The sequence below is a fragment of the Falco cherrug genome, chromosome Z, assembly GCF_023634085.1.
Source record: "Falco cherrug isolate bFalChe1 chromosome Z, bFalChe1.pri, whole genome shotgun sequence".
NCBI lineage: Eukaryota > Metazoa > Chordata > Aves > Falconiformes > Falconidae > Falco > Falco cherrug.
Window position 1 is genome coordinate 43,103,509 of NC_073720.1, and position 125,799 is coordinate 43,229,307.

The window sequence follows — 125,799 nt, forward strand, 5'->3', positions numbered from 1 at the left end:
TACATGAAGATATAATATGTACTGTCAGACATCTAAAAGATTCATGATTTAGAATGCATGCATTATCTGTCTGCACTTGTATGCAGAATGTGAGCACTGGGCAGAAAGCTGGCATCTCTAAAAACATGTGAGAAATCTCTGGGCAAGAAAAAAGAATTTTTTTTCTAATGATCTTGCTCCTAAGGTGGTGCATCCTTGACATCCCATATAGAAAAGACATCACCAAGAAATATAGCTGAGCAGTATCTTTATAAAAGGGAACTTATTGGTGAAATTATTCACTGCTGAATTAGAAATCTTACACTGACTTTGTGCAGTGTTGTGTTACATACTTGGTAATAGAGAAAGCAAACCATTCCAGGGGAATCTTGAAAGGATTTCTTTCCACAGCTAGTACCAGCGATGGATGAGTTTTATCTATAAATTTAAATACTTGAAGAGGTAACAAGTTGGCTCAGAGTCTCCCAAATGACATCAAACCTAACATGATGTACTAAAGAGATTATTCTGAAAAGAAAATATTTTGAGCAGAAAAGGACCTCAGCTCTAATGTGTCATAACAGAAAAAAGTCATTTTTTCTAAATCTATATTAGAAAATTTTCAAAAAAATGAACTCTGTGTTCTACTTTTTAAAATAGGTTTAGTAATTTCAAGAAAAAATTAAAATTCTCCCTGTTCTAATGTCCATAAGACAAAAGCAGAAAAGGGACAACTCTAAAAGGCTTACTGGAAAATATTTGCCATTCCTGGTCCCATCATTGTTCTGTAATTCTAGATGATGCCAACAAATGCACATTTGCTATGCTGTGACCACATGTGTTATGGTCACAGCATCTCAAAAAACATACAATGCCTCCCAGCAATTTGGAAGCTTCCAAGGGTTTGCGTTTTGGGTTTTTTGGGGTTTTATTTTTTGCCATTGTTCTTGTTTAATTAGGCAAAGAAAAGGAGGAATTCAAAAGAGCCACATCACAACACATCACCTTAGTAGGAAGATGGGGTAAGGTTTTCACATGTCACCCTTTACTGTAAGTTCACTCACTCAGTGAATTCCTTTGTTTCCCTCACACAGTCAGCATTGTTGTGTTTTTAAGACTGTTTATTAACCTTCTGCAGCAGAACTTCAGGTTCCCATGCAGAGATCTGGAAATTCAGATAATTTTTAGTCAACTGACCTCTAGGTTTCTGTTGTGTATTTGGTCTACCAGGGACTAAGATTTGTTTCTCTTCTATGTAAATGAAAATTAGTAATGTATAAATGTAAAAACTCAGTATGGATGTTATACAATTTTAGACTGGAAAACCAATAAAATATTTCATGTATGTTCAAAATGGTCAAATATGTCATTTTTCTTTACAGTACTTTAAACCATACTTTATAACAAGTGCTATAGATTAAAGATAAAATATTCTTACCTTCTCCAGTGTGAAGATTCACATCAAAATACTCTTCTATTTTAGACCTACAAACTAGTATTCACACAGTTCTGTCTGCAGAGCTGATTGCAGCTGGCTGCGGTATTCAGTGTCTGCTTTATAGCTGATGTCAAAGGGGTCAAACTTGTGTTTCATTTTGCAGCCAATTATGTCTTCACAATTCATTTGAAAACAACAAAATTGTAAGAAGAAACCATTTTTCAAAGATGGGTTGCTTTTACAGGAAATAAACTTCTCACTGTAATAGTGTTTCTACCACCTGGAAGCCCCAAAGGGTTCGCTTACCAGTTTAGCAGAGAATTTCAGGAAATTCCAACTCTCCACAAGTTCTCCAGACATATCAAAACCAGAAACAATGTTAAATACCTGATGATTCTGAATAACTTTCCATTTTAGAAACATTCAACATCTTTTTGCGTATCAGTAAAAGTCTGATATAACTGGGTTTTGTTCCTTTTCAGTACCAAATATGCCAATAACACTTTACTGGTTCTGGAAAATACTAGGGAAGGTCAGGGGTTTTGTTGTTTTGTTGGGGTTTTTTGTAGAGAAAAAACCCTTATATATTCATGTTCAATGATATACAGGTACCAGGAAAAATAAATATGTTTAACAAATATTAATGAAAGTTGTGTTCTTTGTCTTTAAATACTATAGCAAAGCATGCAGCTGATTGCCTACAAGTACTTATCACTGAAATTTGAACTGTTGTAACTTAGAACAATTGTACATTTTTTGAATACTTTACTAAGCAAACATTTAGGCTATGCTACCTATGATGTGAATGTTTACTTGTATCCACTCTTTAACACAGTTAAAATAATTTTTTTCTTAATACATACAGCTCTTTCCAATTAAGTGCTGCAATATATGGAGGACTATAAGCAAAAAGAATGAAAAAGACAGATTTCCTGACAGCAAACAGTTAAGCATATACGGAGAGAATCATCTTCCCAACACACACACTCCTTCCTTCCATTATATTAGGTTGTAAAGTAATTTTAAAAGTCGTTTTGAAGAACTCACAGGTCTGTTATTAAAACCAACAAAATATTTCCTTCTTTTTTAAAGTATAGTGTTTTTTAAATGGAAAAGTATTAGCTATTGTAGAAAATGTCTTAAGATAGGCTTCAAAAGAAAGGCAAAGAACACCAAGTCACAGTGTCACTGTGATATGTCCCATGCAATTTTTTAGATTTGTTCTTTTGATATCTTTGCCTCCTTCCTTTCACTCTTCTCTAGAATTACCCCTTTAACATGCAAGACATCACTACCTGAAGTTTTCCTGAAAGTTTTTCCATCAGAATCCAGTTTTTCTTCAGAAAGCTGGATTTCCTTTCAAATAACTGGGCCAAAACTGGTCAAATTTTAGCCTTAGCTTTTACAAGCCATTAAATGTCTCCCTTCCTTTTGAAACTATCATGGTTTTGATTTCTTTTTAGAAATTATTTAAAGTAATTCTGAAACAACCAAGATGACTAGGCTTTTTTCTGTTGCATTGGTTGAATTCAATGGCATTAAAAATTCAGGAACAAGAAATTCATTAAAGCTGCCTAAATGAAGAGAAGGAATACTTAGATAATCAGTAGTATTCTAAAAATGAAAAGAAAATAAATATAAGTTATCAGATCTCATCCCAGAAGCCAAATTTCTTTTTTGTCAGTTTTCAACAGGTGATGTTTGAAAATAACAAGATTTTTTTCTGGAGTAGAAGAGTACTGTGCAGAGGAACTTGTCTTTTTTGGATTACTCTACCCACCTAATGTATGTCTATTTTCTTTTATTGTACTCCATCAAATGATATTGGGAGTTCATCTTACTTAGCCTCCACTGCTTTTACCCACAGTAATTCCAAGCAGCTGCCCTTGTAGCAGATAACCTGTTGCTGAGTAACTGCTAAAATCGACTATGAGATTTTCCTTCAAAGTTTGTCTACAGAATTGCATTAAACCTCAGCAACAGCTCCATACTGAATGGCAATTGTATTCTTTTTCCACATTTATTGTATGGCAGTTACCAACCACAACTCAGAAATACAGGTTATTTAAGAAGAGATTGTTCATCTTTTTCTTGAAATACTGACTCATCAAACTGATCCCTACTGAGACAGTGATTGGCATTTTGCACCAGTGATCACAGAAACCTGGTGGAGCATGAAAGCCTGTATTGCCCTTACTGCTATGCTCATTGATCTGTTTGAATCACACCAACAAGAAATGTATCATGCTTTAGCTCCAGGAGCCCCTGACCTGCACAAATTCTAGTTCTTAACCACATTATTTCTTGGTCATATGGTGGTGTTTCAGTGGCCTGCCGAGATGAAACATAGCTATTATATCGCACTCACGTGAGTTGTATTTCAATACCCATGGTGATGTTGTAAACACTTGTGATGAGCATCTATTTAATCACTTCCATTTCTTTCCTGAGAACCAGCTTTGGTTCCTTTCAAAATGACCCTTGAGTCTTTGCACCAGCAATTTTGATCTTATATGACTTCCTCAAGCAGTACCCATTCCCCAAGTAAAATATGTATCTTCTTGGAACAAGCTGATTTTTCTTCTGTATCTTCCCAGTTCCTACCAGGTAGAAACCAAGCATAGTGATTTTACCTACAGGTTTGAGGGTTTTGAAAACTTCAGTTAAATCTCCTTTTGTGAACTATTCCCATCAACACTATTTGTTAGGATTTTTTACCACCCTTACACCAAACCACTTGATGCTAAGATCAGCAGCATTGCCTAGTCTCTACTTTTAATATTGTTGCCTCTGGCTCAGAATGTGTACACAGAGGATTTAATTTCCCATAGCCATATGTTCTCTAGCATTGCCACCTCCATCTAGCATATATTTTATCATTTAATGGCCTTATTTTCAACAGAGATGAACACCTGCATCTTCCCCAAAGCAGTCCATATTCATTAAATGTGTATATACTGTTATTTGGCTACATACTGTATTTTCTCTTAATCATATGGGGAATATTAACAGGTACTTTAAATAACCCCAGCACCTTGTTTTTGCTCACCATTATAAACTGATATTCTTGTATATAATCTTGTTTTCCTTAGCTTTTAAGGTTATCAGTGCTGTCTGGAATTATCTTACTCTCTAGTCTCTAAAGTATGTTTCAAGCTTACTTTGTTCTTATTTGCCATCAAGGATATTTTAAATGTATAAAACCAAGGAGCTGCACTTAGGCCTGATTTGATTGTAAAAGGTTTTGGATTTTTTTATTTGGTTACTTACAGTTTCCTTGCACAGTAAGAGCAAGAAACAACCCAAAACCCAAATAAGATACTTATTTTTTGTAAAAGTAAGCAACAGAGAAAGTAGATTATTCAAATTATAAAGGTAGCTTATTCATTAACACCCAAGCAAATATACACAAACCGAAATAAATAAAATCTCAGCTAAACAACCACACATCGCAAGACAGCTAAAATCCAGTCACTGCATAACTTCAGTCAGAGGACAAAACTCATAATGTTGTGGAAGGTTCACACAATGACAATCACATTACTTAAACCAAACTCCAAGTCTACATTAAAACTAGTTTGCTTCATATTAAATTAATTGTATGATGCTAGAATCCAATGCTCAAAATATATGAAAGAGTGTCCAGGAGATACCAGCACTTACGAAATCCCTAAACTGGGAACTTAATTTTACTTCTGTAACCTTTCCACATTTCATTTACATTAAACTAGATAATCTTCATTTTATACCACCAAAATTAATACTAAGGGAACTGATGGCCCTACTTCCTGTCCAAGAATTACGTGTTAGTAAATCAAGGCAGATAATAAAATGATGGAGTCAAAGGCTCTTAGTTTTAAAAGAATACTATATCATTTCATCATTAAAATTTACATCATGTTAATATGTTACTAATGCAATCATTAACAAAAATACTGAATATGGGATTTATAGAAGTTTCATAAAAATTAGTGGTACTACAGATGAAAAAACTTGTGGTGTTCTGCTATACCAAAATGCTAGACTACAAATTATAATTAGCTATGTTTAGTTGCAGTACAAGGCAAACTAACTAGTTCTCAGCTCATTAGTTCTTCTTTCACACAAAATTAATCAAAATTTAAGGCTGTATATGTAAGCAGTTTAGTAGTCTGATTACAGATCAGCAAGTGTTTTTATTCTAATATATAAGTTTGAGTCTAAATCATATGTTTAATCATCTATTAATTTACAGATTCATAAAATCTTGCAATTAAGCTAAGAGGCATTTTTTTTCATTATACTTGTGTTAAGTGCTTGCACACATATGCATGCATATATATGTAAATTTCTGTTGCCTTTCAAGAGCAAAAGCTTCATTTTTATATACTTATATTCCCATAATCTGCTTTACAGGTTCATGTGTCATCTCACATAAAAACTTTACCATATATTTGGCATCATATTTTGCAGGCCACAAAGATGGTTAAGGGACTGGAGCATCTCACGTATGAGGAAAGGCTGAGAAAGCTGGGACTGTTCAGCCTAGAGAATCCAGAATGTACAGCAATAACTACACAGGTGTCAATCAAACACAGAAATAATGGCGAACTATGCCCAACAGTATTTCTTTGGCCACAGCACTACCCTCACGTTCAACTTATGATCCAAAGTGAGTTGTGAGTCTTTCTGAGAGCTACTGCTTTCTGTCACAGGAAGCTCTGACACACACTGGGTGACAGGACCATATTAGCTCTGGCAGATTCTGATGCCAGAACACTGGGCATGCAAAAGTAGTCTGAAGTATTTGTTTCTCTCTGTATGATGTATGTACCACTGGTTACACACAGTTTACAGAGGGCTCTGGAGTATTTGGTATCAGTGCTCTGACTTCTTTTTTATTGATCCTCCAGCTTTCACATCATTAGTGAATTGATCAGTAATGATTTTATACCATAGGTAAGAATGTTAAACAACGCTGGGTCAACATCCACTCAGCAATGTTTCCCCAGCAATAGTTTCTTAGAGAAGGTAATTTACTTAATGTTTTCACTTGACTGATACATATCGATTTGGTATTGGTTTTGCTCCATAGTCAAAACACTTTGCAATACTAAGTTAAAAAACCTTACAGATCTCTAATTGCATTACATCAACACTTAAAGCAACCAAGCGTACAGTGACAGGTTTTTTTCCTGTTAGCTTAACAAGATCAATTTTCAATAAAACTATGCCTATTGGCATTAATTAACTTTTCTTAACTCTTAAAAGAAGTCACATCTATTATCTGCCATTCCAATTGTTCACAATCTACACAAGACAGACAAGTTTATAATTACTTGAGTCACCCTATTTCCTCTCTAAATATTGTCACAGCATTAACTTTCTTTTGGTCCCCTAGAACTGTCCCAGCATTCCACAGCACACAGAGGAAACAGAAAGTTGAGCAGCTCAGATAGGTTATAAAATTCAGAAGCTAAAATGCCCAGCTTTAAAAAACAGTTTTCATATACTAACATCTTTCTGAAAGCATTTGTTCACGATCTTCACATCATGTAAATACATTTTCCAGCTTTTTCTCAAATGTATAACAGAAATAATAAGGCTGCTGTCCTTTACATTCATATTTATGTAGCAGATCTGGTTTTTATTTTGAAACGTGAAGCAAGTCATCATTTCTTGTTCGCTGCTAGATTTTTAGATGTATGTTTTTAACTATCAGTGTAAAATCTGTACAGAATGTCCTTATGAAATAATTCACACACAGAAAAGAAAACTTAAAAGTCCTTAATTGTATTTTCTTAAAGAAATTACTTTGTGCAATAACAAGGATTTTAACACCAAAATGTTTAGACAGAATTTTCCCAAAAGTAGTTTATCTTCTCCAGGCTGTGGACAGTGTTCAATAGACATACCATCAAAACAGCTACAACTCCATTCCTTTGATTCCTCTATAAAGCAGGTTGATCCACACATGCTGAAGATTGTATTGCCTCATGCAATTTGCATTTAAAAAAAAAAAAAAGAGAGAGAGAGAGAGAACATTTTTTAATTTATAATAATTTTAAAAAGGAATGTAAAGAAAACATAGCTGGAGTTGTAATGGGGTTGTCCAAACTCTGAGCCTAACATTGTTGACACCATAAAAAACTTCAAAAACCCTGCTAAAACACTATCAAGGATGATTTTTTGATGATCAGCTGTGGTTAAAAAAGCTGTGCCATAAGGAATATGTTCTGAAAGCTGCTTTGCCAGCACTTGGATATCATCTACCTCAGCTCTGGCACTGCCCAGCAGAGGCTGACCTCTAGAAGGTAGCTCTAAATTTATGCTGCATTTTCATAGCCCTGTAGGACATGTCTAAGAGCAAGAGTTTGAGATACTGAAGTTATTGTTCCCTTCTCCAGCCACACAATTTATACCATAAGTCAGGAAAGATGCTGCAACAACAATAAACATTTCAGACATACACTAGCCAAAGCTTAACTTGCAGATAGAGTTTTCAGGTTTCAAAGATGATGTTGGGCACTTCCTAGGGGTGCCAGTAAAGTTACATACATCAATGAGAACATTCTTCCATATAAAGGAATCACTTTTCTCTTCACTGCCCAGAATTCTCAGTCATAGCAGTAAAATTTGCTTTAGAAAGATTAATTTAGGCACACTTGTGACAATTTCATTGAATAAAAATTCATGTGACCTCATAACAAATTCATGCAGATAAACTAATTTCCTGTTGCATTGATTATGAAGCAATACCAAGATTTTCAGTTGTGTGCACAATGTCAGGTACATATACATTACAGTACAGGACACATTTTTTCCTAGGCTGATAGATGTGCTTTTTGGACATTATCTTCTGTGTGTTTCCTTCTGCTTGGTGTGTTCTGGCAGTTTTGCTTGATAGCACTGTAGATACAACAGGTTATTTATTTCCTGGGAGTACAATAATATGGCCTCGCAAATTCACCTCAAGAGCAAGTTATCTTTGAGGTTTTTCCACACAGTAGTTTTGAGATAGGCTAGACAAGATCACTGCAGACAGCTACTTTATCATAACTGTAAGCTTCCCTTAACTCTGTGATCCTGCTCAGTGAATCTTTCAGATTTTTTCCATCTTTGATATTATAGACAATAGCTACACTTATTTAACAGCTATATGCACATGTTGTTCTTACGCTTACTTGGGATGCTAATAGTTTTTAAACACCGCATGTGACCGCATATACAAGTCCTGCACTATATTGCACTACAGAGGAAAATGAAAAATCTGACATATTTAATTTTATAAATCAACTCATTCCAGTTCAAATTTTTCCCTGAGAGAAGTTAAAGACAGTACTCTTAATTCTGCTTTAATCTACAAAAATAACACAAGATGCTATCAAACTTCAGAGGATAACACTACATAAAACAATGGATTTTGCATGAGTGAAGTATGGAATGGATGAAAAGCCACTGCTTGCTTTCTGTCAAATTACTTCGAGTTCACACTAAGTTTATTGCTTCACAGCAGCTTCATGGCAAGTGCGGGAAAGAGAAAGTATGCATAGTACAAGGTTCGAGGCTTAGACTGTTAAATCTTTTTTTTTTTTTTTCCCCACAGATTTGATCCAGAAGAATGAGTTTATGGTTCAGGAGTGCTTTGCATTACATGTCCAAAATGCTGCCATTCCTACAGTGCTATCCAAGTTCGAAAAAATGCATCAAGGTTTCTGGGTCTGCCTGGAAGCTCTGGTGCTTGCCAAGGTTTGCACCCACTCTAGGCTTCCCCTGGTGGCTCTCAAAACAAGGCTAAGCTCTGCCTATACCATAGTAGATCTACATAGGTAATATTTCTATTACTTTTCCCACAGAGTAGATCTACAAACACACACACAAACACGTACACACACGAGCACACACATACACACACACTTGTCAAATCAAATGCAAGCATTAAAATAGAGATTCTTTGATACTACCTATCTTTACATCCACATTATGGTCACCTTTTATCGCAAGATCTTATATTAACTATCCTGAGGATCTTGGTAGACATACAAACTACTTCAGATTATGGTACTAAATACAGCAATATAGATTTAGCAAAGAGGGGAGAAACAATGAACCAGCCTACAGCTAAGATAATAAACAGCCTTGCCAATGCAGGTATAGATCTTATTCTAAGACAGACAAAGTACAATATATTTTTTTCCAGACTTTTAGTGATTTTATGTTTGGATGGACACATACCTTCTTTGTTCCCACATCTGCCAACCCCAGTATCATGATACCCTGCCAATTAAACTCTACTCTCATTTGAACAGTCAAATTAATTGTGGGTTCACATGCTGTGTTCACAAGGGCTGATGATATATGCTTAGCTGAGATAACGTAGGCCTCCATTTTCAGCATATTAAAGTTCATGATACTATAGAGTTCCATGCCAAGAGCAAAGTCTTGCTGGTTTTTTTCCAATTATCTTTCAACATACTATTTGAATGTTTATCTATCTAAACATGCTATGTACTTGTCTGGACAGAGCCATAAGATGTTTCAGTAGTAGCAACATGTCCCAAAATTGTTTTAACGGATCTTTGCCTCACGTGGCCATAATGGAATAGGAAGTTATTCTCATTTTCAAAGAGGGAAATGAGACAATGCTTAAATCAAGGTAACTGTTAAAGAACAGGGTGAAAGTCTCCAGTTGGTCCTGTGCCTCCCAAGTTTCATTGTGCTGTCTGATAAACTGCTCCTCTGCCCTGGCTTCCAGATTGATGTCATACTTTTTTCCCCTTTGCTGTGCTCCATAGCCTACGGTAGGCTAACGACATCATAGGAAAATGAGATATGTAGCAATGTTTGTCTTCTGTGTTCAAGTTATTGAAAAATATAATAAGACCATATTTCTCAATGCCACTACTCTATGCCAACAGTTTCTTGATGAAATATACCCATAAGCACAGTGGTATACTATGAGTCCCAAAGAAACCTAGACTTGGATGAACAGAAGGTGATAAATATGCACTGAAATTCCATGAAAATTATTGATTCTATACACTTGCACATGGAAATCTACTATAAAGTGTTTTGTTTGTATCCTTGCAAATTATACCCATTGCACTGAACCAAATAAAATCATGTTTGAGTGAACTCTAATAAAGTGAAATGTCACTTCATATATTTGAATTAAAGTCCAGTTACTTAAATGAATCAGGCTGTGCAAATTGCAATTTTAATAATAATGAATCTTTAATTACTGATGTTACACTGTGAGGGAAAGACTTTTGAAATGAGCATGCACATGACAGTCCTACGTTTGATTGCTGAGTTAATGAATGCTGCTAAAACTGTCCTCTCTCTTTTTCACAGCTTAGAGATCTTTTAAAAGCAACACCAGCTTTGAGCACTATGAAAAACACCAGTAACACACTTGTTTCTAGGTACAATATAAGAAATATGCCAAACTGATTATAAATATGAACAAATAAATAAAATCAGCAACTTTATTCTAACTATATCACTTCATAATTGTTAAAGTTTTTTAGTTTGAAAGTTTCGGCTGGGGGGGGGGGGGGGTGTCTGTTCTTTTTTTTTTCCCCCCCCATGTTATGTGCCTTTAAGAACTTGAAAAGATCTTACACAGCATGAAATAGTTTAGCTACAATGACTAGATCATGACTGTATTTGATTTAAACTGTCCCTAACTGACTCTCCAACATCTTGAGGGAAGACAGAGATTTGAAACAGAGACTTGAAATACTTTTATTGACCTGGAAAGATAGATTGATAGACAGACAGACAGACAGACAGACAGACAGGTACAGATACAGATATTACCCCCACCTCCAACCTATAGTCAGTGGGGTTTAGACAAGATACTCACTGACCTGGGAAGACTGCTATTTCAGTCTTGCTTGCTATGGAATGATTGTAAAAGACTTCTAGCACCTTTGCTCTTACTAGCAGATACTCCATTTTGCTGAACAATAACTGTTACCTATATTGCCTTCATCTGTAAAAGCACTTCAAGGGGCCCCACATTAATTAAGAGACTACTACATTGCATGCACAGCTTCTGTTGGGTGAATTATTTGGCACAGAATATTTCTAGTGCTTTAACATGGTTTTGTCCAGTCTCTGTTACTAAAACAAAACCTGTTATCTGAGACTACTTCCTAATGGTAGGACTTTTCAAGGAACGGCTTATTCTTAACCAGATATGACAAGTTCAACAAAACAAAATTTTATTGGGAATATATGACAAAGCCATTATCCAGAAAGGTTTCTTGGTTTAAAATGGTATGTCTGAATACAATCAGTTGTAGCAAGAGTTTGGGATCAGTTTTTAATGCTGTAAGCAAAAGACCTGATGTAAAGAACCTAAAAACATTTTGTAATATTTTACATTGCTCATCCTTGCTTTTGTTTCCCATCTCCCAGTACACTGTTTAGAGAGGAAGGGATACTAAAGTTATTTTTCCTGGATGAAAAGACAACTTGAGTTCTTATAGCTTGCTACCTGAGACATCATTTACCAGATGAACATGCCAGGGCCATTAACTAAGCATCAGTCACCAAGCAGGTTTTAAGTTTCCAACTTGCTTGGGTTTTTTCTTAAACTGCTGTTGTTAGAGGTGTATTAAGTAGGTGTGTACATTAACTCAGTGACAGTACCTCAGCAGAAAAGAAACAAGGGACAATGACAGTCCTGCTATTAAGAAACCTGGGCTTGTGCCCTATATGTTTTGGTTTTACAGAAAAAGACCAATATATGATTTTTATTTTAGAACATCTGTCTTTGCAAGCTATGTCTGTGTTGTGTTTTAAAGCCAGCCAGCAGCCAAGCCCCACCCAGCCGCTTGCTCACTCCCTCTCACCCAGAGGGATGGGACGGAGAAACGGAAAGGCATGTAAAACTCAAGCGTCGAGATAAGAACAATTTAATAGGTAAAGCAAAAGCCACACACACAAACAAAGCAGAACAAAGAATTCATTCACTGCTTCCCATTGTCAGGCACATACTCAGCCATCTCCAGGGAAGCCATCGGACTCCATCACCTGTAAGGGTTACTTGGGAAGACAAACACTGTAACACCTAATGTCCTCTCCTCCCTCTTTTTCCCCCAGTTCATATACTCAGCATGACATCATATGGTATGGAATGTCCCTTTAGCTAGTTCAGGTCACCTATCCTCGCTGTGTCCTATCAACATTGTTCTCACACCAAATCCAAAAACATAGCACTGCACCAGCTACTGAGAAGAAAATTAAGTCTACCCCAGCCAAAACCAGGACAGTCTGCCTTGCTATCCAAGGTGCTCCCTGTTCAAAACCAACTTATGTTCAAGAACAGATGTAATTCATTCTTATAGGGTAAGAGGTTTAAATAATGGCACTGTGACTTTCATAAAGTCAGAATAGTAAATACAATAGGCTTTGAGGATTTCAGGGGAAATTATGCAAGATTGTGGCCTATAGACAAAAATATATTTGTCATCCTTGAACTCAAGTCTATCAGTCATTCTAGATACTCTGTCCCCCAAAACTATGAAAGAATCTAATTCCACAAGTCAATAAACTGAGTCAAAAGTAACTAATGCAGAATGTATCTACATCTACTTGGATGTAGATAACATCCAAGTCCCACATGCACCCTTGCAGTTCCGTTTTTCACTTGAGTGCCCATATCATGTCAGAAAGGACTACAAAAATCAATTCCTCACAATCAGTTCCTACATATTTAAACTATATAAAGGGAATTAGCTGCGTTAATGCATAAATGGCATTAATTGTCTTCAGGCAGGGAGGGTTGCTTCATGGTACAACTTCAGGTTCATATCCTATATGTTTGACTTGATGGGTAGAAAACACTGTCACCAACACAAGGAAATGTATGAGGTATCAATAAGAACAGTGCAGGAGCACCATGTAACCAGACCACAAATATCCAATGTAGTTTCTGAAGCAGTATTTTTTTCTTATTTGAGGTGAAAGCAAAGAGAAGGGAGACAATTTGGTCTTTAAGTAAATAACAGACTTGTAAAATACAACAGTTTCTCCTCAGACTTATTATCTCAGAACTGACAGATTGGCTGTCATTTTTACTCGGAGAAATGAACATACATCAGTTTCATTATTCCCCCCAGCAAGCAGCTGTTATAGGGACTAAGCCTACTTTATATCATATTCTGTGATAAAGGAAAGGTGTCAGCAGGATAGCTCCAAAGGAAAAAAGGTAAAGATTCCTGAACAATCAGATGACCATACCTTCCAGAAAAAAAATTGACCTGGCCTGGTGTGATGGTTCAGCAATTTCTCCTACAGGGTGGAAGATAAGCCAGGTCTCCACACTCTGAGCAAGTGTCATAACCAAAGCAATTGTGCTGTGAATGAAGGGTGCTTGCAATTCTCTCTCCTCTCTTGTTTTTCCAAATATTATCTAATTCATTGTTTTTTCTTCTGTTAAAGGGCCTGATACAGAAATAAAAATTTGTTATAGGCCAAATCTTTCAAAAATATACCATCCCATCCAGATATTTGTCTTAGCATTTCATCAAGAACAAAACAAAAGTGAAGATTTTTTCTTTTGGCATAGGTCAAAATGTAAAAAAATAAAATAAAAATCATCACAATTCCATTTTTTCCCCCTTAAAAGATGAGACCACCAGTGAGATTTGAAGGTTCCTGAATTCCACCACATCACACAAGTGAGAATGTGCAAAAGCGATAGACCAAGGGAATACATTCACTATGGCAAGGAAATATTTTCTTTGAGATTGTAAATTTAAAAACTTGAATGACTGCTAAAATCATTTTAATTTTCTTTAAATTTAAAAAATGAATCCCTTATCAGAAACAAAAACAAGAGAAAGAACAGAGAATAGAAATTATCTATTAATCACATGCATTTTTATTTTCTCCAAAACACCTGGTTTTGATTAACTTCTTTAGTCAAAGGAGAGATGCTTTTATAATAGCAAAAAGAGAAAGCTAAAGCAGATATAGTACAAATGTATGTATGGTGAAAATAATTGGCAGTCTATACATGGTAATTTCTTGGTATGCAGTGTGATCACTGCCAAACTATTTGTAAAGAAAAGTAGGATCCCCTAAAGATAATGCTATCCCTGAACATTTTTACAGGAGCTTTACTTTTTACCAAGGAATACAATAAAGTAGCTCATTATCAGGAGAAGTTCATGGTCTTGCTACTTTGAAATAGTCTAAGATCATTACAATTGTCTGCTTATACTGGGCAAAATCATTGTATAAGTTACCTAACTCAATTTACAAGAACTATAGATTTGACCCAGACATTTTCTCTTTGAAGAGGTATGTTGCAAGTCAAACCAGGCTAGCTATAGCAAGCTTTTTCATTCAACTGGTGAGTTTTCATGCAATTAGAGAGGCAATGCTTGGAGGAGGAATAGGCTAAATATCATGTTAAATCTTGAAGAAAGAGAATATTAAAACAAAGTTTGCTTTTGAATTCAGCAGAATATTTATAGAAAATTTGTTTCCAATGTCTGACCATATTGTTGCTAGGAAGGAGGGGGGAAGTGTGCTTTAGAAAGGTACATAGAAACAACTAGGAGGCAATAATTGGTTATGTTTGTGATGAGAAGTCCAAATTCAAAAGCTAATAGGAACTGGTTTTACTGCATGATAGGGAAACTATCGGTAATCCTCATTACACCAGTAAAGGCTGTAAAATCATACTATGCTTTAACAAAGTGCAAAAGTCAGTAACACAATTACTTACTCACGAGAAGGTGACCCAGAAAAATGTATTGAACTATGGAATAATTTACATGGAAAGGACCTCTGGATATCGTTTGTCCAACTTGGGTTGCACCCTCATTTAAAGTAGGGATAACCTTGGGACCTTGTTCAGTTAAATTTTGATTGTGTCCATAGATGGAGATTCATGGCACATATCCTGACAACTAAACTAAAGGTTGCAAGTTATGCAGTTAACTGATTTTTTTCTTAATTAGCAACTTTCCCTTCTTGTTAGCCACAGTGCTAATAGATGCAAAGCCAGAAAGTGCTGTAAAATAATTCAGTTGTTCCCTTTTACCAAAAACTAAGTAATTTTGTATGGGATCACACTGAGGACTTGCATTTTTGGAGAGAGAGATATATATCTGTTGGAAAGTTTTAAACAATTTTTAAAACAAAGCCAGGGAAACTGTAAGTTCAACAAACAAACCACAAAAAAAAAAAAAAAAAGAAAGAAAAGAAAAAAACAAACAGAACGTGTAACTCAACATTCTATTTTCTTTTCAGCAACTTGTCCAGAAAAATCCTTTTTATTTTATAATTTTCTTCAAGTCATCAGACCCTGGATGGATTGATTTGTTTTATTTCTTTTTTCATTCCAGGAAGAAAAAAAATAAACTAATTTTCAGAGGGTTGTTTTTTTTTAATGTCCCTTCTGAACTGCTGTTTTCATTAAGTTCCCTCTCCTCCAAGAGAGTCTAATAATTTTATTTCTTTGAGATATAGTCTGTTACAACTGATAAAACATAAAAACAAAACAAACGAAACATCCCTATTCATGACAACCAACCTTCATAGTCAGTTACATTAAAATTTCCCAAAGTTTTCACATCTCATACATGTGGTATAAATTGTTCATAGAATCCTGGGATCATTCTTTTTCTGTGCAACACCACTCATGTCATATCCAGGCACCATTACACAGTGTTAAAGAGTTGCTGTAGTATTGAGTGTCCATAGCCTTACTCAGACAGTTTTTGGGACCTACTCAAGACAGTCACTTGCTTAATTCAACATTTTTTGGAACCTCTGCACAGCTCAGTCACTGTCCACTTCTATATAACAAAGCCGTGTACAATAAATAAAGTTCTCTCATTTATTTTACAAGTGTTAACAAGAAGTGTGTTAGGTTTTTAATGACCCTTTCTCCATTGTCAGCACTAAAAACACACACAAGCAACACAGCACAGACAAAAATGCTGTGCATTGTTCGGTTAGAAAGAAAATGCTACCATATTATGCAATGGTTTCCCCACTTAAATAATCTTAATTTCATTCTTTCTCCTCCATGTGATCACATTATAAAAATATTTTTCCAGTTTAGACAGATTTTTATTTTGCTTCATCACACTAGCTTTTTCCTTTCCCTCAATTCTGCAGTGAGCAGACCATGTGCACACACACACACGTGCGCACACACACACACACATACCCATTTCTCAGTCTCTCTGCTTTTAGCAATAATTTGCACATAATGGAACAGCCAGAGGGGGGTTTGATCAATGACCTCTGTCTCAGAGATGCTGTTCCAAGGGAAACACATCTGCCAACATAAAGTATTGGAGCAATCATAGCTCAGTGAGCGCTGTAATAAGCAACTGTTACACTGGAGCCATCAGTCATGTTCAGTTACAGACCTGAAAGGATATGGCACCTCAGGGAGCAATGTCCTTCCATAAATTTGGGCAGCAATGAAGAATGATTTGCAATCAAGTAATAAAAGGCCTAAAAAAGGTCCGCCATGCATACTAACATCCAATACAGCTGACAAAGAAAATAAAAAACCTTGGCATTGTTTGCTCGTTATGTAAACTACACAGCTGTCCAAGCAATTAAGATATGATTTTGGGAATTCTCTTGTAAAAATTTGCTAACAGCGCTTCCACTTGTGAAAGTGACATTCTTCTTTATCAGTAAAGTGCATTTCATTAAGGTAATGCAATTTCATCTAGCTTAATAGTAGGAATTGCTTAACCTTATGGCAAGAGTACGTAAACAACATAAAATTAATGACACTCTGTGCATTGTGGGAATAGATTTGCATTAGTGACAGCATTGATCAAGTGATAGAGAAACTAACATGTACTTCCAATTGTTGGTACTCTAGGGATTTCTGTTCACTATCTGCAGTCATATTTCTGGTCTTCTGGTTGCAAAACTGTTAGAAAACATAAAATTCACAGTAAGCTTTGCAATTTTTCAGTAGTAACACTGATGAAATAAGCATGATAAAAAGGGCATAGGTCTGAGAGAATCCATCTACACAGGCAGGCTAAAAATATAAATGAAGCAGAAGAGACATATAAGGGTCTTTTAGAAGTGGTGATTCACTTTAAGTGTGCAACACCTCCATGATTCAAAGGGTTTTTTTCTTCCATTCCCTCAGATAAGAAAATTTGTAAGTGCTACCACCACCTCATGTTCTGATGCTTTTATGGATTCAGCTACAGAAATTCTTATTCTGCTTTACGTGCTGTACTTCTGCCATTAATGGTACGGCTGTGTGTCATTATGCAGTATTACAGGCAAGCCAATTCTCCAGTATGTGAGATTTTTCACATGCCAAAGTCAAGAAAAAAATACCGAGAGCATCTAAAGTCACATTTGCTCCCAGCAGAATCTTCAGTATTTCATACTTCCTTTCTCCAGTGACGAGATTTTACAGACATATACAACTGCATAAGCATACCAGCAAAGCCTGTTGTGAGTAGTCTCACCCCTTTCATTTCAGGACTTGATGTTTTTCTATCCCCTCTTGATATCTGAGATTCTTAGACTGAGACTTCTTGGAGAGGTTTGGTGACTTCCTGAAAAGTCTCTCTTAGGACAGCACAGACGGGCAACCATAGGAGTAGCCCCTATTGACATAGTTGAATCTTGATATTTATATGAAACACTAAAGACCTGCTTTCAGCTCCTCTTTGTTCCAAAGGAACTAGTTAATAAAACATCTGAAATGCACTCATTTTATTAATTTTAGTGCCAGAAGTATGAGCAAGAAACCCATCACAGAGATGATGGGGTAGTAGGCAGGTGGGGACTGCTTTGGCAGAGATCAGCAGCAAACCTCTGTCAAAAGAACACTGCTTCTATTGTGGCTTTTATGTTGGTTTGTTTTGCCCTTTATCAGTTTATTGCTTATTTTAGAACTTTTAATTTAAAATACAGAAACTAATTCTGTCACTTCTAGACAAAGGACGGGAATGGAATTATCAACTGTAAATCCCCTTCACTTAAATAACTTCATGACAGAAAATATGTCTCAGGCTGCAGAGATTCCTACTAAAATAACATATAAGTAATAGACAAGCTGAGGAAAAAAAAACCAGTATTGGTCCCAAATCTCCTTATGCAATAGCAATCCAAGGTGTTATTTGAAACAATAGTGTGTGACACTTTCAGATAACATTGAGTTAGACTCTTTATTCAAAGTGTTGTTTTCATATCAAAGTCATTCCTCAACAGGAAAAAGATCCAAAGCTATGAAAACAAGAGCCGTGCTACTAGAGGGAAAGGACATTACACCAGCAATTGGGAGGCTTCTTGATTATACAGACCTAGAGTGGAAAATCCAGCAAAGGGCAAATTACTGTTAGTTAAGATGTGCCAGGATGTCATTCCAGATGGCAGGCCAAACACATTTCAGAATTAATGACAGCAGGGTAGAATGAACATTATGAATCTCAAGCCTAAAAAGCCTAAATCAGTATAATTCCTAAACCCATCAACAGGACAATTTCTTGATAGAAGACAAGCAGGTCTCCACATGTATGATCTCTAAACCAGGTAAGGGGATTAAGAAGATGCAATATGCAAGTCCCTAAAGGCATTTTAGTCTTAACCAGTTTATTGCACATCACAGTAGGACTCCGGGATTCTGTAAGTAGTTAACAGGGTTAACTTATGACAGGGGAACTGATCCCAAGCAATGCTAAACAATTCCTGCAGGGTTTTAGAAGTCTGAGGCTCAGACTTACAAAATAAGCCTTTCTACAATTATTTAAAGATTTTTTTTTCTTCCCTTTTTTGCAAGTCACCCTACAGCAAGTCTAGGAAAGCTAGGCACACATCTCATTATCTTTATTTCCTATTATCCATCACAAAATGCTTCTCAAAGGGGAAAAATACACTTCAGAATAGATGTGGACAAGAGATTACTGCCTCTTTCACAGAACAGTTGCCCATTCTTAGAGGAAACAAAGAAGCCTGAGAGTGGGCATTAAGGGTAACACCAAAGAGCTCTCCAGAATTTGTTAGTTTCAAGGGGAAGTTCTGCAGTTATTGCTCATTTCTGAATATGAAAACATTATATTGTTTTATAGTTTTTCCAGTTATAGCTCCCAGCACTTACAAAAAGCACTGATATAACAGGGAAAAGAAACCAATGGAATTAAACAGAGATCTATTCCCACGCACCAAGGCAGAATAAAATTTCTGAGGTTCTCCTGGAAAGGATTATTAAATCAGAGGAGGGCCACCATGTCTTAATTCCTCGAATACTTTGATTTCATTGGTCCCATTCTTCTATGATGTGGACTCATAAAGCTCTACTCTCCACCTGTAGTTCTTCAGTTTTCATAGGATAATTTATTGGTTTTTACACAGCAAAGCATCTTTTTCTCAGGAGATGATCTATCAATACTGACCTCAATCATGAATGGAAACCTACTAATCACTGAATGAACACAGTAGATCTGAGGGAAGGGGAGATAGATTTGAATGCTTTTCTGCCTTCTCATTTTTTACAAGATTTATTTGAAACAGACAATTGTGTCCATCATATCATGCTTTTAAATCTATACTTTTTCTGTGCCCCCAATAGAGGATTGTGATTTCTGTGAATAATTAGAACTTATAATTTCCCCCTCCTTGTTTCCATCCCAAACACCTTTCAGTAAAAGTCACTACTGTTTTCATTTTGTAAGTGAGGACACGTTATCCCCTTTGTACGGGGTGAGACTTTTTGCAGCCCAGGAGACTCCATAGCTCATGTAATACAAATGATAATGTGTTATGAATCATAGTTAGCACAGTGGCCAAAACCAAGGTACCTTTTATCTTTTAGGTTTGACAAAATATAAACACCTAATGGGAGAATTTCATCCATGAGTAGAGGGCCAACATATAACCCTCTTCAACCCTTCAGGCACTCATGGTAAATTGCACCATTTGCAAGTAAGGCTGAGATTTTTAAGCAGTTCATGCCAACGACCATGTATTTTATGTCATAATTAAAGTGTTCAATTCAGTTGAAAGCCACCTATATCACATATAACTTGCCCTGATTAGACTCTCACTTATCCCAGTGACAAATCAATCACAACACTCCTTCAAACTCAAGAAAGCAAATATTAGACTCCTTAATGTCCATTATTTTGCAGAACTATTAAGATTGCCGCATCTAATACAACATACCTATCATGAAATTGAAATCAACTAGCACAGACATTCCTTTTATTCCTCTTTGCTGTCCCTCCCTCCAGCTCTCATCATACAAATCTAACATATTCTGAAAGTTTAAGGTAGAAAATCACATGAAAAACATACAGTCCACATATGCTTTATCACCACAGACAGACAATAGTCTCAACTGTATTTTCTTGACAAATAAGATTACGAGAGTTGCTATGTAATGAAATATGCTCAAATTTCCTGAATGCTGAATATCTGATTTACATGACAGTGATTAAGCAAGGTTCTGTCATTTTAAAATGTTTGATATGATAGATCCTAGATCCACTGAAGACCTAGCCCTTCTCCTTTGTCTAGGAGAACCTATAAACTAATGTGATGCCCTAAACTTGCAGTAGCTTATCTTTGGCATTTGTTTCATTTAAATACAAGACCAATGAGGACTTATACTTAAAGATACTCTATAAAGATCTGATCTGTCTTTTATAGTTCAAAACAGGAAATGGTCTCCATTCAGCCTCATCTTCCTGCTGCCACAATCATACTCCTGGTCTGCTTTAAAATATTTTATGAGAACATATAAAGATAAAAAGTGTTTATACTAGACATTTGTCATCTATCAAAGCTATCATTCATTCCTAGTGACTTCATAACTGGATATGCATTGACTTACTGACCTATGCAAATACCTATTCTTTCATAAGCATACCCTGCCTATTTAATTACAATTGAACTGCAATTAAAAGTTCTTCTCCCTTTCCCCAAACACTTGTTATTTGCTACATAATTTGGGCCAGACTCATACAAACTTAAAAATTTCAGTGGGGGAAAAAAACACTCAAGCAATATTTTGGCATTACTTTTTGGCTTTCAAATAGCAAGGTTGAGTGAAAGAAGCCACAATTAATACATCAGAGAGCTCTGCCAGGCTTTTATAGCATTACAGGATTTTTCAGCTATAAAGAAACATATTGAATCTTTAGAGCACAGCCCATTCTTCACTGCTTCAGTTGTCTTCTTTTGTTTACAAGTCCCTGCCATCCTTCTCTGTGAATTGAATGCTAAACTGTCTCTGGAGGGACGTTATATTGCTTACAGAATGCCTTAGCAGATGGTGCTTCCTGTTGCAACAGAAGGCTGTGATTACACCTGAACTCTTCAAGAACTCTAACTTAAACAGAAAAACAAGATAAATGAAAGTCTTAAAGCTCCATCTTTTTCCTCCTCTGTTCTCCCATATTCATAAATATTTTTTTTCTAGATTTGGAAACTGCTAACATTTTGCCAGAGTTGTCCCAAACTCTGTTTCTGATATTCGGTCACTCCATACCTTGTTATGACACTGCTCATTATAGTTATAAAATAGAATAAACCTCCACCAGGAAGAGTCCATAAACACAAAACGAAGCACCATGAATGCCATCTGGATTCAAAAGTTCAATGTTCTATAGCAGTTTCCCACTGAATGTGAAATGGACCCTCTTACAGAAGATCTATTAAGTCTTTGCAGCAACATTCATCTATTCTCCTGATCTATTAGTTTCTGTAAAATGTAAGAAACCCTTAGAACTAATTTTAGGACCATATAGTTTAAAACCAAGAACCATAGCCATATCATAAACAGTCAAATATGTATGTGTTCTGTCAACAATTAACAGATAAATAATTATCATTGAAAGGCAGCCATCTGGAATAAAGAATTCCTGTAAATTACTCTCTGTTGTCTTTATATCCCAAACACTGTTCTGCACTGTTTCTACAGACAGCCTACAGAGCTCATATGGACAAGGCAGGACAGAAAGGGGTCAATATTACTCTCTGCATGTATTAGTCCTACAAGTTAATGTCTTTTATCTGGCAGAGGAAGGACATTGTCAGTGGCATGGCTGCATCAGGCTCTGCCTGCCTCTATCACTCCTATTTTAGCTTTTATGATCTTAGAGCTTTCAGCCCACACTTAGGTCCAAAGCAAAACCCATGCTCAATTCATTTATAGGCTTCCAGGTGGCCAGAGACCTCTTGGGACCTTGCAAAACAGAGGCAGATGAGAATAGGTCCAAGTCCTTCTCTTAAAGGAGTTTAATTGCTTCCCTCACTAAGTAATTATTTCATTTGTACCGGAGTTCATGCTACAGAAAAAAAAGTAGCCACATCTGCCCGCATCTTAGTGGCTGTTCACTGAAGTTGAAAAGGCTGCGTTCATCCAGTTCTCATAGCCATATCACAGTATTTTCACCTTAAATGGTTCCTCATCATCCAATCAATAGAATGGTGGAATTGTTTGAGTTGGAAAAGACCTCTGAGATCATCAGGTCCAGCCATTAAATGAGCACTTCCAAGTCCACCACTAAACCGTGTCCCTGAGCATTACATCTACATGTCTTTTAAATACTTCCAGGGATGGTGACTCCACCACTTCCCTGTGCAGCCTGTTCCAATTCTTGACAACCCTTTCAGTGAAAAATTTTTTTCTAATATTCTAGCTAGACCTTCCCTGGCACAACTTGAGGCCATTTCCTCTTGTCCTGTCACTTGTTACTTGGGAGAAGAGTTCAACATCACAGAAGGTCTTCCCAGATTAAACTAAATAAGAAATTAAACTTTACCACGGTTTAGCAACTTTTATCAGCTTCTCACCATTTATACAGAGGATTCATCAGTTTAATTTTAAGCAACAGAATTATACTGTTGTTTTCATTGAGATTTCAAAAGTCTCACTAGACAAAACTGTTTATAAAAGCTACTGGTTAAAAAAAAAAAACAAAAAAAACCCAAACAAAACCTCTTCAGAATCTTACCCGTTTCAATGTTTATTAATTTCTTACAAACTTTTTGTGTAGGCATATTTTCCCAAAAAAATAAGTTGTGGCATATCTAAATAGCAGAAGGCAATAATCAAGTTCATTTCTTGAAATGGGGGCAAAACCACCTTAACTTATCAGGAGATTTCTGTTTCTCAGAAAGTCAGCTTAAATCTTTCCAGGTTCACATAAACACCTTAACATATGTGCCATATTTACAAACTGATACCTACGGAATCTCTGAAGGGTGATAATCCTGTGTATTTTTTGTAAGGTGCTTAACAGCCAATGAACCATCCCAGATACTACCAAAACTTTTCCAAAATCACCAAGTACAGGTTTTGGTTTGGAATGAGCATTAAGTAGACAATAATGGAAGGGTACTGGACTAAGCAGCTGCCGAAGCAGCAGTCCTTTCCAGTCCTGTAGGGAAAGAGTGATAAGTTCAAGCAATAAACCTCACTTGCTTAATACATGCAAAGATGAATCCAGCATCAGTTGTTCTTCCTAAAGAGGTTTAAGACCACTTTTTTAGAGGTAGGCAAAAAGGTTTTCACAAATAGCACATTCCAGCAGTACTAGAAATAACATATTTCACTGAATCCTCAAAATTCAGCACATCAGCTGCTGATTCATCCTGTTCCTCATCTGAGGAGTAAATTATGTGATACCCATTAGAGAATCAGCCAATGATCTTCAAGACAACTGTGTTTTCATCCTCACACCAACATTCTCATGTATGTTGACACTGTAGATACACTTCTTAGATAGGGCAGTGAAGGGGGAAAAAGGCAGAAGACCTGTATTTTCAAAGGAATTACAAGTATAAATATTACTGAAAAAATGGTTAAAAGGAGCTTACATAAAAATGACAGAGTCAACAGTAGAGTACAAAACTGAATCCAAAGGTTACTAATGACCTTAAATAAATACCCTTAGTTTCAAATCTCCTTTCCAATGCAGTTGTTTCTCACCTTTGATTTTACTGGGACTCTGTGCATGATCATCAGGAGAGATGAGTCAACCTTTAATATCAGACACATTAAAGGAGATGTGTTTCCTGCATTGCAAAAATCCCCAGGTTTCCAGAGTCAAAGTTTAGTGCTATATGCACTTCAGCATGAACACAATTTGAACAAAGATGACAACATGAAAAAATAACTCTAAGATCTCCTTTTTTAATCTATTCAGAAGACTTCTGAAGAGTTTCTAGTATCAGCCAGTTTCAGGAGGATCCACTCTCACTATCGGAATGAAATCACATATTCCACTTCTTTCCAGGACGTTACCAAACCTGAGATATTCAAGATGTTTATCAAATTTCATAGTGTGCTTACCAGGCTACAACAATGATGCTTTAAAAAAAAAAGGTCTCATGTAAGAAAAATTGATACTTTTACCAGTTTAAGCTGATTTAAACCTACAAAATCTTACTCATAAAATAAAGTTTATGGCTTAAATTTCACAAGAAAAATTATAGTATAAAATGCTAAGATTTTGTGCTTTTCCCCCTCAAATTAATGCTGAAGTTGAGTAAACAATGTGCAGTGCACAGTAGAAACAACCATAGTTTACAACAGGTTACATATACTAATAATAGAAAGTTTGCTGAGATTTCAATGAATTTTAAATTGAATTTGGCTTTAAAGACTTCTCAAGACACTGCAACTTCAGCAGAAAAACATGCATGCAACAGTGACCCATGTTGTTAAAAAGTATGTGTACTTAAAGTGTATTTAAGACAGTTACTATTCTCTCAGCTGACTTTATTACTACTTTGAAGAAACTAATCCATCTAACAGAATCCAAGTGCTGGAACAAAGAAGCAGAGGTCTTAAGGAAGTTATCAGGCTGAGAAATGACAGGTTCACTAATGACAGGTTCATTGTTATTCTGTCTATATAACATGAAATTTAAGCTCTGAGATACAGGAGATCCAGAGGAAAGATGAGGTTTTAAAACATCTGACTGATCTTCCGTTTTTTCCAACTGCATTGTTAAACTTGGAGATTTTCATCACTATGTAAAGCTGTACAGTATATTTATTTGCAACTGTTTCAGGAGCAGTATAACTACAACTGTTAGTCAGGTCTTCACAAGAAGAGGAAATTATGCCTGTAAACTAAGCTCTACTTATGCAAATATCAAGGGTAATTTTAAAAACACTATATGCATACAGTACATAAGAGAGGAAAGCATTTTTTAAAATATATTTAAACAGTATTGATAGGGAGTTTCACTCTAGCGTGAGGTAAGAGAGCAACATTTTCGTCTAAGGGGGAGAGTTCCAGAACGGGTAATCCTTTGCTGTATTTCCCCTTTAAAGTCAAGAGAACTTACGGAGGACATGGTGTACTTTAAGTTACCAAGAAATTTGGAGAAAATTGCCCTGGGTTCCTAAGCAGTAGTTAAAAAGCCTTCCTTTAGTGATATATGTTTTAAAACTTTGTAAAAGTTTTCACAGGCTTCATTATACAGCTCCTTTTCTACTCCTCAAAAAGTTTCGGCCAAGAATTATGCATCAGTCATGGTGATGAATCAACTCTTTCTGTTTGGAATCAGGTCAGAACATTAGTACCGCTATGTAAATAACACATTAGTTGCACAGCTAGACACCAAGGTGCTATAAAAAATTTCTTTATCAACTTGACTGTTTAGACATAAATTGTTAAACACTGTCTAGAAACAGTTCTCATTTAATAATAGCTTTCAGGTTCTTAAGCTACAAGGTATTAAGCTACATCTGTAGTGTTTACAGTTCAAATGCTGAGGTTTGCAATGAGTGGACTTCAAGTTTCTAGTGGATATCAGCATGTACTCAAACTTCTGCATGCTTTTCTGTCAAACAGAAAGGTTAGCATTTGACTTGAGCAATAAAAAAATTATATATATTTAACAATGAAGAAATAAATTCTCTATTGATATGTAATAGAATTCTCTATGAATTTATAACAGCCTACAATTTTTAGTAGACTAATAGCCTTCCATGTATATTTTCGCCTACCATATAGAGTTTAGTCATGTATGAAGTGTGTCTGAATTACACTTATGTATCTCAGCTAAGTGAAGAATGTTCATAAATACACACCAGTCAGATGACAGGATAATCATTGCCAAACCTAGCAAAAAGGACATTTCCTTTTTGGAAATAAGAGATTACTTTAGCTGAGCTTTTTTGAGTAATCACTTTTAAATATGGAGCAATTTCAAATTGGAATCTTGATACATATTTTGATATATGAACTTACACCTATTGGAAAACTTCATGATTGCTGGAATTAAATCATGTTAGCTATTAAATTTCATACTTTATAAGTACATAGACTTCTTTTTTCTGTGATTGATGAATGCTGTTTTGTTCACGTTTACCAATTAGCAACTGACCTGCAAACAAATTATTTTGCTTGGTCAATTAACAATTACTGTTCATGAATCTCCTAAAATTATACTTTTCCTAGCTACCCATGAATACACTTACATTTGACCAAGGTTGTCAGGTGACATCTCAACTAAAAGTAAATAAAGCCACATTCTTTCCAAAGGGTTATGCTAGATGTTGCCCTTTTGATTTTGCCCTTCAGGTTTCTTTTGCACTATCAGAAATTATATTTTCTTAAACATTTGACAGAAGTAGTACATAAAATTAAAAAAAAAAAAGATCAAGGCTATTCAGACATATCAACACTATGTACAGAGATACAAGCTGTTCAGAATTTGTGCCCCACTCTTCCCTTTGAGCCAGATCCTGGAGACTGAAAGTGCAGAGGGTCACCACAGTAATTTTGCAACATTCCTGAATCAATGTCGTGGTTCTACTTTTTCCTTCATGGGATCATTACCAATACGTAAAGAGCCTTTTTTTTTTTTTTTTCCCCCAATGCAGTGCTAAGCATCATAGGAACTCTTTGGGAAAGAAACACTGATCCTCTTCAGACACAATATTCATTTCTTATCTCACATTTGTGCCTACATTAAGAATCAGTGGAGTTTGTTGATACCCAATAGAAATAGAACAAAGTTCAACCACACAGGAACTTTTCAAAGCTCTCTCCTCTCTGTCAGCTCTGAGACTGACACCTAGTGCCCAGGTCCAGGGTATTGTTCAGCAACTACTCAAAACACCTGTCCAAATTAATGTTATGTTCATTCCTGATAAAATGAACTGATTCAGCAGGGCTGAATGACTCCCATTCCTTTCAGTCCCCAATGTGCATACATCTTCTAATTCTCATTCAACTCTATTAAAACAGTAACAAGCTTATGGGCAATGATTTCAGCATTGTTCATCCCTTAAGTTGCTGGATCATTAATATCAATAGTAAGCTAGAACTGTAATTAGTTTCTAAATATTATGTTTGTCAGTAAAAATATACTATGGCCCAGCAGGGTAAGCACAAAAATTATATCATTTCAGGGACTACAAAACTGCTAGTTTTTCCTAGAATGTGTGTGAGAACAATATTCAGTAACACTGCCATTTTATTGCCAGAGATGTTGTGTAAACGACACAGTACAAGACAAACCAGGATAAAACAACAAATTTTTAAAATTGCAAACTCTTAAATGTTGTTAAAGAACCGGTTGCTTGCTTCTCCATCTGATCCACTTACCTTTTTCCTCAGATGTTTATCCTTTCACCAGCTTTAAACACTACCTTCATACTCTTCTTGGACTAAACTTCAGATGTTTTCTCTCACTACACTGGCCCAAAAAAAAACCAGCCAGGCTGCTTAACTACCCCATTCTTCTCCTTTCTCTTGTTCTTATTTTCCAAAGTCTGTGGCAAAGCGAGGCCCTAAAGCCAGGTTTTAGCCTCATACATCACACATGCATTTTCTAATGAAGTCATTGAAATACTGATCTCACGGAGATACACTGCCTGCAGTGTGTAAAAAGCCTTTGTAATCCCAGCTCATATAGATACCATCTCTACCATCTAAACTTCTTGAACACTTCACTGCACCAGGAAGAATCCAGCTGCTCTGATTTTTTTTTAAAAAAAAGCATGTCATGGGTTACTTCAACATGACTTTCAATAAATCCTTTCTTCTCTGAATTAATCTCTTATCCTACTTGGTTTAGGATATAGATAGCTCACTTCAGTCTTATGTAATGGCAAGCATTTTATTATTTTCTTACGTACTGTTGTATAAATGTACAAAATATCCTAAAGGCCTATTATTATGTGTGGACTATCAGCAGCAAAAAAGTTCCCGAAGTTTAATGTTAGTTTAGTTTTCATTTATTATAAGACTTTCAAAGTATGGCCATTGATTAGAATGGCATTACAGGTGTAGGAAAGATGAAGTTGCTTGAACCTTTTTGTCAGCAAAGAAAGACTATCAATTGTGGATGACAATCAGTGAAATACAGAGTAGCCAAATTGTGAAAAACTCTCTCTAGTTACTAATTGCAAATCAGCAGTTGTTTATATAAATGTTTGTATCAGATATTAAAGCAGCATGATTCCTAGTGCTCAGTTCTGTGGAAGAAATTTACACTGCCAATTGTCTGCTACTCAGTTAGATTCCTTCCAGTATCCATTTAGCAGTTTCCAAAAGATCTCTGAGAAGATGCCTGTGGCAGTTTATGAACTCTAGCAGACACAGAAGACAACACAAATTTGCCTGTTCTAATAAAAGTGACACTCAAAATATGAACAGCGAACAATATATGAAAACTGCTATGTGGAAGAGCCACACATTTTATGGAAGAGCCACACATTTTGAGCTAGTTTATTTGCAGAGTCTCCCCGTGACCAGTTTGCCAAATGAATTTTTACACCAAATAGTCACAGTTTCACAATATGTTTGAAAGTCACCATAGTCCACCAAGAAGAAAATCAAATATCCCTAAATCCTGCCTTCCATTAAAAAAAAAAAAACAACCAAAAAAAAAAACCACAACAACCAAAAAACCACAACAACAAACAAAAAAAAACACCACAATGAAAACCCACAACGGAAACTACTTAGGTTCGTAGTGTATCTTATGCTTCTTTACAGGGGCTTTACCAAGAAATCCCCTTGTGGGACTGGAGAATTAACTTGTCATACAGTAAAATCACTGTAGGGAAAAAGAAGGACATTCTCACCATCACTAACTATCAGCCATGTGGGGCATTCATAGTTGTCTGGCATCCACCTCTCAATACTATCTCTTGAGAAGCCTCCCCTGTCCTGAATTCCTCTTTCATGGACCTCAGCCCTTGAGCTACAGGGGGAGAAAGCTGCTTGTCATGGAGTAGGAACATTAAGTGAGACTGTGAGGAAGTCTTGGAAGCAAGCAAGTGGTGAAAGCTGTTGAAGTAATGTGACAGAATTACTCTACAAGCCTGCTGACAGAGGTTTTGAGGGCTGCCTTTGCAAAGAGAAACACTTAGTTGTCAATCTGGCTTGCTTTTTCAGATGAAAGCTTTTATTTTAAAATAAATAGCAAAGCCAAAGAAAACATTTGCCAGGCCTCTGGTGTGAGTTGGAAGTTCTTAGCTTGTAATAAACTTGAGGTGGGGGGGGTGGGCAGAATATATCATTGTGCTTCTTAACAGTTAGCTTAAAGGACCCTACCAAGAAAAGCAAGTGACCTGGGGGACCCAGCTAAATGGTTGCTCATGTTTAGCACCTTCAGTTCCAAGAATCCAGTGTCATGCAAGTCTCTGACTCCGAGAAACCACAGCTTTTCACAATAAAAGAAATTGAGAGCCATCCTGGAAAGATTTAAATTTGACTCAGTAAGTTCTAAACGCAAAGGCAAGAAAGCATATGTCACATATTCTTACATTTTAAAAAAAGTGCTTTCCTGAATGTTTATGATGACACTGGAGAAAAAATACTGGAAATAATTGAGCAGAAAATTCACACTATTAACCTGTTTCTCAGAAGTAGAGTGCCAAGACTCAAACTTCTCACCCTACCATAACCACTTTTGCCCCTGTAGAGCTTTTTCCAAAATCAGTTTTCACCTCTGAGGGAGTATTTTAAGCAGAGGAATACTAGCACAGTAAGAGATCAAAACTGTGGAATGCAACACAGACACCACCCCATAAAAAGGATAATTTTTACATCATCATTGTCTTGAAACACAAGCTTCACAAGCTTTATGTTTGTTTTCATAGCAGACTGTCTATGAGAGAGCATGCTGGAGGACCGCATGTTAACTTTCTCCCACTGGCCAGTAAAATTTGCACCCCTTTTTATTTCTTGGCCATCCATACTTCAAATTAGCTTTTGTTATGTCTCCTGTTCAAAATGCATACTTTAGACCAGGAGGAATGGGAAAAAGCTGACTGGTATAGTGGGTTGCAAAGGGAGTCAGGGTTGAGCTGCAGGGAGCTGGTATCAGTCTTTTCAATTCAACAAGCTTTAAAAATATCCCTAAGGTTAGACTCACTGATCTGACATTAGACACCCACCAAAAATTTCTGTGCATCAGTCTTATTGCAGTTGTGCAAAATTTTTGGGTTTGTATCCCATAAGTCAGGCCCTCTATGCATCAAGTGCAGAGCACAACCTGCACGCCTGTAAAACTCCAGCTTGTTAGACTTACTTTCCATATAGGCTTATGGTTTCTCAGATACTTCAGCTTTCTCTTCTTTATCTTCTGTGACATAAGGCATGCTATGTGAGGAAGTATTGGTCAGTCATTTGTGACATGAAAGGCAAAGGGCAGACCTGGCATTTTGTCATTTACCTTTAGCAATTTCCTCACCAAAAAGGTCAATGTTTCTATAAAAAATACTACAGCATCACTTTGTTGCCAAGGGATAATTCATGCTCAAAGGCCTCCTTTTATCTTTGGCTCTTGTCATCACTACTTAACTTTCAGCATCAACATCACACACTACCCCTCATCATCATCAACATCAGAGACACTAGTTCAACATTAGCAAGAGGGAAGGCTTGGAGGTTCTGTTCAAATAACCATTCAAAACTTCAACTCTTTATCAAAATGATTTCCATTTCTGCAATAGACTGGAAGTCATATAAAAATAAACTGTGTGGTAAGCTTAGGACATGACATGCAGAGGATGCTGAAGAGAAGATACATTAAGTAGCCTCACTAGGCCTAGAAGGCTTTTTTTTTTTTTTTTTTAATTAACAATTTCTGAATAGTACTGCCTGTCTTAAAAAGAAAAATATTGATGTTTAGAGGTGAAATTGAGAACAGAAAAAGTAAAGGCAGGCAGAACTCAAAGCCCAAACTGACACATCACTTAGGCAAACACTGAAAACCAGTTTAGCAGAGATCAGTCTGTAGGGTTATTGTCACACAGCTCCCTCTTCCCTGTCCTATTACAGGAGTACCTGAGTAAGAAGACTAATACCAGCTCCCTGCAGCTCAACCCTGACTCCCTTTGCAACCCACTATACCAGTCAGCTTTTTCCCATTCCTCCTGGTCTAAAGTATGCATTTTGAACAGGAGACATAACAAAAGCTAATTTGAAGTATGGATGGCCAAGAAATAAAAAGGGGTGCAAATTTTACTGGCCAGTGGGAGAAAGTTAACATGCGGTCCTCCAGCATGCTCTCTCATAGACAGTCTGCTATGAAAACAAACATAAAACCAAGCAAAATGTACACATAAATCTGAAGCTTATTAAAAATGAAAACACATGCTGTCCTTGGGAATATCATTACATGTTGGCAACTATGTAGTCAAAGAGTATGTTTTCTCACCTCCTGATGACTCCAGCTGATTGAACGGATTGGATTTCAACTCCTCCCCAAAAAAAGTATCTTCAGGGGAAATCTATGGATGGAAAATTTCAGCTCAGATAAGGAATATCTATGACAATAGTTGTAATGGAAACTCCTGAACAACATCCCCAGAATTTAAGTGTGAAAAAGTGTTAGAGATAGTTCCTTAATTTTTTAATCATTACAAGACTAATTAATGTACAAGGGCAAAGGCCTGGACAGGAGATTGCCACATTGGACTGAAAGATCAAAACCAGAGGATAGCGAGGTGTGGAGAAGTGTTCATGTATTTGACGAAGGTGCATTGAAGATATTTAAGTGAGAAGTGCAGGTTTTTATTCATGAATCCTAAAGGACTGACAATGCAAAAGTTGTTTACTCCAGTTTTGCACAGCAGCCAATATTTGTATTGTGCAATCTCATTGCATTAGCCTGCTAGTGAGTGTCACTGCTTCTGAAAAGGAAAAATCTGCTTGTACGAAATCATTCTAAATCAGAGCTAGTGAAAGAGTGGCCTTTTCCTCCCCCTTCTTCAAGGAGCTGCCAAGCATGTCAGATCATTCATGTTAAATTATGCTGGATGGCATTGAGATGTGCACTACTGTCATCTAACGGCTGAGTTGCAGCTGTCAAATTCTTTGCCCTGTGATCCTCCTGTAGCAATCCAACAGTGGTCCAAAACAGGGGAATAGGCCTTTATCAGATAATTTATGGCTAGTTCAAACCTGAAAAAATAAACGATGCACAGGACCATCAGAAGAAAAATTATCTTACCAACTCTAACACCTTCTGCTGACCTGCAGGCAAACTAGTTCACTAAAATCCGATAGTAAAATTCAGTTCTGGCACAAAGTGCAATAATCTAGTTTATTTAATCAGCAGCTTATTTGGCTACATATATTTAACCCTCAGAGCAGGCAGAAAGAGGGAAACTAACTGAAAATTAAAAAGAATATTCATACGAGCAAAATGTTTGTTAGCGTATCTGTACCTTGAATTGTGCTTTGGCTTTTACAGTTTAACTCAAATTAAATTAGAATTACTGACTGAGGAGCAGTAATAATTAAGCTTGTACCTTTTACATATTTACTGCCCTTACTGACCGCTCTATTTACTTAGCAAACAATCTGTCTTCAGCTTGCCTGCAGTTCAGTCCGTGCTAGGAAAACACTAACCTCTCCCAGGTTTTAGCTTTCTCAGTTCCCCTGCACCATGGTTTGACCTGCAGGCAAATGAAGCCATTCAAATATTTGCTTATCTTGTCATCTGTTCTCATCAGACCTTGCAATTCCTGTCATGCCCCACATGTCAGTTTAAAGCATAACGTCATTAATACCTCCAGTGCACTAATGGATGCTTCACACATGAACGCATTAATGAAATGTGTTATTGTTTTCCCTCACAGGACATTAACAATCTCACTCACGCTGAGCCCCTGAAGCCCTGCAGTGCTGCTGAAAACCACTAGCTATCAAATGAACCCTCAGTTACGCCTCAGTAACTTTAAGTTCAAGTTTATCACTGAAGTGTCACTCATGTGAGGAGAAGATACAAGCCTCTAAGGTCTTTTGGGCCCAGCTTCAATTACCATAAAGAGTAACAGGAGGGAATAGCTGCAAGGGAAAAATACACCATTGTATAAATGAAACCATGTCAAGATAAAATAGGAAAGATCTGGGTGTCAATGTAGTCATTTGTTTCTCGTTTCTCCCTTTGTCTGTGGACTGATGGCTTGGATAATGAAGACAGGATTGGTTTTCTAGAGGATAGAAACACAAATGTCTAGTTTCCCAATAGAGATGTTAAATATAAGAGGCAATAAAGATTCTTTACACAAACCATATTTAAAATCACTTTTCTGTATCTTTAAGAATTATTTGCAGAAAAGTTGTGAAATGGCCACAGCAAGTTATGTGGCTTCTATATACAGGTTACTTAAATAAGTCTGCTCATCTTCTTTAGGCTGTGACTGCAAGAGCACTTTGGCAGCAGAAGTAGGTTAGTAACCTTTTCACATCACGATTAATGTCACTACCTTTCTATAGGTCAAAGAAGAATACAAATCAAGCTTTTCCCTACATTCATATCCACTATAGGAATCAGACTCTGAGCTCACATTTTATTTTTTATTTCACATGGCCAATAGATGAAGTTATGCGCTGTAAGGTTAGCCTTAAAAGTCAGACTTAGGAGTAGCTGGTAACTGAATTTTCCACAGTGTAATACACATTGCTGTGTAAAGTTCTGAACAGGAAAAACACAGCAAAATACTGGAATTTCACCTAGTGTTTCAGGTATGAAATCAAGAACGTCTTGTATACTACAGTCTCTCCTTCGGCTCTCACTTTATTCTCAAGCAGTGGCACTCCTGTATGGTGGCTACAGGCACAGCTAGCAGCGAGGCCGTGCTGGGAACAGACAATAAACAAGTCCTGCAAGGCCATTCCTGGTTCATCCTCAGAGCTGTGACACCCCAAGGAACCGCTAGCGCCTCCCTCCTTTGAACTACCCCGAGAGTCCCATTTTCCTTTATCAGTCCAACGCATGATAGGAATCTCTGAGCTCTCAAGCATAGGAAGGTTCTGATGAGCAGCCTGAAAGGGCAGGAAGGTCAGTCACTCCTGTTTCAGTTGATTGCCTGTTAACCTATGAAGACAATTCCCTGAATGCATTCACGATGATACAGAATAAGTCCCATATACGTTCTGCGTATTGTGTCAAATAAATCCCATAGAAATGAAACAAATGGGGATAATGAGCCTTGTAATCAAAATTAACAAACTAGCCCAGGAAATCAGGAACTTCGACTGCCATGAATCTACACCCGTCTTGTACAGTATAAAGTGGATTACCATGAAAAGTTTCACTCTGCCCAGGGTATCCACAAATAGTTGCTGTTTCTTGTTTCTAAAATTTAGACAAGTGGAAACATTATTTCAGAATTTCTAATATTTAAAATTCAGAAACATTGCTGAGACTCATCCTTTTGTTCACACAGCCAGTCTTCTGCAAACCATTTTGTTTTCTCCAGCATATATTTCCATAGAGAGTGGTAAAAATCCGTGTCAGCACGTGAGAGCTTTTTCTTCCCTGTGGATTTATTAGTGTACCATGTCCTCCTCAGGATCTCACAAATCAGTGATGGATCACAGTGTCTCTGGCTCAGATATCACAGACTGTCTGCAACATCCTGATCACTTCTTTTGATTGCCATTAGCTAATCAATATGTCACATAAACCCATGACCATCTAATGCTTTAACATGTGTTACTGAACTTCATTTCTGAACATTTCCAACCAAGCATTTTTCATTACCTACTCATTTCTTCCTCTTAATTTGCTAATGGCAAGGCTTATGCAGGAGTGAAGAATTTTTATCCCATTTGCTGCTGAACAAGCTAAAATAAGGCATGCACCACAGCCAGCAATGATTTCTTAATGACTTTCCCTCCTTTTTTAAATGTGTATTTATATACACACAGAAGAAAGGTGTGTTCTAGCATCAGAAATTTCAGTTGCTTGTGAGTGGAAAGGATGTTATCTGGAGTTATTTGGAGTTATTTGGAGATGCCATACAGCATAGTCAAATACATGGTCACACACATCCCACATGGCTATGAGTGCATTCAAGTTGAGCAACTCAATCGTTTCTTTGGCAACATGCACAGCAGTAAATTAAAGTGCCAAGGAATGTTCCTAGACACTGAAGTCCAGTCATTTCTAGTACCAAGTCTTCATAATGGCCCCTGTTGCTGTCCTAAACAACTTCCATGTGCAGCTCAGGAGTTGGGAAAGGCCTCTTGCCCATGCTAATAGCCAGTTTATAAGCAAATTTTGCTCTTCAGATGTCAGCATTTTAAAATAATTTGGACATAGGCTTCTCTGCCTCAGGTGGCTGCAGTATCAGAAAGGTTCTAACCTAATTTGGCCTACTAGTGTAGATTACAGCCTTTAATATCACTCCAGATATGTACGTGTGTGTGTATATGTAATGCAATACATATATACACACAAATATATATGTTTTCACACTAAGTTGTTACTGGCTTCCTATTTAACTTCTGCACATCTGTGTACATGAGAATAAATACATGAAATGTTATATGTTCAGATAGCAGGGTGCTACTTGGCATACCAAATGGAGGAGAAAGTACTTATTTATGTCTACATTAACAAGTAATTAAATGCATTTGGAATTGTATCTGTATATTTAAAGAACAAGTGTTGAGGTGCCTTCCTCTATACACCTACACAGCATGCAAGAGAAGGGGTTGCTACTTCATTTTAGTGTGCAACCCAGGACTGAACGCTCCCAACACACACGTAGTTTAAAGCTACTCCATTCTGTAATGTGCATGGAAACAAAATTCTTGAAAAGCTGAACACTGACACATTGTTTTTCTTTATCTGTTTTACTGCTATGGATTCTTTCTAGCTCCTTTTGCCCAGAGAAAGCATCTCAAGAGCAGCACAAGGCCTGGCCACCCAATAATGAGAAAGGTCTTGCAGAGGTAGAACCTTCAGTTTATGGAGGTGCATTAAAAAAGCAATTTTAAAAAGATATGTATTCAAGTATCTTAAGAAATTGCAAATTAAATCCAGCTTTGGTAAAAAGTAACTTGATCACAGTTGCTGCTGTATTAATTCATTTGTTTGTCTTTATAGACATCAATCAAAGTGCCACTTTGATTGAAATGAAGTCTAATGCAAAGTTTAAAATTTGGACAACACTGTCATACATGTATGGAATTAAACCTAGAATTTGTCAGTTAACAGCTATCTTTTCTCTTTGTTTAGCATTCTCTTTCTGCAATCTGGGAGCAGTTGCTGCTTTTACTCCATCCTTCCCCATCAAAGCATGCACGAAGCATCTCCTCAGGCTGAGGAGAAGCTCTACCTAGTTGGTACTGCCTGTCTGAAGCTATTCATTCTCCATACCTTTAGCAAGAGTAGCATCTAGACATTTTCATTAGAACAATGCCCAGGTATGCTACATTAATTCAGGAAACTACCTTTTGTCAGTGAGCATTAAGGATTATCAAGGAAAAGAAAAATAATTATAGATATAGATAGATATAGATATAGATATAGATATAGATATAGATATAGATATAGATATAGATATAGATATAGATATAGATATAGATATAGATATAAAAAAGTAGCCAACTTTGTATTAAAAGTGCCCAAGGGACAGATTTTTAGTGGTATTCAGGTTTCTAAATATTCAGTGCCAGCTAAGCCTGTAGGTCGTGTTGAAACCGCTCCTTTGATATCTTAAGATCAACTTTTTAAATGTTTTCAGATTCCTAAAGTTCTTCATAGCTATAGATAATGGAAGCAGACACAGAAGCAAATCCTCACCCACCTAACCCACAGGGAGAAAAAAACTTCTTCTGCAGAGCAGAGCGATGCCAGCTCTTACTGGTGATGCCTGCATTTCTTTAGTGAGCAGTCCTCAGAGCAGCTGTGATCACAGCGTGCCTCCTGTCCATGTGGCAGCCAGCCCTGAGGTGTCTCCCTGCACACTGCACCACCAAACAGGCAAACAGCTTCATGCACTTTATAGGATGCACTCTAGCTATACTCCAGGCCATATTTGCAGGCTTATTTTCTGCATGGGCAGCAAGTTCAGTCTTAATGTCACAATGTAAACAATCACCAGCAACAGAGAGAAAACCTACATGTAACTAGTGGTGACCAGATACCTCAGAGTTTGCCTTGTATTTATCTGATATAATAAGATGTAGTGAGTTGCAAGACTTCATTTCCTCTGAGTAATTTTGCTGGTAAAGACAGGGAAAGATAGGGATGGAAACAGAAAGTAGTACAGCTAGCAGTGACTGCAAGGGACGACAGCAGATGGAGATCTCAGAGTAATCATGTGCAGCAAATAGGGTTACTCTTCCTATGGACCTCTAAGCAAGACCCATGCTGTTATAGTATTCCATACTCCGCTGCTTCTCTCTCATACCCAATCCAGGTTACACTGCCAAAATGTGCCAAGGTAACAGGACTTCTGGGGTGTGGGCACAGGAGCCCAACAGGATTATGTCACAGATTAGATAACCTATTTTACCGTTTTATCCCAACAAGTAAGGCCATTGAACTTTTTAACCATTGCAAGGTGATGATGATTTTTCTTTTGAAAATGCACTATCCACATCATTTCAGAGTTTTTAATATATTTTCATTACCTCTCCGATTTCAAATCTCCAAAATACACACAGATAGTAAACAAATCTATTGCAAACAAAAGGTAAGTCACACTTTATAGTGTTAGTGTCCTATGCTTTAAATCTAGTGTCTCTACGAGCAGCATTTGTGGATGACATCAAGTACTGCATAGGAAAAGATGGCACAGCTAGTGCACATGAAAGTACATCTTACTATTTTCAAGGACAACAAACAGATTTACACAATGCTTCTAACTAAGGAAGTTACTTGAATCTTTTCAGGAATAAGTATTAATTGTAGGATATTGTCTAAAGAGCTTCATGTTTTCTGAATGTTGATAGACATTTCACAAGAAGTCCCCTATATAATCTAATGCCATTAACTCAAGAAAACAGAATTAATAACTTAGTTGCCAAAATACATTAAAAACCTTCATGGATGTCATTTCACTGATAAATCATACATAAATTCAACATTAGTTCTGATATAATTAGAAATTTAAATTACTTTGTACTACTGAAACTAACTTCAGAAAACAACTTTCAAGAGTACTTTAATCTGTCTACAATACAGCAATGGCATCTTTCTGTGAATACAAGTTATTCATTTGAATCAGTTATATTTATCTTTCACTTTTCTGTAACTGAATTAGAATCTGATCCTAAGACAAGGAGTTAATGAAACAAAACAACTCTCCTTCTTGTACTAATTTCTCATCTACCTCAGAAACCCCAAAGTCATGCAGTCAGGATCAGGAGTTATACCACACTACCTGGGAAGGCAAACAGTACAAGCATGCAGTGAACCATACCCAAGGATTTCATACACTGTATTTTCAAAGCACAGCTTCAGATTTTGAAAAGAACTATCAAAAAGTTATGACTGAACATCACAATGATGAAAACATTCCCTGGTTTAGACCAGTGCTATTTGATTAGAGAAATCCTTGCATTTAAATTTTGCATAGATTCTGTAGCAGCTGCAATTCACATTTTTCAGACTATGGCAATATACTGCTGCTGAGAACACACCCATTATTCAGATAGGTGCAATCTGAGTCATTATAAATAAACATCTTTGCTCATGATAGTGGAAAAGAGTGAACAAATAGCATCACCTGAACCTTAACAAAATGCATCCTGCATTTGCTCCTCTACAGACTGTGCATCAGTAATGGATGTTGAATCAGAAACCAGCTGACTTTATTATTATTATTGCCCTTATCATGGTAATATTTAATCATATCACCTAACATTTACTTAGAAAGACTGGAACATTTAATGTTTATGGTCTAAGAAACCACCAGTAACATTTTCAAGGACAATGGAAAACAAAAAAATCTGTAGCATCCACATGTCTATGCTTATTCAGAAGTGAATTTCTTTGAATAGTCATAGTGATCTTCAGGAAGAAAAGCAACTGCACTAGAGAAATATTCAAGAATACAGTTGTTGGTTCTTCCGCTTAAGGTGTTAGAGGTATTTTGTTATAGAATATGTACACATTAGTGACAGGAAGATTAAATTATAAGAATGTTATAGCACATGGAAAGACATAAATTAGATTTCTTAATTTCCACTGTCTTTACATGTATAAAAAGAAATGCTTTAGTCTCAATGAAGCTACCTAGCCTTCTGGAAAATCTCAGGTTTGTTAGTCTGTCTACTTCCAACTCTACTTCAGTTTCAGTAGGCAACAATACTGCTCTTCCTTTGGCCTCTGAGGCAAAGCAGGCAGTTCATTATACCTTTGTGAATTTAAAACCTTTCAGCCAGACACAATAAGCATCAATTCTGATCAATCTCACACCTGCCCTGAACTTGAAAAAACTCATCCCTACATATCTCATTTATCTGTATCCTGGATTTAAACTAAACTGTTTTGTGCTCTTTGTAGGTCTTGCATGCAACACACAGAACAACAGTTTTTATAGGATGCAGGTCCACATTAAAAAAAAATAAAAATCAGAAAAAAAATAGGAAGAACACTGTGACCAAAACAATGTCTGATTTTCCCAGATACATAATTTAGTCTGATGTGTTACTTCTACCTAGTCTCCTGTCAAAAAAATAGGAAAAGTTGTACGCATTAGGTCATCTTCTTGTCTCATGCAAGACTTTGAAAACTAAGCATGGGGAATTCACAAGGACCATTTTGGTGACATGGCCTGGGTAGTAACAGCTGACACAACATGCAAGTGTGAAGAACATATACAACTGGCCTACCCAAAACTGTCACACAGTATTTGCCAAAAATCTGGTAACAGTATGCGGCGATTAACAAAGATAAATCTTTTTTGAGACTACCATCAGCCTGATCAAACATTAACCAAGAGATTACCAAAAGAGAAAGTTTCCTTGAGAAAGAGGAGTCAGCTTGAAGAGACTTTTTTAAAAAAATTGAGATTGAGGGAGAAGGTCTTGGTAACAGAGCAGCAGTCAAAGTGGGTTTGACACAGACAGAATTTGCCTTACTGGTGGTGTGACTTCTGCCTAGACCTGATGAAGCATCCTTCCTGTCAGAGACACAGACTGCACCACTTACTGGGGTGATGGTGCAGGGTGCAGCAAGCAGGTCCTCCACCTCAAGTAGGCTTGTGCGACCTTGTAGGAGAGGCTTTCATCAGCATGTGGTCAGCAAGTTGTGCAGGGTTACATCGATGCAGAGCTGGAGCACCTGCACATCTCTCAGAAGGGGTGGGGAAATAAGGGAACCTGCCTGGCCAGGAGTAGGGATGAGTTTGTGATCCATGGGGCCTGTGATGGTGAGATTAGGACTTTGGAGAATTATTATTTTTGAGGATTAAAGAATCATGTTTAGAAATGTGCAGGTGTTTATGAACATTTTATAAGTGTCTAATGTGGCGTTTGTTGAATTGCTGATACTGACCTTGAATGTGGGGTGGACAGATTATCAGACAATGTCATGTTGTTAATAAATCAATAAAGAATTATCATCTGATTTAAGCAACATGAGTTAAGCAATTTTTTTACCCAATGACACTAACTGTGACAGTATTTATTGCCCTCAGCTAATACCTGTAACTGTTCCCTCCTGGAAGGTTGATAAGATTAAAAACAGTCGAGAGCTTCTTGGATTTCTTTTGAAAGGAGAGAGTTTCTCTCTCCCACTCATCTTTTGCTTTAGGCCAGTTACCTCTGAAATGCAAATGGACCCACAGCTAAACAAGTGCTTCTTCCTTGCCAAAAAACATGCTTCGTACCTCCCTCCTTCACAAATTGTTCTAATTAAGATTTTCAGGATCTCTACCCCACTACCCAACCAGTCAAGCTATTGTCTGTTTTGCTGGAACTCATTTTCTCCTCCCACTTAAGCCACTCTCCTACAAAGAAGCTCAGTGAAACCTGCCTGTTCAGGCACTACCCATGAGCTTGATAGAGCTACAAACCAGTGAAGTTATGACACTTAAAGAGTTTACAGTCACTGTCCCAACCAGCAACTTAACTTAATTACACAGCATAAGCCAGAACTCAGGCATGGTGCATCTTTCTTAAAATCACTACAGAATATAAATAGGCTAATTAGCCCCCAAGTTATTCAGTCCTAAAGTTCTACAGTAAAAGCAAAATGTTTCATGTTAATCAGTAATTTCTTCATAAATATAAAGCCCAAAACAGTCCTTCCTTACACTTAATTTAATAAGAATATTGCTTATCAGTGCATCTATCAGAACAGCACAGCCCTGTGGGTAATTGCCTTATCTGTTTACTAAAATTACACCCCTCAGTTCCTTTCAGTCCATTCTGCCCAGTTAAACAGGGTTCAGGCAGAAAACTGTCTTATCTGTATTTTGCCCCATCAATTCTGGGACAATGATTCTGCTATAATCATGTTTTCTGATTTCCGTGTATGTCATATCCCATCTAATTCATCACTTAACTTTAGATCAGCATTATTCAGTCTATTACCTTCTCACATCATTTTCCCAGAAAGCATTATAATTAAGAGATTCTTATTTACAGCTTAATCATAATTTTCTTCAGGTAGAACAAGTAAAAAATAATTATGATGCACATTGGACAGCATTCCAGGGCCCAGGAAATAAGATGTTACAGCACTACCTTTCCTTTTTTATTGGAAGTGCAACAAAGAACAGCCTTGATTATTCACACTAGGAATATATGAGGAATAGATATTCCTCATATTTTGCTGTTAAAAAATCATCCTCTTGAAACCATGCAAAGAATTCTTCAACAACATGCCTGCCACCTCTATAGTAAGCTTTTTGGTAGGTTCTGAGTACATAAATTCAGAAACATTTAAATGTTTTTAATATTAACATAAAGCTCAACATGGGGATAAGTAACACCAGAATTTGGAATAGAAATATTTATTTGCATAGAAAAGACAATGTGAAGCACACAACAAGGTAGTATCAAGCATTTAAAACAACATCTAGTTAGTGACCCAGAACAACAGAACAACTGGTCCTTAATATAAAGGCCTCAGGTAAAAGAAAGCATTCAGCTCAGTAGGCAAAACATCCAGAAGAATCATCACTATTGATACTGTAAAAGAACTTCAACAACTGCCAGTCTTATAGCTGAAACAGAAGATAACCTTTTACTTCAGAAGGTTTGGGTTAGCTTGCCATTGCAACCTAAGGGAACACCTCACAGGAATTATGTTCATAGCATAATTAAAAGCTTATGTTACAGAAATCTCTATAAGGATTAACAACTGTTTCAGTTCTGATGATGTGGTAGAGCTACAAAACACTCATTTTCACTTTAAAAAGCTCTCAGTTGTATGTAACCAATAAACAAAAGTCCCTATGTTTTTAAAAAAATGCAAAAGCGCTGGTCCCTTATCTTCTTCAAGTCTACAGCTTCATTAAAGCAAACTAACAGCTACAAAGTAATGAAACGTGTGAAAGAAAATAAAGCAGGAGGAAGAAATCATCTTTTCCCACACTGCTGAGGAAGAAAGAAAAAACCCCAGAGACAGAAAGACCAGTCAATTATCATTTCTCATCATCAATGTAAACAATATTTTATAGACCAACACCTTGCAAAGCAGGTGAAAGATAATGGATCTAACTTAATCTAGATTAGGTAAATACAGCCAGATAGGAATTGCAAAACTCTTTGAACTCAAGACCAAAGTTAAGCAATCAACTTGCACAGCCTTTGAGAATTCAGTGCCAATATACCCATGTGGAACAGCCTCAGAAAACTTAAAGCAACCAAGTTCTCTACATGCAGTATATAACAAAAGCACCTGCAAGACAATGTCAGAGATGTTTATGCAAACGTCCAGTACAACCATTAGTTTTCCCTATATTAATGTAATGGGTTAGTCAAATGTCATTTACCCAAACCTTGTCTATTCCCATAAGTACAAACTCTTGTTTTAGACAGCACTGCTGCAGTTGTGCACATGTTGGGAATCAGGAGAATACCAAGTATTCCAACCATGCACAGATTCATCTTTCTGGCATCAATTGGAGTTAAGACAAACAGCAAGCAGACTTCTTTTAGTCTTGGAAATAGCACAGTTTCTGTAAGAACTGAAGTCATTGGAGAACAAAAAACACCTGTGCAGTGTCCTGGGTTCAGCTGGGAAGGAGTTAATTTTCTTCTCAGTAGCTGGTGCAGTGCTGCATTTTGGATTTGGTGTGAGAACAATGTTGATAGGACACTGATGTTTTTAGTTGTTGCTGCATAATATTTATACTAAGTCAGGGACTTTGCAGTTTCTCAGGCCCTGTCAGCCAGAGGGCTGGAGGAGCATGGGACATTGTGAGGGGACGCAGCCAGGACAGGTGACCTGAACCAGTCAAAGAGGTATTCTATACCATGGGGCGGCATGCTGGGTATATAAACAGGGGTTGGTTGGTTGGGGCTGCTGGTCATTGCTCAGGGACTGGCTGGACGTTTGTCAACAGGTGCTGAGCAACTCTATTGTGCATCACTAGTGTTTCCTCCCTTCCCTTTGGATTTCATTCCTCTTTCCCCTCTCTCCTTTTCATTACAAATTTTATTGTTGTTGTTGTTATTGTTCTTTCAGTTTTATTTTATTTCACTTATTAAATTGTTCTTATCTCCAGCCTTGATTCTTACATTCATTTCCAATTTTCCTCCCCATCCCTGTGAGTGAGTGGCTGCATGGCATTTAATTGCCAGCCGGGGTTAAACCACAACATTAATTTTTAACAGTATTCATAATATTGTAACTGACCAGAAGTAGTGATTCTCATGAAGATTTAAAACACTAATAAAAGCTTACAAGATGTGACCAGCTGTCTATCATGTGAAAAGAATTCTTGCCCTAAAGGACAATAAAGAGTCCCTACAGAAAAGGGGGAAAAGCCCATTGCTGCATTTTGTGGGTCTCCAAGAAATCCAGATGGAGGGCATGTATATCTGCATTTCAGCTCCATCCTTGTTGTGGGAGGGATGCTGCAAGCAATGTCATTCTCTGGAGCCACCCACAAAATCCCAAGGGAAAACATGATCTTCCTACATCCCATCATTTCAGCCTGCAATAGATGTATGGCTTCCTGAATTTTAAAACAAATTACTTTTCTTTCTGTCTAATATTCTAGGTAATTAAAAGTAATATTTACTATGCAAACTGTAAGCTTCATAATACTTTTATTAATATTTCTACAGTCTGAAGTTGTAAAGTTGAAGGGGGAATTAATTGTATGTATTTATATACATTGAATAGTATATATGATAGCTGAAGCTATCATCATCTATTTGTTTATTTAGCAGTAATTTTTACATATGACAGCCTCTCAATGAATCAGCAGTGCTGAATCTAGTACCCACTGAAAATGTTTCAGGTAAATTTATGGTCAGTTGCTAGAATCTGACGCACAGTCAAATGCAGTAAATTAAATGTTCTATAGGTTTATGGTTTACGCTCAGTGATGAGTGTGCATTAAAGTATATACTGAAGAATCACATGATGCTTATAGACTACCACCGAATGAAAGTATGAAAAAGACAGTGAGTGAGGCTGTATCACTTAAAGTGGAAAATCAGAGGATGGTAGAAAATAACAGTAACGGGTGGAGAGGTGAACAGTGGAACAGATGGGGAGGATAGCAAGGTGTTGAAAAATTAATTAATGATTGAAGCAACTTGAAGAGGAAAACTACTTTATAATCATTAAGTATCATCATTAATCAATTTATATTTATTTTCTTTTTTCAAACAGCCTGTTATACTGAAAGGTTCCCATACATGTCGTGGAAGGATATAGTATCTTCAGCATTTCTTTGAGCTGAAGGTCTTATCAGCTTGTTGACTATTAGGGACATTAAGTTCAAATGCATAAGCTCTGTAATAGCTCTTATGTGCAAACAAGAAAGCCACAGCAAAGCAATTGTGAAAAAGAAGGCAGTCTAGTGAGAGATTAATAGATTTTGTGCACACTTGTGCATACGTGCACAAAAAACCCTATACAAAGGAGTCTCCAATTGTACCAGTGCAAGTCTAAGTCTTGAATCAAACAGAAGAAAGGTAATTACTGGTCTCTGATGCTGTGTTAAATATGAAAAGACATGGAGGCTATGTAGGGGCAGCAGTAAGATTTTGATCATGGAAGTATTTGTATGTGCATTTTCAATCTGACAAGGAAGATGGTTTAGCAAACAATCTGTGTTTTCCAAACTACGAACACAGAACATTTGCTGATCTAGTAAGACCTGACTGCTTATATATTCGGTTATTTCCCTGTAGTTGTCATCAGCTATCACCCCGTTACAAAGTCTCTGAATGATTAGTCTTCTCTGTAATGAGAGAAATGACAGTAATGAGAGAGGCAGTAATGAGCTGGTCTCAATTAAATGTGCACCTATGCACTGGAGACTACAGTCTAACATTATCTAGCACACCAAAGATACAGTTCATAGTTGTAAGCAAATCAATGCTTTGACATGCAATCAGTTTTTCAACAAGCAAAAATTACTATTTTCAAATACCACTTAATTCCTTCTTTCACATTTGCAGGAGGTAATCCATCAACATGGAATTTCTGCTTCAGTGACTGCTCCAACGTGTGTTCTGTTGCCACTGATAGCATCACTGCACTATTTGCTAAAATGTGAATCAGAAGATTTACCTCATGCCCAGCAGGTATTACAGGACCTTTCCTCTTTTGTTCATTTATTTATTTATTGGGTTTTGTCTTTTAAGACAAATCTGAACTGCTAAATACTGACACCATTGTTTGTGTAAGTTTAAGGTATAATACTCTAGGCCTTAGTTATCAGATATTTGTAAACCCAGCTCAAGAGACATGCTTACACTTGATCCAAAAGGCTAAATCCCCTCTCTTCAACGAACAGATTTGAGTAAAAAAGCCACAAAGAAGGATTATCTTGGCAAAAGTACATAAAGGTTATTCTTTTAGCTGCTGTAGTAAAACACAACTACTTAAAAACCCTATTAGTTAGCAACCTGCTTTTCAAAAAGAAACACCAAAAAAGCTGAAAGAATCAACTCAGACCCACAACTTTCATACAGTAGCAGAAAAGAATTGCACAAATCAATGAGAGCTTTATCTTTCAAAGCCCTTGAATGCCAGACACATTTGAACCTATGCCACAAGATAATCTTTTTTTTCTCATGAAAATGGGCAAAAAAAAGGAAAAACAAAAAACAAACAACCTGTTGGTAAGTCAGCAGTTATATAACTGTTTGGCTAGGCTCTTGTATATCTCTTTTTGGGGAAAAATAAAATGATAGTAAAATCTGACACTGGGATTAAATTACATTGCTGTATACTTCCCAGGAAAAAAAATATTTGCCATTATATGCATCATATCCTTCTCCAGTCTGAACAACATTCTGTATCAGTTACAAGCATATTTCAAGGGTGGCTGAGGCCCTTACCATATGTACAGTAAGTTGAAGAATTATTTACTCAGAACTGAAACAAGTGGAAAAGAAAGGTAAGGTGATTCAGCTTTCATTGACTCCTCATCCCTTCGTGTATCTTCCTTAGTATTATATCCAGGTTAATTTTAAATGTCTTAGTTATTTCGATTAGTTTTGGTCTTTTTTAAACTACAGGATAGAAAGCGAGGCCTAGTTTTAATCAGATATTCCATAAAATGGTACAACTCTGACTCATGTATTCTCAACAATTATTTTCAAGTTCTCATTCCACAATCATAATAAAGCCCATTTGCAAACATAAGCAATTTCTCTTTGATGGTGTTTTTACCCTTTGATTAATAGCAAATTCATGCATCTGAAGCCAAAACTGCAGTCTTCACATATGCACACACTATCCATTTATAAGTTTGAGTGATTTCTTATGTACTATAAATTTCAAATGTTAATTTAAGTTTTAACTCAACTTGTCTTTCTACTAAGAAGATAACAAAATCAAGTAGCATGACTGAATCAAAACATAAGGGAGACCAAGAAGGAGCATCTCAATATCAATAACAGAAAAAACTCTACTAAATCACATGAAAGGTCCCTCTAGGCTAAGTTCCTGTATCAAACAACATCTAGTAATCAGCTTCTTTCCAGCTTCTTTTTCTTTAGCCCCTGCTGATCAGGGAGAATTCTAAGGCTTTGAAAGGGAGAGATGACACCCATATCCAGGGGGAAGATTTTTTTAAAACATCTTGTAACAGATGAGTAGGTGTGGTTGAACCCAGCAAACAGCCAAACACCTGAAAGTTGCTCACTCACTCACCTCTGCCACAGGATGGGGAGAAAATAGCAGAAAGGTGAGAAGACCATAAAAGTTTATTGAGTTTGTTTAGTACAGCTGTTACAGTGCATACTGATACAGTTATAGCATTTCCTATAACATACAGCTTAAACTATGGGTTACAACAGGTTAGACATATACCCATTACAATCTCCCCCCCTTGCCCCTTTGGACCAGGCTATAGAGTTACTACTGCAACAACATCAACGCATCACCTGTACGTACAAGTTCGGCTCCTCCATGGGCTTCAGTTCCTCTGATGAGGTACCTGCTCCAGTATGGGCTTATTCACAGGCCACAGTCCCTTCAAGGGTGTTCCTGATCCAGTTCATATTTGACTTCACATGTCTGGTATGGCAGTACAGGAATGGCAGCAATGCCAAGGTCATATGCCATCCCAGGCATATGGGCACATACCGTTATCAAAATGTTAACAGGCACAGCAAAGTAAGATGATAAGCAGTACATCAAACACTACAGCTACCAACAAGCCATAGGTTCTAATATACAACAAATGAGCCCCATGCCAAGCACAGGAGCCTGCCAATTAACAGCTAAGCAGTTACAACAGCTACAAATTCAGTTTAGCGCATTACAATCAAATCTGACATTATGTCACACACCTTAAGTGCACCTGTGTGCAACAAAGAAGCCTGTGGTATGTTGACCCAGGCCAATAGTCAAATATCTACATAGACACAAGGTCCCCTATCCCTTGGGACACGGAGAAAACAGAAGGGAGGAAAGAAGCATCTTGTGGGTGAAGACACTCTAACAGGTGAAGCAAAAGCTTCATGTGCAAGCAAAACAAAGGAGGAACGTGTTCATTATTTTCCGTGGGCCAGCAGATGTCTAGCCAATTCCAGGAAGGCAGGGCTTTAGCATGCATAATGGTTACTTGAGAAGGCATAAACCATAACCACAAATGTCCCTACCCCCTTCTCCTTTCCTTCAGCTATTATTGCTGACCATGACGTTATATGGCATATAATATCCCTTTGGTCAATCTGTGTCAGCTCTCCTGGCTGTCTCCCCCTCAGCTTCTTGCCCATCTCCAGCCTAGTCACTGAGGGGGGAAAGGGGGGGGGGCAGGAGAGTGAGAAAAAGAGAAAGCCTTTATGCTGGGCAAGCACTACTCAGCATTAGCCAAAACACTGGTGTGTTGTCAACACTGTTTCAGCTACAAATTCCAAACACAACACCATACAGCCTGCTATTAAGAAAAATAACTCAATCTTAAGCAGACAGAGTATAGTAGGGAAGAAAAGACTGATAAATTAAGGATAGTAATACTTTTCTGGTGAACTTTCTTAACTTTCAGTAGTCTGCAGCTTAGGGACTTCCCGAGGTAGTGGAATTAAGCACTGTTACTATTTTTTTAACCTAAAATAGAGAAAAATCACCAAATAAAAACCTACTAATCTCTTTTGAATATATGTAGAGTACTGGCATTCCGTATGACAGTGTTACTGTAGCTTCAGTTGACAAGTGAAAAACATGTTTCATCTCTACTGGAATGGTTCTGCCCACATAATGCACGGCCAGGAAAAAAAAAATCAATTTATTTGCACTGCACAGGCTGTTTGCGTGCATGCTACTAGGTCAGGTCATCAAAGCAGGTCATCACACCCCAGGTTATCAGACCTCATCAGACCTTTGGAAATCTTGGAGGAGTGGTTGGAATCCTCATACTCTGCACAAAAGAGTTCAAGGAGGACCAAATAAATAAATAAATAAACCCCACACAACTGGCCAAGCATCCAGATTTCCCCAAGTACCCAGCAATCAGAACCATAGCTCTTAGGTCTTTTCTGGCCACATGCTTGCATCTCCCCACTAAATACTCACATAACTAGTTATTTCTTTCCCCTTGATCTCTTATCATATTCTGGGAAGCTCATCTTTCCTGTGTTGATTTGTTCTACTATATTTCTCACTGTTTTATCTGTCCTCACATATCCTACCAGTTTAGCAAATCCTGTGTACTCTGCCTCTTGCATACTCAGCATGAAAGCACACACTTATATCATCAGTGCCTACATGACTTTAGGTACCCATCAAAAAATCAATACACAGATCAATCCCCCCCCCATCACATTGTAAGATCTGTGTCTACAGCAATCTGAATGGAAAAGTTACAGGAAACTATTAAATAGTTCTATAAAAGCCATTTTCTGTATTACACGTTGGATATTGATGCGGTAACAGATCACACAGAACTATGATTTTACATATTTTTCACCATTTATAGAAACAATTATTTTGATAGATATTCTTCTTTCCCTCAACAACTTGCACTTTAGTTCTACTGACATTTACTTTCATTTCTGTTACAAGAAAAATGAAGGTTGCATTACGTTTGTTGTAATTCTATCCTTTGCTTATAACTTCAGCAAATTTTGCTAGTTAAAAGTGAAATTTTCATGCTTTTCTCTGCTTAAGGCTATATTAAATTTATTTAAATGTATCAGCAGAAACAGCTCAACCATTTCCCAGAAAGAGGTCAGTGGAAAAAAGGAAAATTGGTGGAACTACCTATTTAAGTCAGATGGTTTTTTTAACACTACTAGCCACTTCACGATGTGATTTCTGCTGAGTATGTGCAAATAATCAAAAAGTTACATTTGCTATCTTGATAAACATAAACAGATTTGAAAAAGCAGTTGGAAAACAGAGAAATATTCTTTTGTCCAAGTTTCAAGTGAGATTTTTATTTAAATTCTTTGAAAGGTCTATCTTTCCTTGACATTCCCAAAACACCTCAATCTGGCACCTTGGCGGTCTGTTACTTACTGGCATAGAGTCTTATGAAAAACATACTTTTATTTACCAGGGATAGTACTATCCATTTTTCAATATCTCCTATTATAATCAAAACAGAACTAAGTCTTCTACCGCACAGAGCTATACCATCTAGGAAGAGCAGACAAAGTTATGCTTGACTTTTATACTCTATGAGATTTTTCCCAAAAATATTCTACTCTTATGTCAAAGTCAAGGGTCAGTCACAGGAACTTCAGGTATCAGCATGTCCCTGGTGTGCAGCTTACACACACTAGTGATTCAAGTAACACTGCATCTCTAGTTAAGAACATAAGCAATAAAATGTAAGAATATCTTCTTGTGTAAAACAAATCCAAGACTGAATTATGAACAATGAGTATTACATGGGCTTTGTCCCTTTTGGGTTCCCTTGATCCGCTGAAAGAAGGGAAGAGGAATGATTACCCAAATCATTCAAACTAGAAAACCCAAGCCACTGCTCTACTAGTCTAAATGGCTCACAACATACACTCGCACTCTGACAAGATTTAACCAATTACTTTCTTCCAGAGAGATGGTGCTCACTATTGAGGAAGAGTTACTATTCTGAATATTTTATTTTAGGCAATTTATTTAAGATGTCATGCTTGTCCGTTTTACATATTTCTGGTACAGAGTAGATACCAGCTCTACAACACACATGCTTCTTCCTCCTCAAGGCTAGGGATTCAGCTGTCTGTCACTGAAGGTAATCATGCTGTAATTAGGAAACCCTCAGCTTAAGAAGCTGTTTAATGACCTTGGTTGCTGTGGACTTACCAGCACCTGACTTACTCATACAGCAGGAAAAACAGCTTGGACAAAGATTATCTCAAGTGCACAGCCTAGGGTTTTCTCAAAATAAACATGGGTTTTCCAATACAGACAGTGATCATGTTCTGTCCTGCACTCAACAGTGTAGTTTTATAATGAATCTGTAAAGGAAGGTAAGGAAAAACGGAAAAAAATAATCATATGAAAATAATGGAATTTAGACTTTCAACATTCCAGTTAAAGCTGTCTTGTGGCAACTTTTGAAGGGCTAGAATAGCTTTACTTGGTTGCATACACTTAGAAAAAAAATCCGCAAGACTGCATGAGGAAAAATCATTTGTCTCCAGAGCTGGGTGACAGAACAAGAAGGTTCTTGCTCAGAGGTCAAAGGTCATTTATCTTCTCATGTAAACAGGCAACAGATTCCTATCCATTAGTTCAGGTAGATCCTGCATGCACTTCTTGTGAAGTTCCTGAATCATGAACAGAAGAGTCCTTGAAACTGTGGTCCCAAGGTAACCACTAAAAAAGGAATAGCAACCATCTGATTTCAACATTTCCAGCTACTTAAAGAAGGACAAAGAAAATCTTCAGTCTTATTTTCCAGCCATTTTTTCACAGAGAGATACATCTTACGTGCTGGACTCTGGAGAAATATTCTGGAGACAGTATAATAACATCTATTTGTCATGTTTCTCCTGATAGACTCTCTAACTGATAGTCATTTTCTTGCTAGGGAAAAACCCTCCTAGACACTACGAGTCTCTTATTTATTAAATTGTGAGGGGGTAACTGAACGAATATAACAAGCCTCCTCTAATAGATCCATGAGAAATCAGTTGTCCAAATACCTGTCACGTCCCTCCTTCCCTAGGTGCAATCAGTTGTTTTCAAGTTGGGATTGAATTCCAGGCTTGGGGTTTAAGCTATTAGGCTTCATATGTATGGAACTCATTTGAAAGGCAACCTTCTTTGCCACACTTTTAGACGTATTGATACTAGAGTCTGAGCTGGAACTTCAGTGGCCTATGAGAAGGCACAGCTGGTAAGATGTTCAGTTTCAAAAACTGATTTTCATATTTGTTCCAGAACAACTTTTATCTGTCTCTGGGGCACCTTGAAAGTAACCGCTGAACTGGAGCTGCAAGAAAGTGGCTGCAGATGCACCTGACTACTGAGTTAGTTGAGAAGGGGACTAACTTTCTATATCTACACTCCTGGATTATCTTTTGTCTCATTTTCATGGTTTAACCCCAGTCGACAGTTGAGTGCCACACAGCTGTTGGCTCACTGCCCCCTCACCCAGGGTTATCGGGAGGAGAATTGGAATGTAAAACTCAAGGATTGAGATAAGAACAGTTTAACAATTGAGATAAAATAAAAACAAAATAACAATAAAAATAATAACAATAACAGTAATAATGAAAAGGAGGGAGAGGAGGAGAGGAATGAAATCCAAAGGGAAGGGAGAATAGAAAACTAGTGATGCACAGTACAACTGCTCACCACCTGCTGACTGATGCCCAGCCAGTCCCTGAGCAATGACCAGCAGCCCCGACCAACCACCCCCTGTACACCCAGCATGCCGCCCCATGGTATGGAATACCTCTTTGGCTGGTTCAGGTCAGCTGTCCTGGCTGTGTCCACTCACAATTTCCGGGGCCCCTCCAGCCCTCTGGCTGGCAAGGCCTAAGAAACTGAAAGGTCTGTGACTACACTGTTCTCCCACCAAATCCAAAACACAGCACTGCACTAGCCACCAAGAAGAAAATTAACTCTATTTCGGCCAAAATCAGGACACTGCTCAAATTTAACTCATCTGATAGGACAGCCGATTCAACTCAGTGAGAGTAATTATTTTGGAGTACGGGTAATATAGCAATTAAGCCTGCTCTTGCAGGCTAATCTAGATCAGCATCATGTGTACCCTGTAACGATTGTTCCACTATAGTGTTGTGAAGATTCTGTTAAGGTCACATAGGTATCTGCCTACCTGAAACAGCTTTCATAATCAATCCTTAAAATACATTGCAAATTAGGATTTTTTTAGTTACGCAAGGAATTAAGTTCTTCTCATTTACAAAAAACTGTATTTGCCAATAATGCACATTTCTACCACAATACACAGCAACATGTACATCAATTATAAACAAGTTGTTCAGTCATATATGTTGAAACCTAATTAGCTTCTTAAGTCAACCTGATTATGTCTTTTTAAATGTCTGCTTTTCTTATTTGCCAGAAGTAAGCTTTTAAACACAAAATATACTAAGCAGCATTTCATCTGAATCCTATCAAACAAAGTTATTGAAGCATGAGGTCTATATAACTAGTGAAGCAGAAGACCATGCTATTACATGGATAAATGCTCCAGAGTTATTGAAGCAACACAAAAACAATCACAGAAACATGTCTTTTGAAACCTCATAAGCAACTCATTTTGGGAAAAAATTTGTGCGCGTGTATATATATATATTATATATATGAACACACACACAAATATAAACCAATTGACAGCAAAACTCCAGAACAGATTAAAAAAAGCCATTAATTTACCATTCACCTCCTCCCAAAAATAACAGAAAAAAAGCCAGAAATCAAAACTAGCTATCTATGAGAGATTAAAATATTTTTAAAAATCCTTATTTCCTTATGGTTTACTGTCTTTTTCATATGTTCAGACAAAGGAGAAAAAACAGTTCCCAACCTGTTTTGTCTTTGGAAACACCATCACCTCACAGTAGCTTCAGCACCCACCATCTTACGAACTCCTCTGGGGCTCCGAAGTGGCTCTGCTCAGGCTTTAACGTAACTCATACTCAGTTACCATCTGGGATTAGACCCTAGCTGCTGGCCTACCTTTTAGGCAGACAAACTTATGCCTGTGTTGTATGTAGGGCATTGGGGCATTTGCTCCCCAGAGTGACTGGACAAGGCTACGGGGTTCTTAGGCCTGGATGCACTGGTTCCCAACCCGTTGGCACCTGCAGCCACCATTAAGTCCATTGGGGAGGTGGGTGATGCCAGGACTGGGGCTCTTCCAGAGAGTGGATGTGACCAACTGATCCTGAAATCCTCTGTTAAAAAAAAAAAAAAAAAAAAAAAAAAAAAAAAGGAAGAAGAAAAGCTTATGTAAAACAATGTTAGTTTATATAAAGCAGTACAGCTGAGTCCCATGGAGGTCTGTGCACTGCTCTTTGCATAGTGTGTGGGACCGCGAGGCAGCACCAACACCCAGAGCGGGGCAAGGTCAGATGCTATGGAGAGGGTGCCTGAGAACAAAATTTTACTCTTCTTTATGCAGTTCACCTGGTGATGCAGAAGAACATGCTTAGCATCCTGCAGCCTTGACACCTTCTCAAAAATAGGTGCTGTTAGAGGCTACCCATGTAAAAGGCACCTTCTCAAGGCCTCTGTTTAACAACTTCATGCTCTCTGTCCCCATCTCTCCCCACCCCACTGAGCCTATTCACCTTCATAAACGTGAGTTGCCTAACCATGCCCACCACAGCTTTACCAGCCTGCAACAGGGCAATGTTTGCTCTCTCTCCTCCCTCTCTCTCCTCCCGTGTTTGCACAGGGCCTCCACGAACAATACGGGAGGGGTTCGGCTCAAAAAATCCACCCTGGGGCACATCCTCACCAGTAGACATCAGCATGCACAACTTCATCACACCACTCACCCCAGGGGACGCCATTTCACACCATGACTTCTGCTGGAGGGGATGGCCCTGCAGCTCAACGCTCCCACCCTCCCACCTCGCTCAGCAGCCCCACTGCTGTGATGAGAAACCTTCGGGTCAACCCCGAGGCCAGGGTCTCACTTCACCCTCACTCAGCAGCTCCTGGGACACTCCAACCTCCTTCGTCACTCTCCACCAGCACCAACCGGCACCTTGCGGGGTTGCCACCTCACAGGAGGCTGGCAGCAGCTGGTTGGGGCAGATCTCTTTTCTCTTGTGTTTGTGTGGCACCTGGAACTTTTTAATTCAAGCTCCCCATTGATGCCAGGGAGCAGCAAACTCTCCACAGCTGCCAGGCAGCTAGCCCAGGCTTCAGCGACAGGGGCACTGGGCTGTGAGGGCAATGGCAGACCAGCTCTCACCTCAGCCCACAGCCTCCACAGTGAAGGCAAAGGCTACTGCAGCACCACACTAATGTCTTTGATCCAGGGTCAAAGGCTCACCACTTAATGAGTAGTTTTTTTCCACGTTTGCAAGTGTTTTCCTTGGCACACAGTAAGGCTAGCATGGAGCTCATTTGTTTCCAACTGCAAACATTTGTTCGTTACCCTAGGCTGATCAGCAGGGTAAAGAAAAAACATTTGTGTTATTGATGTAATGGGGCAATGAATAAATACCTTGGGACTAGCCAGTCTTAACATTTACAGTTGTTTTAGATAACTTGAGTTAATGGCCAATTAATGCTTGCCACTACACAACCAAAAATTCTAATCAGAATAACCCCAAAGCGAAGGCCTTCTATTTTTTATATTTTAATTATTTACTTACTGAAAATTAACAAATTTAGACAGCCAAGATGCATGTGTAAAGGACTTGTAAAAGAAGTAATCTCTTCAGCCCAGGAGATACTCCAGGACACAAAACATTGCACACATTCCTCATTCTGTGCCATGTTGTCAGTCAAAGGAGCTAGAATGGGTCGTTTTCCTCCATTCAAAGGCCATAATGAAAGGCTTTTTATTACAGAAAACTACCATAAGCAATTTGTTTTCATAATAATAACTTAAAAGACAAATGAAAGCAATCAAAGAATGAAACAAGTCCAAGCATTTTTGCAAGACAGCAGCTGGCACCTATAGCCACAGACATATCTGCTGCATTGCTAACTGCAGCACGAGAACAGCCAAACCAAGGTACAGCAAAACAAATGTGCAAATAGGAGGGTGGGAGGTAACATTTTTGAATGTGAAGTTTAGCCTTGGGGTAATTTTCACAGGCACGTAATAAACCTCTCAGAAAGGTTTTTTTACAGAAAATAGCACTGAATTTAACTAACATAGTGCATATGTTCTGCTATACTAACCTACTTTTTGACTAATGGAGGGGATTTGTGTTTGCTTTTGCAACAGGAGCCTAACCTGAGAGACGAATATTTGAAGTGTTGTATTAGACATTGCTGCCCTCTACTGACTACACAGAACAAGAACTTGGAAGAGCGAATTTGCTGCAAAAGGTTTCTTTGCTCTCGAGATGTAAGTGATCAGTTGGGTATCATTGAAAAGTGATAGAATTTTATGAGAGTTAAATCTTAGTTAATCTTAGCCTTAAAATATCACTTGAATAAACAAATCACTTTAATGTAAATAAATAAATAAATAAACATTTCTGCAAAGGCAATACGTAGTGCAATAAATGATCACTGACCACAAACAGCGATATTTTTGTGTTGCATTAAAATACTGCATGGCAAGTAATTCATAAAAGTTACAGCTGCAAACAAGAAATCTATATTACATGGCAACTAGTTCAATGAACAAATTGGTCTAATTTTCCTAGGAAACATTTTATGTATGTACAGTTTTTACACTACTGGTGATTTTCACAATAAACAGCGTCAAACATTTCAACATAACCCAGCATAAATCATAAATGTGAATCATTGCCTTCACTGCATAAATTGTTCATGTGTAGAATTGTCTGTCATTTCAGCAGGAGTAAATGAGTACTATAAGGCTTGTTAAAAATTCAAAGTTATTTTTTTACAAAATCTGTATTTTATAGTAGATAAGTTGTTTGATAGTCTGTAATAGTGAAGATCCAAATTGCCAATACTTTGTGTCTGTGGTTTTTTGTTTACCTTATAGATGTTAACTCTAATGGGACCTTGCCTTTATTACAAACAATTCTGAAAGTCATAGCCTTTGATACAGTTTCCTGATGCAAAATCTTAAATCTGTTTATTTCACCAGCATAAATACCAGTTACCTTGCCTAAATTACAACAGAATTAATTGTCATAGTAAATCACTTCAGTGAGAACCCTGGTTTTCATCTTTATATGCAGCCAGCAGGTGGAGAACGCCTGAATCCTACAGATGTAAACCTCCAGTTGCAGTCCACAGTCATTTCTAACAAAGCAAATTACCACAGTTAGCAACATAATCATATAACCAGTGTAGGTTTGTTGGTGGGAAAGGGGTTTGTAAAGGGTTAATGCATCCTTAATGTTTCCTGGTGTATCCATTCCTAAGAAACTTCATTGTTTTTCAAAAGTAAGTTGTGGAGTATGAGATGGTTGCTTTATGAAATCACTGCTGATTTCTCAAATTTAACTTCCTTAGACTGGCATTTCCTCTCAATAAAGCAAGCTGTTGCCACTCAAGTACAGTTACAAATTAGGACAAATAATAATTTGTTCAACTACTAATATTTACAGTGTCATTGTCTGTATTAAGGCATTACCTAGGCCTATACTTGGCACTATCAGGACATTAAAATTCAGTTTCTGATCAAATGAGATTATACACTAAGTAGATGATGCATTTATGTAAGCCAGACTATTTCCTTTTCCAAGTTCTTAGGCTATTTCTAAAAAGCATGCACCACAGATGCTCCTTGTATGCTCCAGCTTCTTCTGGACCTCACTCCCATTTCCTTCCTGCTAAAAATCACGATGAATGTGCAAAGTGAGGAGGAAAGGAAACAAACGTTGTGAATGGGGAACGTGACTGGAGCATGTATCCAGGCCTAACAGATCAAAGTCAGTCCTGAGTCCATAATGGTTTTTTTGATAGTACAAACCTGTCTTCTGCAGCTAGCTTCAGTAAAAATATCTTCTGAATCAGCTTAACACTGGGGGAAAAAGAGCCCAACTTGTTCATTCAGTGTGCCAATGTTTTTTGGTTTCTCACACACTTGTGCTCTTACTAGCAGAACATATTCCAGTTTTTACTTAACCCAAGACTACAATGTTCCAGATGAATGCAGCAAAAATATTTCTTCTGTAATTAGCAACCTTTTATCTCTGTAATTAACCTGACAGAACAGAAGTCACTAAATATTAAACAGCTATCTAATTATCAACCCCTGGGACACAAATGTGCACTCTTTTTAGATTCCTGTGCTGCACTTTTCTACTCCACCCATAAATTCTTACATGACAAGAATCAGTGATAAGAACCTGCATTTTCCTATCTGAAATCAGACCAATGTCAACCACTCTCAGAGAAAGTGTCTACCACCTGGGCTCCTTAAGCTGACAAGGAAACTCCCACGTGATCATCTGAGAACGTTTTCCCTGAGGCAGAGCAGAGACAGGCCCAGGAGTCCTTGCACTGACATCGAAGTGAAGCAGAAGGCATGGAAGTTTGCAAAGGAACAGCTATGCCTGAAACAATAATAGAAAAGACACAAATAATTGGCAGTAGGTGAATGACAGGGGCATGGGAAAGCATGGAGGGAGAATAGTGATAGTATGGGATGGATAGACAAGTAGAGACACAGAACAAAGTTAAATATAAAAAGACTGAAATAAGAACCAGAAGACTCCAGGACTTGGGAGCAGAACAGTAAGCTTTTCAGGGTACGCTGTGCAGGTCAACTTTTGGCCTTCAGATATTTGATTACATTTTTTGGATGTATGACTTTCTTTGAAGAAGAAAATATTTTAGATGTCTTGATATATAAAGTACCCAGTTGCCTAAATCTTAAATCTCAAATTTAAGATACAGGTAAGAAAAATATGTGATATAATAAAATATTATGACTTAACAAAATGTTTACAGAACTTGTCTTTAAATAAAAAGACCAAGGTTAAATCTGCTTATACCTTTCATTCAAAGTTACATAGGTATTTACGTGCTTCACTGGTTGGGTTTTAAAGCTCCCCATCTAGCTCCAAATGTATTCTTTGGAAGTATAATTTTACCACTTTTATTCCACAAAATCCTATCAGTAGCTAATCACCAAAGATATTTCACACTCCACATCACCTATTTGTTCCATTCACTGAAAGTGTCATATTCTATTTTGAACTCACTTAATAGCTTGATTTGTAATCACGCTTTCTGGGAAAACCACTACACACAGGCTGCATGACTCCTATCCTCCCCAGTACTTCATTACTTGTAAATACACTTTAAAAAAAGACAAGTCTTTCTTTAGCAGGCAGAAGAAAAACTGTCTCCCTGTTACACACACAAAATGATCCATGTACGTTGCCCATTTAAGACGGACAGATTTTATGCCCATTGCAGCACTTCACTGCTCCAATTACTCACATTCCTCTTCAGAAAGCACAGCTATTCTGTAAGAACTGTAGTGCTCAAATGGTCCATGAAGTCTTTAGGAAAGACACTACTTATTCATTGGGACCACCTTGAAACCTAAATCACTCATGCAGATCTTGAAAGAGGATCATTCTGAGGCCCTTCTATGCTCAAATGTTGATGCACCTTTCCAAGTAACTACAGAATAGAATGCAAAAAATATTACAGTACCTTTGCCCAGGGAAGCGGTTGAGTTACCATTCCTGGAGGAATTTAAAAGACATGGCACTTAGGAACATGGTTTAGTGGTGGACATGGCATTGTTAGGTTTACAGTTGGACTCCATGATCTTAAGAGTCTTTTCCAACCTAGATGATTCTATCATTCTATGTACAAGGTAGTTGAAAGCACTTTGCAATAAAACACTAAAAATACCCTATGGGTTTCAAAAGCAAAAGTAGTTCCCAGTATGTGCTTAGCAAGATACAGCCTTGGATTCAGAGCAGACTTACACTGAGGAAAAGATGACAAGAACACTGACGTCACTGTTACCTTCTATGAAAACCACTATGTGAAAAATCCCTTTAATTTTTTAAGGGAATGAGAGTAGTCACTGTTTCACATGTATATATGCACATATAATACATATATATACACATGCATGTGTGTATATAAAAGAAAAATGAGTATATATACTCTAATGTGTATGTATAAATAGTCATATATATGTATATACACCCCCCCCCAAGCTGATTTTCCAGAATCAGAATGTTGCTGTGCAAAAAGGGGTTACTAGTCATGGCTCAGCCTTACACTATCACTTGTGTTTGGTCACTTCATCTGACTTCATCAAATAAATGTGGGAAAAAGTATACTTTTGTGTATTTGCTGAAATCTCTCAGAGTAGAATTTGTGTCATCTATATAGCTTTTTTCAGATTCCGACCAGTTTGACCAAGGACAATGGTTAAGAACGGGAATAGTTACAGAGTTGGCAAGGGTTCATTTAGGATGCTTGTGGTCCACAGCTCTGGTTACACGTAAGTTTAATGTTACAGCTCTGATAGTACCAGAACAATGTCTATAGTTTTGAGTAAAATAAAGACTAGCAGAAATATATTAGAAAATACCAATTACTATACTATGTTACTGTAATTCACAGTTTGGAGTTTAGATTAGATTTAGCTAAAACATTTCACTGAATTGGTACTTCTATTTTTATTTGCATCACTTTATATATCTAATTTAAATACAGCACTGTCTGCTCTCACAGGCCTGGTTTTCAGTTTGACATCTTTCACACAGTTAATTTCCTCCACTGTTTTATCTTAGAATGTGCATCTTTGGTATATAGAGGTTACATGAGTTTGTTTAGTGGAATCAATCCAAATCTCAGGCACTTTGACTTAATTCAGTTGATAAAGGGAACTTTTCTCATAAATGTACTGTAAAATGCCTGAAGATCTTCTCTGACAACTGCAATAAACAGTTACCTCTGTAAAGATATGTCTGTGACATGAAGAGAACAATTCCCCAAGAACTACAAAAGGAAACAGTCTACAGGAATGGATACACACTAAAGCAGAAAGCTACTTTCAGGGGGGAAAAAAAAAAAAGCCATGAGGCAGTAAGTACTCTGTTCTAAATATAGTAGCTTCGGCCTTTTTTCTGTTTTCCTGTACCTTAAATGTTCCCATTGCTCTTTTATTCTGGTGCAAACAATAACACTTCTGCACATGGAAATTCACAGTTGGAGCTGGGGAGCATAAAAAATAAGAAATTCATATGGAGGATTTTCTCCATTCTTTCAAGGATTCTATGCTTGATTCTGCCTTTGATTTTTATTTTTATTGTTTATTTTTTAAAATTTTTTAATTTTTTTTTTAAATTTTTAAATAAGTTCAAAAAAAGACCTTTAGCAAAAGGAAACCAATAGCAAGTTCTTAGCAAAGTTACCGATTATTTCCAAAAAGTAACAGAAAAGTGTAAAGAGAAAACTATAAGGTATTTTTTTTTTAGTTGCCATGAGAAGATCAACTTTCATTGCTGCATATCTCACTTTCCTTGGATTACAACACTAGTTTATGAACTAGAATTCCCAGCTGACCAAAATGTCAGTAAGAAGATATAGGCCCTTAACGTAGGACTATAAATTGTTTCTGATTATATGCTGATAGAATCAGGTATTAAATATGGCTAAACATTTCAGTTTCAATAATAATTTTTAATTTGTACAAATTATAAAGAAGGCAAAACTACATTTTAATTCATACTACTTTTAAGGCCACAGGAAAAATAGGTTATAGAAATAAGGGAGGAAACTATCTAAAGAGAAAAATTAATATGAAAATTAATTTTTATATCTTTTTTACTAGCTTTTTGTTCTAAAAGAAGGGAATTCAGGCTTTGAAGAGACACACCCCACCCAACCCTTCCAGGGCTTACTACTCTGTGGCAGAAAGCAGTACACGTTCATGCCAAATGTAGCTCCAGACCCAATCACTAGTGAAGCCATGTGTAAGAAGAATAGGAAGGACTTGCTGTCACACTATGCCTGCTGTCCCAAGGCACTCTTTTTCTGTTGCTCTAACTCCAATTAAATCGGAGGTTGATATACATGAGAACATAACATCTTTGCGAGCTTCAGAGTAGCTACATAATACAACTCAAGCAAATCTAAGATTCCTTGGGAACTGCCAAGGAGAGGTCAAAGTTTTGCTCCAAGCCTAGAAACAAAAAGAGATACACAGTGTACTGATAGCCAGCGTTACTCTAAACCCATCTCATCAAGGAGCTCAAGGTGTCAAAACTTTTCAAGGACAGATGTCAGCAGTACTCAGGAAAGCAGCAGTGTTCAGAAGCCTAGGAACATACATCATAGCAGTTCTCACAGTAAATCTAAGGACTAACTTAAAGATCCATGAAGTCTCTTTTAGGTTGTTCTCAGCTACCATACTTTTCACTAAAATGGAGTACACTTGGTATTTTGAGTATTGTACTTATTAAGAATGTATCTCTGAGAAGACGCCAGGCAACAAAGTGCTTGAAAGTTCCTATTGGATCAATATGGATGGCCAGACCCAACGAGGTGTTCTGAATGGAGATAAATGCAGTTGGAGGCCAGCGACAAGCAGTGCTGCCCAGGGTTCAGTACTGGAGGTGGGGGGGGGGTGGGGGGTGGGGCAGTTCTGTTTAATATCTTTATCAATTATCTGGATAAGGGGATCGAGTGCACCCTCAGTAAGTTTGCAGATGGCACCAAGGTGGGGGAAGTGTTGATCTGCTTGAGGGCAGGAATTAATGGCCCAAGGCCATTTCTATGAGGCTCAACACGGCTCAGTGCCGGGTCCTGCCCTTGGGTCACAGCAGCCCCACACGGCGCTACAGGCTGGGGCAGAGTGGCTGGAAAGGGCCTGGTGGGAAAGGGCCTGGGGGTGCTGGTCCACAGCCGGCTGAGCGTGAGCCAGCAGTGTGCCCAGGTGGCCAAGGCAGCCAGCAGCACCCTGGCTGGTACCAGACACAGTGTGGCCAGCAGGACCAGGGCAGCGATGTCCTGGGCACTGGTGAGGTTCGAGTGCCAAACTCGAACGCTGTGTTCAGGTTTGGGCCCCTCGCTGCAAGAGGGACGCTGAGGTGCTGCAGCGTGGCCAGAGCGGGCAGCGAGGCTGGTGCAGGGTCTGGAGCACAAGTCTGATGGGGAGCAGCTGAGGGAAGTGAGGTTGTTTAGTCTGGAGAAATGGAAGCTCAGGAGGACCTTACTGGTCTCTACAACTATCTGAAATGAGGTTGCTCTGAGGATTGGTCTCTTTTGCCAAGTAACAGTTACAAGATGGCCTCAAGTTGCATCAGAGGAGGTTTAGATTGGATATTAGGAAAAATTTCTTCACAGAAAGTGTGGTGAAGCATTGGAACAGGCTGCCCAGGGAAGTGGTTGAGTCACCATTCCTGGAGGTATTTACAAGACATGTAGATGCAGTGCTTAGGGACATGGTTTAGTGGTGGGCTTGGCAGTGTTAGAGTAATGGTTAGACTCAATAATCTTAAGTGTCTTTTTAAAATTAAATCATTCTGTGATTCTATGGCAACCTCAGGTTGACAATTTTATCTGAAGCAGCTTTTAATCTGAGTTTTGGGGCAGTGTTTTCTTTGACATATGTATCCCTAGGTATTTTCTGTTTGAGGTCTAGAGTGCTACACAGGGCATATTTGCAATAGGCTTATTAGCTTTGGCTGCTTTTTTCTTTTCTTTCTAACCCTACCAATACCACATATTAGTGGTGAGAGACAGAGTGGTTAAAGTATCTCTGTAAACAGATACAGCAGCATAATTTTAAGACTTATTTGGGACACAGTGAGGCACATCTCTCAGCTCAGATAGTTGATAACTGTTCCTTGAGGCTAAGAAGTTGAAGGCAGACAGAGATACAGTGGTTGCTTCACTCCTGTATGCTGTTGGCCACAGAAACTGGTGAGCCCTAAAAGCAGTAAACTGACAGGTTACCTCAAGCTTACAGATGCTATGCTGGACTACTGCTCATAAGCTCTGACAAAAAGAAAATACACTGAAGAAAAATGGCTATTGAAGCATATTTTATTACACAGCAATGTGTAATACAGAAAACGCAGTCCCTCTTAAACATATGTACAAAATTACAGCGAATGCTGTGATCTGTAGTTTTGAGGAAGAACAAGCTTCATGAAAACCACAGTTTTAGTTGTAAACAGTATAAATTAAAGTTTCAAAAGTTTTCACAATTTAAAGCCTTATTTATATAATATACAGACTTTTAATAAAAGCTGGCATATGCAATTGGCACTGAATTTCTTCCTCATACTAGTAAGAAAATACACTTCTGTTTCAAATACTTCACTTTATATTCAGTGGGAAATCTTCACAGCTTGGGTTTATTTGTTACTCACCCACCTAATGACTAATATCCTAGAAACTGTATCTATAGCCATAACTCAAATACCAGAGATGGTAGAAAAAGGAACTCTTTTACAAACTGTGTAATACATTTGAATCTACATTCCACATATCTGAGTCAATTTTTTTTTACCGTAAGAAAAATTTTCTCACAAAACAAGATAGGTGAAAAAAAAATGCATTACGATGAATATTGATGTTACCAGTCCTAAAGATACCAGTAAGAAAGGATTATGTCTGATAGTAATACAGCAGGAGAGAAATACTAAAATAACTGGTGCTGTAAAAACCTTCCCCAATCCGTAAGTAGCCTGGACAGGGTCAGAGTGATAGCATTACATGCTATATCAAATCTAGCAGGGGTAGTGGTAAAGGGCATTTGAACTGCACGTGAGATATTGGTCTATTTCTTTAATTGCCTAATACAGTCAGAAACATCTTGGAAATAGGTTTCTTTGTAATACAAGAAAGTGCCTTGACTATATGAATTGATATCTCTTTGGTTTATGAATTAGTGATCTTTCACTGAAATCTTTTTTGCCTAAAAAGTTACCTAGCACTGTTGTACAGCAGTGGATTGGGGAAAAAAGAAAACCTCTTTAGGAGGATCCGTATATGAGCCGATTGCCTGCACTAGCACAGAACCTATTAGCTTAATTGGGGATTTGCATGGGTGCACATCTACATGATGCTCCTTGCAGGAGTGGCCCTTAGATATTTTCCTTGGAATATATTTTAACAGGCTATAGCATTTAAAACTGTAATTTATTTTTCCTAAAATAATAGAGGATTTTGTAGTTAATACAAAAATAATTACGCAGAAAAATACTTCAGCTATGTTAGGCCATAACAGTACTTCTAACTGTACTGCAGCTTGTCTTATGAAGCTACTAATGTATGCTAAACAGGCACAAAGTGGTTACAAGAACTTATGTGATCAAAACATTTTCAGAGTGTCTCACAGAATTTATTGCCTCAGAAACATGTACTATGCCACAATTTAAAAAGGATAAAAACAAATACAGTATTAAATAATATTTCCATGTCAATGAATAAAAATAATTTATTTGCAGATCATGAGGAAAAACACAAAAGGCCTTTTCTTTTAAAATAAATACATGTATTAAGGGAACACATCCACTAACTAAAAAAAAAAAACTGTGCAATTAAATGAATAGTTCTTATGTACTAAACAAAACCATAAAAACATTCAAAGTAAAATAGTGCAACTATGTCAGAGCATAAAGCTGATGTTTGCCGTTTAACATTTTAGGTAGAAGGCAAGGTAACTTTTCAAAGCAAAACAACAGAAAACTTCACTATATTAATTATTTCCATTTACAAATACATGCTTTAATTCCTGAATTTAATTTTTTTTTTCAAAGTTCTATTGTTTTAACATGAATTCTGCATGGTATCATGTGAATATTCAGACTTGATGGAGCTGATCATCACAGGATTTCTAAAACTAGCTCCAACTGAGCTATAGCTACATCCCCATTTGGTAGTGCTTTTTTTAGTCATTTAGACATTGACCATAACACTAGTCCAAGGTAAAACTTTGATAATTGTTTTCAACCCTGAAACTTTTTTAAAAAACAACACTGTTTCAATTTAAAGTTGCCTTACATGACACAAAAATTACAGAGCTTAAAAAAAGGGATTCAGTTTATATAATTGGGCCAAATAAATCAAGAGAGATTTTGGTCATTTAAGTAAATGAAAAAAAGCACCCAAAGCATAAATCACCAATCCTGAAGACAGAGAAAAATAGGTGTAAAGGCAGGTCCCTGAACTCACATCCTTCAACCAAGCTCTTTAGAGGCATGTACATTCACATGACACTCTCTGTATGCTAATAATCTTATCTATGAAAGTAATTACTGCACATGCACACACACTGCTAACTCTGGGATGTGGAACCCACATTTGCATGTCTTATCTCACAATGTCATTATACCAGTGAAGACCAAGCCACGGGGAATCTTGGCCTACAGATGCTGAAAGGGGAGTTACGAATACAGCAGCCAAACTCTTCTTGGTATCAGGAGATGATATAATGAGGGGAAACACTTACAAATTTGTAGTCATTTGGGAAACTGAGGTTGGACACTGAGAGAAATTTTTATCCAGAAGGGGAGTGCAAGCATGAGAACAAGTTGCCTAGAACGGTGGTCATATCTCTGTCTTTGAGGAGTTCCACAGCCTGGCTAGCCAAACCCACAGCCAATCTGATCTAGGGCTGAAAAAAGTCCATCTCTGCTTGGGTGTTTGGGAGGTGTGACAAAACCACTTCCAGAAATCCTTCTTGCAAACAACTTTGTGATTCTCTGTATATGACAAAAATGTTTTCCTCATGCAGGTGTATCAACAAGGTTTAGGCAAACATATTTCACCTCATTTACTGCAGGCCAAGACCACAGAGCTGGTAAAACACTTGTGGTTCAGAAGACACACATTGAACACTGAGCCTCAGTCTAAGCCCTACAATTTAACAGAAGTTAATAACACTGAAAGAGCAATATTTTGGAATGTAAGGAAAAGCTTATAACCATGACCTTCTCATCCTGAGAAAACGCAAATGCCTACATGTTGTAAACTTACTCTTCAGAAACCAAGCACTGGATCATCTCCTCCTCTCCTCCCTACTGCTGCAGGAAGAACTACCTTCAAGTACAACCCACGTTATCTCTACTTCCATTTCACTCTTTTGGAGAGAGAGAAGCTTTTTACACCTAAAGGACACAGAAGCAGCCCTCATCAATGCACTCAGTTAAGCACAGTTTTCTCCTCAGAGAAGCTAATCACAGCTGTAATTTTCTTGTTTAAATACAGGGTTAATAGTAAACAATACATATGTAACCTGGCATATTCCTGATACGCCTACATCTCCTTCATTCTCTGCCACCTGCTCCAGCTAATTCTCAGGACTACAGTGAGGCATTTTGTATTGTTGGGTGGGAAGATGCTACAGCCCTAAAGTATCCTGCATGGAATAGAGTGTGAAGATTCCCTTAGTACTTGAAAAAGGACACGAAATGTGTTTTCTCTTCTAGAACTGAAGTACAATACAGTGAAATAAAATGTCTTATTCCTTCTGGCATTAGATTTCTCTATCTTGTTAAGAACAAGCTTTCAGATAGTTACCTGAGGATTAAATGCTCTGATCTAGAGGTTTGAAATGGTGCCTAAAAACACTGCTCTTCCTACTTTAAAACTGTACGTTTTTTTTAAATGACGAACCATCCTGTTTCTGAGAACTCCACACTTTATACTGATAACACAGCACAGGCTATAGGGTTCAAACACAGTGCTGATAAAATGCAGTAACAGCTGCTAGTCATATGGGTTGCCAATCAGTACATAAAAATTTATCCGAGGTTGATTTACTAAGCTAGGTTTCAGCCTGGAGATGTTTTGCTAATATACACAGAAAAGACTGAAAAGGTTTGCTGGCATTCAAGGGTCCCTTAACCCATTCTGATCAAAATCAGGGAAAGCTGAGAATTGGATCACAACTGTTAACTGTAGAAATACCTGCAATTTTTACTACACTGTAGGACTGTTGGGAACTATTATAAGCAATACTGAGTCAGTTTTTAGAGATGCTGACAGCTAAAGCTACCACTCACTGGTACGTTTCTCAGAATTTTCCTAAAATCGGGCAAAGGAATTCTTATTTGTGGTTGCTGTTCATTTCAGGGACTTCTTTTAATGAACAGTTTGTACAGATGCTTGTGCATGTGCAGCAATTCTTTCACCTGCAGATTTAAAACCTAAAAAATGCATAAAGAATATCCATTGAAACAGACTCCCCTGTACCATTACAACCCCTCAGTTAGTGTCTGAATGGAAGACATTTAGAAAAAAAGGGAAAAATTACAACCCATATCTCTCTGTAACACTAATAACAACCTAGTCTAAACAAATGGGCAGATTCAGTAATCCTACAGGTATTACAGTCTCTCTCAAATTTTGAACAGTAATGGTCCGTGCACATGTTCGTTTCACTTTTGAGCCAGTAGGATCAGATGTAAAGTCTACTTCTCAGTTATGAATCAAACCCCAATTCCCAAAATTAAATAAATTCTAACTCACCAACTTCTGCAAAATTATACCAGAACCCCAGGTACCAGCCACACTGTCTTCTCCTGTCAAGAGACCATTCTGCTTCATGCCCTTGAACTTAGGGTTTACCTGGACCTAGGCAACCTTTTAATAGTTTGAGTTTTTCTTGGGAAAAGTTTCATCAACAAATAACTTAAGGCCTTCAAAAAAAAAAAACCTAGAGAAGCAGAGAGATATTAAATTAATTGAAGCTGCTATTTTTTCTTTTCCTATGAGTGATATATGATATTACCATGTTCTATACATAAGAAACAAAGAAACAAGCAGGTGAAGACAGTAAAATATATCATAATATTTTATGCAGTGACTACTATAGCATTGATTCTGAGCTCACTTCATTCACTTACTTAGGAAAGGTGAAATCAGAGCCTATGGGCAAGTGCACAAATATCAATGAGCAGAAAGTAGAGTCTGGATTTTTAACATGATGTGCAATTTCTAAATACAGAGATGTATAAATCCACATAAAAAGAAACAATATTGAAATCCTTCATTATTTTCTTTTTAAAATACACAAGTTATTTAGGTCAGGAAAAAGTATCTGTCACTTAAACATTGCAACAGTTTTTCCTGAGTGTCAATTTTTTGACAGGTGTCCCAGCCAGGCTAGTTATTGACCTCACATCATCTTGATTATCACTTCGTTTTCGCACTTCACTGTAAAAACCAAACAAACAAAAAATGCACCCAATTAATACATCTCTATTCATGTTCACTGTTCTGTTTCTCCCAGTACATCTCACAGAGAACACCATCATCTATTGCGTGGTTAAAGCTATGCTTTTTAGTGCACAGAACCAGTATGTCTTTTAAGTTTCCAATTTGAGAATCATATCAATATTTCTATACAAATCATAGTGATAGAAATGTAATGATTTCTGGTATGTAATATCTCCACAATGTACTGTTTTCCCTTTCCTTTTCTTTTTATTTAATTTGTTTGCTTCAGTATATTACCATAGAAATAGAATATATTCATAGCTGAAAGTATAAAACTAAGTAACTGCAATTTCAGGTATAAATTTACCATCAGAGAAAAAATCACATTGTTGGATGTTTTATTATAAATGCAGACTTAAAAGTTGTGTAAGTATCAGTGATTATTGATCTGTATTCTTATTATAGGCCCCCTAGAATGTCAAACACCAGCTCTAAGATTTCTTGCTTTGAAAGGTTCTTTCAAAGTACCCAGATTACTGACTTGAGTAAAGGAATTGCAGAAAACCATTCCATACCAAGGTTCTGGGTAATGCCTAGACCATCTGAGGTCCAATAAACCTTGTGAAGAAAAACATTTCCCTTTTTTTTTTTTTCAGATTCTGAAATGAGAGGCTCCAAATGCCAAAACAGTCTATCCTTGAAACAGTTAAACAAAGTTATCATGTTTAAACATTAGAGATAATTTTCCAACTGTGACTGTTATATAATTGTCATATCTATGTTCTCTAATTTCAGAATCCACTGCTGCATTAATGGTCAGGTTCTTGGACATAAGTCATTTAATAAATCAGTAATTAACTTAATATCGACATTGACAGACAAATAAATGCCTGTGATTTTCCTGAAAATACAGGTGCTCTTGAAAGTCCCACGCAAAGAAGCAATGAACCTCTCTAGAAAGCCAGTATTTTGTATTCAAGCCATGTCAATTAGTAGCATTTTAACAATGAATGAACAAATACTGAACGAATGTCAAAAAGTTTGATTATTGCATTAGGCTTCTGCAAAAATCACATGAATACGGTTTGTAATTCTGGCCTTGAGCTCCAATATTAAACTGAAAAATCAGAGGCTGAGGATTCATTACATACTGTAGCACTTCAAAATTATATGGTAACCACCAACAGTTTGGAAAGGTAGTGGAAGAGTAATGTTTGGCTCACATATTATCACAGAAATACCAGATTGCTAAATGAATATAATCAGAATTTCTCTTTTAAATAATTTAGAGAAAGGGATACCAAAGAAAATATGTGGGATTAGAATGGCCAGTTGTAAAACTGAATATATAATAACATATGTTAAATAATTAAGAATTAATTATACATAGAATTATACACATATTAAATTAATTTAAGAAAGAATTAAGAAAGTAAACCCATGTACCATTAAAAAACATAATTCATTCACCAAACGGGTTTTTAAATTGTGAGGCCCCCAACTGAGCTTTAATTTAAATATAACTTACTGAGACAGCTTTGTAACATTTGCAAGCAAAAATGTTACTTGATTAAACTGAGAATAAATCCTGTCTTGCATTTATCTACAAAGATTTAACATGGTATTATTTTTTATGCTTTGTTTGCTGAATTTTATATTGGTACATGTGTGTCTTTTAAATGTACATGTGTGTCCGTATGTATGCTCACATATAATTTTTTTTTTTATTAAATATACTCAGATGTGTTTATTCGAAAATAGAAACATAGCTACTTACCGAGCAAGATGAAGAACTGCTTCTACAATATTAGATCCGTCTTTAGCACTTGTTTCACAGAATAGCGCATTATAAGTCTGTAAGTAAAAATAAAATGTTACACCCACTAATCTAAAACAGTTCCCATGTGAATATGTACATTCAATTACAAATGGTTTCCTCAATAATACAAAGAAAGATGGCACACATTTAAATGAACATGATTTCTTCTGGTACTCTTAATTCTTCAATATATTCACTTTAGTACTGTGAAAGAAAAGCAGTAATTGCCTTTTAATTGCACCTTTTTTTTATATTCCATATATTCTGAATTAACAAACTGAATAAAAACACATCATTGTCTTAATGTCCAACCTCTATCTTCTTGTCCACAAGACTGCAAAATAGGAAGAGTTTCTAGGACAAGTTACTGAATCCAGCTTGTAGTTACTCATAAACCTCAGCATCTGGTATTCTAGGTTAGCGAGAAATACCGTTCCATAAGTAACATGATACCTGCCCCAGTATAATCTATCCATTGTGCAGGCACTCAGCAACACAAGACTAAAATTTCTACATTTTTTTCTGCAAAATATGGGAAATGTGCATCCTTTATCCCCCATAAAAATACCTGAAAAAAACGAACTTGTCCATACATTTAGCAGACAGTTCCTTTTCCCTTTCTGCAGATATGGCGGAGATACAAGATAGTCTCTTGAAGATGAAAATACTCCACTCAAAATCTGGACAGACACAAGCCAAGTGAAAAGCCTCATATGCTCAGTAGTGTGCTTCATATTTGCACTGACAATTTCTCTTTGGCAATAGAAAAAAATCGTAGTCTTCTAGTTCATCCACTTTTTCACCATTTAAAGACTGTGAAGACTATCCCAGCCAATAATGAACTTCAGCTTAATGGCCACTGAGATGTGATTTTAGCCCAGCAAACACCATCAAGATAGGATAGTCTTCTTGAAAAGTATCTGTGAAATCTAATTACTAGATTTGAACAAATGACCAGAAAATTACTTTTGTTTACTAATTTTTGAGATGGTCTTCAGATTAAAGTTCTTAAGTCCATTGTATACTAAAGTGGTAGACTTGGACCTTACCATAGCCAGCTTTTCTCCATAGTTTATAGGCACACATTTTTGCCCATGTTCTGTAACAGCTTGACGGAGATCTGCTTTGTTTCCCACCATCATAACTGGAATATTCTCATGAGTTGCATCCTGTAAAGAGAATTTTATTTCCTTATTGCTAGAACACTCAGGATATAAAAAAAATTAAATAGCATCATTATGTCATACTGATTTCCTTCCCACAAAAAAATCTTGTGCACTATCACAAAAAATGAGCAACTATCAGTCATGCTGACAGCTTTTCAAGGGCTAGTTCGTATTTAAGCAGCCAGCTTGAACATCTGCCTGCAAAGATGTGCTTCCATTCCCATAACCTTCCTTGTTTCCCAGCAAGAAATTTCATGTGTTAGCTTAATCTAATGGAAATGGTTACGGTATACAAATGCTATATGACAAAATTAATATGGAAAAAATGACCACGTCCTATACCATGATTAAAAGAAATGGCTTTCAGATGATGAATTAAAGATTGTGCTTATCAATTTCCCTCCTATTAAACACCTCTGATATGAAATAAACCCTCTTTTCATTAAATGAAAATTTGTATTCAAATAAACAAACAAGAAGTAATAGTAGAAAGAAATAATGAAAAGTTCACTTGAACTACAGCTAATCTACAGAATCTAACATATTGGTTTAAAATGCAAAGACTCCAAGGAACAGTCAAGCCATCCACAAAAGGGTATCTGAAATGCGCTGTCATGTTCATTTCAAAATGAAGTGAATGGGAAGAGTGTGATTACACGATACCCTTTTATACAAAAAGATGTATCCATTTTAACACTGAGTATGTCAGGATACATTTTGGACTTCCATGTAGCTTCCACTGCTATGAAAGTCTGCAGTCTGGCTAATTCCAACATACAGATTTTCAAATTTTATAAATAATAAGGTCACAAATGCAAGCAAAACCTAAGTATATGTTGTATAAACTTAAGGGTCTTACCTCAATCATATCCACCCATTCTCGCACATTAAGAAAGCTTTTCTCACACGTTATGTCATATAGCAATAAGACACCATCTGCTCTTCTGAAGTACGATTTAGCAATACTTCGGAATCTTTCAGAAAATAACATTTGCATAAGGCCATATTATTAAAAAAGAATTCCATTTAACATCATTAAGAACACAGCACTACTTTATTGCACTACTGAGTACAATTATCTCCACATTACAAGATGAGTTTTCTCGTAGCTTTTCATAAGTAGTTCCTGAAAACTGCTGATGCAGGTCTACAAATGCTCCGTAAGGATCCACAGGATTCTATCCTAAACAGCAACTAGGTTTTTTGGTATCAAAACAATCTAAAGTGCATTTACCAAAAAAATAATCTGCTTCACGCTGAACTTCTGATTAGGTGGAAAGGCTTCTTCACTTACACATAACTTTATAGATTGAGTGGGTTACTCTGTCACATTTGAAAAAATATTAAGCCAACAAACTTATTCCAGGAATGAATCAGTTTCAGTCATCTTTTCCATTAACATAACACAACCTCCTTAACAACCAAGTACAGCAACTAGGTATTTACATTATACACTGAAATATTATTCACAAATTTATTGTGTAGGAGGAGAATGATTGGGCCTCTGACTACCTACTTCACATAATCACTCATTCAGGCAAAAGTAAACACACACAGCCCAATACAAATCTTGGTCAATGAACAGATTAAACTGACTTCCAAGGTGTTAGAATAACCTCTTAATAAGATCCAAAAGCTGTCAGCAAAAAAAGTAATGGCTCTCAAGTAAGGATGTCATAAGATTTTGAGGAAATTGTACACTAAAATTTGAAAACCCTTGCATATACATTCAACAATCTGTACAGTTTTGCCATAAGCATTTTTAAAGGCTTTGGGAAGAAGTTTTCACACACTAAATACAATGCAAATCAGGATCAGGACTTTCAAGGAAAGAAGAGGAGAGAAGGGTGAAGAGAAGGAGGTATTTAAGATAAAGCCTGCTCAGAAAAAAAAAAGGTCTGTATGGACAAAGAAAGCTGAAGACTAAAAATGGAATAAACAATGTAGATCTACAGCATCTTCTTGTATTGCAAGAGTGATATATGGATTTAAAGTTATTATTGCTGTGGTGAACCTCAATTATTTCTTTCTGCAGAAAGGATTACCCTAGGCACCACCAAAGCTAACAAATAAACATTCCATCTCTGTCTTGGGGTCTCAGCAGAGCAAAATCACATCTGTTTATAGACATTCATATACAGCCATACTGACTTACTATAAGGCCATACAATATTCAGTGGAATATTTTTCACTTAGATGAAAAAAGGCAAATATTTTTTAGAAACAAAAATATTGAAATTACACAAATTATTGAACAATTTTGAATTGAATATTGAACAAACAAAATATTGAAATTGAAAGTGTAGAGAATCACTAACCTTTCCTGCCCAGCTGTGTCCCATAGTTGTAGCACAGTAGGTTCTCCATCAACAATTAGTCTTTTCATTTGAAAATCCACACCTGAAAAGAATAATGTGTATAGTCTAACAAAAAAACATCAATAACCTTAAAAAACCCAAGGAAAATGAAGTTATATGCCAAATACAACAGTTACTTTAAAATTCATCTCTTAATAGATGATGAGATTTCATTCGTTCACATAGCCTTGAACTGCAATAATTCCCTAATGTATTAATTTGTCTTCAGAAAAATATTTAAAGAAACATTTTACCCACACATCTTCCCAGAAGCATTGATACAAATTTGGCATTATCACCAGCAAACAAGATCTCTCTCTGCTTTATTTTGCTAAATAGTTTTACGGAGTAAGAGAAAATGTTTTATAAAACAGACTTTATTTCTAATGTTAATGAGGAAAAAGATAAATCAGAACAAAAATCCTGACTCAGAGGTAACAAAACAAATATATTAATACAGTTTAATTGGAAGACAAAATTTCAATCTTTGGAATCAGTAAGACAAGTCTGTTAGCTGACAGCTACAATAACATACACAAGTCAGTCAGAAATCCCTCCAGGTGCATTTAAAGCAAAGCTTCAATAACACTTTGAAGAAATGGAGACAAAAAATAGTATGAAAGACATCAAAGTATAGTATGAAATACAAAGGAAACAGGAAAGCACTGAGAAGACAAGCAAGCAATGAAAAAATGGACAAAGGATCACACACACATTCTAAGTCCATTAGACTGAAATTCCATTTTCTCGTGCTTTGGGTTGTTCAGAAACAGGCTTCATGCTTTGCAAAGAGAAACTAAATTAGAGCAATACCCTGTTATCCACTCAAAACAGCAGTTAGGTACTTCCAAGCTTTAGTATTCAGTTAGATCTCACAGCCTAAGAAATTGCATATGCATATTCAGGAAATCATGGTAAGCAATCACAGAGGGTAACCTTTTCACCCACTTCTGCAGAACAACAGAACTCACTTCAGTACTAGGAACAACAAACTATACCTAGGGTTGCACTGGTATTGCCTCGAAATTCATTCTTGCAAAGTCTCATAAGGAAACTGGATTTTCCCACTGCTGCATCTCCAGCAAGAACAATCTTGTAAGCCTTCTCTGAACTGGGGTATTTTGGAGTACATTCAGTTGCATCTGACTGAAAATAAAAAGAACCCCTCTATTTCAATTCATATAAAAATATTCTCCATATCAAACACTTTTTTTTTTTCCCCCCTTAAGAAACTGGTTACCTGAGGGCTGAGAGCAGATATGTATTTCCTTGTTGAAGCAATTGAGCTGCTTCGACTTACTGGTCGTGAGGGCTTCCAGTCTAATACTGTACTGCTGTTGTCAGGACTGTATGCTTCTTCATCCCTGATCTCTGGAACCTGAAAGTGTAAGTTAGTGTGTTACCTACACTGAGAAAAGTATGCTTTTTCAGAAAGGCCCAGGTAAGACCAATTAAAACATTTGTTTTAACAGTTTGGATTAAATGGAGATAAAGGACTAAACAGAACTCTGCAATTCTAATCAAAATACTGTGATTATTCTCTTCTTATTCACATTTGCTGTTTACTATACCCTATATTTGGTCATTAAACATGTTTGCTGTTTGGCATACATGCTTTCAGTACAGTTTCCAGATGAAAAAATTAATTTCCATAAGGAAAATTTCAGCTTATAAAATAATTACAATGAACAAATACTTTCTTTTAGAGCTTATTTTACCAAAATTAAGAATTTCATTACAAGACATTACTGTCTATGCTATTACTACTCAAGCTAAACTAAATACAGCACAGCTGTAATCAGCATTATTCATAGCATTTTCAACTGCAAATAAACTAAATGTCTCTACTAAACGAACAATAAAGGACCTGTTCCAAAAAAAAAATTTCTGTTGTGCTTGATACTAGTCTTGCTATGTAGTCATAAGTAAAGCTCTCCATTTTATTAACAATAAAATGAACACAATAATACCTCCCTAAATTTGTAAAAATCGCTGAGACTTACTATGTCAATGTATGCACTAACAGCATTCTTTTTCTCATATATGTGATTTTTTCATTCCCTGCCACAGCATAGTAACAGAAAGCAAACAGTAAACTATTTATTTTGACGGTGTCTGCTTTTTAATCACTAGAATATGGGCTTCTGTGTGCATGCTGTTTAACCTTCGAAAACCACATGTACTTCAAAAATGAAATTATTCTCTCAAAAATCTATCAAGAAAACCCATTTTATTTTAAAGAGGAGTAACTATCAATCTATTCTCAAAAAAGTTGTCACTAATCTTATTTAAATGCATATAACCCAAATACTTAGTTTTAACTGACTTATGGACAAAGATTCATTTTATTTCAGAAACAGGAAACTAACATTGTCTCCAACCAAAGGTCTTTCTCAGAGAGGGAGTAATTCTGGCACTTACATCTGCATCAGAAGCATCACCACCAAAGCTTTCTTGCATACACTGTGACCTTTGAAAAATCCTTTGATGCCTGTACTCCACTTCTGAATCATACTCATTTGAATCTCTCAGGGTTGACAAACCACTGTCAAAACAGCTCTCAGGTAAGCTGTCAACTTCACAGTTTATCCTTTGCATAGGATCACACAGGGCTAAAGAATCATAATCTTCATCCACACAAGAAGAATGAGATGATCTAGTAAGAAAATATTGCAGGAGGGAAAAAAGAAAAGTTATTCCACAATTGGTTTTCTCAACAAAATCTGAGCCATTCTGGAATAGTCAATACTTAGAAATGCCAACTACAAAGTTTAAGACACATATGGGTCTATTTTGCCTTTCTAAATAGTTACTTTTTCAATCATTTCTTTTAGAATGCTCAGATTAAATTATATAATCTATGTTATTGATGATGACTTCACGAGCCTCGGTAGGCATTTATTCATACACAGAAAAGTCATTGTTTAATGACCTTGACCTACTGTATCTAATTTAAACGAATGCATTTGCTCACAGAGGCACACAGGGCAGTAAGTAACAGTTGTAAATATAGAAAATAAGGTAACCAAGTTCAGGAGATCAGTAATGGTGGAACAAGTCACTGAAATGTGTTTTCTTGCAGTTTGGTAGGCTACACCAAACTTAAACCTTTACACAAAAGTCCTTTCTTTCCCCTCACCCTTCCTTCAAAGGCCTTTTCATTATTTTTTTTTTCATTCTGGTTGCTGTAAGATATAAAAATACTTAAATGGATGCAGCGATGACAGTATGGCTTACAGAAAAAAACAATTTAGTTTTTATTTATGTAAATGAAACTACAGAAAAGAAAGATAAAAAGATTATTTTAATATTCACTCTATTAAAGAAGTTTACTGTGGCTACAATCCTTAACTTACTCCTGCAGTAAGACAGACAGGCACAAATTTAAGTGAGGTAGAAAAGATCTCCAAGACGCAGCAGAGAGAACCAGTTTGGCTCTGTCCTGTTGGGAACTAATGGGAAGCACTAAACTGCTAGAACAGGCAAGGTCAGCATCAATACTTGTAAAGATAGTTTACTGCCAGAGGTGTTGGGAGTTCCCAGTGCAATGGCACACCATAGAAGAGTACACTGGGGAGAATCCCTAAATTATGAAGCTGTTACTGAGTCCAATATGATTCCTCTCTGCAAGTGGCCAAACAGGGGTGACAGAGGCATCACCGTCCAATGCAACAACATTCAGATTCATCTAATTTACATCCTTTCAGGCTAATGAATAATCACACGAATGAGTGTGATCTTTACTGTGGAATATCACAGCATCCATGCTATTTGTACTCATGCACCTACTAGCCTATACCAAACCACTGAAATACAGAGGAAAGGTGCATGCTATAACAAAGTTAAGCTTGTCAGGCACTCCCTGAAATAAAGGTCTTTAGTATTCAATTTTCAGTCTCACTGAAGCATGTATTCAGTGCTGGGAATTTCATATGTGCTTAAAGCAAGTTAGACCAAGATGTATGATACAGCTGAAAAAAGTATACTTACTAATGTAAATCACTTAAAACATATTAGAATGCAAAACAGTGTTTCTTAATGCTGATCTGATGCCAGCAGACAGACAAAGTACTGAAAATTAACAGGTCTGGGGACATTCATATCTCCTTCCATCTTTCAATACTACAAAGTCACACCTCTTAAGAGCCAGTTTTATTCCTGCCACATAAACTTTCTTCTAAAGCAGCTTGCATTTCTCATTTTTGTAGGAATACGAAGATTGCACCATGTGGCAGGTACTAAAAAATATTCATAGAGAAGGACATCACTAAGCCTTCAGAGAGGTTTTAGTTATCCCTTCAGAAAATTATTCAACATAATATGCAACTTAGTAGCAGATGCCTCTCAAAATTTGCAGCATCCAACAGAGGGGAGCTGGTTTTATCTGCATTAAGCAGAAGGAGTCACTTTGTGACAAGCAAAACTTTACAGCCAGCAAACACATCTCACATGGAGACAGCAGAACAAAAGCAACACTATTGAATGAATGGGGATGTTATTAGTATGAAGCAGAAACTAACTTAATCCCTACCAAAGATATTAATCTCTGACAAAATGTAAAATACAGACTACTAAGAACTCTAATAGAGAACACACTATAGATTGAAATACCACTGAAAGAAAAAGAAGACAAAACAAGCTATCATCTGAGTAAGGACACACATTTTTTCGGGTTTTTTTTTTTTTTATGGATCCAGTGCCAGACTTCAGTGAGAGCCTCTGCAATGATCTGCGGAACCTCTGATCAAAGACCTACATCCAGTAAGTACAAAATCAAAGTAGCTCTGACTATTTGATATTTGCATTTAGATAAATAATCTGTGGCTCTTACCCCATTAATATTCAAGTGCATTCACTACTCTTGCATGTCAGTGTGAGATGAGGAACTTTATTTGTTGGAAGAATTAGGCCCACATACTTTTATAATAATCATTACCCAGGAAAATCAGACATACAAGCTGATGTTATGACCAAAAACGTTTTATTTCATAAGTACTGAGTAAGCTAGCTAACAGAAGTCCTCAGCAGACTTTTATAGTTTCTTGGAGACAAGAAGGGGAGGCTGAGAATCAAGCTACAGTCAAGAGAAAGAAAAAAAAAAAAAAAAAAAAAAGAGGAGTTCAAGACCAAAAAAGAGGCTGTCCACACTCTCTGTAAGTTCATGATTTGCACTGAAAAGAAATTTCCTGGGCTTTCTGAAGTCATTGAAAAGACTCCTATTGACTTCAGTATACTTTGTATCATATGCTATAGTTACACATTCCTTCTGAATCAGACAGAACTATTCTCTGTTATTTGACAGTATTTTCTCTTCTAAGACAAGTGGAATGCTCTAGTCTTCTTAAACTCAATAAAAGCAAATGTGTCTTACCTGTCATACCGTGGGTTTAGAGGAGACTGTCCACCATTAAATTTAGGACTGCTTCTAGAAATGGTACTTCCAGGTGAGGTGTTTGCTAACCGCTGCAACAGATGCATAACAAATGCATAAAGTTTGATGAAGACAGTTTAAGCATCTGGATTTGTAATGAAAAAAGTGTGCATCAAAATTATTACTGTGTATTTTCATATATATCCAACTACTTTTTAATTAACCTCATGCTTTATCTAGGACTGGATATTAAAAGGCCCATTGCATTTAGGCTCCACTGTTGCCTTAATACTGAACCTGCTAGCTACACACAACCACCAAAGACAACAGAAATTCCAAGAGGATGACTTCATTTACTATACCTTTAACACTTTGATATTATAAACTTTGAAGAGTAATATGTAGGAAAATGGCACGTTGACTACTAAATTGAAAAGGGAAATGTCACTGGCTGAGCTAGTTTCAGTAGAGATACCTGCTAGTTCTTGAATGAGATAGTGGAGAGGATGAGAAATCTCAACTGATAGCACATGAGAGTATTTTATATGTTCTGCTGTCCCTCTACATGTTTATTCACTGTGAACAATTTCCTCTGTTTTCCCTGTAATCTTCCTCCTTTATGTTTCAGAGCATGGCAGAAGGAAATTGTATCTCTTTTTGCATCTACAGTGAGTCTCTGGTAACCTGTATCAGCAAAAGGCACTTGTGTTCATTGGTAGGGTACGCTGGAAACAGGCAATGACCCCATTTTTCCTCCTTCCTGTCCAGTGTTGTCTCTGTGGGCCCATTATTCTGGCCCCATCCTTCTAAAACAATTAGTTGCTTGCCTGATAATGTAAAGACTTGCCCAATCATTAGTTCTGGAGTTTAACAGGTTTCCCAATATCGCAAAATGGCAGCATAGAGCAGATTTTTTTGTAACTTTCAAGCCTTCCTTTCTCTGGTTTGGAGGATGGAGCGTTACATGTTACAACAGATCCCTGTACAGTTGCAATAGCCCAAAAGTGCAGGAGGGCCTGGGAAGCAGGACCACAAGTAACAATCAGTTGAAAGGAACGTGCTCGAGCTTGTGGGCCACAAGCCCTGGTGATAAGGGACATGAAAAGTTACTGAAGAGTATAGAAACAGGGACCAAGTAGCAAGTTAAGACTATACAAGGAACAAGGTGGTCAGTTTGCCAGATTGCCCAAGGACGTGGTGTAAGAACTGCAGACATTGTTATCGTTAACTACTGCTGAATTGCTAAATAGCTAGTGTGAGATCTTCACGCGAGTTGCTACATAGTTATAGAATAAGCAAGTTTTGAACCTATCAGAGTAAGATGTAACAATTGCTTGTGTGTATATAATCACGCTATTAGGCTAATTGAAGTGACATTTGCTTGGATCAAGCTGTGTCCCGTCTCTCAATCGCGGCACAAAAGGTTCTGACTGAGCTCCCTATTATCAGCAGTCCCTGCTATTCATTTTCCCAGTGACATTAGGCTAAGACCTCGCTACTAAAAGAAAGCAGTTTTCTGAAAAAGTGTGTTTTCAGCAGTAGGGCACTTCCACATACACAATAGAAACGTATTCCCTTTAGTGCAAGAGAAACTGCTGATTTATTCACCTCATCAGATACGTTTGGCTACAGCATATTAATAAAATCACTACTTTCAAAAGCACCTCAGAAAGTAGCTGTGCTCTAAAAAACCTCCATTATTTTACATCACACAAGTAAAATCTAGCAAAATTTAACTACACAAGTGTATTCCCAAAGTGAGTCTACTGAATAAAACTCAATTTTCTGAGTATCCACACAAGTAAAAACAAATTTGTATTTGGTGAGTTAATTCTTAAACCTTCTAGTACAACATCACAAAAATATAAATACATACCAATGATCTGTTGTACTTGCTGAAACTGTTTTCAAGTGCAGTTCTTAAACCATCATTGCTGTCATGAAGCTTTCTGTTAGCTGATCTAACAAGGAAACACAGTTTAGTTTGCAGAAGTAAAGAAAACATTATTTAGCTTACCACAAATTAAAACTGAAAAATACAAATAAAATAAAAACTTCTGTGTTTCTTCCAATAAACACTAAAGAGTAATGTGGAACTAGAAATGTGCTGTTTGTACACTCAAACAAATGACTGTACATGAAAAAAACACTGTGAAGGTTAGCCTCCAGTGGCAGCCTAGGAAACACTGTCTCACGTCTGTAGCTCAGCTGGTGGTCAGCTGAGGTAGGAATGGCTGCAGTAAAACAGCTACAGGGTAGTAGACAGCTACAGCCATTTCCGAAAAACAAAGTGACTACCCTTTAAGTATCGCTGAGGTTAGTCTTAAAGACAGGTGTGATTGAGCAGCCTGAAAGAAAGAATATGTTCAGGATAAAGAAATTAACTAAAGATATAAAAAACCTCTTCATTGTGACTCTGCTTGAAGGCAAAAATCTGTGTACACCTTGTATAATACTACACACAATACTTTCTAGGTAATGGTAAGACAGGGCGCTACTGGAGAAGTGAAGTCAATAGAAAAAGGAGCCAAGCAATAATGTTTATAATACAATGAACAGACTCAAATCTTTTTCAGCTTATCATAAAGAAATGAAAGTCAGTGAGGCTAAGAAAAGAAAGAAAAAACAATGAAGATTTAGTGGCTCAGTAACACAGTGGAGTTAGCAGCACAATACCTTCTATGAGAGCTGAGCACAGTACCTCCTGTGAGAATTGAAGCCATTTCAGTATTTTTACTTGGTATTTTTTCCCAAATCTCATCCCAGCCTTTTGCATACAAAAACATTTACCCCAAATATGCTGGGGAAAAATTTGTTAATAAAATCCCGTATTACTAAGAACTTACTGAAGTATTTCAATTTGTCTTTCCAAATTATCTCTGTCTTCAGTATACTCTCGGATCATTTCTAGGTCTCTGGAAAACAATCCCAAGTAGTTATATTTTACAGGATATCCTTTTTTAATTTTTATAATTTTGCTTTTGGCAGAGGACAAAACTCAACAGTCAACAGTTATAAGAGGTGAAAAAATACAGTGGGGAAAACACCATTTCAAAATATTTCTGAATATTTCTGAAATATTTCAGTTTTTCTAAGTTTACATTTCTGCTGAATGTAAAAATGTTAATGTTAAATGTAAAATGAATGTTAAAAACATAAAAAAAAGATGTTAAAAGCAGTTTATGCAAAGTAAAATCACTTGGTAACTTCACTGACCTCTGCCACTGTATCTCAACAAAGATTGTGAATGAAAAATAAAAGATCCTCAAAATAACCATATGGACTGCCTCCTTTCCCCTTGAAATACCATTTGTGTTACTGGAAGATAATCACATAATCAAAATGTCATTTACACTCCTTTAATATCTAGAAGCGGTTTTCATTTATATTAGAAAAAAAGGTTGAGACTGTTGTGGGAGGCTTCCAAAGCCATTCTCCCTAATATTCATACAGATATTCATCTGAGTGCAAGTCATGGAGCAAAAAATTGCCTGATGCTGTAACTTTTATTCCTAACTAAAGTCCCAGTAAAATCAATGGGCTTCCTTGCAAGATTATGAGAGTTTGCATCACATCCTGAACTTGCTCTTTCAGAAACCTGGTAAGAAAAGCAAAGAGTAGTCATAGCATACTTCACATGGTGTCAAATGTGTACATTTATGGCAAATTTAGAAAATAACAGTTACCAACTTACATAGTAACTACATCAGACAAAAGATCTTTTTCCCCTGGTGAAAATGTAATCCTGTGGAAGTACCTTACCTCTCAGTGTTCAAAGTCTGATCTGCATACTCGCTTTTCAAGCTATCTAATTCACTCTGTAGAAAAGCTATATTTGTCTGTGCTTCTAAAAGATCTTTCTTAAGTTTCTGATTTTCCTAAAAAAAAGGAAGATATTAGATGTTAGCTGTCATAGTCACCTGCATAAAATGTTGACATACTATAACGGTAAAATAAAAATCATAAAAATCAAATAAAAATGAAACACTAGAATATCTGAGCATATAGGGGGAAAGCAAATTTAAGAACTTAAATCAATGGAGAAGTCAGTAAATCAGCATGCAAGAACCACTCTATTTTTATTTTTCCATTTCAGTTACACAAAAAGGGGACTACGTAATCTCAAGCTGTTTCCCAATGTTACACTTAAAATGTGTATGCATTTATATAGGACAAGGTTTTTTCCAAGTTAAGATCCTCATAGACTTATCAACAACTTTAAAAGTTTATTCTGTAGTTAACCAGTACTAAATGTAAAAAAAAAAATTAAAAAAAAAATATAAAGTCTGTATTGCAGAAGTTAAAACTGAAGCTAAATTAGTATGTTAATGATAAACATGTCTTACCAGCAACATATCATGTATTCTTTTTTTCAATTCAACCACATCTTCCCTGTGATTTACATTTTTGGATTGCTCCTCCAGCTAGAAAGATCAAAAATGCAAAATTAATATATGTTATTGATTTTTCTGATTCGAAGTACATAAAAAGTAATGGAAATCACATTAAATAACCCCTAATTTACAGCTATTAAAGTTTTTAAACCCCAGAGTTTTCCCAACTATGTGAGAAGGCAGCATTACTCCAAAAAACACTGGCTTTCTAAACTATTTTTTAAATCAATACTTAAAAAATGTTTAATGAGCATTTTGCACCCTGTAGGTGTTGAACATGCATAACTACTGACACAGAAGCCAGCTACTGAGAAGACATAAACAGGTGCATCCCCACAAATGTAAAAAAAAAAATAATTATATACTACTTCATCTGTGTAGTATTTGTAGTACAAGCTCTCATATTTCTTGTGAGAAATTTCCATTTCTACCAATGCTCTTTTAAGTGCAATTCAATATAAACAAAGAAAAATATATCCTCATTGCTCACTATAATTCTGGTAAAACTTATCATGTCAAAATTAAAACTGAATTACAAAATAACCCAAACCAATATTCATATCTGAGACTTCAGTTTACCTTATACTTAGGTATCAAATGAAAAGATGAGGCTGAAGTTAGGTTGAGACTAGTAATATCAGTTTAAAATTACAGCTTAATCCCACATCTACCATAAACATTTGAGAGAAATGCACTAGCTGCTAAAAGGCACCATATTGCTGTAAATTATTATGTTTGGGTTGCCAATTTCATCTAAATCTATAAATTACAAATACTTAAGAGACAATATATTAGAAAATTTCTAATGTATCAAATACAAGACTAGGTAACTGCAGTGTTAACAGCTTGATGACCTACAAAATTATTCAGCAACAGAATTTGGCTAGCAGTTGGTCCACTTCCTAAATATTTCAGTAAATTATACAGAATGAATACAACAGCACAGAATGATAACACAACAAAAAATTATTTGCAATTGTCATTTACTAATTACATTAACTTTAAAAGCTACAATTATGATTATCCATCTTGGGGAAAGCATTTCATAACATCAGCATCTCTTAAAACACTTTAAAACTTCTCGCCATGGCTTCAACTCACTTTTTTAAGTTTTTTTATTGTCACCTGAAGATCCCCAACTTCCATATCATACTGGCGCTTCAGCTCATTTAGTGCTTCTTCAGCTTTCCGCTTCTCCTGCAATATTTTTAATCTCATTAGAAGTCAAGATAGATTTCAAATGTTTATTGAAAAATGCATTCATTGGTTTGGAAACCACACACTTTTCCCTTAGATTAACATGTGCAATTTTGTCTTTCCATTACATCAAACTGCCCCTTTCTGAAGATCCATAGATTCTGATTCTGTAGTAGTAGTCCATTTATAAAATATTCATAGAAAAAAAATGGTGAGGTGGAAGCAAAGATATGGCTCAGTTCAGTGTTTGTTACTCATATCATAGTCTCCTGTGCTCAACACTCTCAATGTCCTAAAAAAGAACTGAAAAAGAAGTGTCCAAGTTTTATTTGTGTCTAAATTTAGGTGTGTATACATACATACCCACACACAAATCAGAGTATTATACCCTTTTTTTCAAACTAGCCTTCTATGACTCAGCGTACACTGTTCTAATAACAGCATTACTGTGCCCCCATCAGTTACTTACTTCTGGTTTGCTTTTTTTTTTTTTTTTTCCCCAGTTTCAAGTGTTGGAATGTTACAGGCCCATGTTCAGTAAAACTGATGACAGCATCTTTAGCTTCATACCTTACTTGTCTGAATATCAAACCAAGTACCCTGTTCTGAGTTTTATTTTAATCAAAACAGAGAGATTTTGAAAGGAAGTTACATCAAGCACAATGAGAACGGTGTGTTTAATTCACAAGTATGTGTTTAACTCACTCCAGTCACTCCCCAGAGACTTCAGTGCAGTTTCACAACACAAGAAACCAGAATGCATCAATAATACATGGTGCCAATAAGACAGGTTGAGTTTTCACACAAAAGACAGAGGTGGACTTTGATCAGAATTCAGTGCTTTCCTGTAGGTGATGCTGACATCCGTGTGTTAAAAAGATAAAGTAATCAGTTTAAGCTGGATAGTCTTACTGTTGGCACCTATCTAGGACTCCTAAGTATTCTTTGGTAACTATTTGTTTCCCTTGAAGAAACAAAATACAGGATAGGCTCAACCTGCAGATACTATCATGCAGAGACAGGTGTCAAGGTGGTATGAGTGAGATCACTCTGACAAACAATACCTTTGAGTACAGGCAGTAAGGTTAATGGCTTAGTACAATCCCACAAAGTAAATATCTTACATTTACTCTCAGGGCGTTTTAGGAGGTGGAGTATGTGGAGCTATGAGCTACAGGGAACATTTAGGACTGAACATGAAAAGAGCACTGTAAGAAACAAGTTACAGCCCACTTTTCATATCTAAAGCTAGGTGTGAACAGTGAAATGGCAATCCACCCTCGGTGACAATTGAGGAATTTATAGAATGAGAAACACAGACTAGGTGAGGCTCATACATAGCAGATGTGTTTTACATAATGCTAGCCCCTACCTGTGGATGTTCTCCCACTGGGCAAATACACACACCTGAGTCATCTTTTTAGAGTAGTGAAAAAGAGTCTTCAGGGCTTTTTTCAGAACAGAAGTTTTCCAGAACAAATGTATTTGTTTTCTAAACATAAACACTTAACCTCTTTGGAAATCAGAAGTTTATCTCTACTGAGAGTTCCATTATCATTACTGAAAGATATTATAATACGCTTTTTTTGCTGGGGTGATATCTTTAACATTTTTATGTCATTATGTTTTGTTTCTAGGAAAAAAAATTGAGGTTTTGGTTTTGTAGGAGTGTTTCTCTTGTCTAGAAAAAGATGCTGTTTGAACAAAATCTAACTGTTTACCTTCACAGATCAATTACTGTGAACTACTTAAAATCAGCAAGTTCACAGACTGCACTTTGTTGCTTCTGAAGCTGCAGATGCTTTGGTGAAAGAACCCACACCAAATATACAGACATTTAGTATACTGGGTGTCCTACAAAGCAATAATTATTCCCATAGTATATGTTTTAATTGGTGCATTCCTCATGTCCACATTAGAACACTTTCACAAACTGTTATTCTTATGCACACTATAAAGTTAGGTTTTTCTTATGTGCATTTATTTAGTAACAGTTCAACACGAAGCAAACACAGGGTGATTTTACTGTACTGCTTTCTGCTGAGAATTACATAGCCACATGTGGTTCTAATAAACCTTTGATTGGGTAAAGGGAAGAAATTCTTATACCTTCCTGTCGAGACTACAACCCAGCTGAATGTCTAAAATTTGAGCACATTGAAACAGAATTTACCATCAACTTTGGGAGGTCCAGGCCGTCACACACTGTCATCACAATTACACTCTCTTATGTCTATAACTCTTTAAATTATAGTTGCAGGATCAGCATGGGAGAAAGAAAGATCACCAATCCAGGCAGATATACAAATTAGGAAGAAATTATCTAAGCATTAATTTCTACAGAAATTCATCTACTAAACGAACGAGATTCCATTTGTTTATGGTGAAAGGTCATCTTCTCCACATCCATTTCCAATACTGGTCTCAGAAATAAATCCATCTAGGCCAGCATATTCTCTCCAAAAAAAAAAAACAACAAACCTTTTTTTTCTTTTTTCTTTTTTTTTTTTTAGTTTATTAAATCTGAGCAGCCATTTCTCTTCGAGAAAGCATTAATACATTTTAAGTCTCATGGATAGGTTGTTTTCATCCAGGCCCTGCCTTCATCAGCTTTGATTCAGCCCATCAGGATCAAAAACACACCTGGCCATCAATCCTGCTTAAGACTGCTGAGAGTTTGGTAATTATGAAATTCTGTAAATATAAAATACTCACTTCCTTTTTAACTTTATGCTCTGCAGCCTGTATCCGTTGTTCCATCTCTTCCTCCAGCTCACTGAGCTGAACTGCTGCTGTATCCTGAGCTCTACAATTTAAAAGTAAATATTCTCTCAGGAGCTGCCCTCTGACTTGACAGAAACATCTAAAACACATCTGCCTACCTCAGCTGAAACAAATTAGACAGACAGACAAGGACACAGTTTAACATCGCCCAGACCAGATCCCAACTGGTATGGTTGGGAACCAAAATCAAACTAATTTGAAGATACAGGGAAATTACATTTTAAATAGTAGCTGACAGCCAATGATTAGTATGAAATACATCATGTCTCCATTTTTAAAATTAAGTTACAGAGATAAAAGGCCCCTCTGGTTATCCCATGAAGAGACTTCAAAAGAATAACTACAGCAACTAGAATTACCCACACATACAAGATCTCTGTCCTGAGCTTATCTGTTTGGTTTTCACAGTGATGATGTGAGATTGCAAATGACAAGTAGTTACAATAGGTAAATACATCCCTTGAAGCTGAAGAAGGAAACATATGGTTTCTAAAATGAAAGTATAATGCTAAAACTCAAAGCTACAGCAAAGGAAGAGGAGTCAAAATGTTTTAAGACACTAAACATAACAATACAGCCTGCAAAAACTTGGTCCAGGACTTACCCAAAATATGATCAGGGAATCATTTAAAAGCTGCTGTATGTCTTATGCACATGTGTGTGCATGCTGACATGTGCATGCTGAACTCAGTTTATGGAAATACTCCACATGACATATTTTGGCATTAACTCCCAGTAGTTTAACCCAACAAAGTGTGACAGAGAAAAAGTAACTGCATAATTGAAACAGAAACATGACTCACTATACCTTTTTACCGCACTGGCCAAAGTTTCCATCTCTGTGCTTTGAAGTTTGATCTCTCGAATGAAGTTCTTAATGACATGTTCATATGGCTGGATCAATCTTGGTTCCACTATGTGTATGTTCTGATACAGAACACTGACCTGCTCTTGTCTGAAAAGAGAGATACCATTTTAATGCACTCACCTGGAACAATTCTAAATTATGTTTACCCCTCCTGCTTCTCTACTTTAGCTGCTGCTGAAGAAACTTTTTAACTCAAGTAAATTTTTGTACTTCTGTTCATGGTGTATTGAAAAGCATGCCGCTGGACCAACTTATAATGCATATCAAGTTTGTTGGTGGCTCTAATGTTAATCGTAACCTGTGAAAAAGTTTAGAACTTCATAAGAAATGAAAATGGATATGAATATCAAAATCCTATGTTATAAAGGTTGTTTAAAGGGGGCAGAGGGAGGTGATCATACCTCCTTCATGAAAAAAAGGTTTAATGTTCCCTCAGCTGTTGGACTTCTAGTAGTATTTACCTCTCTTGTATCAGTGCATGGCAGGGGCACAGCTGTAGGGGAAATGAGAGTACAGCTCTTCGGTTTAAGACAAATTATTCTGGTCCAGACAACTGTACTCTTCATAATGCCAGCCCTGCTTTATACCCCAAAAAGTTCATTGTTATAAGAAGTAAATCCTGTATATGATTCTCACATGAAAGATAACAGCTGTATCTTGTACAGCAGAAAGAAAAAAGTTTCTGTAGATCCTTTAGTTATTAAAAACCCTCCTGAAATCCTGAAATGTATACTGCTTCTTAAAAGCCGCCCCAATAGAGGCACAGTATATTCCAGTTTCCATTTGATCTGGAAATTTACATAGGCTGTATACAGTTTTAATTGTCAAAGCAAAGAATCTTGACAAGACACTAAAACAAAGAACAGCATATGCATCAAAGCATTATTACACAGGTTACTACATAAAAAGCACTGATTTCTGGTCATACCACTAGTAATGCCATGCAACCCTTTGCATTATGTGACAGCTAGGTTCCAATACCTGGATTACCATAACAATATACCAGAGAAAATTCCACAACAGAATTTAGCAGTCCCAAGGAAAACTGAAGCTGATTGCCACATAGACTATATACCAGAACACGAGGTATTCAAGAACTTAAAAATTAAACAGAAAAAAAAAGGAAAAGGGAAGAGAAGGTCTAGAAAGGTGGAGGAACAGGCCAGTAAGAGGGAAATACAGCGTATCAATGGCAGAAATACAAACAAAAAAAATGTTTTGCAAGTTCTAGTCTAAACCATATCTAACATATCACGAATACATGACCTCTTTTTGTTGTTAAAGGAAAGCTTAAACTCTGATTTAATGACCCTCCTTGTTTGTTAGCTGATGTTTTCCTATCTTCTGTGGAGGCAGTGCTACTTATTATCTTCACCATGGGCACGGTATCAACAATCAGTATATACTCTGTGCATTTTTTCCCACTTGAAGCAATTCCACAACTATGATTATCAATACTGCAGCACTCTGCTCCTTCTATGTGATTTCCCGACTGAAGGTATAACTTGTTTTATTTACAATAGTATCGTAATTGTTACTATAGCTCAGATTCCCATTTTAATCAACTGAACTATTTCAAGACACTGTAAGGTCTGTTTCCAGCTGAAATGCTGAAATCCATTTCAATATACAGAAACGTAACAGCAGCACAAAGAAATATAGATTTATCGATGCCAGGGGCATTTCTGGATACCTACGTGTTTCTGTCTTGCAAAGGGCTTCCTTTACAAGACTAATGGTTTAGCTATATTCAGTGTTTCCAGAAGTTAAGTTAAAGTTAATGTAGTGCTCTGAATATTTTCCAGTGTATGCACACAATTTCTTTTTCAAAACATGTTTTAAGTCAAGAGTAATGTCAAGGTTTGTGAATAGTCACAATAATGCACAGCCTTACCTGGTCATCAGATGCTACAAACTGTGTATAAATAGTATATCATTCAAGAACTCCCCAAATGTATGTTTACTCAACTAATAATTCACATTTTAAAAACTGTTAAGGACATTTTCCTTAGCAGTAATTTTGCACTAGAACAACACTGACATTATCAGCACCATCAGAAATTTAAAACTAGGAAAAAACAAAAAGTAAAAATAAGATTGTACACTTAAAAACTGCCTTCCTTTCACTCTGTACTATTACAACACACAAATGTGAGATTTCTGCATGAAAGGGTTTACTGCACAACAGGTTTTTGGAACAGTTTTGATAGTACCATGTATCGCAAAGTCTGAGGTTTGGATTCAACAGATGGATACAGCAGATTTGTAGAACTTAAACACTGACTTCCAAGGACACACAGACAGACAAACAACAAATTCAGTATCTCAAGGTGTTACCATTTGCAGAATCCCTACCACACTTCCATTAATGTTGGGTAGGCTTGAAGCTAGAGCCTGGCTGTACTTCAGACATTACAAAATGTAGTCTCTTCATTTGAAATTCTATTTATTTTCGATAGCTGGTAACCTATGCTGCATTTCATAAATTCCTAGCACTTCAGCAGTTGTCCTTCAGAGCTGCAAACTGCTCACCAAAACAGCCAATAAACTATTCCAGATTATTTCAAATTTTAGATAGACGTAAATACTGTGCATACCCAGAATTAGCTGCTGAAGAATGTCACCTCTTCAAACAGTGTGAATGCACACAATGTCCTTTAAATAAGTCACATGTAAAATAGAAATGGCACTAGACACAGTGAGATGGACAGTTTACCAATCTTCCAAGGCAGATAAATTCAGCACAAACTAGCTCAACATATATGATTTTTAGAACTATGAAATACAAACATGAAATCTGTGTTCTGAAACTTTCTTTATTTTTCCTTTAAATTTCACCAACAAGATCCTTGGTAATAACCTTGTTCCCTAGAAAGCAAGCAAACAGTAGGAAAATTACTTGTTACTTGATACTAACATAAAATATTCGTTATATGAGCAAATGTTCTCCTGATTCTCTTCCAAAACATAAGTCACACTGGATCTTTAAGGACCTACATAACTTTTTCATAAAATTATAGGGCAGGGGTCCTCAAACTTTTTAACCAGAGGGCCCGCGTGCGGATGCAGTGGCAGGCAGCCATCTGCGGCTGCTTGGTTTCCCCCCTCAACCCCCGGGGGGGGGGGGGGGGGGGGGGGGCGGGGGGGGGGGGGGGATCTGTAAATACCGGGGGCCGGATTGAGGACCCTGGGGGGCCGTATCTGGCCCGCGGGCTGTAGTTTGAGGACCCCTGTTATAGGGTTATATTGGTACTCACTCTTTCTCACCCTATCTTGTGCAGGATTAATCAGATGCCGCCTTTAAATCAAATCAAGCTATATCCATGACACTACAAACTTCAAACTATACTACAAATCCTGTGTTCAAAAATAGCACATTTGTAATGTTAACACCAGAGGCTTCCTACCATACGGATTATTAAAGAAGTAGCAAAACTGAAGATACAGTATCTTATGCTGATAGGATTAGAAAATCAATTAGTCTGGCCTTTCCTTACGGTATTTTTTGCCAGGAGCAGAAGACATTTGCAATGAAATATCGTAATGTATTTCTGCAACTTTCATTCTCTTTACAATAATGCTACAGCCACTCCCTCTTGCAGCTTCTTTTCTAAGCGTATGCAAATATACATAACAGAACTGAAAATAGAAATCAGTATCTCTGCTGAACCTCTGCCATACAGCCAAGCCTGCTTTAAGATGCAGTAGTCAGAAGCACAATGTAATTATTGTGAGTGTATTCTCCCTCTGTGATACAAAAAAGCCTGTTCATACTTATTATTCCTCCTTAGTCCAGTGACCAGCTACCATCCAGATGGATTCAAAATATCTCAGTGACCCAGTTTTATTAGTCAGTACTTAGGCTTAAGAAGCAAAACTATACCCACACAACCACAGTTGTGCAGGATTCTGGAAAGGGCCTGGAAGGTTTTTTTAGATTATAATCAGCCACTGAAATTCTCAGTGACACCTGAGTGCTCCTATGGCAACTTTACGGGAAATCTTAATTAAAAACATGACTCAACAACTACTGCAGCAACAAAAAAAACAGAGGAGAAATAAAAGGCATGCAACAAAATTGATGGGACTCGGCTTAATCACTTATGCCTTTGCAATATACTTTCATTAATTGGGAAGACTGCCATTGATTTAATCACTCCAAGTATCCGTGATGAATTAGCAGCAAGCACAGTGATAATATTTTATAGATACACAGTATTTTAGAAGGATGTAACTATATACACTCTATATGAACATGCCATAACTATTTCATGATTATGAGGGGAATTGTTCTGAATTGTCTCTTTCCGTATTTTTAATCACTCCTCGGTTTTCACATGCTTTGGTAAGTATCAGTGACACTACTGCAGCAGGATAGATTAGTTTCAGTGAATATTGCCCAATTCGTTTGTTTGTCTCCCATTCTATTTCTTTCTGCAAATTCATTAGTTACTCAAAATTACTTATCAAGAAAGGTTTCACAAATGGATTTCACCAAGCTTACTCCTGAACTCTGAATAGTCTGTCCTTTTTCTGGACAAAAAGGTAACTAGAATGCTCCTGCTTCAGTTTCAGCAAAATTAATCAGAAATGCTCAGGTTTGCCTTTTAAAACTGGTCTTCCTTAAAATCGCTTTTAAATGGATTTAGCTGCACCCCTTTAAGCTCCACACTAACACAACTGTAGGCATTGACAAAAACTAATGCATAGAAAGAGCATTTTTTTATATAGGATATGAAAGAAACTGTCCCTTGGGACCATCTGGCACTATGGTTACCCTATCTACCATACATGCCTTTCTGCTGCTTCTACAAAGTACAGACAAAACACTAGAATCCAAACAAATATAGTATCCTGGCCAAGTACTGTTCTGGCTATACCCTACCTCATCTCCAAGGTTTTATAATGTAAGCTGTCTGTACAATTAGTAAGTGTAATTAGTCAATATTTGCACTTCACAAGTTAACTTAAGCAAAGTTACTGTATACACATAGTTTTGGAGAGTTCCTGAGAGAATTACAGAACAAAAACAAAACTGCCCTGATGATAACACAATTTGTAGTATGATAGATTTAAAGTACCATGGTCGAATACAAGAAGAGGGGGGAGGGGGGGGGTGGGGGTGGGGTGTTAAAAAAGAAAAGAAAAAAACCAACATTGGGATTAGAGATAACAGACACTTAGATTATATCAAGTGGCATATTTCATTTAACCCACAGAACTATGCTGCTTCATAACAATTCACAGCACTATTTTTGTTTGCTGAATGTACAGTGACCATTTGCCTAATGATCCACACTCTGAATGCAGCTCAGAGGGAGTTGATAGAATTTATCAAAGAATAACTCTACAGTTGCTCAGTATCTTACATGTTCCCTACGTACCTGCCAGAGAGAGAATGCTATGTTACATGGGCCCCTTAGTCTGACCCCAAGGGTAGTATTTTCAGTAGAGTTTTCCACCAAAGATGTACAAAGTGCAATAAGCCAGTGGAAAACTGGAAGAAATCAAAGGTGTCAGTGATGTTATAATACCGCTTGTCCTCATTCACATGGTGAAGATTCAGTGTTTCTTCCATTGCTATTTTGTGTATGTTTACTTGGGTCTGCTTTAGGAAGGTGGAGACTAACCAGTTGACCAGCACTATTTCAGGGCCTCCTGTGCAGAGCACTCTGGGGAGCACAAAGCAGCAAAACAAAGTAAAAGCTCACTTAGGCGGGAGCTGCACATGGGATGTCAGGCTTAGCTAGACAAGGGTTGTCTTGAAAGGCAAGAAAACCAGACCAAAGCATTCACCAGCCAGAAAGGTTTTGTAGGTCCTTCTGCATACATCCATATCTTTCTCAACACTATCCCTTACCAATTAGTGACCTTTGTCTTCACTTCTTTCTTATCCATGTTCTTACCTACAGACTTAAGGTCCCCAAACACTTTCTCTTTGTTTTCTTGACCCAGAAGTCTTTCAAGCTCTGGAAAAATACCATACGTATTTTGTAGGTGCAGGTAAAAGCAAAGATAACCATCACTATGCTTAAAATTTGTTTTCATGCTGATAATATACTCCCAGTTCCTGAGTTTTACAACACTGTTCTAATAGTATCTTCCCAGTGTAGGTGAGCTTTACTCTCAAGACTTCTTGCTGCTCTGTTCTGGTACAGGCATGAAGGGACAAAGTATAAGGTGGTCCAAGATGGGAAGGTCTGAGCTGGGTGGTCAAAGCAAGAGAAGCATTATGCATCTGATCACTGTCCTTACATGGACAGAGTGTAAGACCAATAGCCTATGTATGCCACCAAGAGACAGAGAAAAAACTTTTATTGAAAAGCAGGCACATTGGATATTCTATCATACCAGCCATCGGAGAAGATCGACCAAATCTGTTTCAAAGTGGAAAGGACGTACTTTGGTCACAGCTGAGTGTCTAACACTTTCTCCTAGATTAAATGCATTGAGGAAAAATAGATTACACTAAATCTTAATACGGTGTAAAATTCAAGGTGTGCCTCAACCTGAAGCACAATGGGTTTCTTTAATACTACCTTTTCTTTTTCTGTATCTGTCCCTTCAGAAACAGGCTGCATTGAAAGAAGAACAGATCTGCAATGCCCAGATGAGAGAGCCTAGGCAAGGGCTGATTCCCCGGGAAAGGATTTTTAATGTTTCCAACGAATAAGTACAGTTCCCTTCCTAAAGAGAGAGGTGTGATTTGGAGCCAGTGGAGCAGAGGTGGAAAAGACTGTGGGACAGGGAGGAAAAAAGGAAGTCTGTGGAAAAGGAGAATGCTCCAAATGATACCTTATGACAAATGATCATGTGACATGAAAATACCAGGAAAATAAATGCTACAGTGCTTAAGTTATCTAGCACAGATGTTCTCATTAAAGCAAAAAAACCCGAAAGAGCAGTAAAATCTAAGGTAGCTCAGAAAGTCTCCTAGCTCACAGAAAGGCATCCATCATAACCTCCAGCAGAGCACATTTGTCTAACCCCTGTCATGTGATGTATCAAAAGACATAATTCTCACAGCAGAGATCCCCTCTCCAACACTGTGACAAAGGGGGACCTGGCATTTGTTTTTCCTCAGCATTTGCCTTCATCCCCTCTCCAGGGAACATGCTTCAGCTTCCAAGGAAATCTCTCCAGTGCTGGTATCATGGTTTGTCATCTCTTGGAAGTAAGCAAACCGCTAACACAGCGTGATGCTGTGCTCTGTATTGACTTTGGTAAAAATCCATCCTAGCTTATGACAGCAAGAATACAACAGGTTTGGACATTTTTTTTATGCAGCAAAACCCTTCTCCTTTGCTGTAGCACAGCGGTATACCCCAGGAGCATCACCTGTCTTCACACTTTAAGTAGCTCATGTTAAAAACAGCACTCTTCTCATTCTATCATGTCCCCCAGAGCCACATTTTCTATACAGCTCCAGATGACATGACTGAGCCTGAACTGTCACCATAATCACATTATAAGACCTTGAAATTGCATGATGCATAAAATCTCATAGTCTGGCAGCACCGAAATAGGAGTCCAATGAACAGTCAGCTTGGCCCCAAGTACAAGGCACACAAGTAAGTCAGACTCCAAAACTAAAAAGCAAAGCAATGAAGTATGGAGGACCCTCAGAAGCAGAAGAATTTAACTCAAAATAGGGATACAAACTTTCTCCTCCAGTTTCATCCCCCCATTTGTTCTCAATCTAATTTACTTCATTTTCCAATCAGATTATCCAATCTGCCAAACATCACACAAAAAATTGCCTGGCAGGGTTCAAAGAGACTCAGTTTACCCCAGAGTGATCCCACACTACACAAGAATGGATACAGCACACACAGTCCCAAGTCTTTGTTTTTTCTGCTTGAAGGACTTTGACATTAAAATTTCAAAATCTGTTTTCTGCGAAGTTTTTTGCTTGTAATTTACAGACACAGATAACTGTTGTAGCATTCATAAATACAGGTTTTCTCTTGTCAGTGGATGTTGGATCATTGCCTGTTCAAGCTAAGGAACAGAAAAGCATTGCCATTAGGAGGCTTTCCCACATGCATGTGGCGGGAACCTTCCAATCTTACCACTGAAATCCCAAGAGATCTGAGTTTGGCCACATACTAAAAAAGAATGCAACACCCAGTAACACAGCCAAGGGCTAAACCCTTCCAATGCAGGCAGTACAGGAGCTCTCAATGCCTAGAGTTTCTTAACTTTTTTTGTTTACTCCTGTACCATTGCAAATACTTCTTAGCAGAACAAACTAACTAGCATGCCTGAGTTCTCAGTAAAGCAGATCTCCCATGGCTTACACTGGTATACTCCAGTTGCCAATTCAATAGATATAAACCAAAGGTATTCAACTTTTTGTGTTTAATTACTCATTATACCTGATTGAATATAACAACACAGAAAGTTATCTGCCTTTCAAATGAAATGCATGCCCCCCAAAAGAAAACAAACCTTCTACACAATTCCACTAAAATCTGACTTCACACATTAGGTCATCAACCTGGAAAGAGTCCCCATTTGTTTTGTGTTACAGGCACAATTGCCCACTGAGCAAAGTAAAGACTAAGACACAGTGACCACCTTACCATGAGATCTAACTGAATTCAGTCCCAAAAATCTGTTCAAATGGAGAGGGAAGGAGCAAGGCTGAAAAAAAACTCTCTGATGTTACTCTTCCTGTTTACCTGTAACAAATACAGCCACAGCTCCAGTACAGACTCGGATGATTTAAAGTGTAAGCTAACAGAACTGTACAGCTGATACACCAAACTACAGAGAGGCAGGATCCATCCCATAGTAACACTATGTTTTTTAAAACTAATTAAATTCAAAATATGCTTACTGTAGCATATGCTTATTTTAGTATCTGGAACAAGGCAGTACCTGGCAGTAAACAATGTGGCATCTCATGTCTGCTACTACATTGAGGACTGGGTCAGGACATTGATCTGTTACTGTGTTCACACCCCGTTATTGAGACTCAGTCACAGAAACACAGAGGCTGAACCGTGTGTATTGGTATCAGTGAAAAATTTCCCCTTGACTTCCATGGGTGCTCCATCATGCCCAGGAATGATAGAGACCATAGGCGTTTACTGAGTCGTTTTCTCCTGACTTCAGCCCTGGTTTTAGCTCGCTACTTCCACCTGATAATGCCTTGTTTCTCGCTATATAAATCACAATAGCATCAAAGCACACGTGCCAGTGTTTTGCTAGACGGGGGTCAGAAGGTATAGCATTTTGAGGGACTGGACCCCACAATGATTGAGATAAAAAGCACACAGGATCGAGATTAAAAATATGGACAACAAACTCCATTTATCTACGTTTGAGGAGTTTCTTCTTTGTAATCACTTTTCTCATGGTTTTCGATGCCAATGTTACAGCAAACATATAAAAAGTAATAAACCAACTGTTTTAGAGTATTGAAGATGCAGGTATGTTCCACACTAAATCTGTTTTTCAAAAGTACTGCCTTTCCTGGGGAAAAAAAAAAAAAAAACCTTAACTGATAAGCAACTAAAAAAAATTAAAACAACTTAAATAAAAAGACACATAACTTTTTTGAAGTACCAGCTTGTACTTTACATGGCTTTGCTACATTCTGTTGCTTAAAAACTCTCCTATGCCCAGACTCCTCAAACAATTACAATAAATTCATTACTTACACAAGTGGTCCTAATAATTTCAGTGGGACAACTCACATGAAAGAAAACTTACACATACATTTCAACAAAAAGACATGCGGGCCACAAATGGAAAAAAGTTGAGCTTTAACACAGATCTGCTACTAGCACTTCAGGACAGGAAAAAGAACAAGAAAACAAAGGGCACACTGTTCTTCAGCTGACGTTGGCACACACCTAATAAATACAGCCAACTACAAGGATGTTCAAAGCTATTTATAAAGCTGAACATGAATAGGAAGCATTTACATCAAGTTACTGCCCACCTGATACACATGTATTTAGCTATCAAAATCTAGGTCTGTTTGCAATTTTTATACATAAGAAATTAATCAAATGACATTGTGTCATAATGAATTTAACAAAACTAAAGGACACGTCTGCACTGTCAAGCCAATGAAAGCTATTTCCATTTCTTCCTACCACCCTCTTAGACAAACAACTGGACTATATCAAACTGCTGCTACAACATAGTAACCAAGATACTGAGATAGGCTTATTACCAAAAGGATGCTTTCACAAGCCACTACTCTTTATGAGTCAGGTTTTTTCCATCTCCTGTTGAGTTTCTGTTAGATTTAGGTTAAGTTACTAATTGCTTCTGCAAGTTTTCAAACAGCACTTTTGTTGTTCTCTTCCTCTAGAAAGCAAGTATGTAGCAAGGAAGGCATCATGAACTAGGTAAGAGAGACCTGCATGAAGTTTTTGATATGCCTGAAATGGAGCAATCCAGTAAGACTAACTAATGTTTCTTATCCTTCCAGCCCAAAGAGAAAAGAACAGTTTAATCCAGTTGTGCATGAGTAGCAGGTTGAGTAACTGAAAATTTCTCTGAAGAAACTTTTCATCTCACAATCTGAACTCATTTTTTCAAAGTGGCTAGAACCAGATTACTGGGGTAAATAAGAATTGAAGGTGCACTATATGGAGACTGGTGTGATAACAATTTGCCAAAGATTTAATACATGCTCTCGTAAAACAACATATTGCACGTTCAACTCAATTGTTAGAAAAATCACACCAAAACTAGTGTGCTCTTTATTAGCTTCTGTATACCTCATAGCCAGGATCGGCTGCAACTTTACACAGTCTCACTGGATATACTCACGTATGAGGTTTTATCAACAGCCTCTCAGTTAGCTCCCAAGCCCTTAAACTCGGATTGTTTGTTTTCCATCTTAAGTTACAACTTCTACACGAAGCAGAATCACTCTGTACTTTTTATGGCCAACATTTTCATATCGATTTAGAGTACCTTTAGTGCTACCAGTAATCTTTGAATAGATTATTCCAAACGACCAAAATGTGCCTCTGTGAACTGGAACCAGCTCGGTACTGACAGACCCGTGGTAATCCGGTTCCATCCCAAACCAAGCTGCCATCAGTTCTCTTCACCCAGCTGACTGGGAGGGCAAAGACCCCCACGGGCTCGGCCAGCTCCTCCGCCGGGAGCCGAGCCTCGGCACACGGCTAACCTGCGGGCAGAGGGGTGGCTTGGTCTGCCTCCGCCAGGAAAAGGAGGACAACGGTGCAGGAGAGCTGCAGGCGGGCAGCAAAAGTGTCATTCACGGAACTGGCCACACTTGGCGTCCCGTGGGTCCCACCGGCCGGACTTTTCCCACGTGGGTGGGTCCCCGGCACGGCCGCGCTGAGGAAGCGAGCAAGCGGCTGCACCCTGGAAGAAGAGCTGGAAACCCCCAAAACCGGGAAGGAGCTGTGGGGACGGCCCCATCCACCCGCAAGTTAAGTTCAGCGAGCGAGGGGTCCGGCTGAACTCCGACATTGCGTGAGCGCCGGCAGCAAGCTGCAGCCAGGACGCCGCTCCGCCTCCGCGGGGCAGCGGGGGCGGCTGGGCGCCGGCAGGCTCAGCCCCGGTCCCCTGCGGCCGCGGCCCCGCTCCCACCGCCGCCGCGCCGGGGTCGGCGCGGGTGCAAGCGGCGGCGCCGGCGGGCCCGAGCCTCACCTGGGGATGTACCTCGCCTCGTCCCCGAGCCGCACCTCGAAGTCCCTCCACGGCTGCTCCAGCCCCGCGGCAGCCCATGCCGCCGCCGCCTCCTCCTCCTCGCCCCCCGACTCGCCGCCGCCGCCGGGCCGCCGCCGGGTGGCGCCGCGGAAGCCACGGGCGAACTCCGGGAAGGTGATGGCCCCGTCGCGGTCGCTGTCGAGGCGCTGGAAGATGGCCTCGGCCTCGGCCGGCCGCACCCGCAGCTCGGCGCAGAGCGCCGCGAAGTCCTCCCGCTCGATGCGGCCCGAGCCGCTGGCGTCGCAGGCCAAGAAGAGGGCGCGCAAGCGGGACAGCTCGTCCCCCGCCGCCTCGCGATCCATCGGCCAGGGCCGGGGCGCGGGTGCTCTGCCCGCTGCCGGGACGGGACGGAACGTGGCTCGGGCACAGCTGCGCCGCCGGCTCGGCGGGGTGGGATGGGCCCTACTCCGCCCCGGCGCCCCGCGGGGCCGGGCGCGGCCGGGAGGCGAGGGGCGGGCCGCAGGTGGCGGCTCTCGGCTGTGGCAGGCGCCGGGCCGTGCCGGGCGGCACAGGGGCCGGCCCGCCGCGCCCCCGGGAGGCAGCAGGAGGGCCCCGACCCGGCGCCGGCAGGTGCCGGCCCCCTGCCCCGGGCTGCGCCGCCGCCCCGCCGCCGGGCAGGGTGTCCCCCCGGCGCCCCGCAGCCCAGCGCAGGTTGCAGACACGTACCGCCCCCTGCAGCGCTCGGGGGGAGCCCCAGCGCTGTGCGGCCACCGTAAGGCGTTAAACCTCATCTCTGTTGTCCGGCACAACAAAAATACATGTTACGTTCACGGACGACAAAGATCCCAGGATGACCCAAAGTTTCACTAGATTAATTCTTGCTGACTACGAGTACGCGCTCACTGCTGTCCCATCACTAGTAATTTAGAAATTACATTGTAAAAATACCGGTTTAAACAGAAAATGTGAAAGCTACATTGAAATCAATAACCAAAGGAGCCAGATTTTCAGTGCTCTCTATATAATATATATATATATTGACAGGAGTTGGACACCTAACCCAAACTTCACTGGAAGCAGTTAAGGTTTAACTTTTTTTTTTTTTTCCACTTCCCTGCACTTATTCTTGTTTATGTCTAACTGCAAATGTAAATTATGTATGCCAAAGCTGTGCTAGAGTTAAACAGAATACAAATCCAACTATCAAAACAGTGTTTTCTTATTGACAGAAACATAGCCCAGGGCTAAGTACGTGATCCAGCAAAGCACAGGTAGTGCAGCTGACCAGCAAAGCACAGGTAGTGCAGCTGACCTCTCCTCAGAATAAATCACATACTGAAAGTGGGAACTCTAAAATACTCCTCTGCCTAAAAGGTGTGGAATGCCCTCAAAGGAAATTATCATTATTTTACAGTTTTTGATTGCTGTCTTTTCAGGCTTAGACAGGCTCAGTCTATAATCCTGCCAACAATCTAGTCAATAATTTTTTTTTTTCTGAAATATTCCATGATATTCTAGAGACGTATAGCTGTTAAGAAATTTGGAATATAAATTCTAGCTTTAAAATATCAGATATCTGAAGGACTTCCATTTATTATTTTACACATTCTTGTCACTACATTTCTATTACACAATTGTAGAACTACTAAGAGTAGCAAAGTGGTATCATCATCATGTTCTGAGTCTAGCAGAAACCAGTGTATTTGTAAAGCAGAGTTAATTTAACAAAAGTGTTTTTTCTGTTCCATGGTTTCTCATTTGCCCACCAATTTTTTGTACCCAAAGAGTATCGTGAAGCCCTTATGGCACTGATGAAGCAATCAAAAGGAACAAACTTGTCTTGCTTACATACACCAGCTCTCTGTTCAGATGAGTGAGGACATTTGGCTTTCAGTATGGACAAGCTCCTGAGCTGAACTTGGAAGACCCTCATCCAGGGCTGAATGTGTCTCACAAGACCAGCAGGGAGTTCCCACTCAAATCAATGTGGTCACCTTCTTATTTCCTCTTGTGGCTGCAGGTTTATGAATTTATGTTTGTCAATAATCCTTATCCTGCCCACTCTCTTTTTCACTCTGTTGTGTGTCTCTCTTGTGGCAGTGGCTACTTTTGACTGCTAAGCAGAGGGCATAGGCTTTGAACGTACAGCACACATCTTTTATTTTTCTCTGAGATCTAACATCAACTTTTCACAAACTTTTCTATTCAATCCTGTTTTAATATGGCTTGGGGTTTGACCATCCTGCTGCAAAGGTCTGAATCTTTATTTTCTTTGAAAAGTTTATATGTGATACAAGTAAATAATAAGGAAGATTGAAAACAAATGGAAATCTTCACATTAATATTCAGTTTTGAATCCAGCCATGTAAAAGTCTTGCAATTATTTTCCAATGCAGTGCCTAGACAGGCCATATTTCTGCTTTTATATGCATGTAGTCCCTTGTGTATCCTCTTTGGTATCTCCCTTATTTCCACTGTTACAGGAGTTTTGTCATGCACATCTCAGGCACTGGCTTGAGGTATAGTGTGTCATTTAGCACTGCCGTGCCATAGGTACATCCTGCAAAACAGATGATGCCTGCAGTGTTACACAATGCCATGCAACCAGTGTTTGCTTGGCAGGACATGGTTCAGTCAAATGGTCCCAACAAAACAGCAGAGAGATAAATAAAAGGGCATTTATTTTATGAAGCCTAAGAGTGAGTCATCAGGGCAGGATTGCCAGCAGGCAATGGCAAAACGGTGGTTTGTTCTGAAATTTCTATCTGAAATTATGCCCATTCTTAGAAGGACCTGTCCCTTCAAATGCAGCTCTAAATTAATATGCAAAACCAAAGCACTGTTTCTGTGGTCTAGTAGCGTGGAGAAGTTCTAAATTCCTAAGTAAGATACCAAAACTACAGATACTGATAGACTCCACGTGCAATTTTCAGTTTTTCTGTTTTACTTCCCTGTGGCATGAAACAGACAAGCTGGCCAGAGTACCTGCTCGGCTGCAGAAGCAGAACTGAGCGCAAAATCATGCTCCTGAACTTCAAGGAGGCCTAGGAGAACACAGGAACAAGAAGAGATAAATTGTATCACTACTAAAGTGTCCTATTATACTAAGTGGGAAAAGGTGGGTTTTGATGTTGTTACAGCGGCGGAGGTTAAATGGAGCTGATCGATGAGAAGAGACAGGTTATGTGTGGCACCACATGACATCAAGACTGTGCATTGCCCCAGGACGCACAGGAGCAGAGAAGCTGAGCTGGCTAGTGGGATAAGCTACAGAACTTTTAAATACTATTTGAATACACGTGGTCTCTGAGAGTAGTTTTGCAGACCTGTGCAAAAGCGCAGAGAAGTTGGAATGGTGTGCTCCAGGCAGATCCCATGCCTGAAATAGCAGCCTTCTTCCTATACCTCTCTATATACTGTTTTAGGACTCTTACATACATGCTAAAGGAAGACTTTTGCTTGGAATACCAAGTATTTTGAAGTTAAGAAATAGAACATAAACTGGAAGAATTGTTCAGTAGTTTGTTTCTCATTATTTTATGTGGCCTTAGGCATTATTTACAATTTAATGCACACTATTCAGACCTTACTCTGAAGACAGAGTATCTATTTCCTATAGTTAATATAGTTAATATATTGCATATATTAACTAATCTTCCCAATATTACATATGATTAAGAATGTGAATGGATTCCCCTATGGTTGCAATAACTCTCTTATTCACCTTTGTCTGTTTTACATTTGGACAGTTTAACAAATTTAGCACAAATTGTGCAGTTTACTTGGAAAGTAAGATAGAATTGACCAGTAATATAGAAACATCTTATTGAAAACAGTCAATATTACACACATGTATAGTACTGGCCACAGCAACATGAAAACTAATTAATTAAACCTACCTCAATTTCTCCATTCACTGACACAAACTTTACCACCTCTGCAAGCCACCGTATATCTCAAAACATCACAATCCCAGCCTGGAGCTCCATCTCTTCCTTTTGTACCTGTACCTGTTCATGAACCTCGCCCTCCCCCTACCATCAGGAAGGGAAGCAGGCAGGTGAAGGACATGGTGAGAGGGTGGCATGCAGAGTGGAGTGGCTCTGGGAGGTCTCCAGCAGATGGGCCATGGTAGTGGTCCTTCCCCCCTCCATTTCCCTTCCCTGCCTTTCTCTACTGTGCCTTCATTTGCACTTTTTATGACTTTGATGGCATTTTCAGCTGTTCACTCAGTTATGTCCAGGCATGCACCTTGTGTGAAGCATATAGGATAGGTGCACATACTTAAATGCCAAGTCTGGCATTTAGATCATTGCTACATACTTTCATTCCCTGCTGTATAATTTGTAGTGCTTCTGAATGTGACTCACTATTCTCTTCAGTTAAAAACTAAGGGTAATGTGTTTTAACAGGCATCTATGTAGACTGTACTTCTCCAATATATTACATCTTTATAACCTCTGAAGGGGAAAAGGCATAACCTATATCTTTAAAACTGAGTCCAAAGCAAAGAAATAAAGAAACTTGCATAATATTGCAAAAAACCCCATAATTTTATGCTTTCACTTTACCAAAAAATGAGACACAAAGTGACATAAAAGCTCTTTGTCAAAGCAGAGATACATTTAAAAGCCAAAAACGTCTCTCAGGATACACCAAATTTTTCATTCAACTGAAATGTTAGCAGTGAGGTTATGAAAGACTTTTACGGTTTCATTGATTTCTTTAATGGACTCCAGACCATGGCTGAAGTGGAAACCATTCAGATGAAGCATCTTCAGCCTGCAACAGAGAAAATGGAACATTAATAAAAGAATAGTGAAGTAACCAAGGTGCTTTTACAGAAATTGTTAAGTATTGGCAGCAAAGGAGTTATGGACATTTGACATCCTTTTTAAAAACTTGTCTGTGTGATCAACAAAATAGCCAGCGTGATGCTGAAATGACCAATAATGCCTGCTGGAACTAGTTTGAAGGCATTAGCAGTCATCCTCATGCTGCTCTAGCAACCATATTCCAACCCCAGAAATAAGGAAAAGACTGTTGTAAAGACATGCTGTCATGTTGCTAATTCTAAAAATCTGTAATGGTTTTGAATAACGTAAGCAGCTACCAATAAATACTTGTAAATTTAATTTTTTACAGGAAATGTTTTTCATCATATTTTCATCATTTTTTTATTCAGTCCTATTTTTAAGGTGTTTGTTAGGAATCCTAACAAATACTGTGATTTTTAATGACAAGAATACAAATGCAGAATTGGCTGAGTGATATGCAAAAGAAGTCACCAAAGCCTAAATTCCACCTTCAGGTATCGAAGTAACACTTACTCAAAACCAGAAGGGCAAATGAGGCTGACATGCAAAGTTCCACAACCACCCTAGAAAACAGAGGCTTTCCTTCCCTTGTCTTTTCAGTCCCATTAGGCTCAAAGAAATCCAAGCTGCTAGATCCATTTTGCATTATTTTCTTGTGGTAAGGCTGGATTGCTACAACAAGAAGTAACTGTGTTGTTCTGTGGAAGGAACACCAGATCACTGCTTAATTTCTTATTATTTCTTTCTCCATAGCTGTAAAAAAGTTATCTAAAGCAAAATTCTCTTGAGTCCATTCATGAAAAGAACTGAAAAGAAAAAGTTATCTTCTATGCACAGAGAAGTAGTATGTTGATGGACAAGTCATTTATTGCATTAAATTGTTACACATTGCTCATTATTAAGAGTTTTAATTTCATCATGAGCTAAATACTCTTTCATGCATGGTCACACATGGTGAAATCCATATTGATCAGGCTCCTAAGTTTCCCACAGAAGCCATGAAAAGAGCCACTGGTAGTGCCGTAATGGAAAAAATATTCTAAAGAGATAAGGAAAATATGCTTTCTAGTTTAAGGTAGCATCTTTATTAACTGAAAGATATACAAGCTAGTAGGTACATAAGCCTTCGTTATGTTTGATACCTTTTCCAATTCTAATAGTCAAAAGCAAATTACAACTACTGATGAACCTTCTCTGTTCTTAAAGAAATGGCCATCTCAAAATGCAATTCCTATGTGCAAATCTAGTTAACAATAAGCAATGCATAAGACAGAGGATTGATGTGTTCTTTTCAAGATAGAGGCGAACAATGTTTGGTCAAACAGACATAGCGCCTTCCAGTTAGGATTAGCTTTGACTGGTGTCAAAGCTTTTTCAATGATACAGCGAGGTCCAGGTTTTCCCTGCAGACAGGAAGATCACTGTTTCACCCTCTTCCTACCTCCCTTTCTCGCTCAGTGTGTTGGAACATTTCCCCAGAAGCAGGAGAATCAAGTTTAATTCACTGCCCTGCCTAAAGTAAATTAATGTTACCTATCTTTTTCCTCATTCAAGTATCCTAACCACAAAATTAGTGGGGACAGTTGATGGAGTTGATGAGCATCCAGCTACTTAAAGCCACTGCTCCAAGTACCTGTGTTTTACAGTGCCTTATAACTAGTCAAAACGGTCTTTGGAGCAGATGCTGGACACCAGATTTCCCTACGCTAGTTGATCACTGATCCATCCTCCATTTCTCTCTGTCTGGTCTGAAAAATCTTATATTATGTTCACAGATTCTGGCTAAATGGTATGTAATCAGTCACTTGAACAACTGTAATGACAGTTTAAAGGACAGGGTTTCTTGTATTGAACAAGAAATATCTGAAACTGTTCAGACAGAGAGGAAGACTGAATCCATCTCCCAAGATTTTGTGTAATGCTCTTACTTTCAGGTTGCTCTATAACGAAGACAAATGTAATCAGTACTTCCTTCTGTTTTATCTTGGGCAAAAGTGGCTGTGACTGTTTCATCATGTGAAACCTTCTCCTGTTTATGTTAGGCAAACTCTGCATACTGACATCAGAGCAGGTCTTTAAAGAATGAGGGAAGAATGTCTCGTTTCTGGATTCCAAGATGTTGGCTGTTGAGCTGCTCAGTGCCCACAGGGCTATTGGACATGCTCACAACTTCAGGCTTTTGAGCAATTTTCCTGGGGAAAACAGAACTTGTCAATGCCCCATTGGAAGCAGGTTTGAAAGGTGTCTCTTAGTCCCTTTGACTACAACTAATAATTTCAAAAGTGCCAGATCTCAGGCAAAGGCATTGAAACTCAACCACCTACACTGTTACATTATTTAGAACAATCCCCCAGCATTGGATGCAGGAATACTAGTATCTCCCAAATTATTTCTGTGGCCTAAAGAACACTGTTTAGGAGATAGGGTAAGTCAGTTTTAATGTGGTCACCCCGTTTTGGAAGGTAAATCCAATTTAATAACAATGAAGTGGACACTGCCATGCCCACTGACCTCAGTGCCAGAGAACAGTTATGGTGTTTTTACTAGGGTAGAAAACTGGCTCATGTAGGCCTTTTTATTTATAAAAGGTCAGAATAACATTCAAGATTATAATCTTATTAGAATTTACTTCCTGAGTCTATAGTACTTTCAAAATAGTTCAAATTTAAATGCTGAATAAATGGGAACACCACTAATTTGACCTTTCTCCACTTAAGCCTCTGTCATGTGAGAAGTAAAATAAGTGCATTCAAAAACATTAAATAATTATTTATTAAAATGTACGACCAAACAATATTGCAATAAAAAAATGGAGAGCTGGACAAGAAGAAGTGTATAGTGAAGCATCCCTCAAGAATCTTCTAAATAGGAAAGTGTTAAAGGAAATTCCTGGGTTTTTTAAACCAAAGGAGATTAAAGGTTACATGACTCAGAGCTGAAAAGTAAAACAAACAATAAAAAACCCATGAAGTTAAAAAGCCACACTAATTCTTCTAGAATGTGAAATAAAATACTGTTCTTGTTAATATTGAAAGGCAGACAGATTTTCTCAGAGTCTTAGAAAAAAGACTTGAAAAAACATCTGCCAGAGTTTCTACCAATTTAAGAGATCCTCTTTTCTCATCATACAATTACAGAAAAGACAGTTAATCTCAGCAACACAGTATAAGATCAGAAGGAAACAAAAAAAAGATTAATTCTATTGGATGTTCTCTTCTCTAAAAGGTCATTAAAACTAGGTTCCCTCCCACCTGTCTCCAAAACATAAAGAAAAAAATTATGTTCTTATAAGCCCAAATCCATTAACGGTCTTACTATACCCTCTAGATATGTGCATTATCTTGCAGATCTTCAACATTTACATAACTAGAGAAGACTACAAATATAACTCTTTACAGTGTGTTGTTATTGTTCTACAGTGAAACTTCTTCCACAAATTGTCATGTATCAGTTTCGCTCACAAATCTTTAACAAAGTGAGTGTACTGATGTTCATGTATTAGTAAACTTCAAGTAAATACAAAAAGGTTGATCCTCCTAAGGCACATGACTTCTGAAACCCAAAGAACTGCTACTCACTCAGCTGCATTGTTAGGCTTTAGCTGTGATAAGGTCTAAGTGCTTTAGCTGACTATACCATGGGGCTAAAACCTTTTAGATATATTCATATTATATTTCATACCACTTTATAGCTATTTGACAATTAACATAATGTGCTCTGCTGACTGCTGCGAGGGTTTTTTTAACACAAATGTGCCATCACATTTGCTTATCTGATCAGGGAGGAAAAGTATATCATATGACTGTCTTCAGCAGAAATTAAGACAGATCTAGTTTCAAATAGTCATCATTAAATGATAACTGTCAAAGTAAAACTAAGATGATCTGGTGGATAATTTTGAATAAATGGATTTGGAGAGAGGGGGGAAGAGTAACTGTTCACAAGCAATCCAGAACAACAGAAAAAGTTTTGCTCTTAATTAACCAACTATTTGTTATATGATTCACTGCAACAGTATCAAAGATGTTTAGAATAATTCTTACTTTCATGATAAACTTTTTTAAAATCATGGCATTTAAATAAAATATAGTCTTTTAAAACAAATTCGCTCATGGACTTCTGTACTATATAGTATTAGAGATACTGCTTAAAGTATCTACATCATAACGCTGTAAAATATTCTGACCTTGAGAGCTGCCATTTTGAAAAAGTGGTGTACAACCTGTAAAACTAAATAATTTAACAATAGACGTTATGAATTACTATAGCACGATTCCAACATCTGTAGTGCAGATAAATACCTGTAAGGGTAAGACAGACTGGTTGCATTTTAGAAGTTAGTTGTGAATGGCTTTTAAACTATATTTTGTATTTAATGAGAATAATAATGCTTTCATATTTGCAATAAGTTATGATGAACTGACAGGAAATGCTGCAGCTGCCAAAGACTGAAGGATATATTTTTCTGGAAAGACAGCACTTAACTTTTGCAGCTACTGCAGAGGTTTTTAATTGCATCCAAAGTGACATTTGTGCAGAAACTGAGCTTCACACATTTCAGACAGACCTAGCAAAAGCTGACCAGCAGGTGCACCCTGATACCCACAAATAAAATAAAAATTAACCTTATATTCTTTCATGTATCTTTAAAAATATGCTTATGGGTTGTAGAGGCAGAGACCTGCACATCACATCATTGTAAGGGCTAGGGCAGCTTTACTTTTGGAAAACCAGAAACAACTATTAAATGCAGAATCCTAGTAAAGTTGATGAAGTTTGTATTTAATTTTCCATGCTTTAGAAAAATCAAAGGAAAGAAAGGGAAATTATATATAAGCTGGGAAAGGGAAAAACTCTGGGAATAGTAGCAAGCTTTGTAAAAAATATTAACTAAAGGGGAATTTTAATGTGTAACTTTCAAGGTTAGGAAGAGACACTTCAGCTACCTAAGCTGGACTTGTGGACAGTTTTCCTCATCTTCGTTGTATCACTGCTACTTCCTAGATACCGTAATTCAGCTGGCTCTGCTACTGTTATTAGACCATTTCTTGGCGCAGATTTGGCCTGTTCTAACTAGCACTTTCTGAACAATTCCCAGGCAGCTAGAATGGTTCAGAGACTGTTCCCAAAATGGGATGTGCATTTGATGTGCACAACAGATGTGTTGTGCCAGGTGGATTGATTTCAGTACCCAGGAACACTCCCAGGCACACTCATTTATTTACTAGTAGAGATGTAAGAGCTATTACTTTTCTCTCAGGGCAGTGGGGTGCCAATAAATTTTGAAGAAAAATTGTCAAGTAGCACATTTCTTGAAAGTGATCTAAAAATATATAAACAGAGCAATGACTAAGATAAAGAAAAGGAAGTCCCTCTTCCTTTGCAATTCCCATTTCCTATAATGGCAAGCAGTGGTAACTACTTCTAACAACTCATCTGTGGTAATTGTATGCATTCAGTAACTGAACTTGAACCATTCCATTTAAATGCAAGATGATTCATAGGTCTGTTAAGAACCTTGCCACTACTTCAGCAGGGTCAGGATTCTATGCAGACAGCTTAAGCAGCAAGAAAAAAACCAAAACAAAACCCCACCAAAACAGTCCAAAACCAGTTACTATAAAGAAGCATATATGACAATGCATCAGACCAGCTATTCTTTCAGATTTTATTTCAAACTAATTAAACAGAAAACGAAGCAACTGTATATTGTAAATCTTAAAATTAAATTTATTCTGTTATATTTATACAAGAACAGGAACAGAACTCTAACAAGATTTTGGGTTTTGCAAAAGATTTGGGTTTTATACAATAATTTAAAAAGTGAAAGCAATGACTGTAATTCAAAACACAGCATCTAGGAACTTAGGAAACATAACTGGCAATGAGGAATTTATCAGTCCGTCTCCAGCATAACCCACAGCTTGGGATACGGATACCATTCTCATATGCAGGGGCGGGGTAGGATGGTGGTATAATTTTAATTGCTATTTTAACATGAATGTATACTATACAGCAAAGCCCACGGGTCATGCAGAAAGTTCTAAGAGCTTGTTTTCAATTCAGATTTTTATAATAGGTACTTATCATCAAAATACATTATTATGTCTAAGTACTCAATTTTGTTCACTTATCACAACTCAAGGAATAACATTAGAAAGTGACAATATGTCAGTTAATAAGACAAAAGAAAATTTATCTGTTTTTCAATAGAAATAGAGTTGGAAAGTAATAATTTAAAGAATTCCACAGAAAACATAAATGTAAAATTGTAAATAATAACTGATAAATTAAAACCAATTCTAATGACTACATTCATATGAATTCTTTCAATGGACAGAATCATAGAATCATTTAGGTTGGAAAAAACCTTTCAGATCATTGAGTCCAACCATTAACCCAGGACTGCTGAGTCCAACACTAAACCCTAACCCTGTCACTAAGTACCACATCCACACATTTTTTAAACACCTCCAGGAATGGTGATTCTACCGCCTCCCTGGGCAGCCTGTTCAATGCTTCACTGGCCTTTCAGTGAAATATCCGATATAAACCTCCCCTGGTGCAACTTGAGGCTGTTTCCTTTTGGTCCTGTCACTTCTATGGGAGAAGAGACCTGCCCCCACCTGCCCACAGCCTCCTTCCAGGCAGCTGTAGAGGAGAACAAGTTCCCCGCTGAGTCTCCTCCTCTCCAGGCTAAACCGCCCCAGTTCCCTCAGCCGCTCCCCATCAGACTTGTGCTCCAGACCCTGCACCAGCCTCGCTGCCCGCTCTGGCCACGCTGCAGCACCTCAGCGTCCCTCTTGCAGCGAGGGGCCCAAACCTGAACACAGCGTTCGAGGTGCGGCCTCACCAGTGCCCAGGACAGGGGGACCATCGCTGCCCTGGTCCTGCTGGCCACACTGTGTCTGGTACCAGCCAGGGTGCTGCTGGCCGCCTTGGCCACCTGGGCACACTGCTGGCTCCTGCCCAGCCGGCTGTGGACCAGCACCCCCAGGCCCTTTCCCACCAGGCCCTTTCCAGCCGCTCTGCCCCAGCCTGTAGCGCTGTGTGGGGCTGCTGTGACCAAGGGCAGGACCCGGCACTGAGCCTTGTTGAGCCTCATACAGTTGGCCTCGACCCATCAGTCCAGCCTGTCCAGATCCCTCTGGATGGCATCCCTTCCCTCTAGCATGTTGACCACATCACACAGCTTGATATGGTTGGCAAACTTGCTGAGGATGCGTTTGATCCCACTGTCCACAAAGACATTGAACACCACTGGATCCAGTACAGAGCCCCAAGGAATGCCACTCATCATTGATCATCCAGCCAATTTGTTATCCACTGGGTGGTTCACCTGTCAAATCCATGCCTCTCCAGTTTAGAGACAAGGATGTTATGTGGGACAGTGTCAAATGCTTTGCACAAGTCCAGGTAGATGATATCGGTCGCTCTTCCCTGATCCATCAACACTGTAAGGCCACAGATTTGTCAGGCCTGACTTGCCCTTACTGAAGCCATGTTCACTGTCACCAGTCACCTCCTTATTTTCCATGTGCCTTAGCATAGCTTCCAGGAGGATTTGTTCCATGATCTTGCCAGGCACTAAGGTGAGACTGACTGGCCTGTAGTTCCTCGGGTCTTCTTTATTTCCCTTTTTAAATATGGGAGTTATGTTTCCCCTTTCCCAGTCCTTGGGAATTTCACTGGACTGCGACAAATTCTCAGATATGAGGGATAGTAGCTTAGCCGCTTATTCCACCAGTTCCCTCGGTACCTGCAGATGGATCTCATCACGACCCATGGACTTGTGCACCTTCAGGTTCCTTAGACAGTCTCAGACCTGATCTTCTCCTACAGTGGGAGGTTCTTCATTTTCCCAGTCCCTGCCTTTGCCTTCTGCTACATGGATGGCGTGGCTGGAGCACCTGTGAATGAAGACCAAGGCAAAAATGTCATTGAGTACCTCACACAGTTTGCAGTCACCTGAATCTTCATATAAGTACAGAGACACAAACACGTACTGAAGATGGTATTTCTAATTACAAGTGCTTCTGGTCAAACATCAAGTACACCACCTACACCACCAACAATTAACAATTTTTTTCTGACACATCATCTCTAACAAAAAACTCCAGAAACATTTCTGGTCCAGGAATCAAGTAAATAGAATTTACCTCTTTCTACCAGAATTCTCAGAGTTTTGAGGCAGTTGCCATCTAAAAGAGAAACTGAAGCAGCTAATCATCAAATAGACCATACTAAACACATACTAAACACACTAAAAAATCCCTGAAATCCATCTGTATTGGAACCACCTATTTTCATTCATTTGTATGACAAATTTTGTGTGTTTGTGGCATTCATGTATACATACAAACTTACATATGTATACCAGCATATGCACATACATAAACAAACAGAACGGACTCAGACGAGATCAGAGAAATTGCGGCTCAGAATGAAAAAACACATGCCTATATACTTTCCATACAATACTATCTTCATATTCTTTGAAATGTGAACTAATGGTATTCCAGTCATCACAAGCATGTGCAGATAATAAATTCTGAATGAAATCTGTGAACATTGTGCCTGAATGACAGTGCAGATTATGCTTACATATCTGGCTATTTGAAATGTCATCTACACTTAAGTAACACAAACCAACACGCACATAGACTGCTGTTCTGAAAGACAATTTTGGAAGGAAAATGATCACGTGTAATGTGAATCATACACTGGCTATTGCCTTCTGGTTTCATGTTCACTAGTCAATTAAGATTTGTCATTTTGTTCAAGAAGAAACCTTTAAGGTGTTTGCTTTTTCAACACCTTTGAATATTTCTCTGAAATAAAAATTTGACTTAAAATGTCAACATTTTTTAAAAATTAAATACATAATAGTTTTACTATGAAAATAAAAAAGGACAAAATGTTTTTAAGAATTCCAAGAAAATACTTCAAATAGACAAAACATATATTTTCCTGCTAGTAGTCATATAGATGAGAGCAGTAACAAAAAGAATATTGGAATCACTGCCTACAACCATTGGAAAAGAAATGTGGTGGTCAACGCATTTGTAAAACATTTGTTACTAGCTCACATGTAAAGAAAAACCCAATGAATCAATGATCAGAGACTGCTGTGTGCTCTGTCTGAGTCTTCCAGGTAATCCAGTGACCAGCCAGGGTTCATCGTTTCCTGCAAGAAAATGATTGGTAAGGACAAAACTTTTCCTCTGTAATAATCTGTATTATTAATAAGAAATTACTGTCAGTGATCTAGCCAAGAGTTAAGCAGTTTGTTTAAATTTTGAGAAGTATTTCTCACCTTTACAGGAAAAGTTTGTTAGCCTCTGCTTTCATTTCTGAGATATCTGCACCTTATCACAGGCCGTTACAAATTAAAGTAACACACATTAGCTAACAGTCTTTACAAATACGAAAACTTTTATATATCTCAATATATGTGTAAAAATATAACTAGAAATTATTATTAATATTTTTCCTATTCTCTATTCTATAAAACACACACATAAATATTTTTTTCTAGGAGGGATTACAAATCTAGAGAAATGTTCTAAAATTACATTTGTGTTACATTTCTACATACAATAGTTCATCTGCCTATGAAAAAACATAAAACATACAGATGAATAATAACATAATTCAATTCAATTCATACATTATAAACAAAGAAGTATTTTGAATATATGAAAATTTACTAAGACAATATATGGCAGGTGGAGCTTGTAATTTTGATTATTAAACAGTATATAAATTAATGCAGTAAAAACTGTAAGGATAGCAATTCCAATAAACCTCAAACCATAAAACATTTAAAATGTTTCTTCTTCAGCTGTAAATATTTACTAGAAGCAATATTTTTGTCAGGATGTGCATGCAGGGCTTTCAAATTGAGAAGCATCTATGTCATGGCTAGGGAAGAAGTTAATGGTTATCCACAGTATAGCACAATGGGGACCTGTACGTTACATCCAAGGACGGTGTAACGGTGCGTCAGCTGGGATTGCGTGGGAAGGGGAGGGTAGAAGAAAGAAGGCCACAGAGAAAATCTGACTTGCTGACAATTTTTCATTCAAAGAACGAGTCTGCACATTTCAGGAACAAGAAATCGAATTCCTAAGGCAGCACCCCATTAATGTGCAGAGTTTTGCTATGCCAATGGTTTGTTCCAAAGAAAGGAGGAGAATGAACCATTTGATTATCTGTGAATTTCTGCACAGCAAGCACCATTCTGATTTTAGTTTGCAACACTGTGATATAATATCAACATATCAACATATAATATCACAATAGTTGGCAACACTGTGATATGCCTTAGCCAAGGATTGCTGGTATAATTCTTACTTAAAGAAGGATGCCAACCATGCTGTGTCATTAAAATACACCTAACACTGAAGGTTATGCCACATAAGCCATGTCTGAATGCCCATAATTAGCAAGGAAATTTCTACAAAAGAAGCAAAATTGCTAAATAACTCTTACAGCAAAAAAAGATAGACAATGAAAAAGAATACTAATTACTTTCAGCATGTTAAACCTCAGACAAGTTTTGGTGGTTTTTTTGGGGTTTTTGTTTTTGTTAAAAAAAAACCCTTCTTTTACTTGTTGCTGTAGAGCTCAGAGCAAGATGATGAAGCTGGCAACAGCTGCCTGCCAAAGCCTGAATTCCTGTATAAAAGTCACTTTTTACAGCCACAGTTATCAAGATACCTGTAGATATCAAAACAATCGATTACTTCCAAAGTATGTTTGCTATGAGCACATCATGAAATTAAGAAAGTCTTCATCTATATTTAGATCTATATACATTTACTGTATATTTTAAATAAGTATAGTAGTAAGACCATCACAGAAGTTGTTTTATTACTCTAAAATGTATACACTCTATACTAAAATACATTGATTCTCACTTCTCCTGCTTATATTATGGCTTCACTTTAAAAGAATTTTGTAAAAAACTGTTAATGAGAAGGATTTTCACTAGATCAACAGGATAGTCTCCGTAGAAAAGAAAGTTGCTTATACTAAGACACCTCCTCCACCTTGTGCTCAGGCTTTTTTATATACATGCTCACTTTTGACAAGGAAAATGTAATGATTCCCAGAATAAAAATGAATTATATGCAACCAAGACTTAAAGTTAATGTTCTATAAACACGTTTAACTTGAATTCTAAATGTGAGATCCACTAGATTTTCTTGCAACTCTTATGCCTAAGCAGCTCATGAATGTCAATCTCATAGCATAAGACAAAAACCCAGTGGTGAGTGTTCAATCATGAATTGTGTCACCGAAGATAGATAATAAACTTGGAAAGCTTACAACTATGTCATGACAGTATGGGGTTTTAGAGCATTAAATGACCAATTAAGAATTAAAATGGCAGAATAGTTACTAAGGCATGTTTTGTGCATAAATAGATAGATAGATAGATAGAGATAGATATAGATATGTGCTAGAATAAAATTTATGCTAAACCATCATATCAAATAACAACATGAAATCCGTTTATTCTAAATAGACTGCAAGAACATTTTCTTCCTGGTGGATTCTACTATCATGTTCCCACTTGGAGGCTATAAATCTAAGCAACATTTGTTTACCTAAGAATTTCATGAGTGCGAGCATGCTAGAGGGCTGTTAGGAAAGTAATGCTATGTTCTTGCTTTGATACCAATTTTCATAAGTAACTAGCAGGCTCAGCTAAAACATTCAGCAACATAGTTAATGAGCATGAGGAAGGAGTGCTTCAATTATTACCACCAGGCACCATCAAAATACCCAAGACAGATGGACAGAAGCAATCTCTGCTACCTCATCATCTTCTGTCATTCCAGCTGCATAGAACCACACAGAAAGATAAAAGGAATTATGAGAAGTTATAGCTTCAGTGAACTCAGAATTATGTAGCTGAAAAGGAAAGCTTAATTGAAGTAAGTGTTGTCACAGTATCTCACTCCTTAAATAAATACTGTAACTGGTTTTTTTTATTTACATATATTAAAAAGGTGAGGGAAAAAAAAAAGAAAACAGTGAACTTCTTGTCAGTATTTATATAGAAAATAATTACTTCTCCAGCAATTTAATAATTCAGAATGTTGCAGTCTTGCATAAAGTATCATTATTTCATCACAGAAATGTCTTTACAGAGCAATAACATAATGTTTTGATTGTTCACAGCAAGATAAGTATTTCTACAGAGAATCACTATCTTCTCCTGTTGGATACACTCTGAGGAAAAATTGATGTTTCCATCTTTCTCTAAATCAGAATTGCTGAAAAATTGGATATTTATACAGATGTAGCCAGCTTCTGCCAAATAGGACATCATTCAAAAGACCTATGCTTTCAGTCACTAGAACCAGGAAGACTAACTGCTGATTCAGGACTCACATACCTCCACAGTGACATCTCCAGTAAAGAAACCACAGTCTCTGCTTTTGGAATACCAGCAAGACTCACATGATTTTTCAAATGGCTGAAATATTCAAATTGACAAGACTCTCATATGGACAAACATTTTCCTTTCAGCATTCAACTTTGTACTGATCATTCATAAACAGGTACTAAAGTCCACCAGTTTTGATCTGTCACTTGTGAAGAGGAGCTGAAAACTAAATACCTCAGCTTAGGACACTGAGTCATAATAAAATGGACAGCAATATCTCTCATCTAAAATGCAGCACATAGAGGGGAAATGAAATACGAACTCTTTAAATATGTGCCTAAACATACCTGCCTAAAATTTCCCTGCCAGAACATTGAGTGGCAGCTGAAAACAATAAAATCCAATGGCCATTCATGCTTGCACAACTTGTCTGTAGATAAGCAGTATACAGTTATCATTATACCCAACTTTATCATCAAAACATGCCTGGTGGTGAAGCCTCTTAGGGTTACATGGTCCTCGCTCCTTGAAAAATTAGCCTTTTTTTCCAAAAAAAGATGACATGATAACAAAGTAAAATGTGTAGTAGTAACAGTTAAGACTGAAGTTTGCAACACATATTGATTCCATTATCACGCATACATAACATAGCTGGATCCTCCCCTCACAGGCTCACTCTGCTATGAGCATCATGCTAACTCAGAGCAGATCTTCCCAAACCATGACATCTTCATTGACCAAAGACCTCTAACAACACATTGTCTGTTGCTAAGTCAAGGGTCATCACTATTTCCTTACTAGTTAGGCAAAATACAGAACTATACATTGATTTAAGCTACCAAAATAAATAAAAGGAGCAGATAGTTATTTGCAAGAAAAGACCTCATAGCAACGGGTTGTTTTCTTAATAACAGAATTTTATTACTGTCTGTGTTTTGTTCATTATCACAGGAAGCATTCACATCCTTTCACTGAGGATATCTTTCCACTTTATACCCCAATTGTGTTTTTTAAAGCTGTATGTAATGACTCCTACTGATACTCAATGAGACCTGGTAACTTACTGTCTTTTCTATACATTAAATTCAGTCTGCAGAAAACACTCTGCAACAAATGTGGGGTTTAGCACATGAATGTCAGACACCGTCACAATATTTTTAGGGTTCTCTGTTTTGTAAAATATGTAGGAGACATTCACAATCTCTATATTATGCCATTTGTATAATACCATGCCCGCACTCTTTAAAGAAACAAGACATGGAGGCACTACCATGAGTCTTATGGATTACACAAAATGCTGCAAGTAGATAGGAAATATCAACACATAGCATTACAAATATCAACAAATATGATGCAAATAATATAGATACAAATCAAACTGCACCTAGTAATTTTAAAATTAATTGAGGCAAGAGCAAGAAATCAAAACTTCATTACCACATTGAGCCCAGTTACACTGAGTGCAGTTTTCTCAGATATTCCAAACTATGTGATGAACAGGCATGGGTAATGCTCAGGACTCTGCCAGTGTTCTGAATAGCCACTAGCCATGGAGCTTAGACATTTGGCAGTTAGAGAATGACAGCCAAATAGTTTTAGTTTTCTATGTCTGGGAACAACAGGATGAAATTACAGAAACATCAAATTCAAGATCATTAATACAAAAGCCCCCAAAAATACAAAATTTGTTTTAAATTGTTTCAGTTTTCTTTTTCCTAAATAGACCAGACATCAAGAAGATTGCAAACATTGACACAGAGGCACTGATGACTTCCTACTATCCAATTCTGGATAATGTGGGAAGAAACATGTAAAACAGAAACTTCTAAATACCACAGAAAAAGAAATGGGTAGTCAAATATTAGTCCCTGTGTCTGAATCTCCTTGTCTGGGTATTAGAGTGATGGAAACCTCTTCAGATACCTAATTATTTTAAATTTTCATCTTGATAGACCATAATCCTAGGCATATAAACTGAAGATGTTGGTGGATGAAAATGTGAATACAAAGCTCTTAGGATGGCACCTAATTTCTTACATATCAACTCTCCCCTCTCCCTCTTGAACAGACCTTTTAGCCACAGTTTCCAGTACAACATAACTCACAACCTGAAAGGACTCAACCCCTCTCTCAGAACTTACATTACAACAACACACAATCCATTAGAAAATAGGAAAGTAGTAAGAGAAATGAAAAAGATACTGAATGAGAAAGTTACATGTTTGGCCTTGAAAGCAGTAACAGATGTTGACATATATGGTCATTTAAGGACTACTTCATAGTCCATTACCATGCTAATATCATGCAAATATAAATATACTTAATAAAATCTATTTGTTTTCTAAAACTAGAAGAGGATTTAAGATGTTGGATTTCAGCAGATGAACAATTTTAATACATCATCTTTCCTCAATGGCTTATAAGGTGCATTTAGTGGTATGATAATATAGACATTAATCAAGGTTCAACACAGCTCCAAGTCAGAGAATGCGGAAACCTTACTTCTCTGATTCTGCACTTTACTGTTATAGCATAGCATTGCACTGAGGATTGGTTGGGATTTTTTCCTCTTAGGTGCTTTGGAGGATCACATCAATAAAATATGTGAATCCTTTGAAATGCGACTTAAATTCTCTTACAATTCCTCTGAGAGATAAGTAAACAATAGTATTTTGTATTAGTTTACTTTTACTTAAGAAAAGGTGACTTGCCAAAGGTTGGAGCATCTATAATGAAACAGAAGACAAAACACATTGCTTCAATCTCAACTCCACTTGCTTCTTTAATGTTTAACTAGTAAAACTATTGCTGAGCAACAGCAGTCACCAAAGGCCTCACTTGCAGCTGAACTAGCAACTCAAGCCTCAGACAGATCAAACTGCCTTGAAAATACAGACTATAGTTAGTGACTAACTGGAATTATTCACCAGACACCTTCTGTATTCTGCAACAAACCAGACTGCAGCTTGAAATGGTTCATTCATTCCAAAGGAGCCCTGCAGGACAAGGTGGTAGGTTTTATAGCCACTTTCACATGGCAAATATATACCCAGATAAGAAAGTCCCTGTTTAAATTTCTGATCATAAGTTGGAACCTGCTGTGCGCTGGAAACTTTATGATGTGCTTATTTCCTGAATCTAGTAGGACACAAAAAAGAAGCACTTTCCTCCTCAGCAGAAATATATCTCATTTATACTTGTAGTATTTTATTCTTTGTTCCCATTCACATTTTCCTTTGACATCTTTCCTTCTCTCTGACACTTTAACATCTATTTTTAGAAAGCATTTGTCCCATATGATCATGATTAATCTTCTTTGTCTCTTCCAAATCTTTTCATTTCATCGCAGAAATAAAAGAGACAAAACAAGTTATTTTGTATTCTCTGCTTCTGATGCCATTTCTACTATTTCTAAGAATGAGAGGAATTCCTGTTTCCATGTACTGCATAACCCATTCCATTTGTCATCACATTTTGCAGATCATTATGGTTATTCCTGTCTTACAAAATGTGAGGGGATTAATATTTAATACAAGACTTACACATAACTGCAGGAACAGGTGTTCTTTTGAAAGTGGTAAAATAGAAGTCGGAGAAGAACTGTCAGGGACAGCATTGAAACTTTAATTGCGGGATACAGATCCTGGCTGGCTTGTTTATAACTACACATTTTCTTGCATTTGGCAACCACCTGTTCTCACTCTGTCATGCAGCCATACGTAGACATACAGGGAATGGAAGCAGAATTCAGTAGTCAAGTACTCTGTATAAATCTGCAGCTGCTGCTGCGATCACAGCTTGTGTGCCATGCCTCAGCTGGCACTGAATGAACGCTTAGCTGCATCACTGCAGCACCGTGGAGCATAATTGTGGCCACTACAAACATGCAAAGCAGCTAAACACGTATCTGTGCAGTTACTCTGCACCGCCTTTCTCTCTACGGTGATCCTAGTGCTTAGCCAAGCTAGTTTAAAGCCAGTACTGATATCCCTAAAGGACATACGACCAATCTTGGTGAAGAGGTTCCTGGGATAACTGTTATGGAGTTATCCAGAGCAGGAAAGCACAAGAGCTTCCCTGGCAGAGCACTGGTCTGCAACACTGCCCGCAGGGCCCCTGCTCTCACATTTTGAGACAGCTGTAGGACTTGCACACACATCTGCCAATATCAGTGCAGACAGCCCCCAAATCAATTACGTGCTTTTGTGGTTTTTAAGCTGTGAAACCCAGTTTGCCCTGTGAAATGCACAGTGACCATACAAATTATGTTCACCAGGTGTGAAAATGAGGCCAATCTTAAAGTGGTTCTGTAAATAACCAATTTTAGATGTCTAACCTTGAAAGGGAAGACACAGACTAAAGATTGCATCAAAATTACTACCGAAGATAATGTTGTCATTATGTTAGACAGCTATTACTATTAAAATAGTGTTTTTTCAACAGTAACTGTGTTTCCTACTTTTGAAGCTGAAAAGTTTGGTTTTGGCTCACGAATTGCATTTCTTTCTTTTATAACAGATAAGAAGATCCCTCCTCCCCACCTGCTACAGAAGAAATGTAATATCGTACTCACAAACAAACCAGATCAACTCCTGAGAGGCAGTCTGGAGAGTCAGGTGCTCCTGTAACATCAGTTAGTATCCTACTGAGTTCCCTTTACATTAGCCAAGGATTTAGCTCATCACATAAAATTCCAATTCAGTGTGAGGAACAGGGTCCTGCCCTAAGTTTAATATACATTAATTTATGGTAGTACATGGTACCACATGATATGAAATAGGAAGGATAGATAAAGGGTCAGCAATTCATCACATAAAGGTATTTTTATGTCATTCTAAGTAAAATATTCAGACAGATGCTAAACTAAAAGAAAACACTTAAGCATCTTCAAAGCTTTGAAACATACATGATATATTTGCTGAAGAAAATCAGATGGATAAGGTTCTGTTTCCATCATTTTAATTCATAATGCATATTCTTTGCACAGAATATTAAAGAACTGCTTGAAGACAATGCAGCTTACTGCTATCACTTTCATTTCTTCTTGCTAATGTAATTTATTTGAATAAATTCACCATACAACCAAATTCTTGAACTATGAAAAAAAAATCATATTCTTCTCTGGAAAAAGCAGCACAAGTAATAGTTTTCATTGAATGATATTACTACAATATCTGAAGTATGTCATCTTTACCAATAAATTACGTGTATGCTGAATTCTCGAGTATTAACAATTAACATGCTTCAAACAGGTGAAAATTGATTTTTAGTGCTCAACTTCTGGCAACTTCTTTAACTGAGGACAACTGGCATTACCATGAAAATTTCCATAATTTTTTACAAAAGGCAACCTTCAGGAACTTCTCAAATTTCTAAGACATGTGAGAAACCATCAAACTATGTCTTTCAATGCATCAGGTCTTAATATGGACATGATGCACTGCATAGTAGTGGACTACCACACGTAATCCACATGTGCCATCTTCCCCCATTGCAAAAACAGAACAAGAATTTGGCCACTGGTACAGGATTGCCACATTCCTGGCAGCCTGATCAAAGCTACTGATCTGTATGGCTACCAGATACCTGGACATCTCAGAATTCTGCAAATACGGAGATGGCACACGCAGTGAGCTAGCACATCTTGCATGCACTGGACCCTATGCATGTGTCGTACGCGATCAGTACAGCTAACACAGATGGCCCAAACTTTTTTGCACTTACTACCCATGTTCTGACCACTATGGACTGTCAATGCACACATATCTAGTATTTCTCAACAGAAGTACAGGTAACTTACAGTCTCACTCTATTAATGAACATACCTGAGTGAATAAAATGTACTAGTTATTAGCATTAGTTTAAAATAATAATGATGTGCTACCTTTTGCACTTAAGATAATGCAGGTCTTTGAATGTGTATTCATTCATATGTGTAAGTATATACATATATATTTTTATATATTGAATTAAAAAGATCTCATTTTACACCTAAGCTGAACAAAAGTGGAACTGTTGACCTGCTTAAAAAAGTAAGAAAGAAATTTCCTTAGACAACTTTGCTTAAAAATATGTATATTAATAGAATCAATTGTGTACTCATCTTTTGAGCAGTGACTAAGCATGGAATCACTTTATATTTTCTGTACACACAGAGACACCCGAAAAAAGCAACAAAACATAAAGCACTTCCCACAATCCTGGAAAGCAAACAAAATTTTACAAATCTTGCCATAAAGCTATGAGCAAAAAAGACTTACATGACTGAGTCATATGGTGCAAAATATGAATCCAGAGAGGACAACTGTTTGGCTAATGTGTGAATTTGTCTATGGTCAGTTTGAAGAGAAATGGACTGGCTTACCCCTTCAGCTAGAAGAATCAGTCTAAAGGAGGACTGAATAGCCTATGCTACTGTACAGATCCCAAGCATGCAAAAGAAGCAGAAATGATCACTTTAGACAGTACTCAGTTCAAAGGCCGTATTCAGCCAACTTGTCAGACTGACCCTCACTAGTATTTTCAACCATTGCCCAAATACCATCAGAGAACCTTCCCGTCCCCCGACATCAGGCAGGTGCTGGAGTCAAGACTGGATTTCGTGACCAAATTTTAATTCATCTGTCCTCATTGTATACTGAAGATATTCTGAGGTAGTTAGACAAACTCTGTCTTAGAAAGAAGGTTGAAGAGCAAGCATTTCTGATGTTCCTCCCAACAAACCACAGTAAGAGATTTGCTGCTGGACAAAAACGATTGACTGTCTGAGCTATTAGACCATCTGCCTCCTTTCCAGCCAAACAAGGTTTCTGCCTAAAACTCAGCTCCACTACATTTGAGAAGAAACCTACATCAACATACATAACGTTTAACTTCATTCACAATTATTTTTTTATTCCACCCCCCCGCCCCCCAGCCTAAGCAAATATCTGAGGAAAAGAACTGGGCACTGACAATAAACAAAAGAAAAATAAGTGAAAATAGGTCCCATAGGTCCCATCCACCTGAGTTTCTTCATCCTCTGCTTCACGTTTAGCAATAACAAATGGAATGTCAGCAACACACAACCACCACCACCCCCAACAGTAGATTTACATGTTTTCTGATTCCATGTATTCAAAGGAAGTTCAATGACAAGCCAGCAAGACCACTTCAGAGTACTCCTTTGTCTGGGTAGTTAAAAAATGTCACAGTTCATGCCCTTGATTTTCTTGTGTATTGTTTAGCTGCCACACAGCCAAAATTTCCATTTATCGCAGGGTAACACATGTGTTCTCATACATTACTGCCAAAATACCTTATGCAAAAAAGTAATTTTGTTTTTTAGTTAGCAACATATGTATAAGACACAGATTCACAGTATACTCCTTCCAATTCCTATACTTGTGTATTATAAAAAATATAAAAACACCAAATTACTGCAAAAATTAACTCATCTTCTCTCATTCTCATGCACCTTGTTGCTTTATTTCCCCAAATACCATGCTAACATAGCTCTTACTGTTA

The 125,799-nt window shown here is 37.6% G+C and overlaps 1 protein-coding gene across 1 annotated transcript; it reads right to left on the bottom strand.

Moving 5' to 3' along the window:
- Positions 1 to 64,358: 64,358 nt before the first annotated feature.
- On the bottom strand, positions 64,359 to 101,627 carry RASEF (RAS and EF-hand domain containing). Its single transcript, XM_055699751.1, has 17 exons — positions 101,077 to 101,627; positions 89,368 to 89,514; positions 88,491 to 88,581; positions 85,680 to 85,775; positions 84,531 to 84,608; positions 83,947 to 84,062; positions 83,031 to 83,099; positions 82,061 to 82,145; positions 80,185 to 80,276; positions 77,235 to 77,469; positions 76,054 to 76,191; positions 75,812 to 75,959; positions 74,775 to 74,856; positions 73,316 to 73,430; positions 72,340 to 72,459; positions 71,249 to 71,325; positions 64,359 to 69,468 (listed from the first exon to the last, which is right to left on the bottom strand). Exons 1-17 carry the CDS (start codon positions 101,436 to 101,438, stop codon positions 69,360 to 69,362), a joined length of 2,160 nt encoding a protein of 719 aa, XP_055555726.1. The 5' UTR covers positions 101,439 to 101,627; the 3' UTR covers positions 64,359 to 69,359.
- Positions 101,628 to 125,799: the final 24,172 nt, after the last annotated feature.

Coding starts and splice junctions, on each gene's coding strand:
- RASEF (XM_055699751.1), bottom strand. CDS start 101,438: ATGGATCGCGAGGCGGCGGGGGACGAGCTGTCCCGCTTGCGCGCCCTC. Junction 85,776..88,490: donor AGCATAAAGTTAAAAAGGAA/GTGAGTATTTTA, acceptor AAAATATTGCAG/GAGAAGCGGAAAGCTGAAGA. Junction 82,146..83,030: donor AGACAAATTGAAATACTTCA/GTAAGTTCTTAG, acceptor TTTCCTTGTTAG/ATCAGCTAACAGAAAGCTTC.